Source organism: Pungitius pungitius, chromosome 5 (assembly GCF_949316345.1).
Source record: "Pungitius pungitius chromosome 5, fPunPun2.1, whole genome shotgun sequence".
Lineage (NCBI taxonomy): Eukaryota > Metazoa > Chordata > Actinopteri > Perciformes > Gasterosteidae > Pungitius > Pungitius pungitius.
This window is the reverse complement of record NC_084904.1, coordinates 5719906-5857295: the sequence shown is the minus strand read 5'-3', so window position 1 is coordinate 5857295 and position 137390 is coordinate 5719906. Positions and strand designations below refer to the sequence as shown.

General features: G+C 44.7%; 12 protein-coding genes and 1 long non-coding RNA gene across 24 annotated transcripts; 3 read left to right on the top strand and 10 right to left on the bottom strand.

The window, feature by feature from the left end:
* Positions 1-557: 557 nt before the first annotated feature.
* Positions 558-13445, bottom strand: ndufs4 (NADH:ubiquinone oxidoreductase subunit S4). Its single transcript, XM_037483399.2, has 5 exons — positions 13287-13445; positions 11167-11245; positions 2050-2222; positions 1737-1810; positions 558-725 (listed from the first exon to the last, which is right to left on the bottom strand). The coding sequence occupies exons 1-5, from the start codon at positions 13367-13369 to the stop codon at positions 622-624; spliced, it is 513 nt and encodes a 170-aa protein (XP_037339296.1). The 5' UTR covers positions 13370-13445; the 3' UTR covers positions 558-621.
* Positions 13446-14180: 735 nt separating this feature from the next.
* On the bottom strand, positions 14181-19733 carry fsta (follistatin a). Of its 5 annotated transcripts, none has more exons than XM_037483431.2 (6): positions 19487-19733; positions 18118-18315; positions 17751-17969; positions 17439-17663; positions 16826-17056; positions 14181-15322 (listed from the first exon to the last, which is right to left on the bottom strand). In XM_037483431.2, the coding sequence occupies exons 1-6, from the start codon at positions 19575-19577 to the stop codon at positions 15234-15236; spliced, it is 1053 nt and encodes a 350-aa protein (XP_037339328.1). In that variant the 5' UTR covers positions 19578-19733; the 3' UTR covers positions 14181-15233. The 5 variants fall into 5 exon arrangements, with proteins under 5 accessions (XP_037339328.1, XP_037339329.1, XP_037339330.1 ...); XM_037483432.2 differs by having other exon boundaries at positions 18124-18315; positions 19487-19729; XM_037483433.2 differs by having other exon boundaries at positions 14181-17056; positions 19487-19730.
* Positions 19734-22037: 2304 nt separating this feature from the next.
* itga2.2 (integrin, alpha 2 (CD49B, alpha 2 subunit of VLA-2 receptor), tandem duplicate 2) lies at positions 22038-37686 on the bottom strand. The gene is made up of 30 exons (XM_037483629.2): positions 37352-37686; positions 35436-35559; positions 32923-33032; positions 32615-32706; positions 32280-32391; positions 31933-32060; positions 31698-31846; positions 31335-31485; positions 30993-31158; positions 30639-30709; positions 30117-30255; positions 28888-29033; positions 28649-28792; positions 28350-28553; positions 28099-28229; positions 27819-27982; positions 27291-27442; positions 26864-26974; positions 25980-26065; positions 25066-25207; positions 24749-24832; positions 24571-24647; positions 24401-24484; positions 24200-24302; positions 23998-24108; positions 23645-23755; positions 23235-23348; positions 23048-23137; positions 22832-22948; positions 22038-22724 (listed from the first exon to the last, which is right to left on the bottom strand). Exons 1-30 carry the CDS (start codon positions 37395-37397, stop codon positions 22635-22637), a joined length of 3549 nt encoding a protein of 1182 aa, XP_037339526.2. The 5' UTR covers positions 37398-37686; the 3' UTR covers positions 22038-22634.
* Positions 37687-44440: 6754 nt separating this feature from the next.
* paip1 (poly(A) binding protein interacting protein 1) lies at positions 44441-53136 on the bottom strand. Its single transcript, XM_037483300.2, has 11 exons — positions 52724-53136; positions 51583-51734; positions 50498-50695; positions 50269-50381; positions 49962-50073; positions 49278-49403; positions 49081-49187; positions 47585-47702; positions 47443-47497; positions 45696-45780; positions 44441-45321 (listed from the first exon to the last, which is right to left on the bottom strand). The coding sequence occupies exons 1-11, from the start codon at positions 52923-52925 to the stop codon at positions 45234-45236; spliced, it is 1356 nt and encodes a 451-aa protein (XP_037339197.2). The 5' UTR covers positions 52926-53136; the 3' UTR covers positions 44441-45233.
* Positions 53137-55815: 2679 nt separating this feature from the next.
* Positions 55816-61490, bottom strand: LOC119225438 (fibroblast growth factor 10-like). Its single transcript, XM_037483301.1, has 3 exons — positions 61028-61490; positions 56234-56337; positions 55816-56007 (listed from the first exon to the last, which is right to left on the bottom strand). The coding sequence occupies exons 1-3, from the start codon at positions 61488-61490 to the stop codon at positions 55816-55818; spliced, it is 759 nt and encodes a 252-aa protein (XP_037339198.1).
* A 5421-nt stretch (positions 61491-66911) lies between these two features.
* Positions 66912-83412, bottom strand: adamts12 (ADAM metallopeptidase with thrombospondin type 1 motif, 12). 2 transcript variants are annotated; one of them, XM_037483366.2, is made up of 24 exons: positions 83026-83412; positions 82516-82874; positions 77330-77507; positions 77027-77235; positions 76823-76906; positions 76093-76217; positions 75804-75953; positions 75419-75562; positions 74905-75049; positions 74723-74815; positions 74456-74601; positions 74194-74363; positions 73786-73919; positions 73526-73646; positions 72551-72795; positions 72249-72390; positions 72010-72136; positions 71237-71447; positions 70056-71108; positions 69246-69398; positions 68917-69093; positions 68343-68489; positions 68058-68211; positions 66912-67889 (listed from the first exon to the last, which is right to left on the bottom strand). In XM_037483366.2, the coding sequence occupies exons 1-24, from the start codon at positions 83123-83125 to the stop codon at positions 67774-67776; spliced, it is 4683 nt and encodes a 1560-aa protein (XP_037339263.2). In that variant the 5' UTR covers positions 83126-83412; the 3' UTR covers positions 66912-67773. The 2 variants fall into 2 exon arrangements, with proteins under 2 accessions (XP_037339263.2, XP_037339264.2); XM_037483367.2 differs by lacking the exon at positions 74723-74815.
* Positions 83413-85158: 1746 nt separating this feature from the next.
* Positions 85159-90048, top strand: agpat9l (1-acylglycerol-3-phosphate O-acyltransferase 9, like). The gene is made up of 14 exons (XM_062562272.1): positions 85159-85279; positions 85591-85809; positions 85905-85971; positions 86833-86981; positions 87072-87217; positions 87855-87929; positions 88041-88130; positions 88212-88305; positions 88395-88510; positions 88762-88817; positions 88920-89005; positions 89119-89247; positions 89349-89428; positions 89664-90048. Exons 2-14 carry the CDS (start codon positions 85666-85668, stop codon positions 89764-89766), a joined length of 1335 nt encoding a protein of 444 aa, XP_062418256.1. The 5' UTR covers positions 85159-85279; positions 85591-85665; the 3' UTR covers positions 89767-90048.
* Positions 90049-90212: 164 nt separating this feature from the next.
* On the bottom strand, positions 90213-91811 carry LOC134129047 (uncharacterized). The gene is made up of 2 exons (XR_009956226.1): positions 91509-91811; positions 90213-90781 (listed from the first exon to the last, which is right to left on the bottom strand). It is a non-coding gene; the product is annotated as an uncharacterized LOC134129047 (long non-coding RNA).
* A 459-nt stretch (positions 91812-92270) lies between these two features.
* myl7 (myosin, light chain 7, regulatory) lies at positions 92271-94181 on the bottom strand. Its single transcript, XM_037483111.2, has 7 exons — positions 94109-94181; positions 93860-93961; positions 93230-93305; positions 92954-93058; positions 92790-92868; positions 92653-92701; positions 92271-92527 (listed from the first exon to the last, which is right to left on the bottom strand). Exons 1-7 carry the CDS (start codon positions 94109-94111, stop codon positions 92423-92425), a joined length of 519 nt encoding a protein of 172 aa, XP_037339008.1. The 5' UTR covers positions 94112-94181; the 3' UTR covers positions 92271-92422.
* A 1086-nt stretch (positions 94182-95267) lies between these two features.
* gck (glucokinase (hexokinase 4)) lies at positions 95268-100343 on the bottom strand. Of its 2 annotated transcripts, XM_062562271.1 has the most exons (11): positions 99998-100343; positions 98891-98941; positions 98328-98490; positions 98034-98188; positions 97817-97936; positions 97620-97715; positions 97444-97543; positions 97165-97348; positions 96510-96665; positions 96158-96391; positions 95268-95999 (listed from the first exon to the last, which is right to left on the bottom strand). In XM_062562271.1, exons 1-11 carry the CDS (start codon positions 100004-100006, stop codon positions 95852-95854), a joined length of 1416 nt encoding a protein of 471 aa, XP_062418255.1. In that variant the 5' UTR covers positions 100007-100343; the 3' UTR covers positions 95268-95851. The 2 variants fall into 2 exon arrangements, with proteins under 2 accessions (XP_062418255.1, XP_037339005.1); XM_037483108.2 differs by lacking the exon at positions 99998-100343 and having other exon boundaries at positions 98891-98965.
* Positions 100344-101157: 814 nt separating this feature from the next.
* Positions 101158-104723, top strand: ykt6 (YKT6 v-SNARE homolog (S. cerevisiae)). Its single transcript, XM_037481442.2, has 8 exons — positions 101158-101353; positions 101777-101927; positions 102110-102192; positions 102441-102541; positions 102635-102739; positions 102953-103018; positions 103152-103253; positions 103358-104723. Exons 2-8 carry the CDS (start codon positions 101824-101826, stop codon positions 103391-103393), a joined length of 597 nt encoding a protein of 198 aa, XP_037337339.1. The 5' UTR covers positions 101158-101353; positions 101777-101823; the 3' UTR covers positions 103394-104723.
* Positions 104724-105135: 412 nt separating this feature from the next.
* On the top strand, positions 105136-107783 carry sb:cb288 (uncharacterized). The gene is made up of 5 exons (XM_062562270.1): positions 105136-105520; positions 105782-105836; positions 106231-106302; positions 106758-106842; positions 106996-107783. The coding sequence occupies exons 2-5, from the start codon at positions 105782-105784 to the stop codon at positions 107042-107044; spliced, it is 261 nt and encodes an 86-aa protein (XP_062418254.1). The 5' UTR covers positions 105136-105520; the 3' UTR covers positions 107045-107783.
* Positions 107784-107853: 70 nt separating this feature from the next.
* osmr (oncostatin M receptor) lies at positions 107854-117687 on the bottom strand. 6 transcript variants are annotated; one of them, XM_062562265.1, is made up of 20 exons: positions 117453-117685; positions 116297-116537; positions 115871-116212; positions 114109-115209; positions 113873-114027; positions 113575-113728; positions 113070-113345; positions 112852-112981; positions 112193-112341; positions 111939-112072; positions 111367-111502; positions 111021-111106; positions 110710-110920; positions 110433-110621; positions 110257-110358; positions 109820-109975; positions 109578-109730; positions 109378-109459; positions 108927-108999; positions 107854-108465 (listed from the first exon to the last, which is right to left on the bottom strand). In XM_062562265.1, the coding sequence occupies exons 4-20, from the start codon at positions 114362-114364 to the stop codon at positions 108220-108222; spliced, it is 2688 nt and encodes an 895-aa protein (XP_062418249.1). In that variant the 5' UTR covers positions 114365-115209; positions 115871-116212; positions 116297-116537; positions 117453-117685; the 3' UTR covers positions 107854-108219. The 6 variants fall into 6 exon arrangements, 5 of the variants coding, with proteins under 5 accessions (XP_062418249.1, XP_062418250.1, XP_062418252.1 ...); XM_062562266.1 differs by having other exon boundaries at positions 109832-109975; positions 117453-117684; XM_062562269.1 differs by having other exon boundaries at positions 108325-108586; positions 117453-117686.
* Positions 117688-137390: the final 19703 nt, after the last annotated feature.

The following is a 137390-nucleotide window of genomic DNA, read 5'->3' as shown; positions in this document are numbered from 1 at the left end:
CAGTTAAATGGCAGGAAATTGGCAAACATTTTTATTTGTATGTTACAAGCTTTATGCCAAACATGACTTAGTATTAGCTTCTCAAGTATGATGATTGAATGGTTTTCCTTGTTCTGGATGATGGTAAACTAAATGTTTGGGTTTTGAACAGTTGGTCTTCACACTGACCTTTATTGAAGGTCAATAGAAAGTTGTCATTAGTCGCAGCTCAAGTGTTCGTAGTGTAAGTAATACCAAAGAAATAAGAATCATGTTTCACTAAAAAAGGAACTGTTGGTTAACATTTTAGGTTTAATGGTTATACAACCATGAAGATCTGGAAACAGTGAATCACTTCAGGTATCAGGAGGGACCAGCGCAGGAATGCTTCTGGCCTCCAGATACGTTCCCTGTGTTTATCTGGTGCTAATTGTAATAATATGTCCCCCCGGCCCCCTTTCTCTTTGCTGTTGCACAACCCGACTCGGAGAACAAACACTTCATTAATCGTGTAGACTATGTTAGGTAGTTAGTAATGAGGTGAATGTTTGAAGAATAAAGCGATAAGGACCCAAATGTTACGTAATAATGCATTTATTGACAAACTGCGGATCGTCCCGCTAACAGACGGCGGTCCTCCGTTCATTTAGCGGACCTCCTGGTCCTCTTGTCCCAGGAGAAGTTTGCGCCGTAGGACTTCACCCGGGGCTTTGAAGTCCTCTTCTCTGAGATGTCGTAGCTCCAACCTGAAGTAAAAACACCCGGGTTAGTGATGGGGGCGAGGACGTCCCGTATGTTCCCTCTGGATGCGTTCCAAACCCCACGAGGTGTTTCGTCGACATCAACAGGCTGTGTGTAGTCAGAACTTCACTAAACACTTTCATGGCGTAATAAACAGAGTAAGCCAAAACAAACCTTCCCAGATGGTTCAGTCCTCGGAGTTTCATTACTTCATTTCGCTGCAAACACTCATCAGAAATATGTGTTGCCATTGAAGGATTTGAAAAGGGGCTGTTTACAATACATTTAAAGGCATTTTGTTTTTCTTCTGTTGTTGTTGTTGTTTTTTTGGTCGGCGCTGCTACGAAACAGAACGCGAGACTCAAGGCATCGACTAGTGGTGCTTTGAGAAATGGATTCAATGCGTTCAGGGGACTGGGTGGCGAGCTTCTCGTACCTGAGCGGCATGGCGAGGGCTGGCGGTGACGGCCAGAGGACCCCAGCGTTACCTTCTGGATTCAAAAGTATAAAGTATCTAAAAAGTGTTCTGACCGTTGTGAGTTTGCATCACCTGTGGTATGTTTTGTTGTGAACTATTGGCGGTCAAGTGGTTATAATTTTAGTCACGACCGTGGTGTGTAAAAGTGAATGTATTTTTAATCATATTACCATTTTCCCCCGGTAATCTTCCAGTTACCACTCAGGACGGTCTAATAAATGGTACTTTTCTAGTTCTCCGACCACTCAAAGTGCTTTAACATTACATGACATCATTCACTCATTATGTAAGATGCTGTCACTGCCTATTTTAGACCGGATAAAAGTGTACATTGATCCACATTCAATCTAGTTACTCCAGCACAGCAGCCAAACACGCAACTACCTGACTTGTTATTAGTACCACAACAGTAACAAACTCACTCAGCACTGAGAGATATGGCTGTTTAGACTGAGCTGTCTGCAATGATCATTGGAGGCATTCTGGTTTTGTCTCATACGAGGTTTCCCCCTCAAATTTGGAAAAATTCTTGAATTACCGTTTTTCTCAGCAAAAGCGACAGCATCTTCCTTGGAGCAGAAGGAGAGCACCATGTTGGATAAGGGATCAGCCCTGAGAGGCAAAAAGAGAAGTTAGCCACACGTACATGAAACACTTGCAGGCAAATATCTTCAGGAATGTTTTTATGATCCAAAATGCTAAAAACTTTACACGCAGTGCAAGGAGAGAAGGTGTCAACGATTAGAAAAGCCTTTGAGGTGGATGTGAGGTTTCTGGCTGTAGAGCTAAACTTAATCATTTAAGAGTCCCAACACAAAGAATCTGAATGATGTCATTTCCTGTGCTCTCACGTTGAGGCCCAGCCCATCAGCGGGTTCTCCCAGCGCTCCCTGGTGTCAAAGTCCATCTTCCACTTCTTGGTGCCGTTCACTCCGGACTGCATGGCTGTTTTGGCCGCCACAAAGATGTGGACCTTGCGTGTTTTGATGTGCTCCTCTGGTACTCCGCTCACACTGGTGATGTCCTGAGGGGCAGACGGGAATACAGCAAGTCCTCCAAATGAAAATGGTTTTTCGATGGCTGTAGGAATTCTAAACCTACAAAACTCACACTGTAGCTATTGATAACTGAATTTAATGAGTGTGATATGCAATACATTATTTCAAAATGTATAGAAAAGAAATAATTAATGAAGAATTAACCATCTTTTGTGTTGGTAAGCGACCACAAAACGCAAAAAATGTACTTTAATTTACTTTGCTTTTTATACTGATGCAATTATATCACTTTGTTCTAAAAAAATAAATGTTGGGAGGGAAAGAAATAGCCAGATGTGTTTATAAGCTTGAATTAAGAAGATTAATGAGGTAAAGACTACTTGAGTAGTGTCGTTTTGGGACTAGCAGCTTGTATCCAAAGGGACTTACATTACATAAGGTTACACATAAGGGACACACACTCCATCAGCGTTGGATGGACCTCGTCCCGTTGTGGCTGCATAGCAAACTGCATGTTGTGGCTGACGTGATGATGTCAGTATCCTGTCCCGCCCCTCAAGCACATATTCCCATTCATGCTAAGAAACATACATCATACGTGTGATAAGGTTTTCCAGAACAATTCGGACTTTCATTTGGCTTTGATTGACGTCTCTTTCCTTCCCTGAAAGAATAAGCGCTCATGCAAAGACATGAGTGCGTGTTGGTTGAGGTCACCTGACAGTTTGTGTGCACAACTTGAAGCTCTGTCTTTACTTTCACAAAAGAGTAAAGAAAATGTTCAGTGGCTATAAAAAAAAGGTACTTCATACTTTAGTACTCCACATCAATCGCTAGAGATTTATGTCCACTTTTGAAAATGTTCCTTTATGTTTATTTTTTTACATGCTTGTAAAAGTCCTTCAAATAGTTCTGAGGCAAAGTTTCAAGCTTTGGGGTTTTAGACGATTAACGGCATTATCTAAAACAAAACAAACAACAGCTCACATATGTAAGAAAAAACAAAAACTTTGTTGGAAGGATTCATCTTTAATAATCTTATGCTGTAAAAATACAGCTTTGCACTGAGGTCGATGAACTGAATGCCTAAAACTTGATTTGTTCTAGACATCAGAAAGTAGGCCAGCACCACAAGATGAAGGGGGGTGGGGGGTGGGGGGACTAATGGGTGTACTAAACGCATATTCCTGAGCAACTGGAGCCCCTTCGAGCTCCTATCAAGGATCTGGTCCAATTCTTCAGGGAATTAGAAAACAAGCAATGGGAAGTCGGCGACAAAACACAGAGCAACCTCCCAGCACGCAGGCACCAGCCACCCAGGACTGAGGCTTTGCAGGGCGCTCTCCTTTCAATGCGACATTTTACACATTTCAATAGCCATTACAACTTCAAAGAATCAAATTTTCATCATTGTCTGTCGTCTGCACGTTGATTTGTAGAGACGAGGTCATTGTGTGTGAACTCCACACAAAAGCCTTCCTCTCCTTTGGCAAAGGGGCTTCCAACGGTATTTAGGGGAGTAATTTACAGGTCCAATGGCCAAACTCTGCCTGGTTTCAGCAAAGCATCCTGTGCTCAGAGGTAAGAGCCGGCTGAATTTAATCATAAACAAGATCTGCACGTTGTAAAGATTGTTCAAATGAAAGGGAAAAGACGGACAAAGCGGGGGATGGGGGGGGACTTCACAAGTGCTGGGTAATTATTTCCGGCTGCCCTATCTACTTAACCTTAACAATTCCTTCTTGTCACAGAGAGGAGGAAAACATGTTCTCTTCACCCAAAAGGGGCAATGGCAGGCGGTTCTTTACACAATACAACAGATAGCGGGACACGGGAACACCACGACACGCCACACACTTTTTTCTTAATCAACAATGTTTCCAAAACATTGCTTTCCTCAGGATGTAAGTTTTTTTTAAATTATTATTTAATGGCAATCAATCACAAGAGAGGTTAGAAAAGATTTCAGAGAGTTTTTGCAGACCTTTAAAATAATAATAATAATAATAATAATATGCACATGGAACCAGCAGCCATTTGGAGTTGAATCAAGTAGAGAGAGTAAATCAAACGTATGGTCAGAACCGCTCAGCAGCCCTGTTGTCTGGTGTCTTCTGGGGGGGGGGGGGGCATGGATATCCCTCTCCGAGACACAGAACTGAGCCCTTGGGATTAGCGGGCCAGACTATGGATACGCGTGTGTACGTTACATAAACCATAACTGACACATGAGGCCCATGGATTGGTCCAGCTGTAACGGGCCTTAAATGACACCTTAGACGTGGATGAGCACAAAAAGTCCTGCACGAATGAGGCAGGATGTGTCAAAACAAAAGCTCTGCCAAATCACTGAAAATACTCCGCTCATTATCTGGCATTGTTTGCAAAACTACGAGTCTAGACTTCTATGATACTTGAATGCATAACAGTGGAAGCCAGGAGGGTTATCGGCATAACAGACTCACCCCCAATACCCGGATTCACAAAGGGAAAGATTGGGACTGGAATGTGGTGTGTTCCCAGGAAGACTAGAGAGGGCCATCACAAAAGGAAAACCCACACGGTGGCCACTTTTTCTTCTGCCATGTACAGGAAGCAAAATGAGAACTATCAAGTTTGACACTATTCACAGGGCCTTCACGGGGCCCTACAATACCTGGCTGCGCAGGCAGAATGCCGGGCTTAAGAACGGGGGGGGGGAAAGGGCCGGCAAAGTCCCCGTCACGTGAAAGCGTGTCCATATTTCTGACACCTCCAGGCTACGCGCCAAATAAAGAGCATAGGGACTTGTCGCTGTGGGGCCGCAGGCCCACCAGAATGCTGAAAGCCGGTGCCCTTAATACTCCGACAGAGACCTGAGGCGCAAGGTTTCTGTGGAAACAACATCCAAAGGTCGAAGAAGAATGCAGGAAATAACTATCAGATTTCAAGAAGCACAACGAGGAGCAGAAGGACAAGTTGTCTCTGGGTCAAAGTGGTCTCCAATCTAAACATTTGTGGAATTAACAGTAGTAGAATAAAAGAAACTACATGTAGGTAAATTAGAGGTGGTGTAGAGGATGAAAATCAATCATACAGGTTTGTTTTGTTGTCTTATTGAAACTTTGTTCTACCGTTAGTCTATTTCTTTGAGCAAAGGCTGATTTAAATAATCCATCATTCTGTGGAGGGAGCTTATTTGCTTTCTCGATTTCTACTAAATGAGAAGATATAATCCCACTGATATCCATCCGTTGTGTCAGAAACAAGAGCCAGGAAACGGTTAGCGTAGCATAAAGAACAGTTAAAACCAGATGAGGTGGAAACATAGTATATGGCTGGGCAGCGTGAGGTATGAAAATCTCAGTGCTGGTCAGTAGCAGTTAAAGCACTATTTGTTCTTAAAGTGTTTTATATAACGACATATGTTTGGGACAAAATACTTCCAAACTCCTCATTGAAAGAGTGTGTGAACACAGAGGTCACATCCCACGAGAACTGTGAACATGTCGGACCACAAAGTTGCTCTTAAGGAAATCGGAGTTCTTTCTTCCACCACATGTTTTTAGAGGAAATGTAAATCTACACAGATAAAACAATTGGGGGGCTCCAAAAACAACTGCTCACCAGAGGATGGCGGAGCAAATAGGGCCTGGTGAGCTGAAACGCTGAGAGCAATGTGGGAAACACAACTCCTGTCACACACACACCCAACATCGCTTAAACACTTCAACGGTTTGCGGTGATTTGAGGAGGTGCACATTTCCTGCAGTTAAAAAGTGTTTTGCCGGTAAGAAGATATTTCTTTCTTTTTTTTTGAAAAGCACACTAGAGTAAAGCAAAGCAAATCCCTTGAAGGTTGTTCACATTTTGATGAAAGTGTGGATAGCATGAGGAGGTCTGAGGAGCGGTTCACACTGAGGAACTGAATGTACACGAGAACGTCCCATGAACACCTTATGGTCCGTTGACTCGGTGACACGGAGAGACACACCACTGGATGCTCCCTCATTCGCAACCAAAAGCAAACCCTTAAAAAGAAGGAAACTCACATCTGTTCTCTGGTCCTGGCTCAAAGCAGTCTGATATAAACCACAACAGGCGACATTGACTTCTGTGGTTCGAGGCATTTAATGAAGGATATGCTGTTTTTTTACTATTATAGTCTGTCTTACTCATTTATTTAGAAGACGTCCCCATGGGCCAGAAGGCATCTGCCACCTCATCTTTATTGATGAACCAAATAGTTCAATAATGGAAAACATATTCAACAACATGAATCAATATAAAAAAGGCATTTGCTGCAGACATATGTGCCTTCTAATCTGGACAATGAGGTCCTAAAAACATGCTGGTGGTTTTATTAAAGAAGAAGTGTACTCCATGTCATTGCAGGTACTACAGCAACAAGCTTCACTACCACCTTGTTATGGGTGACGGTGTATACCATGACACAAGTACAGTCCAGCCAATCTTCCCGCGGCGACCCCCCCCCCCAGCCTGCGGCTTGGCAGCAGAGGAGGGGTCACGAGGTCAGCCAAGCTGAATCATGTTGAGTCAGCATGTGGTGAAAGCCCAAACACATCACCCTTAACCCCCCCCACTGTCCAGCCCACACCCAGACCGGGAGCCTCACTCATCGGCCTCGGCTGGTTCCCACCTTCAGACCTCTTTGAAGTGGAGAAAGCGTGCCAATTACTGATTGGACATAGGGGGCGTCTCTAATAGAAACAAATATTATGTTGCTTCCCCATGTGTGCGAGTGGTTCGACCCTGGAGAACCAGCAGCAGCTGGCATGAGGGTCATCTCGAATCTCACGTTACACATACCGGGATGACGGGAAGTCACCAACGTGTTCAGACACACTTGTTTGTGTGTGCAGCAACGACAACCCCCGAAGACGCCGCATGTCCAAGTGGCATTCTTAAGAAATAACCACAAAGCATTCTTGCTGCTTTTCTCAGAATGGAACAATATGAAGACGCCCCCTTCAGATCTGCCACTTGTTATCTAAGTAATGAAGATTTATTGACAAATGTCACTAACAGGTGGCATTGTCCACTAATCCACCCGTTACTCTACGGGTCACTTTAGCGCTGGGCCTACGTCTTGTTTCCCTCAATTATGGTGAAAGATCCAAAGACACATCCAGTGCTGATGGAGCATGAAGAAAGAGCCACAGGATCCTTCGCATGTTTCATTTAAGTTTAATAAACCAACCGTTCCAGAACAAGCTGACCATAAACATCCCATATACTGTAACCTACAATAAACAAGTAACATTAGAAACCACTTCTGATTGTGTAAGATACCAAAAACTAGTTTATAAAATAAAGCGAGCCATTAGCTTACAATCGGCGTGGATCAAAGGAAGTGGAGGCAAACAGAAGTAGCACGCCTGGGGTTTTTTATCCGCTCTGCAAACACAACACTTAGCGGCCAGACGCTTCCCAAACGTAGCCGGCGCTGATGGGGTCTGAGGAGTCCACTTAAGAGGCTTACTCTCTATGGAAGAGAGTGTTAACGAATGAAATACTATTTAGTGGACGACACATAATGGAGCCTCTTGTCGCACACTCTTCAAAGACCAACATCCTCTGACCCGTTACTCCATACTTGAGCGGAGGGAGGTTTTGCATAAGTATGAGAGGGCGACCAGACAAAACAGACACTCAAGTTGTCTGTGCGCGACGGAGGGAGGAAGGGTGGGAGAATAGGGAGGGGGATGAGGGGGGGGGGGGGGGGGCTCCACTCCACTGTAGGTCACTTTAAGTTTGAGGCCAGACGGACATAGAGAATATCCACCTTGGTACTGCAGACTTAAACGGCTTGTGCTTAATTTATCCTCATAGTTGGGATTGCTGATTTTTCTACTATTATCAGTGGTTTTCTCGCAACTGTTGAATAGGACGGCAAAACACCCGTTTGGGATTGCCGTGATGTAGGTATCCTGATACTTTGGCGGCGAATCTCTCAAAGTGCATTTTAACTCAGCCAAAATTCCTTCTTAAGTAAACTGAACCAGTCTGACTAAGGTGATCTGGTGTGGACCAGGTTCTGTATCAGGGACTCTCTCTGACATCTTGACAACAGGCTCATCTGATTTCAATGGAGGAAACACGCTGCCTTTGGACTTTTGTCCACATAAAGCATTGCAGATCAACAAATTGAGCAACCCGAGGATGGTCCTACCGCTTTAATAGTCTGTTTTTCACCCGGTGTGCTCCCCTTGTGTACTCTAATAAATGACCTCCTCTGCCTCGTGAAACCCTAGTGCCTTTAGAGAACTCTATAACGAGGCTTTAAGATTACGCGCTTGTCTTTATGTGGGGAGACGGAGCGCACTCGGCCGCGGCTGAAGCGGGAGTAGAGGCTCAGGCGCTCAGGAGTAAGTGGAAGTGGAAGATATTGTAATGTGGCGCATTGAAGCAGCTGCTGAGCTTATCGCCGCGGCCCTTTTTGGAAGGGGCCACAGAGTGAAGCTGGAGGTCCGCGCTGCAGTTGAAGGAGGTCAGAGACATTTCGTGTAAGGCTGCGTATCACTGGCCAGCCAGCTGGGCCCTGGGAGCTGCCCAGCATGCTTAATCAAACAGTAATTAGGAACAAAGGCATGGGCATTGTGGGGAAGAGCATTGTGCACAGGAGCTCCATCACGCACGTCTTTATTTGGCATTATTACCGAAATTCAAACAATGCCTTCAAAGTTTTTGCTCGTACAAATGTGAAACTAAACGGCAGTTGGTGACTTGAGAGGACAGAATGTGAAACGAGTCCGCTGTAGGTCCGCCATGACACGTACAGCTTGATTGTTTTCAGTATTTAATCTGCGTCTCAGTTATTGATCATCTGTTCTGTTGATAAAAAGATTTTAAAAAAGACTGCGTCGAGTCCGAGTCAGAACTCAAAAGATATTTAATTCACTACCACGTTAGACGAACCAAAGCAGGACATCCCCAGTTTAGAATGACAACAAACAGGGTTTCAAAAGGATTTTGAATACATTTTTCTGGATGTTTGGGGGACAGTGGAAACAAGCTGTGACCACACAATATGATTTGAATGCAAACGGGTTTATTTTCGGTTTCCGGATTCCTTCCTGCAAACTGGGCATTTTTGGGACAGATGAGGACAAGATAATCAGTGGCTTACAAACAATCAGACAGATTCCTTGGGGAGCAAATTTAAAATATAATTTATCCAGGACAAATACTGCAACCTCACCTAAATGAGGGCATGCAGAAATCTGCACTGTACAACAAGTGGCGCACCACGTGAGCGAGCCGGAGAGCGTGCAAACCAGCATAACCTCGCAGCGGATCGAGACTTTTGTTTGATTGGTCGAACCAGAAAGCAATTTGCCCGTATTGACGGCCTGAGTGACTAGCGTGCTGACTGCTGAATGCCCAAAAGGGGAGCGTGCTCCGGCTGCCCTCTTCCATGTGAGATGGAGACCACTGTACTGTAGAGCAGCTGAGGGCCTCTCTCTCTCTCTTTTGGCCCCATCAGAGCACTTCTCGCCGTGGCCAGCGAGCCACAAAGAAACCTCTGTGGCCGACAACACTCGAGTGGCCGCTGTCTGTTTTTGCGAGTCTCAGGGTGTCGCACAAACGTTTTTTCCATGCAAGCGTCTTTTCTTTCAACCCCCTCCATGTTTTTTAGAGCCCCTTTTTTCCTCTCAGTGGCCCCTACTGAGAGGACCGGGACAGACACTCGGCTCAGCCGAAGGTTTGTCTGCCACTATGGTTTGCTTTGGTCTGGAACAAAAGCTTACAGACGCTGCCCACACTCAGCAACCACCCACAACCAAAGAATAAGTCCACAACAGACTCCCACGTTCTCCCTTAACTCCCTCTTTCGCCGCTATCTCCTTCGTTCTTTTGGTGACAAGGCATTCCCTTCAAAAGATCCTGCTTTGTTTTGAGCAGTCAGTTCCCTTGGCCACTTCAAATGCTTGCGAACTGATGTTTAGGCTCTGCTTTATCCCATAATGAAAAGAGGCACTGAGGATCCCGTCCGATGAAACGGAAAGCTATCTACAGCTGTTCCACATTGTTCATGAAAAAAAAAGAAAAAAGGAAAGGAAAATGCTAATTCCGAATTCATCGTCACTCTTTGACCCGTGACTTTGGTTACACATTTTAAATTGGAACCCGCTCTTCAAGTTCGTTTGGCCCTGAGCCTCACCAGCTGACAAGCAGAAGACTGCACTCAGAAAGTGATGAAAAAAGCCACAGTAGTCTTCAACTGCTCTGGGTAAATGGACCAAAATACAGCGTGCTTCATCTGGATTCGATCACTTCGCTCAGTCGCCGGCAAACGATCGGGGAGCTTAATGTGCAGCAACACATAGCCGGAAGAAAAGTTGGCAACGGCTACCTTAAAGTAATCAGGTCAAAGACCGCCGCCGCCCTCCCCCAAACACACACACACACACATAAAATAAAGTTGTATAAAGCTACGACCAAACTATCACAAACCATGTTGCATTAGATGTTGATTTTTGAATAGTGAGTCAATCAATGACATAGAAGTGCTGGAGTGTGTGATCAAACCTCCCATTATTAACATTATTAACAGTGATCAAGATGTGGAGGGCAAATACGTCTGGCAACTGCCCAGGAGGTCAATCACTTCTTTGCTCATGCTGACCCTCGCTTGGGTACATTAGTTTGTTGAAATAACTTATCAAACTGTGAGTTGGAACCTCAATCTCATCTCTATTAATGCTGTTGCTCTAAAACGATATTATCAAAACACCAAAGGCCGAGTGGTAAACGGTGATGCCCCTCTGCTGCGCAGCACGGGGAGGGGGTGGTATAATGGTTGGGGAAACACTGAATGTACAATATTGGTACAAATTCATTACAGCATATATTTTAGCCCAAATGAGGTTCCTTTAGTTATTTTGCCCGGACTATAACAGATCCCAATTCCAATGCGATCAGAGAACAAGACAAACTTTCTGTGTGTCATGTTGACCTGATACTCACCAGTTTCTCATCAACAGTAATAAGTTGCGTGTCTTGTCCAGGCTTCCCTGCCAGTCTTGATGTTGATGTGCTTGCAGACCTGAAAACCATTAGATAGACGTTACACGCCAAAAGCGGACAAGAAACAAAGAAGTTAATTACACAAACAAATTGCACTCTGCAATCCTAGACCATCTTGGGTGAGGATACGGTGAATGTTAGAGAAGAGAATCCCCCCCGCCCCCCCTCTTATTAGTTCTGTCTGGTGAATCTCTGGCAGACTGTCGCTCTCGTCCTAATGACAGGACGTGCTTAACGTTGGCCGTGGTCGACTGTCAGGCGAGGACTGTGTGGCTCTTTATGAATGTGCAGCAGTGTCCCGTCACAAAACCCCGCAATATGCCACCATGACTCAGCGAGAGAAAGGCCATTGTAGAGAATCACATTCCGGGTAATAACCTTTATAATCCCAATTACAGAATTATACATGGGTTGGATTTTCTATATAAAAAATTCCCCCCCAAATTATATCATATTTGAATTTAAATGATTTTAAAAGGAAAATGAAGGACCCTTGTGTTTCTACTGGGATTTTTATATGGAATCAGATATAATATATATAAATCAGTATTATGTATTCTGTAGTGTTTTATTAAATATCAATTTCTTACCACGTTTAGGCTATGAAAGAAATTTTGAATTTTCCCTTGGACAACACCATGCATCTCTCGTTATGCAATGCAATTAAACCAATCACCTAAAATGTAGCGACCTCATTGCACCGGGATGCTAATGTCTGAATATAAAAGCTGAGGAGGGCTTGTAGTGTGTAAGGAGTGTTTCTCACATTGTTCAAACTAAAACAGGCAAGAAAAACGTTCTGCGCTTGGTAGATGCTTTTCCCCAACATGCACTGGATCACACATAAGAAGGAAAATTACCCGCCACTATTTCCGGAACCGCTCTACCTGACAAAGAGACACTATACACTTGAAATTATTGTAAAAAAGGGGAAATTCACAGTTAATCCATGAAGATGTATAACTGTTAGTTAGCTGACAAACTGATGTCTGCCAGGCCAAATGCTTGGTAAAAGCTAAGAGCCGCTGACAAAATGTTCAATTATTTAGTTAGTACCGCAATAAAGTATAATAGTGTGGCTAAAATAAGCGCTATTTGGTCCCCCACTATATTTCATTCCTAGAATAAAGACTGTGTGGACTATAAATCATAAGAAATGTTGATATGAATAACTGGCAAGCAATGCCTGATCTTGTATTAGTCAAATTATATAATAATAATAATTGGTTTTCCACACCTTGTAGTCTGGAAAACATGCAATTGTGGCATGAAATTAATTATTTTTGAAAGCCAGAAAGGATATTTCTGGATGGATTAGATGTGGATGAAACTAACTTCAAGAAATACAACTGTTAAAAACGAACCTTTTGGAGTCGAGTTACATTCGTGCAAATGCGTTGAGTTCAAGATATTAAATGCACTTTGCATGCTATAAATTAGGACGTGTTGCATCCGCCGTCAGAAGTAACAGAATACGTCCACTGAAGTCAGCATAACTTACTTCGTATAAGTACTTCGTGCAACGACCACTGAGTTAGCAAGTTAGCGTTGACTTATGTCAGGTAGTAACCTCTCCGCTGAGGTCCGTATAAAGTCCCCGTCTCGCAGAGTACGGCTAGTGTTTACGTTTTCACCACGTGTGTGTGTGTGTGTGTGTGTGTGTGTGTGTGTGTGTGTGTGTGTGTGGCGTACAGAGCAGCTTTCAACAGCGTTAGGTCCGATAACCAACAAGACAGGCTAAAGCTAGCTTTAGCTAATTAGCTAGCAAGTAGAGTGCTGTGAGGACACGGGGATAATATCGACATTAGGAAAGAGTCTAATCATTTAATATGCGAGTGAGAACGAAGCAAAGTGTGTATACTGACATGTGGCGCGAAATAAAGAACGAGCCCCTTTAAAATGGTTTATTTACGTACTTTAACGCTAGCTAGGGGGCAGATCATCACTTATTAGCCGGTGACCTGCGGACTGCTGGCATCGTTTTCAGTCGACATGTTTCAAACACTTTCCTAGTAGCACGCCTGAATACAACATGAATGAATAATTGATATAGAATTTACCTGATAGGATTCAGGGCCAATTTATACGCTGCATTGACCACGGCTAAACGTCCCAGGCCGACAAGTGACATTGAGGCCGCCATGATTGTTGTTAACTGAGTACGGAGACCGCGAAGGGACAAACCGTGCGAGCCGCGGTGGAGACAGCTGACTGAGAGACGCAGGACTGATGTCAGCAGCTAGGATTACGTTACATGGATACCTTACATGCAGCGAGACATGTCCAGGCACATCTACCGTCTATTCATTCCGCGGATGTTAGTGTCAAAAATAACGATGGGGATGCTAATGCAAAGCAACAGCACATGCGGAGGAATTGAGCTCTGCTTCATGGCAGCCTCCTAGAAAAATAGTCCTCACCATTTACTCATTATTACCAATCAGACTGTGTTTTAATGGAATATGAGCATCCCCCATTTGTTATGTTCGATCAAATGTTTTCAATGTGTTTGATTTCTTCCAACAGATTTTGGTAACTTTTGATACATTTTAAGATGTATATTCACAGTTTATGTCATTATACGGCCATAATGGACTGTTGGCTTGTACTGCTTTTTACTTTTTTTTACTGGCCTTAAACATACTGTATATTATTGGAATGGCAATATTGATTTTATTGGCATTAATTAAAAACATCATTATATTGATGCAAGAATTGTGTATAAACTGGTTACCACAATATACTCATAAACCCAGAGGTATAGAAGGCTTCCACACTATAAAATATATTTGAAAAATGTAATGATATATCAATCGTATCTCATAGTAAGTAAACAGCATATAAAAACTCAACCTCATGCTGTATTCAGGTATAAACATCTAGGTGCCATTTGAATTGAACACATAGTTGTACATATTAAACATAATGGAATTAAACAGCACAGTCAGAAAAAGTGTAAGGATTTTTTTTTTATTGTTTCACTCTTCATATCTGTACAAATACCATCAAACTTTGTATGTACATATGACATTTACATAAAAAATACAAAACTATATATTCATAACAGAATTTTGTATTTCTCTTGTGATGTTTGAAAATAAAAATGCATTCTGCAAAAAAACTTAGAAAGACAAAAAGAAAGTCTGATATAGCAAGAGTACTGCAGTATTAGTCCTATTTTAGCTCTGTGGGAGCAAAATGGAGCACATTGGCAAGAAGACAGCACAAGAATGTTAATGGCACATTGTTTCCAAAATGATCAAGTATTGTCCAAAACTCACCTCTGCTCTAATGTGGTCAGACAAAATAGATGCTATTGATTAATGGTTCATGTTTTTTGTCTCCAAGTGGAAACAAATCTGAGGGGCTGAAATGAGAAAAGAAATACAAATGGCTCGTTTTTTCTCTTCCATTTCCTCACTGCTGTGTTGCAATCTTTACAATGCTCATTTTATGCCAAACCATTGAGATAACCCTTTGGTCAGTTCTTATGAGTTGTAAATAAATCAGAAACACTTCTGTACATAAAAGGATTGATATATTCCCAATAAATAAACACATAGCCTAAACATGCATTTACGTATGTGTGACATAAACATCTGTGATAGAGATTTGACAGGAATAAGCAGATTTTTTACAGCTTCAGGGAAGGCAATTTACAGCTTATAGAGGACTTATACTTACATGGTAACATGACAAATAAATAACACTGCTTCTCTTTGGACAAATATATTTCTTCATGATAAAAAAAAAGAAAGAAAAGAAAGTAAAAATAGACAACAACAAACAGGGGAAATGAGTGGTCACACAATATATCATGGTAGATAGTAAGCCTGACATTGTAAATGTATAAATTATAAAACACACACAAAAAAGTATAAATAAACATCTAGAAGACTGAGCTATATGTATACTTCCTTTTTCTTTAAAAAATAAATAAGCATACACATAATGTACAGTACGGACATGATCCCTTGCCCTAGGACTGTTCCCCTAGTGACGGGGGCCTATCCATCCAGTATAGAAGATAAATGGACATAGGCCATGTAGTCTGAGTCCTCATCATCCTCATCCTCCTCCTGGTCTTCTGTAATGGCTATATGGGAGAATATATGGTAGCTGATATATGAATATGGACCACGACAGCGCAGAAAATCACTGAATGTTATTTTTCACACAGCCCCCCCTTTTGTTTCTTTGTATGCGTTTGTGTCAGTGTGTGTGTTTTGTAAAGAGGGTGAGGAAGGGTCTCTTTGACTTGGCATCAACAAAGACGGTGGCATCCTGAATCTTAAAACTTCCACTCAAATGATGTAACAAGTCAGGGCTGCAACGAGAGAAAACAATGGGGCGATGGAAAAGAAGGGTGCAAGGGAGGCTGTGGAGGGGAGGGGGCTGCGAGGGAGTCACAGGGTGGGCTAGGCGGCATTGAATGGGTTCCAGTGGCTGAAGTCTGTTTTGGGCATGATTCCCTGAAAGCAGACTCACACGTCACACACAGAAAAAAAAAAGGTGCTGTTGTGTTCTCGGATTTGCTATTTCTTTGCTCTGATTGTTACAGTCTGGCTCAAACGTACAGGGAGGGAGGACTCTGTGTCAATGCCTGGCCTTAGCGAGCAGGTCAGAGGTCAGCAACACAGTTCTGAGGTATTTTCTTTCTTTTTACAGAAGAGATTTACATCGGACACAAAAAAAGAAAAATGAAAAAGCACAAAAGCGAGAGCAAATGACAATCCACAAAAAACAGAAACAAATCAGGCAGTCCCTTTCAATCCAAATAGATTTGTAATTTCTTATACATACTCAGGTAGACAATACATTCACTGGAAACCGTACCACCATAGGAAAATTACCTGGTGAGTGTCTTTTTGTAAGGATGAGATGAGATGAGGAGAAGGGTGTGTGTTTGACGAGCTCATGTAAAAGTATCACCTTTATATTTCGCTCATGAGGTGATCCTAAAGTTGGTCCCTGGGATTCCATTGCTTTACTCAGGCACATCACATTAAGGTACTCAGTCGGGGAGAAAGAGAGGAAACTAACAAGGGGACACTCTCCTACTCGCTTGCTCTGCTTCTCCAGTTAAGTTCAAATCCATCGTCTTGGTCGCTAACCACCAAGGTTACAATCACCTCATGCACATCGTACGAGTGTATTAAAAAGCGCTCTGTTCTTACTGACATGTCGGTGTCAGTGTGGTGAATGTCACTAGAGGCGGTGCTGTTGGAATACGATTGATTACAGCCGAAAGCAATCAAAGGGGATAAAAATAACACAGAAAACACAAATACACCGTTGCCCAAGAGATGAGCAAACGGGACCATGGATTTAAGATCTGTAAAGATATGAACACTATCTTTTGCAGAAAAAAAAGGTTTAAAAAAAGAACCAAAGCCAGCAACAAAGACAACATCATGCAAGTTCTTCTCTTCCCAAATCCTCTTCTGGAGGGGGCACACACTTAGGAGGCTGGGGGTGTTGTTTTGATGGCTAAGCAACATGGGATATTGTCTTTTTGTTCGAAGTGGGAAGAAGGCTGTTTTTTTTGTGTGTTCCTTTTCTTTCATGTATTTTTCTGTTGCTTTTATCATCTACTTACAGTTGCAAGATCCCGAGTGCTTGGCCTCCAGCAGCGCCCCCAGAGAGCAAGCTGCCTGCTTCATGGCACACTCGCTGGGATACGTGGTGTTGTCGCTGGCGCACACCGCCTCGTCCGTCCTGCTCTCCGGACACGTCTCCCCGCACATCGAGCAGCGGCCCCGGCTCATCCGAGCGTCCCACAGGCACTTTTTGCCCGCGCTGCACTGGATGTCCTCACACGACTTGGCCTCTGGGGAGGGAGAGAGAGAGAAAGAGAGTGTGGGGGGGGGGGAATCATTTTGATTAAATGGATTGTCATGATGCGTTTTTCAAAGCCTATCCTCGTGGCCCCAGCACTCCCCTGTTTTGCTCTCCCTCCCCCCTACTTCCCCCTCTCCCATATGGGAAAGTGCTGCCAACATCAGGAAATAATATGATTTTTATAATTTCTTGAGCAAAGACAAACAACTACCAAATACTCAAGACCCCACCCCCTCTCTCTCTAGAGCCCCCTTCTCCATGGAATGTTGGCAAAAAACTCACTGCAGAGCTGAAGCAAAAACTCTCAAAGCAACATGCAAAGTCAGTGGATTGAGGCGCGCTCCCGACAGCCTCGCGCTCTCGAGACTTACTGATGCATTTCCCTTCGTACGCCACTCCGATGGACCGGCCAAGGAGACAGGTCGCTCGTCTCAGGTGGCACGCGCTGGCGTACACGATCCCGTCGTTTCCGCACAGGTACTGCTCTGGCGACGTCACCTCGGGGCAAATCCGATTACACGTTACGCAGTACGCGTTGTTCGTCTGGTCCACGACGCACGTGGAGGTGCCGGGGCACAAGACGTCGCGGCACGTTTCTGTCGGGACAAACCATACGTCTAGACGTGGCAGAAATCACGACGAGTGAGGGGGGAGGGGGAGTATTGCACATAGCGCGCACTTACTCTTGCACTTTCCCTGGTACTGCACGTCCAGGTCCGGCTGGCCTTTGCATTTCGCTTTGAGCAGTGCGCATTCGTCTTTGTAGGTCTTTCCGTCGGAGCCGCAGACCGGTCCTTTCCAGGTGATGTTGGTGCAGTCCGGTGCGCACACGCAGCGGGGCTTGCTCCTTCTGTTCATCTTGCACCTCTTCCCGGGTCCGCAGTCCACGTTATCGCAGGATTCTAAAAAAAAAAAAAAAGATAAGAAAAGTTAGGCGACGGTTGCGCGGAAACATTCACGCGCACGAGAGAGCGCAAGGCTCAGCGCTTTGGGGATTGGTGAACAAAATGACTTGCGTGTTACGAAGATAACGAAGGGAAATGAGTGCACCTCCACCTTTGCAAGGTATGCAATTGGGAGCTCCGCCATTGAAGATCATCCACCTAAAGAGCGTGCTGTTGGGGACGTCCTCTTCGGTCCAGGATGTCCCCAGCCTTCCGCTGCGACAGCACTCCTCCCTGCTCATCCCGGGCATGTAGAGCACCTGGCACCTCCCATTCTTCCCCTGCTGCAGCCAGCAGTTCCCGGCTGGAAAAAAACACAAGAAAGAGAAACGCACGTCTGAAACCGCTGACACAGACGGGCTAGACACACACGCAGCCCGTTTCGTTTTATCCACCCCCCCCCCGGCCTTATTTTTTCTTCTTTTATTTTTTTCTGCGAGACAGTTAACACTTGCCTTTCCCATCTTTGACTGACAGCCATTACAATGCAACCACAAATATACAAAAAAAGTGAGAATAATCAACGCTGGGAGAGGTGAGGGGGGCTGGGGGGGCGGGGGGGGGGGGGTCCTTTATTCCCAGAGCCTCCTTGTTATCAGCGAACAGAAAGTGGGGCGTCTAGACAGCGTTAAATAGCAGCCAATCTCCTTGAGAACACCGCGGCTCTTTAGCTGCGCGCACGGCCGTCTCCAACGCCTCCGAACAATATCCCAGACACGTACGCGCCAGACAACGAACACACAACAACAAAATATTAGAACAACACGATACTTATCCCGTTTCTCGTGGTGTAAAAAAATGATCCTTTGATCCAGACAACAGCGGGATGCCTGAGCAGACACACGCACACGTACACGCATGCCAAGACGCGTTCACGAGCTGGGCTACTGCTTAAATTGAGGAAAAATTGGATGAATATTTGAACTACAAGCTCCAGAGCGAAAGGATCGGTGCAAGAGTATTTGGTGTCCTGAAGATGTAAAGCTGCGGCAGCCCCCCCTTCAACAGGGAAACGCACATTTGTACGGGGGACAAGCATTCTACACCATCTAAAAAAAATGGATATTTATAAGTGGATATTTATAAAGTTTCTTTAGAAGGTTTGTAGACAACACAGAGCGGCTCTTAAAGTATCCCAAAATGCTCACGTGGGAAACACGGAGAGCTCGCGCTGCCACCGGCGCGGCGCGCCGCTTCCAAGCGTGTGCCGCGTAACTTGCCCGTACCACTTGCATGTGTCCCATATGGCACCTGTTTTATTGACGCTCCACGCGCGCACGCACCGTCGGATGCAGATAGCAGAGGGGACAGAATGATAAGGAAAGTCACTTTGAGAAGTTTCCTGGTTGCAGCAACTTGCATCCGACACTCGGGCGCGTTCTCTATACGTGTGGCGGACAGTACGTCAGAAGTTTATCCTTCATTTTTAAAGGTAAAAAAAAATTAAAATGAAATAAAACAAATAGAGATCTTACCTTGCACTTTTTGATGTTCCATAAGGTGACAAAGCCATATGAACAAAAGAAAAAAGCCCGGGTGAAGGTGGTGTTTCAGCATCCTGGACATGATGGAGAGGCGAAGTGAGCTACGTATTTGAAACAGGCAGCGCAAAAAAGTAATCTGCTTAAGGTGGCAGTGTTGAATAAGTGTCAGTCTGAGAATGCAGCCTCTCTTTTTAAATCTATAAGGGGTCTCGGGTTGACTGTCTCTGGTGGGCGGTCTCCTCTTCTCGTGGGGGTGGGGAGATTTTTTTCTTCTTCTGTTTTTTTTCTTTGCCAAAGTTCTTTCAATCCCAATCAGGTGACATAGTTACGAGCAACTTTCTCTTTGCAATAATAATTGGAGGATATTGACGGCTCAATTTGTAGTAAAAACGCCGTACTTCCCGAATTGCGCGTCTTCTGCGGTGAAACAAAAGCGCAAACGCAGCAGGTCACACGCACTGTGTCTGTTGATATGGAAATACAATGATTAACGTTTAATTTCTTAATTTTTATGTTTTTTTATCATCAAGATATATGAGTGCCACTCGTGCAACTTACGCCTTTGAAGCTGTAAAATACCAATCATATGGATATTAATGATAATAATAGATAGTAATTAAAAATATATAGATTTAATAATAGTGCTGATGGTCATTTTTACTCATAGACCAGGGGCTTTTTTACTGTATGATTAAACAGGCCCACAGCCATAAAATCCGCCCATAGCGTCAGTCCTTCAAATGAAGGGACGCATGTGCTACTTGTTGGTAACTGATATTTCTTTTCCACCAACTGCAGACAAAAGTGTAAATCTTTTGATAAGAGCAGCCTTTTGGGTATACATCCGCAGCCCAGACAATAATAGAATCCCCAACAGCCCGCAGCCGCTCGGCTAATATTAGAACAGACAGTTGTTTGGGTTTCTCTCCCGGGTCAAGCTTTTAAATATAATCAAACCTGTTTCCGAAGAGGCTTCAGACGGAGGAGCGGGGTGTTGCATTTCATTGAATGAACCCCCCCCCCCCCCACCCCACCCCGCCATACTCGCAGTGGGCTCTCCGCTCACTGACGCACAGGCTGAACTCCGTCAGAAGTCCTCGCGCGACCTCTTCAGCGGAACTCTGGTCACAGCAAAGCAAAGGAGCAAAGTGTGAATCAGACTCCAGGGAGACACTGTAACCCCCCCCCTTTAGTCTGTGTTGTTCTTTTTCCAATTGATACATAGAAATGTCCTCTCCGGCTTCTTTTGATCACGTTGTTGCATATTTGGCACCTCCATAGAACTCCATAGAACGTGCCCATCAACAGTGCAGTAATTAAATCGTGAAACCCTTCCTGACGTGCGCGTGCACGTGTGCCTGCGCTGTATCCGGTTTAAAGGGGCGGCTGCGCCGCTGCGCGGGCCAGTCAGGGCTCCCACGTCCCGGGGCCCGCAGCGGGGAAAGTTCACCGCCAATCGGAACTGTGTGAGTTGACTGCGGCAGAGTATAATATAGGACAGATTGGATGATGCTGTGGGGATGTCATTACTTGTTTTCTTTTCTTTTGCGCTAAAAAACATCCATCTCCAATTTCTTCATCAAAGAAAGAAACGAAAAAGACCCCAGAGATGGAACACAATGAAACCCTTGAGGATCACATTCAAAGTCACGCCAAAAGGTCATTGAAAATACATTATCCAATCATTTTTTTCTTTGAATTGCAACATCGCAGGAACAGGAGAGCAATCATCTCATTGTGCCACGGGTCAAGTTTAGTTGGCTGTGTCTGACAATCATCTGCGGGGAAAACCCCTACAGCGATGAAAGGTCATTTCAACACCTGTATTACATTTCATCAACTATGGAATGGAAGCGAGCCCGAGCTTTCCCGGATCACAAATATGCAACTTATTAGAGGAAATGGCATATTTCCATCGTGCCAGATCTCGGAGCAGGACTTTGTGGAAATACACTGCTGCGTGCTGGAGTGGCCCGTTTAAAAAAACACGACGTGCCAAAGGATTTGTGGGGGGATGAATTAAGCCTAAAGGGGGACTTGCACTTGTGTGTTTTCTGGATGGAAGGGGGTCCGAGGAAGGGGTTTTAAAGGTGTTCCTGTGAGAAATGGGTCTTACTTTATTTTATGGATCGTTCGAGTCATCGCCGGTGTTACAGGCCACTGGTCATCTGTATTATGTTGCCACCTTGTGGAGAAGCACCGCCAATACACGTCTAGATGAGCCCGTCCATTACATACACGTTCTCGCACCCACTTCCCACTGTAAAGACACGTTTAAGGGTCAATTAACCGGGTCCATCTCTGTACAGGACGGTATTTGGTCGAGGAGCCGAGGCATAATATCCCTTTGCCCTTTACATGAATAACATTGAAGCTGCAACTGAGTCTTCAATCCACTTATTAACAGGAAATATTGTATCTACAAATATTTTGGCAAATGTATTGAGTTTGATGAATAATAAATATTATTTTCCCAAATACTTGCTTGCTCAAACTGATATGTTTAAGGCAGTTATTGTAATTTAAATTAGACAAAACAGTCAACATTTTTTTTTAAATTTAATTAACCAAGAAAATAATCTGCAGATAATAAAAACACAATATGAAATATTTATACCTGACAAGTTGGGCCCGCAGTGGTAAAAAACAAGCACAAGATATCTCAATTAATCAACAACACAAGTAGCCACTCCAATGACCTCATCTTTTGGTGAAGATAAAGGCCGACATTAACACTGTTAACTTTATCTTACAGTATGTACAGTACAAACACGAGTGCTTATTACACTATCCTTATTAGAAGCTGTTATGTCTCGACCATGTTGCCCCGTATGTTACAAAGCAAAAGGCAGTGCTCTTAATATTCTAATTAGATCCCATTACAGTGTAAACCTCCAGATCAACTGGACCCGGAAAAAGTTGTGCTTTCACATTGTACAAAGTCAGTGTGCAGTCCACAAAGCTTAAAAAAGACAGCCCAATAATAAAGATAAAAAAGATTGAATCCCAAGATATCCACAATCTGAACCATTTCATGAAAAATGGCCTCCAGTGATTGAAAGGTGGTCCAGAAGCACTTAGAAAGCTGGTGATGTGCTGCCAGTGTCCCTCGCTGGGGGGGGGGGGTTTGCTCCTCGGATCACAGCACCTCGTTTACATGCGCGTGGCTCTGCGTGTCTTCAGCTTCCTCCATCTGGAGCTGCTGGTACTTCCTCTTGAAAAAGCCAAACTAGAGAGGAAACGGGATTCGGTTTAGACGGCAGGTTTCTTTGCTTTTGCCCAGCATGGACGAGCTCTACTGACGTCCCTCTGTGGGTTGTCACTACTGGGCCTCACCTTCCACAGCAGGCCGACGGCCAGAGCCAACAGCAGCAGTCCAGCGACGACGCTGCCGACTATCACCCCCACCGGAACGTCGCCCGTCACCCCGGGTTTGCTGATGGTCACCACCACCTGGACAGCAGGAGGACAGGCGCACACGCCGTGTGTCACATCTTATCTGACGAGACCACGCGCGGACGTCTCCTCCTTCTTTCCGCACGCAAGTCTCACCGGAAGCCGCTTGAGGCCGATGACCAGCAGGTCGGGGTCTGAGGTCTCGACGTCCACGTCGGAGGTCAGCTCGATGGTCTGATAGGAGGCCTATCGGGACATTGTTAAGTGTGCATGTCGGTGTGTGCAAGAAAAGCAGACGAAACAAGCAGTTGTATAAACGCAATGCGTTATTGAATACATTTACCGAAAGAAATGTGCCGCTCCAGATCCTCGTTTTCACTTTCACAAAATAGTCGCTTTTGATTTCCACGTCTTTGGAGATGCATTTTATGTACTCGCATTTTGCACTCTTGCAGTTCTGTCGGTTAAAAAATAAACAGCATTAACAGCATTAACAAAATGGAATCAGAAATTTGAAATACACTTCAGCATTAAAGATAAATAAGACATGCAGCCTGTGCAGCAATCAAACTTAATAAGTCCTTTGTATTCATAAAAATATAAAGCTCGGTGATTACGCATCAAATCACAGGTACAGGAGAATATTATAACATGGCTTGTTTGCAAAATACGGTTTTAATATATGAGAAATGTATCTTAGGTTTCTGGTGTGCACAGATCTAGAAGTGTGCGTGTGTGCACAAAGTGACCGACCAGACTCTCCGTGCCTCTGAGGCTCTCCTCGGAGAAGGACGCCTCGTAGCTCTTCACTCCGATCTGCAGAGGATCCACTAGGCCGCTGGAGTCGCAGGTGACCGCACCTCCCTGCAGGTGCAGAATTCATTCTATCAATAAATGACACAATCCCCCATCACACAGTCCACAAGTCCAAAACTGGTTTTCACTCAACTTGCCTTTCAGGATCCGATTGTGCCATAAGAATACAAAATTGTTTTAAAGTCTATTTTTTCTGAAATACAGATACTACACTACATATTGGTTGTCCACGAAGGCATTTATGAATGTATTATATCCCTTTCAAAAGTTGCTGGTACTTGGAAACTTACTGGCGGTGTGTCCACACTGGTGACATAGAGGAGCTGATTTCCACCTTTGGTGGTCACTGGCAGAGCGATGGTGAGGTACAGGAGGCTGACGGGGAAGTAGCTCGTGGAAACCTTCAAATACAATTCATCACAATTCATACATGTTATAACAAATACAAATTAAATGAGGAATAGGCCTAATACACCGATTCATTCGCCGCACCTTCACTGTGAAGTTAAACTCTGGGCCGATATCATCAAGACTCTTCACCGTTGTTACCGCGGGAAGGACGACATCCGCTACGTAGAAATTGATATTTGACTGCCTGTGACAAAGAGAGCACGGCGTGTGTGAGTTTCCTTCGTCAAACCTTCCAGGGTGCAATGAAAATGAGAAAAAACATTAAACAGAAAGCATCATCACCTTGATAGAATTACCCCAGCATCGTATCGCACAGGCAAGGATATGTCCACTGTGTTGTCTGCAGGCCTTTCCTCTTTACCATCACTGTAAAAGTACGCAGCATGATTACATATCCACCGTCTCCGTAAGAGTAACAATCTTTCATTACATTTTGAACTATTTAAGTGTACCTCTTGGCCTCGAATTTCACCTCGGCTCGGTTGTGCAGCTCGTCAAGATTGTAATCAAAATTCATCTGAAATGTCATCTGGAATTGAAAAAAGATTAAACACATTTGTATCACCCAAAATGACGTGTTCAAAATAGTTCATAGTGACAAATAAGTGTGTTTGCTTTTCTGGCTCTTACTTGTTGGTGGGTTTTCAGCGCTGGGTACCCCACTTGGCAGGTGACGGTTTGTGTTTGTGTTGAGGTGCATTTGACTTCGCCCGTCTATAGATCCAAATAGTACATCGAATCCACGTTGTTTTATTACACCAACAACGTATTGCAATGAGGATTTTAATGTCATTGCAATAACTTCAGTGGCACAGACAGAAAAGTCCAAAACCTTTTTTTTATTTGTAAACTATTTTAGGAAAAGGTGAAAAATAGTTAAGGTGGGGAAAGCTGTTCCAGTATTGGATCACACATTTATTCTGTGTGAGGTGCACTTTTTCACTCACAGGGGGGGAAATGGAGGAGTAGAAGAGGTTCTTGGAGTAGGTCGCCGTGACCTGGGTGTTGTACGCGTTCTCCTTTTTGTTCTTCACGACCACTTCAAACGACAGCGCCTGGTTGTTGCCACTGACCAGCGCGGGAGACGAGCTGTTACACAAGAGCTGCCATTACTGCACTGCGCCGTTTAGGAATGAGAGGACACTCCCTAGAAGTGAAGGTAGCTGGGGGAACCCTAACATGCACAATACAGCATGTATGTCGGAATGAACGACAGGCACAAAACGCATCGCACAACCCAACCTACAAACGTGACAAAAACACAGCAGCTGCAAAACTGCCCTCAATCATGTGTGCGTAAAAGTGTTTCCAATGTCTCTGTTCTCCCTGTCCTTTAATCTGGGCTAATAAAGGAATATCTTATCTTATATGTCTAGACGGACTATAGTTGGTGTAGTGGTTTTTGAGATTGATCCAGGCATAACATTACATAAGTATTTTTAGGCCAGATTTGGTCTTGCTCTTGGTGTGCACTACAAAGGAAATCATTTTTTTAAACGGGTGTTTTAGGATGGTACTGTAATGTGACGCTTGAGTACCCGTTGCATTGGCTTAACTCGACAGCACCAGAAGTTTGCGCCTAGGAAAAAAAGGCCGAAAGGCTGGGTTTTTCTGTTGGATAACTATTAAACATGCGTGTTCTCCCTCAGCCTCTCAAGTGACTCATAGTGAGGAATGAAAAATCCTTGTCCGGGCAAGTTTCAAATCAATTCTACCCTCCACTTAAACACTAGACCAATAGAGGGGAAAAAAGCACGACGATACCAACAACACACATCAAGTGAGACCATGAAACAGTCTTTACATCTAAACTGTTTATTCTACATCAAATAATGCACTGTAGAATGTCAGTGATTCTCACCTAGAAGCTTTGGTGTCTGTCTTCGCGCTCAGCACCAGGTCACTGACACACACGTTGTCGGAGCCGCAGTCTGTTGTGAAAGGCACCTGCAGCAGAGCAGCAAACATCACGATGTTTGTCATGTGAGGCGCTTCTGCTCCTTCCCAAAGGCTGGTGAAGGCAGCACTGGGAGAGGTCCCAACCACATATACGTCACCACATACGTCTCCACACAAGCCTCGATACGCGCTTCACGAGCCTTTGCATCCATACTTTCACCGAGTGGTTTTCGTCTAGGTTATTGGTTGACGTCTCCTCTGTGTTTTGTGTTGCCCACAAAGTTTTTAGAGAAGAACGCGCAGGCATTTTGTTTATTCTGTTTCTAGAGGGAGGCAGACAGGACAACTTTCTTTTGTTTGGCTCAACCACAGGTCCCAGCCTCCCCCACTCACACTACAAACTTGCATACAAGATATTTAAGTTGAATTAAGAAAATTGAATATGATAGTAAATTGCAATCAGTTGTGTAAATTCCTAATCTTGACTGTCTCTGTTCATTCCCACGGCCCCCACTCCCCTCTACAAGCACAAAAAAGGGACGTACCGGGAATCTATTATTCATTTATTACATTGGTTGAACTTTGATTTTGCTGCTGGAAAACACAAAGGGTGTTAATATGAGATGTTGCGTAACATCAGTAAATTCCTTTAAAAGTTTTATAAAGCCAGTAATCATCACACTGTGTCATTTTGAATGACATTGCGGACAACTCTGCAACTTAACAACTACATCTAAGGTCTAAAGTCACCTGGTCTGTTTCCTGTAGACCTTTTTAAAGTCCCATATGCTCAAAAGAAACAATTAAGCAGAGATTTAGAGACATTGTACTATACAAGTCACTTACAAAGAACTCCCAGGCACTTGGAGAAGATGTATCAAGGACGGGGTTCACATCTGCATTCTGCTGCTCGATCTCTACTTTGAGACTGAGGGAGTTGACAAAGTCCGGCGCCTCCTGTTGAAGAAACCATGCACGGACGGATCAGCAAATTACCTTCAAAATACTAGAACTATAAACTAATTTCTCTGCAAGCCTTATCCCATAAGGGTGTCAACATGATTCTAATTTCAATTTGATACTGTAGATACACCACATCAATGAACATACTTCTATTTCAGTATCACTTTAATTTAAGTTAATATGTTCTGCTCTGCTATTTAATGTGACTATTCTGTTTATTTTGCACACACATTTCCCTTTTGGGATTAACAAAGTATATCTCTCTATTTATCTTTGCTCTTCTGTGACTGCAAAACAGATGATGTATTACCTGAACATACACCTGGTAGTCCAGACACAGGGGCGTAGATAATATTTTAGCCTTTTCTGTGAGGAAACGTTCGTTGTTTTTAGTGAACAGTCCTCTGGAGGTAACTCGTGATGCCTGCAGGTCAGCGTCCAGAGTTAAAGTGTAGGATATATCTGAAAAGAAGAGTGCAATATTCTTGTTCTTATTCTTGTTATTATCCAGGAGTTTGACATATTGGTAAATATATGTATTTGCTTTCTTGACTTAGAGTAAGATGAGAGAATTGATACCACTCTCCTGTCTGTACTCTAAACATAGCCAACAGCCCGTTAGCTTAGCATAGCATGAAGACCAAAAACACTACCCTGGTTTTATCTGAAAGTAACAGATCTACTAGTAATTGCCAACTAGTCGTTTTTGACAAGGTGCTCATTGCTGGATTATGTCTTTTACCTTGTTGGTGCTAGCCTGCTTTTATGCCTGCTTTCAGTCTTTGTGTTAAGCTAAGCCAACCAGCTTGTACCCCCCCGCTGTGTTCATTTGATTTACCGATTGGTCCAACAGGGTTCGTAGGCCTGAATGCAGCCCGGAAACAGAGGTTGGTGTTGAAACAAGTGAGCTTCTGTCCCTTAATGTCACAAGGTTTGTTGACAATGTTGATTTTGTCGGGGTTGAAAGAAGCTTCAGCCGAGACGGACGCCACACCTCGGGACCTAAGAACCAAGTGCTGTTGTAAATGATCAACAATATTGCTGATTCTATACTATAACGGGATCAATCATGACATTATTCGCCCAATTTCTAATCTCTCACAGGCGGCCAAACTTACCAGAGCTGCACCACTTTGCCATAAGCGCCAATGGAGATGTCAGGGAGCGTGTCGTCATTCAGGTCTGTGAAACTATCTATGGACCTTCCAAAATACTGCAACTGAGGATCCAGTTTGGAGCCAAAGATTTTCTAGAACAGATTATATATTCATCTGATGAGACAGTTTAAAGCATAATTAGCTTCAACTGAAAAATAAAAAACAACCAAAACAAACAGCCTCCTCTGTCAGAGACCAATCTTTCTCCATACCTGTGAGAACTGTTTGTTTAAAGCCTTGTTCTCCCCGTTGTAGATGTAGATGACACCTTTCCCTTTGTCCTCTAGTGGAGCTCCAACCACAATGTCGTTGTAACCATCGAGGTCCAGATCGGGAACAGCAGAAATGGCCATCCCGAAGCGCGCATCCTCAGTCGAGGGCGGACCAATGAGGAATCCTTGCTCGTTCAGTATACCCTTGAGATCATTGGGACGCACAATATGACGTATGCACGCTTCCCTATTGAGAAAGACTGTGTCCCCCACCAACTGACACGTTGGCCCTTCTTTACCTTGGTGACGGAGAAGAGGTAAACCCTGCCTTCCTCTCTTTTCTGATCGCTCATGTACATGGGGGCACCAACGAGCAGAAGGTCCGTCACAGAGTCTCTGTCCACGTCCAGGGGGCACAGGACGCTTCCAAAGTAGGACCCAATCTAGGACAACCAGTATCATCTCATTAGTTCCCTCATGTACACATTTGGCACCCGGGTGACACATTGTGAATACCATATCCCTTTATTAACGGTACCTGTTTCCCTCGCTCTGAGTCGATGATAGTAGTTGTATTCTCACCGATGACGGTGTAGACGATAACTTGTCCGGAGTGGTTGGAGCGAGGCGCGCCAGCCACAAAGTATTCTATGGACCCGTCACTCAGTGTGGTGACAGAATAACCTGAAAATTACCGTAAATAACAAAGTAAGTAGCCAACATCTAAACCTTGGAACACTACTTAAACAGTGGCAAATGTAACTTAATACATTCGATCAAGTACTTTACCCAATTTATTGTGTCTTCTTGTTTTGCTCCATCTACTTACCACACTTTGTTTGGGAACTAGTTACTATGTAAATAAAGGTCTGTGTACAACTGAATACAGCTGAAAATGTGGTTTCAAAAAAGAGTGTGTGCTCAGCGCTAAACAAAAATAGAATTTAAAATACAAGCTAAAACATTAAATCACTACTCGTAGTTAAATCAATAATAATAATAATACAACTTTGCTAATTTATTCTGAAATTTTCAGACAAACTTATGTACTTCTACCTATTACTGCGGAATTTTTAACTTTAACCTAAGTAGTATTTGGAATGCAGGACTTTTAATGCACATTGTAACATTTACTGCAACCGCAGTATCAGTGATGATGGCATCGCATCATCATGTGTTTCATGATTAATAAAGAAACACGGCAGGAATACTAAGGCTATCTAACAAGGGCATAACCATGGTTTAGACATTGGGGGGGTCCCAATGAATACCCTTCCCCATCATTTTTTTAAGCGGGTATTGGGCAGGCGTGGACAGGTATGGTGTCACAGTGATCAAGTGTGGATGGGTATTTAATAAACTTGTTTGTACTTAGGAAGTCCATGGTTGAGATTTACTTTGTTAAAGTCCCAGAGGGACAATAACCAAGGAGTCCGCGCCACACGCCGTATCTGGTCGGCGACCCGTGCCTCCTGCGAGGAGGACGCTGCGAAGTCGCACTAACGAGCCAAGAGACCGATCCATTGGCATGGTTCATAAAAGGAGAACATATAGTTTACATATTTTCTGCTGTATATTAGGGGGTATTTTCTCAATATTGGGGGGGGGGGGACACAACCCCCCCCAAAGAATGCGTGGTTACGCCCTTGCTACCAAAGCAGGCCAGCTTGTGTATTGCCCGCGTTGAGAAAATGCCCCTCGCTGACTTCTTGTTTTTTTGACCACATGATCAAAGCTAAAACACAGAGGACATCTGTAAACGCCTACCCAACAGTGAGCTGTGGTTTTTGTCTTGAAGTGTTCTCTCAAAGGCGGAGAAGGGGAGAATTTCTGCTTTTGAGCCCTTTTGATGGACAACAGTCCCGCTCCAGCCGTAGGCCCCCGGTGCTCCGAGCATCGTCACACCCTTAAACGCACAGGTCAAAGACCGGTCAACGCACAAACACACAAACAACACTGTGGGTCACAGCATTCACATATAATTTATTTTTCAGGTATCGAAGATTTTCAAAGTAGCAGTCTGAGTTTGCCTCAGTAAAAACAAGCAGATGATGTCTGACAACATAATCATTTCTAATTGTCAATAACAAAAAAGCCTCTCCTTAAGTTTTTGTTGTTTCATTCTGGCTTCCTCTTTTCTTTTCGTGAGAATATGAGTTGAAAAGAGGTTGTTGGTCAGATTCTGTGACCAACTATATTCTAATTTTAAACAAAAATATCACAAGCTTCTTTTATCAATGTTCACACTGCCACAAGCGACAAACCAAAATAAAAAAATTGGCTCTGTACCTCTGAGTAATGAGCGCTGAACCCGACCTGGGACATCTCCATCTTAAAGTTGTCGCCCCCTTTCCCGGTGCCTTGTCAGGAAAGAGAATTGTGTTATCGCCAGAATCCAAAGCTACAGGTGGTATTTAATGATGCTTCTAGAATGTTGCTTAAGTGCAAATCACGTGTGTTGTGACTTGTGACGTCCCCACATTTCATGCTGTGTTGAGGAATTTAATCTACAAATTTGAGCAGATCCAGAATAAGACAAAGTGCAGGATGGGCATAAGACGAAAAGAAAAACACATTTGATCTGAGGGCGAATACGCATGTAGCGCCTGCAACAAGGGGAGAGGGGACGTTAACATCATGCACCTTCTATGTTGAAGATGCGGTTTCCCAATGTTCCAGCGATGGTGGAGAGCGCCGCCTCCTCCGACACATTGAAGAAGTACTTCTCATTGGGTACGCTGGCGATGGACTTGATTTCTTTAATCAAGCCGTCTGTCTCAATGTTGTTTCTGGTGTAATAACCCAGGAGCTATGGAGGAAAAAATAGGATTGCAAAAAGAAAAGAGATAAAGTTGACACATCAACATCCAATCAATCAGAAATATACGCAAATGAAAGCTTTTGGCATGAGAATTATTTCACAGAGGCATCATTCACATTTACAGTTATAACTACTTTGGTAGTAATCGGCAAACCATCACTTACAGCGATACCGAAGCGGGTGATGCCTTGCTTCTCGCAGTAGGCGAGTACTTTTTCTCTCATCGCCACGTCATGAGACTCCCCGTCAGTGACCACCACCATCACCTTGGCGGCGCCTGGTCGGCCGCCGTTGCTTTCATCGAAACCCGACCGACTGAAGACATGAAGAACATTTTTGAGTTCATTTTAAAAATCCTTCTTTGCAAATCCCAAGAGATTTTTAAACTTTTTTTCAAATCAAATCATAGAGCAGCATCAAAATGATTGTTCATCATTAACAGGTAAGTGAGACGGACCGGACAACAATAGATCAAACACACACGTAGACAAACAAACAGTTATGGCAGGCTGTAGTGCGGCACCAACCTGGCAAATTCGATGGCATGGAAGGTGTTGGTAGAAGTACCGTACATTTGTTCGATTTTGGACGCAGCTCGCATTACCTCCTCTTTGGTTTTATACTCATTGAGCTTGAGTTCAAACTTCGAAACAATTCCGTACTGAATGACGCTGACCTGGCGTGGTAAAGCACAGAGAGCTTTAAGCATAAAGACCACAACCGCGCCCCGCTTGACCTCTGCTCGAGGAAACGTGGTGTTACCTGCGTATTTTTGGGCCCGATGTCGAGGGCAGGTATCAATTTCCGGAGGAACTCGTTCATTGGAGCCCAGGGGTAAATGCTGTTGGAACCGTCCAGAACGATCACGATGTCCATCGGCCCTCCGCATGCTGGAGAGACACAGAAGGACACGTTTGTGCAGTGGGGAGAATAAAGACAATGTGCAAGCCGACTCTTGAGTTAATGTCTATACAGTCTACCAAAAGCAAAGTTGTCCCTAGATGACATTAGCACACAACTGTGTGTCTCTGTAATGGATATATGACCTGATATTAACATGTTCCAAATAAAGATCCATAGTCACATATTTTTTTAAAGTCATATCTTACACTGGACAGCCGGAGAGAAGGCGGCCTGAGGTTGAAAGAGGCTGTTCATTTTGGCACATATTCCTGGGTAGAAGATCTGATCTCCACAGCGTTGTCCCCACAGAGGACCACACTGTATCACAGGGGAGGAGACTTTTGAAGGCCTCCCAGCACGCTCTCACACCAGTGATTAACAGGCAAGTGTGACCTACAGCATAAGCATCCGAGCAGTGGCTAAACATGCATCTAGAATTTAAAATGATCCATCAACGCCTGTACCGTGATAAATTGCCAAAAACAAAAAGACAAGAACTGGATTTGTAAGAAAAGATCAAACATGGTGTGAACACACGTACCATCAAACTATTGTCAGCAGGCATCCGGGTGAGTGTCAAACCCAGGCACATCTGGTCGTGGACATTTTTAACATCGGGCATACTCACAGAATCTGTGAATGAGGTGGCAAGGACAATCAATTAGTTCACATGTTAAATTTCAGATCGTTAAATCTAGAATTCATTTTATTACTATGACCTAGTCATAGTGAGAGCAAAATACCGAAGGCCAAATGTCTGGAGACCTCCTGGATTGCTCTGTTTAGGCTTTTCAAGTGCATGGCCAATGTTTGGTAGGAGAGGTTAAACAAGGGAACACCAGTCCATACCTTGGAGATTGAGTTTATCGCAGCTGTTTCTGGAGCCTGCGACTTGACACTTGTAAACATCCCCCGTCCTGTTTGGACTGAAACCACTCCATGGGGCACTGACCAGGAGCCTGAAAAAAAGAAACCCAAAAGCCTTCATTCTCTTACCGAGAGTCATTCCTTTAGTCAAGGTTCTTGTGCGCACGACACTCGTCCATATCAGCCGAGGCAGACAGCGGTCACACACAGAGGGCCAATGATAGCTGCTGACACCTCACTGTAATAGGCCCATTGTGGCACCAAAGCGATGCAAAATAATCATAAACATCACGGTGTAACATAGTAACAGTAAGCGTGTGCCCACAGGTCCCCCGTGTCATCCTTTTAATGTTTTAAAAAACAAGATTCTACAGGTTCTAAGTTCACATATAAAGTATCAACTTCAGACACGCTGTTCCCCCACCAGTGAATAGGGGTCGGGTTAGGGCTACTACTGCTGTACTGCTACCTAATAAAGCCATAAAGATGACCTAATACTTCTACACCCCCTCACAACAGTGTAATCACTTCCTCTCAGGGGTCCTACAGTCAGAGACCATCATCAGACACCGGAAGACACTGCTGCAGGCCGACTGTGACTCAGAGAGCACAACATCTGCTGGGTTACTGTTTAACTCATGTGTTACAACAGCGCGGGCAAATTTTTTTAAGTGAGGGTGAAAATTCTGAAGTCTATCCTAAAAAGCCACACGGAGCCAGTGGAGAGATCGGAGAGTGGGAGGGATGTGAGACGGTTTGTTCATTTTAATCTGCCTCCAGCATTTTGAATGACCCGCAAATATTTAAGAGCAGCTACACTTGGAGATGAGAAGTGAATTAAAGTAGTCAATGCGTGACCAAATTTAGCAGATTTTAGTTTACTGATATTTCTAATATGGAAGAAACATGACAACTGCTAAATAGGGGGGTCAGATGACATGGATCGATCAAAGGAAATCAGAGGAGCGGACCAATACTCTGCTGGATCATGGGGACAAAGTCATGAAGTGCAATGACTAAACCAAACTTTTGTCCGCGAGGTACAAGCTGAGCCAGTCTAATGCTATACCAGATATGTCCTCCCAATCCTCTAGCCTCCTAATCAGGATGGTGTGGTCTACAGTGTTCAATGCATCAAGTACGAACACTGAGCAGTCACACGCATCGGAAGACATACGAATGTCATTTGAAACCCTCAGGAGAGCAGTTTCAGTGTAGTGTTTTTTTTACAGAACTCAGTCTGGAACATATCATATTATTCTTCTCCAGTGCAGCAGTGAGTTGGCAGTGTAATGGCAAAATATAAGGATGCAATAATGTTTTATTAGATTAATGTCTAAAGCCAGTCATGACTTTGTCTTTGCATAACACCGCTGCGCGGAGGAAGGAGAAGGTGTGAATTTCTTCGAACGTAGTCCTAGATCTAATCAAACATCTGTTTTAAGCACCTTGAGTTTCCTTCAGGTCGGAAAATGCAACTTTGATTCACAAGAGACTTTTCAACTGGTTCCCGATTGCATGAGAAAATTTTATTCTTATTCTAGGATTTTGGACAAGAAAGGCAGTTTTGATATGGGCTTATAGTTTATTTGCAATACCAGATCTAAGTTGTGTTCCTTCGATACAGGTTGCGACATGCTCAAGGTAAGACAGGACAATTCATGTAGATAAGGAGGAGTTAACACTTGATGCCAATAATAGTGTGTGTGGCGCGTGCGCAGATTATAGTATCTCAGACAAAATTGAGCAACTACGTGTCTCGGCATGGAATCTTTCTTTTACGATTCAGCAGTGCAACAACTTGTCAGAGATCCTACAGTAAACTGACATCTAGTAGGTTGTGCTTTATCTAAAATAATCCTTGTATTAATCCCACAGCAGGAAAATGGGCAAGAAGGAAGTACAAACTAACAAGGGGCACAAAAAAATAATGGATAAGTAATCAATGTAAAAACCAAAAAAAATATGCCATAAGAAGATGGAAAGGTTGTTTGCATTGCACAGATTATTTATATCGAAGAGTAGATAGATGGGATTTATATTGCTCATGAATTAATAAATACAACTAATCAAATGTAACACATTCCATTTCCTCACAGTCTTGCAACAGAAAAGAGGACTATGGGAAGACTTAGCATCTCTGATGATGTGTCATTCGGAAAAGCACAGGAAATCCCCAAAGCAGCTCAACTGTGTTTTTTTTGTCACGCAGTCACCAGTTTAAGTCAGTATGGACCCAGACGGATACCTGTGAAGGCTTGCATCAAAGGGGCGGCCCACTGAATGTATATCAGCATCTTCATTGCTCAAAATTGCTTTAACTCCTCTCTGGGTGAAATTCATGCACCCTGCGGATGTCATTATCTTCATCATTAATATCGACAAATGTAACGATTAACTAATGACTTACGCAGCCCCATGGACAAGACGTGTGTTTGTGACGGGAATAAAAAAGGCGAGGCAGTCTCGAGAGAACAAATCACATGAATCGTTACCATTTGCCCTCGTGGTTTGATACTTGTTTGACCGTGTAGCCAAACTCCGTAGCTGCCGGCCCGCTGAAGATCTTGGCACCTGCAGTACCAACGTTGAAGGACCGCGAGGGAAGGATTCTGTCAGCTGGTGGAGGAGAAAGATGGGGGTGGTATGACAGTGGCACGGATCAACATGAACTTAAATAAATCAGCTTTGTGATGACTTTAAGATAAACAAATACACCTACAGGAAATGAATACATACTGTATGTCTAGGCCTGTGTATCTATCTAAATGTTCAAACCCAACTGTTATCAGGACTGGTTGTTTATAGAGATCACCCATCCAGACTTCCTTCTTTTGAGTCAAGTGGTTGAATCATGTAGCCTACTTAAAAAAAGCCAGACTCAGCCTGACTCACAAAAGGCATGGCATGCCAAGAAAACAGCTCCACGCCTCAACAGACACATTTGGGAACTATGAGGGGCCGTTTAAGACTACTGAGACCCTCTCACACACACTACTGAGACCCTCTCACACACACTACTGAGACCCTCTCACACACACTACTGAGACCCTCTCCTCTCACACACACTACTGAGACCCTCTCACACACACTACTGAGACCCTCTCACACACACTACTGAGACCCTCTCACACACACTACTGAGACCCTCTCCTCTCACACACACTACTGAGACCCTCTCCTCTCACACACACTACTGAGACCCTCTTCTCTCACACACACTACTGAGACCCTCTCACACACACTACTGAGACCCTCTCCTCCCACACACACTACTGAGACCCTCTCACACACACATTAATGAGACCCTCTCACACACACTACTGAGACCCTCTTCTCTCACACACACTGCTGAGACACCTCTCACACACACTACTGAGACCCTCTCGCAGACACTGTATAAAAAAAAACGACATCAAAAGTTGCATTACCTAACTTAGATACCCAGTGTAACGTAATGATTAGAAGAGTTTCTTGCTGTATGTGTATGAAGCCAAACAACCTGCCAGCTAACAGCAGCACATTCACAAACATATTGCTGAAAACACGATTGTATAAGTGAGCACTACATCACAACCACGTACACAACCTAAAGGTGTCTTATAACGGCCGTTATCTACCGGACCGAATAATAATTTTGCCTGCAGTATATAGTGTAGCAAGGTAGTCTTCAGTATTTTTTATAGTGGGACCCCCCAAGAGTCCTAAGTCATTTTCGAACCCTGCTCAATAGTGTGTATGAGAGTGTCTCAATGGTGTGTATGAGAGTGTCTCAATAGTGTGTATGAGAGTGTCTCAATGGTGTGTATGAGAGTGTCTCAATAGTGTGCATGAGAGTGTCTCAATAGTGTGCATGAGAGTGTCTCAATAGTGTGCATGAGAGTGTCTCAATGGTGTGTATGAGAGTGTCTCAATAGTGTGCATGAGAGTGTCTCAATAGTGTGCATGAGAGTGTCTCAATAGTGTGCATGAGAGTGTCTTAATAGTGTGTATGAGAGTGTCCCTCGCAGGGAACTATTTTGTTTCCTCAGAAACGGAGTCCACATTCAAAATCTCCCCCCTCGGGACATGTGTATGAGTGAGTGAGACCCACAAGCCCGGACAGGGAGCGCTCTCCTGTCGGACCCCCCCCCCCCCCCCCCCCCCCCCGCTGCACACACACACACACACACACACACCTCAATCGGCAGAGAGAGGAATGTGGAAGGGATCAGGAGACCGTCGCGTGCACGCCCAGGACCATGCCTGGATCACCGTATTTTTCTCACCACAAGCCGTGCGATGCGCAGTGAGACGTTTAGCGGCTTTCCACGAGGTTCACTTGGGATCACGCATTTTGGCTTCACGATAGAAAATACAGTTCCAAAGCAGTCGGATGTGTAAAAAACAAACAACCAAAGTCAGTACTTACTGATGACTATCAGAGTGAAGAAAACGCGTCCCCAGGAGAGCTCCATCGCCGTCTTCTATTCCATTAGCGTGAGGCGATTGAATGAAGCCGCACGCACTTCAAACGTCAAAGTCGTGGCCGCGCGAGAACGAGTCAGCGAGCGGTGACGCGCCGCACGCCTTCTCTAAATAAGGACACGCGCGCTGCACTCCCTACCTGACGCGATCCAAACTTTGACCCCGCAGGTGTGGCCGAGGGGTGTGAAGGCAAGTCTGTGACTAAAGTCGGAAAATCCCCGGTGGGGATCAGGCTGGGGAGCAGCCTCAGACGGACTAATCGATAAGAAAACAAATGAACCGTGTTCATGTTAATGAACATGAGAGCTGCCTCCGCTCTAATCCGCCTCCTTTATTGAATGTGCTGATAGCTCCTCCTGTCATATCGTCTGGTGTGCGACTTAGTCCAGATCACAGTCAATGTTACCCTCAAAGGCCCACGACGTAAAGTATAGTAGTCAGTGTGGGGCCGCTGGGAAGAAACGGGTCCAAGTCCTCGTTACTCCGGAGGAAGTGTGACCTTGATGACATCATCTCAGCTACGGATAACAGAAGCCGGTATTGTGTGCTGAGGGGGTGGAATGTGGAGAGATGGGGAGCATTTACCGAACACGGAGATGCTTTTGGCCGCGTTGTGGGAAATAAGAAAATTCGGGATTGCTCGGGCCTCAGTTGCAACCAGTTTGGATCTAATAAAACGTCATTTATTGCACTTATATATTTATTACATAGATATCATTTTTTACCAAAATAAATATTTCTGTAATTACAGTTTTTCTCGATTGTTTACACACAAATTCTGGTACTTGACACACAATGACCACAACATGTAACTCCTGCTCCAACCCCCTGAACCAATTCTGCTAAACTACAAGCACAATTCTTGCTTTAGGCACTCAGCATCTCCTCTGCTCCTCCAGAGATGCTGTTGTGTCCCTGGAGGAGCAGAGGAGATGCTGTTGTGTCCCTGGAGGAGCAGAGGAGATGCTGTTGTGTCTCTGGAGGAGTTTTATGTTTTTTTTGTGTGTCTGTCTTAGAGGTGGTTTGCTGTACGATTTATGTGAACACTGGAGACAATGTAAATAATTTTTATTGACTTGCTCACCATTACAATTGGTAATGCACAGTCTTCTTCATCTAGTGGTTACTCCATGAAATAACAGCGACTATTTGCCTCTTTGTGTATTTTGAATATTGACGCAAATTACAGCAATTATAAGTTCACCTTGTATGACTTGGTTTCCTAATATGATGTGTATGACTTGGTATGACCTTGTCTTTGAAAGAACAATATTTGAAATCTACAAGGACATTCTAAATTCATAGTTTAATAATTACATTAGATGCTATTTGTTTTTAAATCGTTACTTTGGTGTTAATGTAATAAATAAACAGCAGAAATCTCCCTCAGCCCCCCCTACTTTTTCCATCACCAGCCGCCACTGGTATGTAGACCACTGTATGTGCAACTTTGTGTTGGTTGGGATGTACACTGTGTGCATTGTTTTCGTCGGGAAAATAAAATATATTTGTCACCGTGTATTGTGTGTGTTTTTTGATTTGTGTGTAGAGTTCTGAGAGTATGAGGCATGATTTAGGAAAATGTGTGTAAGCAATCGAGAAAAACTGTAAATTGTGGTTTTTCAGGGGATGAAAACGTTACTCGGATGGTAATGAGGGGATGAAAACATTACTCGGATGGTAGTGAGGCGATGAATACGTTACTCAGGTTGGTAATGAGGGGATGAAAACATTACTGGGATGGTAGTGAGGCGATGAATACGTTACTCAGGTTGGTAATGAGGGGATGAAAACATTACTGGGATGGTAGTGAAGGGATGAACATAGCGAGGGGATGAAAACATTACTTGAATGGCATTGAGAGTATGAAAACATTACTTGGGTGGTGAGGGGATGAATACATTACTGGGATGGTAGTGAAGGGATGAAAACATTACTGGGATGGTTGTGAAAGGATGAAAACATTACTGGAATGGTAGTGAAGGGATGAACACGTTACTCACATGGTACAGAGGGTTTGAAGACATTACTTGAATGGTGGTGAGGCAATGAAAACGTTACTCAGGTTGGCAATGAGGGGATGAAAATGAAAACATTACTCGGATGCTTTCTCGATGTCCTGATGCAGTGTGTCAGACTTGCTGAGGGCCCAACACTCTCACCCATGGGATTCAGTTCAATCAATTCAACGCGTTTCGGGTGGCACAACTTTATACAGTAGCCCACCCCCCCAACACACACATGCACACCCCACCCCCATTCCTGTTTGTACAGACATGATCCGTGTGCGAGTCATCCAGTGAGGCGGAGCACCTTCAGAATTCAAAGTGAGCAGTAACAAGCGTCTGTGTGGGGTGGTGACGCAGTTGGGTTCTGGGAAGAGGCCCATTTTCTGTTTTGTGTTGGTGAGACCGATCCACTCGATTCAAAACAAAGCAAGCTAAGCAGCTTGTGATGCTGCTTTGACCCCTCTCCCTTTAAGGCACTCCTACATGTGTACACATTCCTTCTGTCAGAGGTTCAGGCAGCTCACTCAAGAAAAGAATGATGCATGTTATACTTCTTCTGTCCCGTGAATTCATCTGTGGTTCAAAATCATTGTACACAATACAATACACACAATCCAGAGACGCAGGTGGATATACACCCCCCCCCTCGCACACACACACACACAGGCTAATCCCTCCGTAACACACATCTGCTGACCAGTGGGAATGTACCCTGGCTTTCCCTGCCGCTTTGTGAGCCACAACACTGGGCTAAGAGGGGGCTCACGAGTCAATGACTGCTGCCAGACACCGTGGTAGCGTGACTCTTTGGGGAAGTCACCGTCCTGTCACACAACACACGTATACACAAATATTTAGACTTCTACGTAGATCTGTGCTAGCGATGTGCTTCCTCCACCCTCACTTAATAACTTCTGCTTTCCCAGGACGAGAGGCTGCTGCGTGACCCCAGAGATCCGTCCTTGGTTAGTAGAAGTAGGCCTGTTGGCAATCATTTGGAGGCAGACTTGTGGGAGAGTGTAGAGCAAGAAGTAGTCTGCAGTGTAGTAACACAATTTACTCACTGCAACGCTTGTGTGTGTGTAACGGATGTGTTTTGTGCATGAATGAAGTCGATCCTGCAGAAGACAATAAAACATAAATAGTTCCTTCTGGTCTTTATTTGCGCCTCAGCTTCCTAAACACAAGCTTCAACAGCGTAACCGATCTGTCAAGGGGGAAAAAAAAAGACGGGACTACGGAAGCCCAGGAGGCGCAGAAGAGACGTAACGCAACTTCCGCCAAAACAGATCCAACTCATCGAAATAAAATTCACACACACACTAATAACTAATAACCAAAAAAACAAGAGATGACACATTGAAAAAGACAACATGTATTTCTGTTACATTTGCATGTTGAAAAGGGATAGTTATGAAAGCCCATTTCCGCCACACAAAAAAAAAAGAAGGGTTAGAAAGTCGAAATAAAGAAGGGTTAGAAAGTCGAAATTATGACTTAAAAAGTCGATATTATGACTTAAGAAAGTCGATATTATGACTTAAGATATGCGCATGCGCAGCTTCCAAAGGTCAAACGGTTTTCTAGCCACTGACGATCTGCAAGTACAAAAAACAGTCGTAAAGCCTCTAAACTCCAGTAGCCGATGGCGTAAGGCTTCCGTCCTGGATATGTTGTTATTTTGCTCGACATGGTTCGAATCCAGGTTGTGGCGATTTTTTCTTTAATATTTATTTTCTTGAATTACTTTCTTAAATGTCTGTGATGCACGTCACTGTATGACCGTCTGAACATAAAATCCTCTTATGTCCAAATGTTTCGGTGGTTCCAGGCTGCAGCCTCGCGAAAAAAGTATCGATACACATGTTTGGAAGTGTTCCATGATACGCCACCAAACCAGTTGTCTTGGCTCACCCTGAACCAAAAGGTTTTCTTGCCACTGACGATGTGCAACTTAATAAGACGTATTGAAATCAGCAGCGGCACCGGACAGCTCGGTTGGCCGACGGCGTAGCGCCGCTGTCTTATAAAGTGTTTCTGCTTTGCTCGACTGCATGGGTCGAATCCAGGTTGCGGCGATCTTTTAATAAATGTAGGTTCTTGTATGTTCTGTATTTCTTTATACGTGGCAGTGATGTAGTGCTCACTTATACAATCGTAATCGCTGCATTGGATATGGGATGCATTTTGAACATTTTCAGCAATATGTTTGCGAATGTGTGACGGATCAGGTGACCGAGGCAGACAACCTCTGCCGCTGTCGGGGCAAAACAAACACGCACGCGTAGCCAAACCAGTAGGTTCAAAAACCACTAGCTATGTTGATGTTGCTGTAACGTCATCCCCCTTTGAGGAATACAGAAAACACATCGCTGATTACTAACAGTATTAATTTCCGTGTATGAATCAACATCACAAAGGATAGCGTATACATTGCAAAACCAGCGACGTTGTGACCGGGTCACGGAAGCTGCGCATGCGCATATCTTAAGTCATAATTTCGACTTTCTAACCCTTCTTTTTTTTTTTTTTGTGGCGGAAATGGGCTTCCATAGATAGTGGAGTGAAACAGTGCGCAAAAAAATTGGATATCTCACATGTAAAATATGAGGGGACAACCACACCCCTGGTGGCAAAGGGCCTGTGGATCTCAAATACCTGTGACGGCCATGAAGGAATTAGATCCCAGATGAAGGGCTTGGTTCCTATCTCGGAGAAGAATGCAGTGTTAGGAGATGTAATCAAAACCTTGATGGTATTTCGACATGAGAGTGTGCTCGATGGCGGTGAATTACAAACTTGCACTTACTAGCTGTTACATAATAGCTGTGGTGCGTTCAAGTGGCCATGGCTTCTCCTGGTGTGGAGAGAAGACGGGTGAGTCCTGAACAGTTGAAGATCTGAAAACAAGATAAGCCTTTACTCATTTTAAAATATCACTAGAGCTACCAAAAAAGTTCAATTATTTATTAATAGAAAATTATATGTATTTATTTTTGCAGTTCTCCCTTATTCTATCCCTTCTATTAGGCCTATAACAAAATCAGTTATTAATCTGAAAAATATCTGATTTTGAAAAAAAATTATACAAATGTTGTTCTGAAAATTGAGGCAGTTCATTAGCAGCGAATCACTGATGATTTCCTTTTTCAATGAGGTCACTGAAGTTGGCCAGCAGGTGGTGGCAAAGGCGTAAATATAATGTAAACCCAAAGAGGCTGTCACACTCTGTACATTACAGTTTTTCTCGAATGGTTACACACATTTTCTTAAAGCCTCATACTCTCAGGACTCTACACACAAATCAAAAAACACACACAGAATGGGCAAAACCCCTCAATACGAAATGAAACTTTACATTCAAAACAATGTAATTTCTTCTCAAAATTGTATTTTGTTTTCAAATGACACACACAAACCATCAAGTGAATAGACTTTTATAAGAACCAGTTGAACACTGATGTGCTCAATGTAAAACACTGCGATGAATGGAAAAAAACTTCTCCATTCATCATAATGACTTTGACCTTTTTTTGTTCAGAGTTACACTTACTACAGAGAGTACATACATATGTGTTGTAAAATATTTTAGAATTAGAATTGTATTTATACTCAGAACACACAAATACATGGTAACAAATATATTTTATTTTCCCCACAAAAACAATGCACACAGTGTACATCCCAAACAACACAAAGTTGCACATACAGTGGTCTACATAAAAAACAACACAAGAATTTACTGTATAAGTTACAGTAAAAAATCTATGCTGCATCTTCTCTTCTGTTCCGGTTTGTTCCACAGAACCTCATCCACATCACAAGCAATGTTTTCACTGGCCAAACAGTGGGGGAAATATAGCTTAGCATGTCCAATCCAGCCATGAAAAGCATCAACTGCTTTATCTCCAAATGCGTCTTCCATAGCTTAGAGAATGGGGATATGCGTTTGTGGACACACACGTTCCATCTCCAGGCAGAAACTAATTCTTCCATAGCTTTGGTCAACCAAAGTGGCTCAGATCTCATCAGAGTTTACGGTCCTTGGTCGTCCTCGTCCTCCCCCCTCCTCCTCCTCCTCCTCTTACTCTCACTCCTCTGGCTCTGTTTCTAATGTTGTCATCCATTGCTCCAAAACAGAAGCCCTTTTATGCTGAAGCTCTGATTCCTAATTGTAACACTGTGAGACAGGTGTTTTCCCATGTTACGAGTCGGTGTGCATAGTAGGGTAATTGACTTTAGAATTATGAATGACAGTGTTTTTCTTGTGAAAACAAAATTTTCTTCATGAAAATTGTACAGAGAATGCAGAGAATTGTGTGTAGTGTTTTGAAAAAAGTGTGTTTTAGAACTGCAATTTGAGTGTAAAGCAAGAATTGTGCTTGTAGTTTAGCAGAATTGGTTCAGGGGGTTGGTGCATGAGTTACACGTTGTGCTCATTGTGTGTCAAATACCAGTATTTGTGTGTAAACAATCGAGAAAAACTGTAAACATGGGTACATTTTTTTTTCTTTTTTTACCCATGTTTTGGTCAAATAATTTGTTGAAAACCTAAAGCACTAAAATATAACTTAAACAAGCTTAATGTTCACTTCACTTTATGTAGTCAAAATGCAGGACGTTAAAAAAGGAAAAAAAATAAATAATGTATTTACTTATATTTAAAAAGACTAAAGTAGTGTATCTACATTATATTCATTAAAACTCTTCACAATGACAATACAAAAAAATCAAGAACTGTGTCCTCATAAATTCAAATCGAGTGTGCGTTGAATTTGATGAGCGGTCTGAACGCACGGACTCATAATGCTTTATAAATTAAAGTCTTTGATTCCATTCTATAAAGTTTTTTTCAGTGAGACACCACTGGTGATGTCAAAAGAGCAAACCATTCTAAGTCAGAATAACTCATTCGACCGAATTTAGTTGTTCTGATGTATCTAATAAACTCTGATCGCTTTACAATCAAATCAAAGTAGACGTTGACTTCAACATACAGAGGCCTAGAAGTAAAAATTAAATCAGACATTATAAAGAATTTATTGCAGGCACACAAGACCATAAATAATATTTACAAACTATAAAACAACGTTCCTTTGTTTGGGCTTTATGGATCGCTGGGAAACAGTCTTTCAGTCTTCCATAACATGTCACTGACTGAGGGTTCTCCCTCAACTACAGACGTTTTGTAGAAGCCTGCTTTTATTTGATGTTGACTTTAGCCCCATAAAGGAAGGTGTGTGTGTGTGTGTGTGTGTTTCTGACCACCTCAATAAACTGTAGCGAGATGAACAGGTGAATAAATAGCTTTGAATGGTCATCACCAGTCAAGATGATGATGTGCTTCATGAACGCAAGAAGGAAAGCGCATTTTATATGAAGATGGTACCTTGAGTGTTCTTGCCGGTACTAATGCATGTAGCATTAATTAGTATTTCACATATTATACACACACTGGAGGAATCGGCCTTTCAGAAAAGAGCTGAAAAAAAATAAACACAGCACACAATTTCCCTCTTGGCATTCAGACGTTAAGGAAAAAAGTTTCTGAAATTATTAAAAACAAACAACTTTAATGTCAGAAAAAAACCCAAAAACCTTAATACCGCAAATATTTCGAACAACCCAACCCGTCGAATGTCCACACTCTCAAATCGACACCGACTGAGGAAACTGTCGGAAGTGCAACTACGAACATCTGTTTTTTGTTAAAAATAATAAAAACAAATGTTTGAACTATTGGATCCTAGTTTTCTTTTGAAACTTCACAGCAAGTAGAGGGCACGCCGGTGCTGTCTCAGACTCTCACTGCTCGCCTCATTGCTGCCGCTTCCTCTCCGACTCCAAACAAAAAGTTTCAAAGGCTGCTTCTATCTCGGGCTCCATCTCGTCTTCTGAATCATATCTGTGAACAAAACAGAGTGATGGGATTTACTTTGTTGGACCTTTCAGACGAATGGGCCAATATCAACAACAACAGGTGTAAGTAGTTGACAATCTAAAACTCTTTTATACCCAACTGCTAACTAATACAAATTGGATGCAAGGGCTGGCACTGTTGCATTGTGGGCCGCTCAAACACATTCAGCAAGCGCAGGGGCTCACAGGTGAAGTTGTTATGCAGTCACATGACATGGGATGCACCAGCATCGGGCTACGGGTTGAATTTTTACAAATGGCATCAATTCATCTCTCTGATTATAGTTAAAGATGTATGCCTTCAAGTGGCATCCAAGCTGAGCTAGGAACCAGCCTCGATGACCCATTATATGTACTTACATTTCACTTTCATTTCCATTTTCTCCATCAAGATCGTTGAAATATTCCTGCCGATCCAGGATCTCTTGGTATTTCTCAGCGTAATCTGTAAAAAGCAGAGTTCGACAACACAGTGAGTTTTCTTTTTTCATTCAAAGTAGAAGAGAAATGCAAATGAGTAAAGGGTCAACCCAAGATGCAAATTTATGGCAACGACAGTAAAAGCCTTAAACCCCCCCCCCCAAAAAATAATATTTCATTTCATTTAGGAAGATATGCTTGACCTCCGGAGCATGATATACCTCAGGGGGGGGAAGAGAACCTTTTCCGGTTATTTTAAATTAAAATCAGTTAAAACATGTACGTTCAGCTAAAGTTAATAATGCACTTGAGGCAAAGGAAATCCATCAATACTGTAAAAAATCAACACAACAACAAACACATTTATTAACGATATGCATCTATATATGTATTGTATTATGTTTTCTGGCATAGGATACAAGCTATTTGAACTAACTAATATTACAGAATATGTCCCAGCTACAGATCTGAATGTCACCACACACATCGTTCTCTTCAGTTTAGGGAGGCTATTAATCAACCTCTAAAGGGTGAAAGTTAAGGCATTAAAGTCACTAATAACTACAGGTGGAAGCGGGCAGACAAGCTGTCGTTTACGGTCATTGTGGGTTTGTTATAAATGTGTTTTTGGTACATTGATGTTCATTCAGGTGAGGGGGCATTCTGGGTACGAATGTGTCCTTAACGATGCCGCCTCGCAGAGTGGGGACTATAATCTACTTTGTGCTAATATCAAAACAATATTTCTAAGATTACTCTAACAAATAAGTACATGTTTCTTTTCTTTTATATCAAAATAAGTTTCAAGTAAATTCACAGTTGATTCCATTGACATTGGATTTACGACACATAATTGGTTTTGGAATTTAGGGAATCATAATTCTTGTAAATCGCAAATGTATTTAAGAAAAACACTGACTCACCAAAAATGATTTATATGAATATAAAACTGTCTGCATACTGCTTCATATTGCAGTATTCATTTATATTGTCCGTAACAATGATGCATCTTACACAAAATAAATTGTCCATTTGTATAAATTTTCAAATTTAACATCAAAGTAAACACCTTAAACTCCATTTAACTAGATTAATTCTTTACTGACAAAGGCACAATTCCAGTTACTTGTAATAACACAGCTGGATATAATAAGTAGGGCTGTCAAAATGAATGCGTTAATCTGAGATTATTGTGGCTGAGATTAATGCACTTTGTTTAATTCCGGTTTGCGTTGACTCTCGACACAAAACCGCCGCTTGGCTGCGGTCAGTTAGATGAGAGCGAGCTGCATTGGAAGTAAAACAAACAGGCGGAGAAGGGTGCAGAGGATTTCCTCTCCGTGTCAAACAGAAAGGGGATGAGTGACAAACGGACCACTTTAGGACTCATAGTGGCCGGATATGTTGGGAGCTCCTTGGCTACTTCCATCTCAACATTTCCATTGTCTAAAATACACACTGTCTGAAGTCAACAATGACTAATTTATAAGATTAGGCTTCAGAAAGAAAAATCAAACTTTTTATTAGAATTCATCTAGATTAATTCATATAAAGACAAAAGACAATATAACAATATCACAGGAAGAATAATTCAGATATGATATTTTGGTTGTATGTCCAGTTCATGTGTACATTTATTCCCTGAGTTTCCCCGGTTTATAGCCTGGACCCAGTCAACTTGACTCACCTGGGTCTGCAGCTGTGAAAGGAGTCCCATCCTCTGTGTAGAATGTAGGTTCATTCTGAGGACGAAAAACAAACTAATTCTGTGAAAAACGAAAGCAATAACAGTGGCTGTAGAAGTGGATTACGGTGTCGTGGACACTCACCATGAAGTAGTTGGGGTCGTTGTCTGGCGTGGCGTTGCTGGCCGCTGTGGCAGCGCGGACTCTGCCCCAGTCGCTCGATCTCAACTCCACCAGTTTCAGTAGCATCTGTCGGACGTCCCTGATGGCAAAAGGCACACGCGTCAAGAAGTGTCCTCCCGGATTGCTCTTCTGCCTCATTATGCAGACCTTTGAATGATGATTTCTTTCTGTGTGTGTTAAAAGGCTAAAACCGTATGGTACACATAAGTGATGTCCCAATACCAAAATGATGCCTGCCATAAATATTATGAGACCCGATACTAGTATATTTCTCTTTAATAGTAATCAATAAACATCTGTATGGTTCCCTCTTTTACCAGCTTGTTCCTGGCCGGCTTATTGAAAAATAAAATTTGAACAACAAATGGCATTAATAACAGTATTAGCCTACAGAAAGGTGAAGACTACATGGTGTCATCGTAGCATTGATTAAACACGGCTATGTAGCCAAAGTTGTTCCACTTTTCACTTCTGGCATCTTTTCTTACAATAAGCAGAGGACAGTCAGCAAGATCTTGTGCACGTGAGGCCATGTCTCTCCTGCAATCAACAGTTGTGAGCGCGCTGGGCGGCCCCGCCCCCCGTCAGTCAGAGCATGCAGGCAGCATGACAGGGAGAGGAGCAGCGAGTAATATTTCAAAATTGTATCGCTTTTAACTTACGGGTACCGTTTTAGTATTGAATCACCGCGTACTACACATTGGATTCATCGGTCAAAGGTAAGAACAGTATATCCTTTATATTTCTTCTTCCAAAGGCTTTTGATGTACGATTGTCTTTGACACTGGAGACATTTGCAGTGTCTTGGATGCACGTTTCAAATCTTTTCTTAACTAAAAGTTACCTTTGGCATAAAGGCTGGTGCATGCGTCTGCGTCTTGTGTGGACGGACTCGTTTCAATACATGGTTCTAAAAGGCAATTCACCCCCAGAACAAGAGGGGGAGTGAAGTTTTTTGTCCAAGACGACCTAGAGAGTGACGTCTTTGGTTTGTTTATTTATATAAATTTGCATCACTTTTCATCGCCTTTTTTTTACAGACATATTTGTCCCGTATTTTCCACCACAACTATATACACCCCTTGACCGGCAAACAGACGTTTGCGGAGATCTCCCGCCATGAATTGGGGCGCATCTGTGCGTACTTAGTCTGCCAATGACAGGTTGTATAAGTGGTCATATTTATGGATTTCTTCCAACAAACTGATTCATTCTCTCGTAAAAGACATTTTTTTTGGCGATGTTATACAATGAAACCTGAAATGGAAAGGATGTAGTTAGCAGACCAATCACAGCCTTGCAGGCTGTGTGAGGCTTGCGTAGCTTTTTGACGCAAGTCCAGAAAAATGGGTCGACGCACGCATGTGTCCTTGAGTTTCTCTGAAAACGCAGAAGCATAAACTAGGCTTAAGCCCCAAGTAGCAGCTGCACACAAAAGAGCTTATTGGTATACAGACCGGCTGCAGGTGGCATCCAGTAGAATAGTTTCTATTCTTTGGATTAGTTCTTCCATGTGCGGTTTTCCCCTCTCTTTCCAGGCGTCATCCAGGATGGAGCCCGTCAGCTGGAAATTAAAACAACGACATCTTGATAACCCATCTGGAAAGTATAGCTACTCACACCTTTGTCATATAGTCTAACTTAGATCGGACACCTTGAGCAGTTTGACAGCGCAAATGAGATTGGCATCCACGGGCTTGGAGAACAGACTGCTCATCAGATCTTTCAGTGCGTCGAGGAGAATATCTGCTCGGTTTGGAGGTCCTTTTGAGCTCTTTACCTTAAAAAAGACAAAACAAATATGGACAAATGAAATACAGCAGCAAAATTCAAGCGGGCGTACCGACTACAAACGTGTGTGACGCTTTGAGCGCTACAACCACAAATAAAGAGGCCATAGTGTGGTTGTTGTGGACTGAAGCCGGGACAGCTCAATAAACACCAACGTCTGTGGCTGACTAACTCAGGGATGAGGATTTAGACTGATGACGTTTTCCTGTTTGTCTTTGCTATTTCAAAATCAATATACAAAGCTCAAAAAGTCATAATTAAAAGTAGCCGAGCCATTTCATGTTATATTCTGCCTCCTACACTTTAAGAAAAATATTACTGGAGATCACAAGGGTAAATCGCAGATGAACATGTAATAGCTAAAAATTCACATTACAGATAGCAGAACCGCCCACCCGGCCAAACTAACAAGTAGAGATCCAGCTCAGTGTTTCCTTCCATGCCCCTAGGGCAGTATGTAGCCCCCCCAACAACAGAAGTCAACAAATCTAACAAGTTGAATACATTAATACAGCCTCAGGAAGGATAACATAATACAACATCTTACCTGCAGGTTAAGATAGAGCTCCCCCAGAAAGAGCACGAAGGAGTGGAATTTTTTCTGGGTCTCCGCATCTCCTCTAACTGCTGCATCCCTCTGTTGAAATTCGGTTTGACATCTGCAGACGACAACAGTCTTCCTCTTTACTGGAACTTTGACCGAGCAGTCAGTTTCTAATATAAAACATATTTCTACCACTGCATGTGTGACAACAGCGTTTTAGTTTTTTTTAACAGCCAGAAATATGTAGTTCACAAAAGGCAGAGGGGATTCATGGTCCTACCCATAAACGAGAGCCAAATATATATATCACCTTTTGAGTAGGAGCTGACGAAAGTTGCCACTTCGGGGGCTGACGAGGAGATGATGGGACAGGTAGTTACACAGCCTTGCCCCAGTGTAAGCAAAGTTAGGAATGGCAGTAGACTGCAATGAAAGTGGTGTTATATCAGCAGCATGCATCTTTATATTTAACACTCATGTTTAATATTGCACTATTTTATTCACACAAAAGGCAAATGAGGACTGAACGCTTCCCTAACCTGTGTGTAGATCAGTTCCACCAGCTCGTTCAACAGTTCTTCGGTGGTAACCCAGGAGTTGAGCATGGCCGTAATGGCTTCCACATCCGACTCAAAGGACCCGGGCGAAGAGCTCAGGTGGCCAAGGAAGTCTGCCACAGTTTCAGCCAAAGTTTGTTCGTCGTAATAGCCTTCGTTGTCATCATAATACGGGGGGTCCTATGAACAATTTTATTTCAAATCATGATAAATACACAATCAATTGTATTTTTGAAAGAAAATGGATGGTCGGATACAGTCCCACTCCTTAAGTGACTGACGCTCAGATCAAAAAGTGACAGGTTTCATTTTCAGAAGGGCATATACCAATCGTACAATGGCTTTTTTCGGCATTGACCCGCCTGCTAATCTATATGCAAATTAGCACAACACAGCAACTTGAAAGTAGCACAGCGTCTTAAATAAAGTGACGTCTCTTATCAATTTCCATCTTTGTCCAAATGAAAGGCTTTAAGATAAAAGGGATTCTCTGTTTGCGCATGTAGCCTGAAACTGGTCATTTGGCCAACGTTTTGCTAACCGCAGCCGGTCGGACAAATCCATGGTAACAACGTGTGTATACGTCCTCCAATGGAAATCGGGTTCTCAATTCATTTATTTTTAGCATGCACGGTCACCACATATGTTCCTCTCTTTTGTTCAGGGTTGCCAGGCCACTCTGAATCACGACAAGTTCCGATCAACATCTCTGATCCATTAGATATTATTCACAGCAGTGTATTTTCCCTTTTGGTCTCTGGAAAACGTGAGTTTTGACTACAATCAATACTACTACACTTTCCAACATGGGCCATGGCTTGAGCCTTCAGTGACAAAAACCCATAGTCGTAACAGATACTTATTTGGACGGGATTCGCGTATGGCTGAGGCAGGTCCATGCTGTACGTGCCGTTCTGAGATTGGTTTATGCTGTTCTGAAAAAGGAACCTCCCACTTGTCAATGTCAGCGCTACTGCATTAATGCATCCTTTGAAACCAACATCCGAAGTGAAAAGAACCATTACAATATAATACTGCTAAAAAGGATTTCTACTAATCCTACCCACCTCGTACAGGTTGACTGCAGAGGGGACAAACTCTGGGGCACTGGCTGAAAGATTTGATGACTTGACCATGGAGTCCACGTGGGTAAAACCTCTGGAGGCAGGCATGCTGTTGGCATTGATACTTTGTTGGGTTTTGCTCTGTCTTGTAAAATCTGATCAAAAAACAAAACAGGGCATTGTGAGTCTCTTGTATGTGACACTATTCATCCCACATGGCCAATTCAAAAAGACTGATGTGAAATCAAATACCTGCAATGCTTATGAAGTACAGTTCAGTAGGACAAACCCATTTAAGTTAAGTGCAATATGTTAAATAATACACAGAACAAAGTTGCACATTAACCTAGTTTTGCAATATCTGTGGAAGGCTGGAGTCATCCCATGCATTAGTACTGAATAATGCCGGCTATGATCTTGGGTGATGTAGTCATTTGTTTTATCATTTTCAGAGGGAAATGCAAATACGATTCCCCTAATATTGGTTGATACTGTTAAAACCATTCAGTTTCTGACTGGTCTATATAATCTACTACTGTCCTTTAGAAAAAGATCACAAAAGCCCCTTCAAATTGTGAGATAGAAAACATACTCGTTTTATAAAGCGTTTAATACCATACGCATTAAACTTCTAGTTATGCATTGAACCGTCTCACTTTACTTCCCTAATGTAGTTATTGGTCTTTGGTCTTCTTTGCTCTGCGTTGCTGAGTTAAGGCACCGTTATGCGAGTTAGCTGGATAACACAGCTTTAAATTAAGGTCACCAACATTAATCAACTAACGTCAGCTATGTGACGCCTGGGCACGAGCTTTATTTAGAAGATGGGATTGTTATTTCACGAGGTAACCCAACAGGTGCTGCCGTGACGGCAAAACGCCGAGGCTAGCTAACAGTTATGCTACATAGCAGCTAGCCAGCTAATCACGTCACAGCATTTAAAAACGAGTAGCCGGTAGTTAGCTTATTACACAGACTCTTCTCAGAAGAAGTGTCGGGCGGAATAGCCGGGATACTATTCAAGTGAACCAAATTCAATTTGGGCCATAACGTGTCATTTAAGGTTAAATGAAATCGAGCCTGGAACGTTACGTTAACGTTAGCTGTTAGCTCAGTTGTCGTTAGCTAGCAGATAGCTCCCTACCTCCAGCAACCATGACGTTGGGCGCGCCAAGGTTGCTCTCGGCAAAAGGTGGCAAGGTGCGCGGCTGCCTCAGCGGCTCTCTTTGGTTGAAGAGTGCAGCTTTGGGGTCACCGCTGCCCCCGGCGTTGCAAGCAAGCCCCGGGTCCGCGACAAAATTTCGGGTTCTGCCCGCCCCTGGAGCTCGGTCAAAACTCTCGTCCATGACTGCTCGCCACACTCTCAAAGCAGCATCAGAGTACACAGGCGGAGAATTGAGGTTCACTGCTTCGTGTTTTGCGCAGCAGCCGTTGCTTGTGTTTTATCACATCAAAGTACGCCGTATCTCTCATTCATGATGCCGTTTTTCCATCAAGTACTCACACAACTTATTTTTGGCCCCTTCCTTCGACAACAAACTCGTTGTAGCTGGTTATTACAGTGTCTCACCCTGGTGGCGTGGAGTAGAAACTCCATCGACGCTGCGCTGTGCCGAGAGGAAATAGGTGAAAAATTACATACATGTTATTATTACTCATTATACGTCAAAATCCTGCATTTATAATTTGAGTTCTTGAGTACACAAACCATTTTCAGTGTTTTCCTTTTTCTTAACAGCTTCTTTTACCAATGAAGGTCTTTTAATTTGTTTTCCACCCTTCCGTTTAGAGAACTAAGTGTCCAATAACAACTATGGCTATGGTTGTTTATTATCTATTCATTTTTATGAATATATATATATGTAATACATATTAAACTATAACTAAAATGATTCAAGTCAAAGCACTCACATGTTCACTCATCATATTTTGTATGTGTGTGAGCAAGCAGTTAACTGTTTTAGTTTCTCGAAGAATTGTTTGTTTATAAGATTTGTTTATAAGATTTATTTAAAAATGCGGTATAAACACTCAAAACAATTGTGGTCTTTTTGTACAGATATCATTCAGCATATACAGCGGGTGAAATAAGTATTGAACACATCACCATTTTTCTCAGTAAATATATTTCCAAAGGAGCTATTGACATGAAATTCTCACCAGATGTTGGTAACAACCCAAGTAATACATACAGACAAAGAAACTTTTTCCCTGTGTCATTTCACATTATTACACATAACTTTATTTCTGAACTTCTTTGTTCTGGTTTCTTTGTCTGTATGTATTACTTGGGTTGTTACCAACATCTGGTGAAAAGTTCATGTCTCCTTTGGAAATATATTTACTGAGAAAAATGGTAACGTGTTCAATACTTATTTCACCTGCTGTATATTAGTTTCTCATCTCACCCTGATGGCAATTTCAATTCTCTCTGTGGGTTCAGGCCTTTCAGGCAAAACATATATTCAAAGGCCTCACAATTATCTAAAATATGGATTGACATATTTAACATTGTGGAGCCGTGAAACCCCTTTAGAAGTGCTTCTCTCTCTTGGTAGCTGCCCACTATCCAACATGTGTTACCCCAGACCTCTCAGTCTAAGTCTTCATTCCTTATTTCAGCCTGCAGTCATTTTCCACTTGTTTCCCAAAGCTGGCTCAAATTATGCCACGGAGAATTGCTTTTACCAGAAATGCGGAGACCCACTCTGGTAGACTGATTCCTGGCCCAGTTCCATATTATTACTTGAGAAACGCTAGTGAAATCGTACTCCACATGTTGCCTACTGACCCTGACGGGGGGATGCACGTGGCATTCCTCCGCATCAATCATTGGTCGCGGGGATTCCTCCAGCAGCCATTAAAGGACAACCTTATGACATGCGACCCATGCTGTCTGGACACTTTTTGGTTTTTTTTCCCATCTGGAGTCACTGGATGACAGTTAGGGATGATTCAAAGCGTCCCTCCCGACCACCCCTGGCTTCCGTCGGCTCTCCCCAACTTGTTCCACGCTCCTTGCCTTGTGACGCGTTGTCTAGAGAGGCGGGGCTTGAGCAGAACAAGAGGCCCGGAAAGAAGCCTGTGGTGTTAATGTTCTCCACGCGTCTCTTTTGATCCTGCATAGGCAGCTGTCATTGATTAGTGTGTTTGCAGATGATTACTGAAGGAAGTGGGTGGTCAGACATAGGTCATATCTGTCCCTCTCATTTTGCTTCCCCTTACAAGCCCCCTCCAGAAGCATATTGGGCAGTAGTGATGCACACACACGTAACTGAATTAGTGAGTGCTATCAGCATCGTTGCTGCTGCAGCTCTGCAGTAATTGGCTGGTATTAGGAAATTATGTCAGCATCCTAGGCCACATCAAGGAAGCTGCCCCCAGGAACTAATCGTTAGTGCAATGGTTGCCACATGGAAGATCTGGCTAGTTGCCTTTTTGTCCATTCCCGTGGCAGAGATAAGACTCACCATGACCTGAACGCTCGCCAGCGTCCCTCACTACCCGTGAGAAAGCACTTTCCTCCAGTAAAGTCAGTCTTCTGTTGCCCTTGAGGAAGTGAGACGACGTTGTCGCAGGAGAAAAAACTGTATTTTATTTCCATGTGACAGAGTTCCTATGAAAAGTAGGGAATGCAAAGGAATGCTTGCCTTGTAAGTGTTCCCCGCCAGTTAAATATTTCACAAAATAAATAAATCGTTACAATACAGCCAAAACGCAGTGGTTAAGTATCAAACATTTGCTTTAAATGTGTCGCCGGCGCTATTGTTTCATGCTGTGGTGACGGACGGACCGATTGTTTCAACCATCCCGTCAGGTTCTCTTTCTCTGCTGCAGATTGTCTGGTGTCTCACCGGAGAATGAGGAGTATGAATGACTGCATCTACCACCGTGCGTATGACACACTTAAAGTCCAGTTGCAAACAGTTTGGCACAGAAAGAAAAAAAGGATAAATATTGCATCTCCGTGCCAAAGAAAACACAAGTGTCATCATCTCCCACCAAAATGAAGTCTCAATATATATATATATATATATATATATATATTGTTTTAACGTAACAGTGTTAGTGCCTGGTTTCCAAATGAGAGATTTCTCAGCTAATGTCCTTTTTTATCTTACAGTTTTTTTTCTTCTTCCAGTTTCAAAAAGTCTCTGTCCAGTGCTGAATGTCCTCCTCCTCCCCTTCCTCCTCCTCCTCCTCCTCCTCCTCCTCCTCTAGTCAGTCCTCAAAGTTTCACGGCATAATCGGGAGGAAGTGGGTGGCCGTGTTCTTCCTGCGCGTCTTCTTCCCCCTCAGCGGCTTCCCGTGGACGTTCAGGCCCACGAACATCTGCCTCTTCTTGTTCCTCCACTTGGCCGACGCGTACGTGTTGTAGCCGTTCTCCTCGATGCGCTCCTTCAGGGTGCAGTCGACGCCGAACTCCCTCTGCAACGACAACATGTTTAGAGTGTGTCAGCTTAAGGCCGGATTTGATCGTGCTGCTCATGGTGTAGCTTGCTCATGCCCCAAACCTTCATCTAGATTGCTCACAGTTGACCCGCCCGCCACAGGAGATAAGGCCTCCGTCTGATAAGGACAGGAGAGTCCAACACTATATCCATCTCTCTTTGTCTTGAGCATCACCATTGACCCCTTGACCCCGGATACTAACCGCTCCGTACAGCTCTCCTCTCCTACTGATAGCCAGATAGTAGTTACTGTTCAGCCCTTTGATGGCCACCACTCCGACGTCCACCGATGTGATTTCCAGAATACCTTGGGGATCCAGAAGAAAGACAGTTCACATCGATGCGTGTCTTCATGCAACACCAGAGCTGTTTTGCACACCTTCGTCGACAAATCGGAATATGTTTGTTACATACTGCATTATGTGCTCACGTGGGCACGCACTGTTATAGGAATTCTGCGTATTATAAAGCTACTTTACAGCTGTGGATCCCAGCTGTGCAGGTCATTAAGATTGCAGAAGAAGGAATATGTGGACAATGATTCTCTCTGGTTGTTTATGCCCCGTTTGGGATTGAGTGCCTACACGAGCGATCAGGGCTCCTCACACACACACACACACACACACACACACACACACACACACACTCAGGCTGTTCCAGAGGTTAATTTATGCCCATGTTAACAAGGGTATTCCTGTGCCTCAGACAGCTGTGTTTATTTGTGCGAGAGATATAACTTCCTAATGTGTCCTTTGACCACAGAACCCACTCGTCTCGTCCTATGTGTGTGTGTGTGTGTGTGTGTGTGTGTGTGAGAGAACGTGTGTACATGTGTGCGCATGCGTGTGAGCTAACCTCCCCTGTTCCCATGGCACGTTTGATTTCATACCTCCTCTCCCCCCGACTTCCTCCCCCCCACTTCCTGTGAGCTGTCGTTATTTCATCCTGATAAGCACATATGTGCGCACACAGACACACACATTCAGACACACCCTTCAGCGTGGGGTGTGAAGTCCAGAGAGTTGTCAACATCCTTTGATCAGAACAGCCCCCCCCCCTTCTCTCTGTCTGATGACTGTTTGTGTGGCGAGGCGGCTCTCCGGTGGCTCCGGGGAGGAGGGGGGGACCCCAAGGCCGCATAGCCTGTTACGTGAGTGGACAGCAGTGGGCGTGCAGGTGTGCTCCATGTTAAAGAACCCCCCCCCCCCCCCCGACACACACACACACGCCCTCTCCTCTTAAATACACAGCACCTCGTCCGCGTGGGGTCTCGAGCGTATCGGTTTTCCAGTTCAAACGGTGGCACCTCGGGCCGGCGAGGAGGTCTGATACGTGCAAAGGCGGGCCGTTTTTTTTTTTGTTGGAGGGGGGGGGGGGGGGGGGGGCTGTGACACGACGGCCATTGAAGATCTGAGAAGCTGGCGGGTTCTTTTATAGGATCGGGTGTCGGTGTACGGAGCGGGGATGTAAGACAATCCACGGCGGTCCTCTGGCTGCTCTGTAAACATGGAGGGATGAAAGGCGGGAGAACAGAGGAGGACAGAGGAGCCATGACAGTGAGACCGGGGGTGGGGCGAGGATTAGTAAGGCTGTAATGATCACTGATCAAAGTCAGCCACCGGAGGCAAGGGCGAGACGGGGGTCGTATGTACACACATGTGTGTGTGTATACGCACACATACGCGCTCACGGGGGTGGAGTCTGTTCTTTTTGCACGCCATGCTCTGCTTCGGCCTGCTCGATACGCTTTGCTTGGAGTTACAACTGCAAATGGTGCGTGGGTTGTGTGTAATGGAGGTACTCCACGCCAGGGAGAATTAGGGTGGTCCCCCCCCCCAATCACAGTGGGATGCCAAAAAAAAAAACCTGTGAGTTTGGAGCTGTTTTGTTTCCCTCTTGCTTCACTCCATTAAAAAAAACGTCAGGAGTTGCAAAAAACGACAAACAAATAACGACATACTTTTGTCAATCGGTTGCCATTCAATTTTGCAGTGAGTCAGGTTAATAAAAACCACAGTGTCTTTACACAGACGCTGCCGACCCTCCTCAGCTATACACCTCTTTTCCTCAAACCTCCATCAAAGCACCAACTGTTGGTTTTTCCTTCTCTTCTCATGGGTGCACATTCACGACCAGAAGCTTCTCACACACATGGCCAGCCTTCTGCAGCGCAGGAAACACAACCGCGGTTTCCCCCGACACACACACCGACACAGCCGCGGTTAACCGCCCAAACCCTTTTACCGCCAATGCCCTACTTAGCAATATTGAACTGAGCTGCAAAAGTTCACGCAGACACAGCTACTTAGCTGACTTTAGCACAACCTCCCTCCGCTTCCCTCCCCGCCTCCCTATAACCTCAGCAAAGGCTCCCAGCGGGCTGCAAAGCCATGTGGGACAGTTTTGCGCTGGCATCCCTGTAAAATCTGCAGGGGGCATGGATACTGGCTTTCTAACAGACAGGGAGCCTGGGGTCATAGCAGAGGCCACAGACAGCAAATCCTCCACGTCCCACACACCTCTTTTGAAACAACTAATGATGACTTTATGCTTTTTTTTTTTTTTTTTTTCAAATGTGTCGATATACTTTTCAACTTCTGGCTCTAGGAAATAGAGAATCAAGCCCCACTCATCAAAAAAACAAAAAAAAAACAGCCAACAACGTGTTATTTTCTAACTTCAGTGGACCATCGAGGGTTCTACAAAGGACGTCAGCCCCGGGATCATGTCCATCCCCAGGGGGGCCACAGCACAGACCAGGGTTGCTGTTGTGTAGTGTCCTTTACTGTGAGAACCTGATACTGGGGGCACATAATCCACACACAGTGTCCTCAGACCCCCCCTCGGGACACGGCTTTTTGATGGCACCAACCATTGATACTGAAGACGTGCAGGCTTTGATGTGGCCACAATGATGCTCAGCCGGTGTCATTCATGAACTTGTGCCTCTAGAGAGAGCTGCTATGTGCGCTGCCTTTTCCCACTCCCTCCCCCAACTCTCAGTCGGCAGTGACTCCAAAAAGAGGCCACACGCTCTTAAAAATGAAACGAGGTCAAACAGCGAAGACAGGAGAAGTAAATGGTCTCCCAAATGCACATAAAAGTAAACTAAACACATATAAATAATGTTTTGTACCTAGTAAAGAACTTGTTGGATGGTTGGATGGTCTGTCAGTGGGTTCTTTAGGATATTAGAGGGTTCTTAATTCAAGTTTGAGTTATTTCAATGGTGGGAAATGGTATACCTTGGCTAAATAGATATAAATATTCTTTACCATTTACTATTAAGAAAATGGTTCCTTTTGCGTTTTCAGTCCATTTTCAGTTCCAGAGGGCACCTTATTTGTTCCCTCTGACTCCGGCAACATTAAAGGGCATCACAATGTCATGGGCTGTGTAAATAAAGTTGCCTCTGTCGTGAACCTGTCAAAACAAACGTATCCCCGTGCCATTCTGTCTCCCCCAAAAGTCACGTTGATTGAACGCGTGGTTTTGCTCTCACAAAGGAACATTAAGGGCTTCCCTGTACACGGACGTGGTTGTGGGACCGGGTGGGGGCGGGGATATATTCCACCCGGTATATATATGTATACATATATACATATATATATATTTGTGTGTGTGTGTGTGTGTGTGTGCGCGTGTAGGCGAGCGGAAATAAGCAAGCACATGTGTTGCAGTATGTGATCACACACCCGCTGGAGCATGTGAGTGGCCGCTGGCTGATATCAGCACACACACGAAGCTCAGTCGGGAGATGCTGGGACAGAGGGAGCGCGTAAAAGCATCAATGACACTGAGCATATCCTTCCACCCCCTTCTCCATGGCCTGTTGTTATCAGCGCTGTTTACCCAGGGCCGTGAAGACTGCATGATAATGGCCGCGTTATCTGCCCCAGCTCCTTTTTTTAAGCCATCTGAGGGCTACCATCGCCGTGTGTGTTTGGAAAGGAGAGATATCGGCAAGATGTTTGCTTTAAAAAAAGACTAAAAAAAGACAACTCTAATCGGGGATTTCTTCATCCATACCGGGCTGTAGCAGGCTGGCAGTCCATAATTCTATATCCCCTAAGCCCATTATTCTATATCCCCTATCCCCATAATTCTATATCCCCTATCCCCATAATTCTATATCCCCTATCCCCATAATTCTATATCCACTATCCCCATAATTCCATATCCCCTATCCCCATTATTCTATATCCCCTATCCCCATAATTCTATATCCCCTATCCCCATAATTCTATATCCCCCTATCCCCATTATTCTATATCCCCTATCCCCATAATTCTATATCCACTATCCCCATTATTCTAAATCCCCTATCCCCATAATTCTATATCCCCCTATCCCCATTATTCTATATCCCCTATCCCCATAATTCTATATCCACTATCCCCATCATTCCATATCCCTCTAACCCCATTATTCTATATCCCTCTAACCCGATTATTCTATATCCCCTATCCTATAGCCTTCTATTTTATTCTGTAGATTTGTAAAAAATTGTAAATTGTAAAATGTTTCATGTTATTTCTCTGTTTGTACTATCTGTCTTACTGTCCGATGTTATGCATCAACCGCCATGTCAAATTACTTGTATGTCTAACATATTTGATCAATACATTTTGATGATTTTGAATTTGAAATGTACTCAGAGGGCATTGTTTGTTTGTAAATAAACTTATATTTTTGTGTCAGGTTTTGTGCTTAAGAATAAGAATTTAAATATTTGTATTGGTGTTTTTTGTGTTTGTTTTCATCCAAAAGAAAAATCATAAAAAATAAGTGACCCTTTGAAAGAAATGCCCCGACATGAAGCAATCAACAGGTGCTTTTCCTAAGAAGCGCAACACACCAAGGTTTTTAAATCTTGTCTGAATAGGTAAGAACTGGAATGTTAATTTAACTTAAGCGACGGCAGGGATCTTCTATGAGGTCTCACTTTGTTAGGGGTCTCTTTTTGTACATCCATCCACACAGTTAGAGCTACTTACTGAGCGGGTCCTCCTTGCTCTTAGTTCCGTTGACCTTTCCGTTTTTGTCGATCCTCAGGAAAAACTTCTGGAAGGAGAACAGCTTCCTCCTCCGCATGTCCCCTTGGAGGTGGTTGTAGCTGCGCACGTGCCTACCCTGCGGCCCCCCTGTCCGACCCGGGGGGCCACCGGTGGCCCTCGTCCTGGAGGAGACGTCTGCCTCAGAAACGTTGAGTGGAATCCTGAGAGTCCGTGGGCTGGCGGGTCTCACTCTGTCTCTGCGGAGCTGGTGGCATGCTGCTCCGGGCAGGGAGAAGGACAAAAGGAGCACCGCCACCAGGAAAGGCAGAGACAGGGCGGGGAGCAGCGTTGAAGATAACCTCGGTCTAGGGCCAGTCCCGCGACCACACGGAGCCCCTAGCCCGGCTCCGGAGCAGGACGAGGCGGAGGCGGCCTTACTTCCTCCAGCAGCCCATCTGATCATGGTAGTGTGCTGTGTGGAGGACTAGAGGCAGCCTCAGAGCCAGGGACATGCTGCTGGGGGCGAGGTGAGGCTGGGAGGGCAGGCAGGAGAGCCCTCCACGGTATAGGCCGGGCAAAGTGGTCCTCCTGCAGAGTCTGGATCACTTAGCGCCTGGATGGAGTCCTTAGATGTCCCTGTTATGGACTTGCGTGATAGACTGTTTAAGTCCCTGTTTGTTTATTCCACTGTTTCTGTGTTCAAGGTTAAAGTCTTTACAACTTTGGAAAAATCTATCTAAATAAACAAAGATTACATTAAAGAAACAATACAGTGATTACTTTGTTTAGTAGCACACCTGCTTTTCCACCTCCAGTTTTCTCATTTGTTCTAGAATATAAATGCTGGTCCTGGCTGCTCCAGTGTGACCTTTGTATTTCCAGGAGAGAAAAAAAGGACAATATCTTCATGTAAAGTTAACTGAGGTAGAAAGTTTATCATGCGGAAACTCCTTAGTTCCAGTGGAATCCCCACCCTCAAAGAAAGAAGAACCTGCACACCCCTAAATCTACCTGCGTGATGCGCTCCACGTGTGAAGGAAAGCCTTTTTCAGATCCCACTCTGAGGAGGAAAAACAAAGACCAAGACTTTAGGAGCGACGCTGGATGATGTGGGCCCTCGTCAAATAATCCATCGGCCCTCCTCTGTTGCACTGCTGCTCGCATCTCCCCCCCCCTCCCTCTCTCTCTCTCTCTCTCTCTACCCCCAAATGACTCCACCTTCATGCAGCATCGAGGTAACGGCCTGGGAAGGTCTCTCTTACTCGCTCTCTCTCTTGTCTCGCGGGTGGGAGTGTGGGGGGGGGGGGGTGTCAGAGTTCAACTCCTCTTGGTCAGCTCGTCTCACAGTGAGGCCTCCCGGTGCAATCTCCTCACCTGAAGGCCGACAACAGGGAAATGACTGGTGTGTGGTGTTGTGTGCGGCTTTGTGTAGTTATTTGATCCCTCCCTCCTTTACTCAACCTTCCCCCTCTCTCACATATGGGAGCAAGTTCTCCTCTGCATGTGTGTGTGTGTGTGTGTGTGCCGCACAAGCAGATCTAAACTTATGAGAGTGGGTGAGAGGCAATAGCAGGGTCTATCTGAGTAGATACCATCCGGTAGTGTTGAATCAGTCACTGCAGCCTCAAATTGGTGCATTGATTCTGCAAAGAAAACAAGTTGCTGCATTCTTGTTTTGTCAGCCAGTACTCAGTACTTGCAGACGACAAATTGGAAACGTATTCCGGTCCCAGTGTGAAATCCGGGTTCTTTGCCGCCATCTTCTCCCCTCAAGGTACTTTACAGAGGAGCCTGGTCCCTGCAGCGCCGTGATGCAACAGATCGCTCTGGTTTTCCCTCAGGGGACTCAGGTGTCTGAGTCTCTGGACGAGCCCTCTTTGAGCCGAGGTGGATGCGAGACATTTAGGGTGTAGAAAAAGTTGGCTGAGAACTTAATCTCTTATTGGTCAAGTGGATTTTCCCCACTGAATCAACAACACTCGGTTGAACATTTCTGGGGCCTATTGAGAGGATGGATGATCAGGGGCCACATAGTGACCATTTTAACAATCTGCTGTGATACAGAAAAACTTGTGCTGGAGCTCTTATCTACTCCCCCTGATCCTCGGGTCTTTAATGTCAGGGCCTGGGCAGTTCCTCGCTCTCCTTCCCCTAAGTCCGGGTTGTTTTTAGTGCCTGCTTTAATGTCTGTCAACCATCTACGGCCAGAGCAGCGGTCTGGTCTTCACTCTGGTCTTGACGTGGTTTTATCTGGGGATACAAACAAAGCTATCTTATCACTGCTTCCTTTGTGGTGTCCCTTCCCGATGTGATAACCGGGAATCATTGCAGAGGAAGCAGAGCAGGCATCATTTATATAGATTTTTGTTGCAGTAATAATAGTGGAGTAAGTTCTTTTTAATAGATTTATTGGTTTTACTTCAAATAACTTATTAATCTGAATTAAAATGCACATTTCATTAAGGTTTGTCCTTTCTTGTTAAACGTATTGTGGTTAATGTACAATATGTGTCTGTATACATTTTTTACAATAACTTTCTCTGCAATCGCTCTACCTATTTTGTGAAAATCAGACATTTTTACATTATTATACATTTTTCGATTTTTCTTCTTAAAAAATGCCCCACTGAGGTAAAATACTTTAATCAATTTTCTGTGCAGTTTTTACTTTATAAAGCGCTTTTAGTGAGAAAGTCTATAAATGGATGCATAAAAATATTGGGCACTTAAAATTATTTAAGAAAATTAAAATGTTGGGATAATTACTAGAATAAATACCATGTTATGGAGGGCAATTTGGAATCCTTAGGGTTCATCTTTTGACAATCACTTCCTGCTCTGCTGAGCTTCCCGTAAGCAGCGTGAGAGTTGAAATAATGTAACACGGCTCGACTAACTGCATCGGGGTTGCCGATGAAATGATGTTGCATTAATGGAAGATTCTTAGATCGGGGGGTTCAGGGAAGTGGTTGTAGATGCCTCAGAGGAATGTAGGCCTGCAATGATGCTGACAGAGTCGCAAGATTTGCAGGATTTCTGCAGAGGCCAAGGAGCAAATTCTTTGCAGACCTAACCGCTCTTGTGTTTTTTTCACCTAAATGCAATATAAGTGAGATTTGCAGGGGTCTGGATGTAGTCTCAACTCCCTCCCTGCTCTTCAGCTTTAGCATGCAGTGTATCTTTATAGATCTATCCCTGTATTGCATTTCAAAGTTCAAAACAATAGGCAATAGAAGAGGCAAATGTGTTCCTGATCCCTCCCTACAGGCTGTGGCTCAAGCCAGGTTGTTACGCAGCTCTCAATAACGTAATCACAATAACAGCAATGAAAAATCAAGTACCGGAAATTTATACGCATCATCGGAGATTTGATTTCACACAGTATCAATTGCCAAAAAAAGAAGACGAATCAAGGCAAAACACACGCAATACAAAGATTCCCTTTATTCTTTTTAGTGATACAATGTGGCTAGGGAAATATTAGCTGCTGCTTTTCTTGGTATTCACATTGTTATTGCTCAATGCTTAACCACATTTTAGCTCTATGTGTCACATCGAAGTGCTCTGTTTTTATTTAAAGGGATATATTATTTGGTTATTAGAGAGCCAATTGACGACGTTAGAGTTTTTATGGCTGGCATTTCTTTCCCCATGAACCTCGCTGTCTGTTTTTTTCTAATGCCCTTCGACATAAAACGCATCACTTCCTGTGTGTCATGATTTTATTTTCTTGACAAGGGACTGCTGGACCCAAAATGTTTAGCGTAGCAACTGATTACTTGTACAGGAAGATCGTTAGGACATCAGCAATGGCAGCAGCTGAGTGGCGGCAGTGTCCCCAATGTTTGCATGTATTTAGAGGTCCGTTGGCTCAACACTCTGTTCAAAACATAAAGAAATGAGCAACCTAGAAAATGTGCATTTATGAGTGTTTACTTGATCCTGATCCTCGAGGCAGCAGGTGGATCCAGCACTGAGCACCGTGTGATCTGTGTTTGCCCAACATACTGTATTGCATTAACAAGTTGAACCTTGGATATTCACCTCGTTCATGCCATGTGTCTCTGATTTAGCTTGGCCTCATTTTTAAGAATATATTGGCCTCTCCCTTTTGCTGCACTATCATTAAGCAGATGTTTTACAGAGAAAAGCACCTCACTTTGAGTTGCTTAGACTCAAATCCATATGTGGCCTACGAGGGAGTTAAACGCACAACTCACAAACAACCACACTGACCTATGGGAACCATGTGTGTGTCTGTCTGCGTCCCCTGGGGGCCGCTCTGTGTATGCTGGGTCAGAGGAGATCGAGGCTTTAATAAAGGAACAGGCTTGGTACAGGGAAGCCTGTCGGACTGCCCGGGGACATTCAACCTGATGCGGTCCAGATGAGAGCCACCAAATCGGACTTCTCCCACCAAGCCAACAGCCCGTTGGTGAGCCCAATGCAGCCCACCGCCTCCTTCCCCGAGCCCCTCTCTGGGTTTACTCTGGGATTTGGGGGGTAAACTTGCAGATTAAAGTAACATTTTGCTTTAATGGTACTTCAAAGTTCATCAGTGATCACAGGAAAATGTGTTACCTCATGGTCCAAACACATGCTCGGCTCTTACTGCAGGCCTCTTTTTTTCTGTTGGTCATCATATGTAAATATTTAATATGTTCCTGGCTTGTGTGTTGGCAGGTGTCTGGTAACCTACAAGATGAGGTTGCCGTTTCCTGAATTGCATCAATAGATGTTCGTCATGTTACCTTCCCCCTCCTCAACGGCCCCTTGCATCATCGTCAGTGTCAGTTTCAGCAGAGGGCTATTTTCAAACTTTTTACTATACCGAATGTTATAAGAATCGGAAAAATATATCATTGTTAACCACCAGAGTTTGTGGCATACTGTTTAGAACTTAGCAGCTGCCTCCTTTTTAATATCTCTGGGTTTATTAGGAAATCAATTAGCAGGACCACTTTATGGAATTATTGCTTATATTGATATTGAAATGTATAATAACACAGTGGGGTAGTGGATTATATCTATGTGGAATGATTTTTTCATAATAAGGCAAATGAGCAATATTTTCCACAATTTCCTCTCTGCATCCAAATGTACAAATTATACATATAAGCCCAGTATTTACTGTACACTTTCTCTATATTCAAAAGCGCACTCCACCAGATTGATGTGGTGACGTTCAGTTGGGATTTGTACAAGAAGATGTCCCAAACACAAAGGGGAAATGTTAAAACCTTAAACAAAAAAATAAAGGTGGTAAGAAGGCTAAAGCCAAAATACTTTACTACTCAGGCATTTCCTGTTATTTAATTTGGATCACTTCTTTCTACTGTGCAACTCTGCAAATGAACCAACATGCTGTGATGTAACACAATTGGAGACGTGGTTATGTAACAGAACTGGATGGCGTTTGCTCTGTCATGATTACCAACAAACATACAAACACGCACACAGACACACACAGCTGGTTTTAAGGGCATCGTGCTCCACACGGTGCCAGTATTGGGTTACTCCTTCCATTACTAACCCGTGGTCTCTGGCTAGAATGATAGCGATGGAGCGAGGGCGGCATCCGTCCGTGTCAAGTTATCCGGCACAAGAGAGGGACTAAGCAAGCGGACCGGGCCGGCTGAACCCGATCCCTGAAATGGAGACCGGTGCTGCCGGTGCTGCCGGTTCTGCCGTTACGTATCCAGCAGAGTGAGCCGCTCTCAGGCGAGAATGACCTTGCTCACATAAAAGGTCATAGAGCAGCGAAGCAAAGAGGGGTTAGTACTGTGTTAATGCGCTGATTTACTGCATGTAAAAGAACGCTGGGATGGATGAAAGGAAATAACTGAGACTTACCTACACACATCATGCCAACACATTCACGATATAAGACATCCTTTTATTTCATGTCTCGGTTACAAAGCAGTTCATTCACAAAACATTTTTTAGTGGAGCGGTGAAGTACAATGACGCCTGTACAACATCATACAAGCACAGCCTTTTAAAAAAGGACCCGAGAGGGATGACCTGCAACACCTCTTTGTCATTGGTCAATCCCACGCCAGAGGGGGAGCACCACGGGTTTGACCACAAAGCTGTGCAGCTCCTGCAGCCACTACATATTACATCTATTGGAAATCATGGCCAAAGAAACGAAAGAAACCTGAACCCACAAAATGTAATGACACAATGCCAGCTCTGAGCTTAAAAAACACGACAAATAAATCAGAGAAAGCTAAATCGGTGAGTAAAAAAACAGATTTTCATTACTATTAACAATTGAATAGAAGTCTCAACATACTTTATTTACATTTGGTTTGTACCAGCTCACTTTGATATAAAAATATAAGTGGGACGTTGAGTGTTGAGCTGTGGATCGTCAGCACCACAAATAAAAAAAGTACACAGAGATATTTCATTTAGGTCTCAAGGTTTCTTCCTGAATAGAGAAGCTGCACACTGTACCTCGTGTTCTTTAGTCAGTTGAATTGTCCTTTTCAAATTAGTTTTGTAACTCAATAAACATTAAAGCTCTAATAGTTGTAACAGTCTCAATGTCTACTTCACATCGGTGATTGAACTTTTTAATTTGACTCAATATCTATTTGTTTGATATGTGTCATATTTTCATGGTACCTTGCAGCCTCTTCCATTTATATATTATCTTAGTGTTTGTCAAGAGGCTACAGTTAGTATTCCTGTGGGGGGGATATGTCCATAGCAGAATGTATATGGGTGTGGAAGCCCGTCTATGACCTACAGGTGACACAACACTGCCTTTGGACCGACCTGAGAGAGCAGCGGCCCAGCAGCTTCAGCTTGTCACAGAAGCGAGCCGAGATGGTGTTCTTCTTGCAAACTGGACCTGTGTGACAAGGAAAAGGTCACAAATGCAATTAGCTATTCAGAGCGATTATAGGAGGTAATTCACAATAACAAAAGAAAAATGCAATGTCACAGAAACCTCATCCCTGTGTTTATAGTGAGAGTACAAGGCCAGACAGACGGGACACATTGAGCCTTGCATACAAACCCGTGTTGGTCTTGCATTCCTGAACATTGCACTTCCTGAGTGTGTCTGGTTTGGAAATCTTCTCACAGAGGCTGTTTGGCATCACGGCCAAATCCGGCTCACTCACACAGCTGACATCACGATGCTGCTGACCCCCACCACAACTCACGGAGCACTGCAAATTCACACGCAAACACACTTAAGTTCCCTTAAGTCCGCTGGTGCCCGTCTAGTTGATTGTCATTGCGAATAACATTTAGAAATGCCCTCGATGCCTCAATGCACTCTGGCTCCTGTGTGACTGACCTCTTCCCAGTCCTCAGCCGTCCAGTGAGTGCAGGGCTTTAGTCTGCACGCCTCTGTGCTGTTGGGCCTCTGCTTCTCATTGCAGCGAAGGGGCTCGGGGCAGAACACCAGCTTCTCCCTGACACCTTCCCCACAGCTGCCAGAGCACTGAGTAAAAACACACGGGTTCAACGGAGCTGTCCGATTGGAACAGAAAGACATTCTTCCTGCATTTGGAACTCAAACTCAATCTGTGGATGTGGGTCAATTCTAAATATCCTAAATCCTCAACGTAGTAGAGGCTTCCTCTTTATTCAGAGCATAACAGATGTCCTAGGTGGGAGTAGTTACTAGAAAATGGGATGTTGGTAACAACCCAAGTAAGACATACATACAAAGAAACGTCATTTCACATTATTTCTGAACTTCTTTGTTTTGGTTTCTTTGTATGTATGTATTACAAGCATCTAGTGAACAATTCATGTCAATAGCTCCTTTGGTGATATATTTACTGAGAAAAATGCTGACGTGTTCAATACTTATTTCACCCGCTGTACACAATATATTTAATATTTGACGCGGACAATGCTCTTACTGGTCCCCAGGGTGATGTACTCCAGATCATACAGGGCTTGTGGGGGCAAGTCAAGGTGCTGACAGGTCTGCTGGACACGGCCTGGCAGTGAAATGGTCTGAGGGGGCGTTTACTCTGGGAATCAACGCATTGAACTTCACGGTACCTCTTGGCCACCACCCCACAGGAATCTGGACACTGCGGAGGAGTCAAACAGCTCAGAAATAAAGCTGGTGAGAACTGAACTGATGGATCCATTTCATTGTATGGAAAATGAACGGATGATATGGGTCAGGATTAGGGTTGTATTCGGTGTATTCGGTGGCTGGAGGAAGAGTGACGTTACTTACCTTGCTCCAGCTGCCACTGTGCCAGATGGCACAGGGCTGCAGGGGACACGTACGTGCAGGCTCGGGTCTCTTCACGCCGGCACAGTCCTCGTCCTTCCGGGAGCTGCACACCACTGTCCTCCATATCGCTCCAATCCCACATGTTGTCGAACACTGGGGAGGAAGGAGAGATTTGTTATTGGGTTTATGTGTGTGCTGATTTAGTGACAGGCACTAATAATGTACAGCTGTTATGTAAAGATAGAAAACCACAAACAAACATTCTTAAAGGGCTGTACCGTTTTACATGTTACCTATTGAAGTGCAGCTTTTATGGAGCTAAAGGTAGCATCATAAAACCAAAAAAAATAACGGACGCCCAATATCTCCGTAACAAAAAGCTATTCAAGCATATGAAATCCCTGCAAACAACTGAAGAACAAACTGTGTGTGAGAAGTGGACGTTGTCACCATGATGTCATTCATTGGTTAGTTGACTTTGGTTTTGAAGCCTTGAGATGGGCTATTGGTTGTTAATCAAACAAGAGGGTGCAGCTGTGACCTTCCGAAAAGCAGATTCTCAGGCAACCAGGAAGTTGCTATTTCCATCAATTGAAAACACTTCTCATCTCACAACTGGAGGTTGCTGGTTCTGCTCCGCTGTCATTTAATAGTGATCACATAACGAAACATGTCGGCAAGGAAAGATCTTTCAAAGTTATTGTTTGCCCTGACAACAGGCATGTGTTTATGTCATGTTATTGGACTACGTGCGAATGCAATGGTTCTTCATGGGGCAGGACAACGTGGTCATAAAATATCTTTACCCACCGTGCTCCAGTTTCCTACGACCCAGAATGCATCCATGCTGATTGGCTCTCTGGCCCTCAGGTTACTCTGGTCACTGGTGGAGCTGCTCATGGGACTTTCGGGTTGCCGGTTTTGATCTTTCGAGTGACTGCATTTGGAAGAAGGTTTTTTGGCACAAGGGGAAGGGTTGTTCTTACTGGGTGTCACCGCAGGCTTCTTCAGTTTAATGATCGTCCCAGTGGACTGGGGTGACGCCACACTGGTGAACAGGGTCCATGCCCTGGTGGAAGGAGGAGCTTGTGTTGGGCGGGTGCCAGCTTTCGGCGGGACGTAGCGGTACACTGGAGTGGTGATGGGAACCGGCAGGGGGGCTTTGGTTGTTTGCATGGTAGGTGGATTTGTTGGCAAAATGGGCGTGATGACTATTTGTGGTGTCGGCTCGGTTGATTTAAGAGGATTTTGGAGGGAGGTGTACGTGGTAACGTCTAGATCAATAATTCCCTGCTCCTCTGTAGTCCTCTCCTCAACAACATAATCATACCCAAGAGTATACATGGCCACATTCGGCGTGCTTCCATCCTCTCTCTCCTCACTCTCGTCCACCTTTTCCACTTGAGTTGCATTTCTGTCGTTTCCAGCTGAGTTGACTTTAGATGGAAGAACTCTCTCAGCCTCATTAACATCATTGAGCTCAAAATCATCCGCGCCTACCATTTCCGGGTTTGTAGGGGTTGAAAGGGACATGGCGGTCGTGGTGAAAGCTTCTTTGTTTTCGGTTTTCTTGCTGACAGTGAAAGGAGCGCTGGAGGCAGCCGTGGCAGCAGCTGTTGCCCCGACGCTTGTGGTGGGAGCCCGGGGAGCTCCGGGATTCGGGGTGGGATGGCTTTTTGGGGGGTAGATCCACCGGTATTTGGGAGCCGGCCCAGGTCGCCGACGAAGACTCGAGTTGGGGCAGCTCTGCAGGGCGCACAGTGATCTGGACCGAGGCTTGGACGAGAGGTCGCAGGTCTTCTGGGGGGCCAACGCACAGGTGACCGTGCGTGAGCGGACGCCGCCGCCACACGTGGTGGGGCACTGCGAAGGAGGAAGAAGACAGGGGGATGTGTTAACTCAGAAAAGGCGCTCTGTGAGGCCAAAGTGAGAAAGCCTACAGTTAAAAAAGTAGGAAATCAAATTGTAAATAATAAATAAGGAAAATGTACCTCCTCCCAATCACCCACAGCCCAGTCTTTTCCACAGGGTACATCCCTATTGCACGGCACCACCGGTTTGGGTTCAGGGAGATGCTTGCACTCGACCGGGTGAAGCACCCTTTCCTCCCCCGAGACCGTGCGGACACAGAGCACCGTGCGTTGGCGAACCCCTTGTGATCCACAGGTGACAGTACACTGCTGCCAGCCACCCACCCACCACCTGGGCAGAGAGGGGGAGAAGGGATTGGATGCCATTCAGAATTCTTAACGGGATCGAAAAATCGTAAAAAAACAAATGTTAATGAATTAATTTGAAATACCCTGTTCGAAGAAAACAGGATGTTCTAGTAAACCCTAACAAAGTTCTAAACAATTGTATGTCGTCAAAACTCAAACAAATGAGGAAAAACCTCTGATCGGCCGATTGATATAAACATCTATGGAGCCAAATCCAGGTCAAAAGTTTTGTTCATTCGAAAAAAAAATGTGAACCTGAAAGTTTAAGTTTTGTTGTTGAACATTGAAAAATACAACACTGTATTCAAAATAAAAATAAGTGGACGAAAAATATTTTCGGGTTGAATATAGTTTTGACTGGTTGTAGATTTTATATTTTCAGGTTCAAAACTTTTTTTTCCTCACATTCACACTTTTGTGTCTCTCCGCCATTATACCGGCAATCATTGAAGAAATATTGAAAGAGATACTGTACCACAATACGCACTATGAGTTTTCAAGTCAGTATCAGAAAAAATTGTTGAAGAGCGTTTAAGAGCAAGCACCTTGCAGGACAATCCATATTCTTGCATTTTCGGTGTCGGTCTTCTGGACGTCGAGCCGGGTCACACAGAGACTCGTCCACTACCCCCACGTCCACCTCGAAACACCGCACGGGCTGCTGTTGCCCACCTGAAATGGCCAGGACAGAAAAGCAGACAAGAAAGCAGAGAATTCAGTGCAAACAATGTCCTTGAAGTCCTCCAACTACCACAAAGATCAGGACTGAGGTCATTTCACCGACCTAAGCCGCAAGTGGTGCTGCAGTCTGTCCAAGCCCCGTGCCTCCACCTGTAAAGGGGTTCTAGAAGCTCGTTTCCGGTCTCCCTGGTCTTCTTGACGGTGTACTCGTACGTGATACCTGGGTTCTTCTCCTGAAAGAGCAACTGGCCAGCCACATGAATTTGTTATATCGAGGATCGTTCCGTCCTTGAATGTTTAACTTAGTTTATTTTAGTTTAAATACACACAGTATTGAACAGTGACTTAAAGTGAGTCTTAAAAATCACCCTGCACGGCGTTCAACCACATGGAAACATGGCCTACCTGCAGCATGATGGGCCGGTTGGTGGGTCCTGGAGCGGTGAGGTTCTCCATGTTCCCGCTGCGCTCGTAGTAGAACGTGGTGCCCGCGGCCTCGTACTCCCCGTTCCACTGGATGATGAAGTTGCCGTTGAGGAAGTACTCCTCCGATGTCACGTTTCTCAGAACCAGGAAGTTGCCCGCCTCCGCCACTTCCTTCACCAAGATGTCCCGCGCCCCCTCGGGTATCACACCCACGTCCACGTACCCTGGGAGAGTGGAGTCGGGAGTCAGAGGCACGGCGAGGTAATGGATGGCCCACCATGGCTGCTGCTCCTATATCCAGACTACCAGACAGTTTGATCTTTAATTGAGTGGGGGCTTGAATGTTAGGGTGGGTGGCATGAGTGTGCGTGTTCAGCGTGGGGGGGCACTGCCCTGTCTGTTTTTTATTGTGTGTGGATGGGGGAAGGACGAAAGCAACTATGAGTCGGTCTCTGGAGTTTAATGATGTTTGTGGGATGGTGTGTGTGTTTCTGTGTTTGTGCAAGGGGGGGAGGTGGGGGGGGCATTTCAAGTCCTGCACATCTGGGCCGGTTATCTGGCACAGACAGAGAGAAGGAGAAGATGAAAGATGAGAGGAAGAGGAGGAAAGATGTTGTTGTACGGCTTCTCTAATAATGTGTCTTTGCCGTGTGCAGTTTGTGTACTTATACTTTAGTAGTTATACTTTCCCCAAGCCAAGTAAGCTCAGACTTGTAAGTCTGCAGGAGAGCGTGCACATGTGCACACACACACCATGTGGAGGAGAGGGCTGCCATGACAACTAAAAGATCAACACAATTGCTTAATGACCTGTCCTGAAATGACAGAATTCAAAATATCCGCTTCTCCTCACTAACAAGTTGTCTGTTTTGAGTCTTGAGGATTGGCTCAAATTCTTTTGTCTCAATGATTCAACCGGGTTCAGCTGCTCAAGGACTACTTCTTAGAACTTACCGAACCTCTCCCCCCCGTCAAACGTCTTGTAAACCGTCTCGCAGCTCTTGCCGTCGCCCAGGCAGACGCCGCAGCGGTCCTCCACTGCGTTGGAATCGATGCCGTAGTCGCAGCCCACCGGCTGCGGACACAACGCGCCAGCAGACGCATAGGACACACACACACACACACACACACAACGCCGCTGCCTCGTGATCACTCCGCGGCAGCTCGTCTCATATCCGACCCCCCCCCCCCCATCTCTTACCCAGCTACACTACCTTGCACACTCCGTTGACGCAGATGTTCCTGGACATGTTGTTCATGAAGCACGGCGTCCCGTCCGTCACAGCGTCGAGCATCCTCTCCGAAAACAGCTCCATGACCGGCCGACAGTGCAGCTCGCATGGGTTTGCTGAAGGGCGAGGAGAACCGGGCTATTAATCTGCCCTGTGAGTCCAGTCTACACTTTATGGATGCCATTTTTGCCCAAAACCTAAAAATGTTTCTTTGGCTTAATGACACAAAGCACAAGAAACAGAGTGTGTGCAAACGTGTTGCACTAAACTGCCACGTGGCGCCGCTGAGGTGGAGCAGGCCGAGCTCATCACAAAGGTGATTTATAGAATAAATGTCGCCCCTTGCTGGGTGACCCGCACAATCGCATGTCTGAGGCTGTGTTCACTCACACGGGTTATTCACAGGAGTCCACTGGTAGAGCTCGTTGTGGTAGGGCACCGTGTCAAACTCGCTGCACAGCATCTCTCGGAAGGTCGGCGTATTCTTCTGGCAGGGTTTGGTTTTGCAGGTCCGGTACCGCTTCCTCTCCCCCGTGCAGTACTTGCCCCCGAACTCTGGTCTGCGGGTCACACAGGGGCAGCGCTTTTGAATGAGTTTGTGGTGAACATGCCAGTGATGGAAATGAGTTTGATCTAGAGTCAGCTCTCTTACTTAGGGTTGTTACACTCCCGCTCTGCTGACTGAACCCCTGTTCCACAGGTCCTGGAGCAGTGAGACCAGGTGCTCCACAGGCCCCAGCCCCCATTCACCGTCTCTGGGAGTTTACCCACAATCACGCATTCTCCCGAGATACACCACTGTAGCAAGAGAAGAGAACCACACACACTAATATGGATCTATTCAACTGGCAGTCTTATCTGTAGAGGTAACCAAGCATCCCCTGGGCCAAGGAAATACACAAAGTAACCCTGGCACCACCTTCTCCGGTCCGCAGCGGGTGCCGTCTATGGGAGAGTCCAGTTTGGAGCGACAGGTGCCGTTCACTGAGCACCAGAGAATCTGGCACATGTTCTGAGAGAGAAAAGACACATAGTCCGCGGCGCAATGAGAAAAGGGGACTGCTTCTTTTGGGGGATTGCGCCGATGTGCACGGCACTCACGTCGACTTCGCTGCAGAAGGTGGCGTTGGGGCCGTACTGGAGCTGGCACTGGTGCTCCGTGGTGTAGCGTACGCCGAGGCGGGCCAAAGGGGTGTTTAGGTCCCTTTTGGAGGGGCGGTCATCCAGACAGAAACCCCAGCCGCGACTAGCACAGAGAAATGAAGGTGTGATATTGAATGAGTGACATTTAGAAAGACAGATTAAGAGGAGATACAGGGGCACAAGTTTTGAGGTACTTTCAACGGCAAAATGTTTTTAAATGATTATATAGTGACATGCCATGTCAGGGAATATTCTTATCATTTGCTTTCATGCCTTACAGCAGTCTCCTTGCCCAGTATTACATTTAATAAGGTCACTCTGCCAAATGACTTGTTCCAATAGCAGAACGTGCTGATTTTTACAGTTTGGTGGAACAGAGGGAATTCCGACCTTTGATTGAAACCCGAGTGAATGCTGTCGGAATCTTTAACAACTGGTGGCTTCAGAGTAGAAGTGCGAAACGAAGCCTTACTCAAGGAAACGCGTGATGTATTCTTTGGAGCAGGAGGACCAGGTGAGCGGCGAGCTGTCGTACATCAGCTGTCTGGACATGATGAACGGGTGCCTCCCCTGCGGTTCGCAGTCATTCCCATGACCGTCGTGATGGATTCCCAAGCTGCGCACCAATATCAAGCAACACGACCATTACTTTACACACTTGAAGGGACTCGTGTTAGAGGACCCTCAGTCGTTTCATATTTGCTTATCAGACACTAATGCTGGGAGATTTACTAAAACAAGTGTTTCATTCCTCCATTGTAACTATTTACGGGAGGGAGACGCTTTCTTTGTCACATGGCTCAAGTTTTATAATTTTTCTTTAGGGTGTTTTACTACTAGTCCACATACGGACACACCTGTGGCCCATTTCATGGGCGATGGTGAAGGCTACCGGCAGTCCCGAGTCCTCGTTGATGTTGCAGCTGCGGTGCGGTTGACACATACCAGACAGATGGGACAGACCAAGGGTCTCACAGGGCTGGTTCATCCCAGCACAGATGTCTTTCCTGTGGAGGAAAGAACATGCTCTCTACCGGTTGACCATTTCCACCACGAGACGGCTACCGAGCACCAGGATATAACGTCTCATTCATCGACAGATGAAGCTGACCCAAGACCACGTGCCACGTGCCACGTGTCACTTGCCTCGTGACCAACACAGCGACGTCATGGTGAGCCGGGTGCGTGTCACTCTGGGGATTTAGGTTCTTCTGCCAAGCACAGAAGCTGGTCAACGTGGTGTCCGCATGGTGAACGATCTTTAACCCTTTCTGCAACAGACAGCAGAATTTAAAATGTCATTCTTCACATCTTAGGCATTATTTAGATTTTTATTCGTTCATTTATAATAATATATCATTTGAAGACCCGGGTTCGATTCCCACAAAGGACACAAAAATGATGTGTTGAGATCGCCAAATTGCTCTCAGTGATTCACAACAGTGTTGTGTTGAGATAGCCCAATGCTGTCAGTGATCGGTTAGTTTGTTTTCAGTCTTTCAAGGAGAATATAGAAGGCAATGTGTCACTGCCTGGCCTTGCCTTCCTCTCTCTCCCTGTATGTGTGTGTGTGTGTGTTCCCTGCATCAGGCACCATGTTGTCTCTGTCCACTGCAAAGCTTTACATGTCTAATAGTATCAGATATAAATGATCCCTACATCCTGGAATCCTATCCTGGAAATATAGAATTTAGTCAATGTTTGCCTCATCAGAACTCATGCAAACTAAACCACAAATAAAAGGATTCTCCTGCTTCACCTCCCCCCCCCCTCCCCCATGGGACTGCTTCATGGAGGTGGGTGTGCTTTTGCTGCTGGATCCTTAACATGGTCAAAGAAACAAATCCGGACTCCAACTTCTTGGGCAAAGGGTCACCTCTTCTCCCTGCAGTAGAATGAGGCGAACCAGCATGACGTGGATGGCGTTCCCGATACTGGCGTCATGAAAGATCCCGGCCACCTGTCGGCACCGAAATCATGGACCAAGTATTAAAGAACAACGGCAGGGGATATAAACAGCTGAACATCATTGTTGTGCCACGTCTCTCTAATGAATTGAAATGTTATCCTAGCTCCTCACCATGTTCATGATGGTAAAGATGTAGGACTCCACGTTATCGCTGCCGTGGTATTCTATGAGCTTGGCGTCGGCCACCACCATGGTCTCCACCCAGCGCTCTCTGCTGACCGAGCGCCACCTGCGGGGCTGAGCCCGGTCCCCCCCCCTCTGCTGCTCCCTCTCCCACTCCTCCCTTTCCTTCTCCACCTGGACAGCATCGCCTGAAGCATCTAGAGACAACGTGAGACATCGCTTGCCATGATTGTCGTCTCACACCGGCGGAGGCTGCTCCACCTGCTGTACCACACACATTCAGACACACACCTTGAACTCCACAGGAGCTGTGCGTCTCTTCGGGCTCAGCGCTGCGTTTGTTTCTCTGACGTCCCGTTGGAACACTTGAATAGACAATATGGGGCTCTGGAGTCCCCGCGGGATCATCAAGGGATCTCTGGACAGGTTCGATGAAGAAGCGTCCCTCTGGCAGCGAGAAGAAGCCTCTCTAGAGAAAAAAGAAACGAACATGCATTAAAATTACAATTGGTTGGATCGATCTCGTCCTGTGCACTGAATAATCAGAAAGGGCAATTATGTTTCCTTGGTTTTTATTATGGACATGAGGTCTACTCAGTCAAAGCTAAAGATTGTTTTGTTAACAATTCAAAATCTTTTAATCATTTAATCCCAGAATCAGACCAAATGCAGCTTTAAGCAGCCTTATGTTGTGTTAAAGCATGTTCTAAAATTGAATATGTCCCATACTACAAAGGGTGAGAAGAAGGACTATACTGAAAAAAGGTCATTCCCGAATCCCTGATATCAACATGATCCACCTCAACATATCTGAATACCTGCTTTTTCCTTCCCTGAGGCACATTCTCTGTCTACGTGTTCTGCAGCAGCAACACAAAGAGGCTTTCCTAAGTATTCTGCGCGTGTTCTTACTGGTGCACACTGTTCACTCGCCAACCGGCAGAACGCACACATGGACAAGTACTTGTGTGGGGCGTCCTCACATACAGGCGCACACACACACACACAAACACAAAAACACACGGATGCACACGAACACACAAAAAAAAACTCCTGGTCTCAATAAGCCAAGCTCATTGTTTGTAAGTTCTCATCATTTAACTAATTGTGTGTGTGTGTGTGTGTGTGTGTGTGTGTGTGTGTGTGTGTGTGAGTGTTTGTGTGTGTGTGTGTGTGAGTGTTTGTGTAAGACCAAACAAGCCCCAACTGTTCCCGTAGGAACCCCTCCCTCTCCCCTTAAACAAATTGGCAAAAGATGAAATGACAGAAAGAGAGAGAGAGAGAGAGAGAGAGAGAGAGATGCATTCTCATTTTGACAGCCAAACAGATGGAATAAGCATTTGGAATATTTTCACGTGCATAAACATATGTATCTGGAATCTTTTTTTAAAGCACAACCAAGTGTTTTAAGAACAGGAGTAGCTTAAGTTGATGGCACCTGGTTGTTGGATCTCTTCTCTGGTTTGTGGAGTCAAAGGGGAAGAATCCGGTCCCACGGTTGAGTTTCCCTGGGGTCGCCCCGCTGTTTACTGCTGGAACTCACTTGTTCGGCTTTCTGGGTCATCCCCACACGTTTCTTGTGTTTCGGCTGCATTCACTCAGGGCTGCAGAGCTCTGGCTCGGTATAATGTTTCTCTAGTCAGGGAGTTCAGAGTTCTTTGGAAAAAGCCCAATTCCAATCTGCCCCCTAAACCCTGAACCCTCGGGGACTTACTCACATCACCTGGTAAGATGTTGAGTGCGACAGTCTATGAGGACTTTAAATTGTAGAAATATAAGAGGGACAGTACTTTACTTCACCAGGACAACCTTAAATAATGTGACTTACAATTGAGGATATTCATTTAATACTCTTTAATCTCTGAGTCTTTCAGTCTGATTTTGAAAAATGTTTTACGTTTTTTTGTCAAAATTGCTTCAATGACTAAATTTCTTTAAGAACTATTGTCTAATTTCAGGTCTTTTTTTTCTCCATCGTTAATCCCTAATGTTTTAAATCTATACATTTTATTATGTTATGACCATGCTTTCCACATTGCTATAGTTTGTGGGTCATCTCCTTGGGATTCATAAGGGCTAAAATGCCTCAAACACTCAACCATTTGACAAGGGGACAGATCTAAACCCTCACAGAACAATCGGTCTGAGTGCGTAAAGGTGCACATGGGATTGGGCGTTAAACCAAACCTCGTAAAAAGAATGTGTCCACAAACTGGAGCAGAACCTGGATATCACCAAGCTGTTATCGGTGGTGTAGTGAATATAGCCTAGACCAGAGACCACACCGTATTAAGACCAGAGCAAGACCTTTGAGGGGTTTAAACAAAGTCTTGACCAAGACCTGACAGTATTAATAGAAGACAGAGACTTTATGATTTCAGAGCATGTCCATGCTGATGACGAGATCAGGCAGAGACCTTCAGGTCTTGAGGTCGGATATTTCATCCAAAACTCCCCAAAGTCCTCTTAATTCAATATATATATATATATATATATATATATATATATATATATATATATATATATATATATATATATATATATATATAGAGGTCCAACCTCTGATTAAATGAAGCAATGATTTCTACTGACTCTTGGCCTTCAGCCAGGGGTCTCTGAGTTGACGTTGACTCATACTCAAAGCATGGAGAGCGATGTGTCTGCTGGGAAAGCTTCCCACCGGCCCTGTGCAGAAATCTGGATTTCACCGTGGCTCAGTGTCTCATCTGCACGGTTTTCTTTGCCAGGGTCGTCATGATTTAACAGGCGATACAATTTGTGATAGAAGGGCAGTTTTATGTCATCAAGCTGCATCCTATGTGTTGAACTTCCAAGTGAGTCCAGGCAGAGAGAAGCAGGTTGTAGGGTTCAGGTCGACCAAGAAGGAATGCTACGGAGAGGCCCGTCCAAACACTCCGCTGCTCTGCTTGAGCTGTATGATCTGCATACCAAAGGCAGCGTGGCTCTCTCGCACAGTGTGATTAGGGTGTCAGTTGTGCTCCCTAAATCACGGAGGACACATCCTTTGTGACGTCTGTGCTCAAAGGATACCTACTAAGACTTGCGTTTGAGCAAAAATAGGGGATTGATATTCTGCATCTTTTTCGTGGCACTTGGATTTACGTTGGTCACCTCTCCTCCCTCTGCTGCCCCCCCCCCCCCCTCCCCCTCCACTTCCTCTGACCTAGAGGAAGCGTGTGTTTGGGTGCGAGGTGCCAGAACCAGGGGAGGTAAGCATGACACGGGTCTGTGTTCTATATGCATGGGCCATGTGGAACTGCTTTACCTCGGTTTCCTGCTTCTGTGGGGTTTTGTGGTGCGTGCCAATTGAATCTGGAATAAAAGTCCCTGTTGTTCCGCTGCAAGGGGAGGTGGGGGCGGACGGTCCTCGTCATTCCAAAGTGATCAACGCAAACGAATATTCTTACATAACCGGTTCTTGCTTGTCTAATGATTTGAGGTCAGAATGCATTTTTTTTTTCTTACACAGTGCGAGGAAAAATGCAGACATAATGGGTCTGAACTTGCATGATCTTTCTTTGTGATCTTTCTGTGCTGTGCCTAGGGGATTACCAGAGACTCCCCTGGGAGAGCTTTGGCTTGGCTTGATGCGAAAGGTCTACCCCAGGGAAACAGGGGAGGAAAAAAGGGACAGCAACACCCTTCCAACTACTGCTGTCCTCACTGTTTCACAAGGAGAGCGAAGAGCAAAGGGCTAAAATGTCATAGTAATCTGCAAAGGGAATATTCCTTACTGCAGCGCAGCTCTTTGTTCAAGCAAGTCTGACCTCATTTTCCCAACCAGAAGTGGAAGTTTTACCGGCGCTAATGAAGTGGTGGGAACTGACCACCATGTGGCTTTTTATGGCCTTCATCTTCAGTCTTCATCCTGCCACTGGGGTTGTTTTCATTATAAGCAATGCAGGTTCCAGCTTCTCAGAGGAGGTTTTGGACTGTCGGCCCCAATGTAGATGAGTAACATGTCGCGCTGATAACGATCAAAAGAGAAACTAAGGAGCACATTAGTTGGTTATGCAAATAATAACACCGGTTTCCCCAATCATGAACTCCCTAATTAAAGAATGTGTGGTAAACGACTTTGTCATGTTTTGTTCACTGCTTTCTGTTATTTTTTGAGCCTTTATTAACTCGCCTCTGCTTTCAAAGAGGTCCATCTCTATCTGTCTCTGGGGAGGGAACAGCCTCCGCTGCAGCTGGGAGGGCTTTCCCTCCCACACCTCTCTGGCTGAGCTGTGCCGTTTAGTGGTCTCTCTTTGAGGTTTTAGCTGTTGTAAACACATCTTCCAGAACTGAAAAACTTTGCGGTTCCCCTGGTAGGTCGGACGAAAAGGGACACACTGGACTTTTCGGGATAAATAAGAAGATTCATCCTCTGGGTGCGCTAGCTTGTAGATAATTGGAATTCAGAGGGACACGTTTTGAAATGAATGCACTTTTAAGCTTTGGCAGGAGGAGTGCAGCGCAACCCACACAAACATAACAGCAGCGGGAGGCAAGACCCTGCAAGGAGAGGCATTCCTAGTGTGACACATTGAAACACAAAACCCGAAGCCTTGAGGACTAAAACATGGATATATTGCAGAGTTCCCCCTTGTCTGAATTTTTTAAATGGATGAGTAATTATGTCAAAAAGCTCTTATTTTGGTAAAAATACAGGTTCAAAACTGCAAAAGATTCTCTGCAATTGGTAACTGGTAATTGGTCTGCATTTCTGCATAAATGTTCATGTGGCGCTTCTCGAGATAACAACTCCTCACATGTTGAGCTGCTCATTTGTCTTTCTGCTCTTTGCAGACTGTTTTTATTAGGAACATTTCAGCTGCATTTACAGATAAAAGGTTTCTCTGAATATAAACTCATGGTATGGCTCTATTTCCTCTTTCTCCATCTGTCAGACTTTACTGTTCCAGACTTTGGAAAAAGAAAGTGACCGAAGCCCAGTCTGAGTGTAGAACAAAGTAATGGTGGCTCCTAAATGGTGGAATCAGCTCTCTGATGAAATCAGGACCACAGAGAGCCTTCACATCTTCCGCCGCAAACTAAAGACACACCTCTTCAGACTATACCTTGACTAAAAACACTAACAAGATGTCTTAATAAGACTAACTTAAATTGTACTTATAAAGGCTCTTATCTATATTTGTAAATCAGCTTATTTGATGAAATCGCACTCATTGTAAGTCGCTTTGGATAAAAGCGTCAGCTTAAAGACATTTAATGCAATGTAATGCCACACGTACAAGGGAGGGGAGGGGGGGGCTGCAGAGAGAGCCTCTGCAGATAACAAGCAGTGAGGGAAGAGGGAAAACCCCTGAGAGACAAAGACAGACGGGGTCTCTGAAGTTGGCCGAGCGGCGGTAGCAGCCGGTGACTGCCTCGCGCACCGCATCCTCTTTTAGGACACAAGGGTCCTAAATGATCCATGCAATGCACAGGAGACGATGCGAATTCCTTACCAGACCTTCGCAGGTGCTGATGGCGGCGGTCCCTCGCACGCCAGGGGCCTCCACCGTGCCGAGGAGGTGACAGGTGCTCCCTGCGGACCGCCGACGCTCGGTTCCGCCGGCGCCGCCGTTCCTCCTCTCCAGAACATAGTTGCTTGAAAGCAGCCCAACGTTGGCGGTCAGGTTGAACATCAACGAGTAACCCCCGTGGTTAACCTTGTAGTAGACCCGTCCATCTGAATCGAGAGGTCGAAGGTCACGCCTGGTTCGCCCCCCTTCAAAGTGGTGAGCCACGGAATGGGAGAAGAACTCGCCATCAGCGGTGGTTTTCACCGGGTGGACGATGGACACTTCTGACTGGGACAGCCGACCTGCAGAGTGAAACCCAACAGAAGGGTCCTAGAAGGTTTTGCACAGGCTCGTGCACCTTTAGCGGATGCATGAATTACCATGCACTTAAAGACATTTAATTCACGCATGCGTGGACCACGCAGCTCCCCGTTAGAGGCGCACCACACTGACCTTGTTCCGTAAAGAGGGGGAAGACTCCTCCGTGGCCGGATGCCCACGTGAAAACAAACTGCAGCAGAAAGAAGACCGGGCGCTCGCGCGAACATTGCATATTTCACGGAACCGGTCTCAAACCGCTGCAGAAGGAGGCACGTGCATCCGGGTTCCCGGTGGCGTTAGATGCGACCACTCCGATCGTGCGCTGCACCGTGTCATGACATGACATGAACGCGCTCCGACGAGGCACTGGGAGCACGAGTGAGCGTGGTTGAGCAGAGGGAGGGAAACTCTGTGGAGGGGAGAAAGGGAGGGAGGAGGAGGGATTTCTGGGCTGCAGCGTTAGACTTTATTTCTTTTCGGGAGGAGCGGGTGTCGTCGACTTGTGTCCCGACTTGCACCAAAAACTTCGCCCGTGGCGCGTCATCAGCGCGAGACAATTAAGTGCCCCTTTGAAAAAAAAGTGCTTGAGAAAGTCACGTGGAACTGTTTATTAAGGAAACGACTCGATAGTTATAATAATAATAACAATACCGTACAATTACAATATTATATATATATAGTCCACCAATTCGAGTTGATCCAGTATTTATATGGTCTTATTCCCTACCTCCTCGTGGCAGCTGTTCAGCCATCATAAGATGAGATACCTCTAAACTAATCTGCTGTAAAAATGCATATTGGGTAATGAGGCCTGTACAATTGATGTCCTACAGGTGCTTCTGCAAAGGTCTGGTGAAATGAGCAAAACCCCAAATTAAATAATTAGCTTTAGGGTTCTTTTTTGCATACGTGGGAAAATATATTTACATTCAATGTACAAGCTATTCTAAGCTAATTCAAACAACAGACCAAATTTGTGCAAATCCATGCCTTCTTTATTTTTATTTGAGGCGAAGGGAAAATAATATGTCATGTCTCCATGCAAAGGCAAAATGTAACGCATGGGTTGTAATGCAATGAAAGTCGCTTTGGATAAAAGCGTCAACTACATCACATGACATGTTGGATAATAATTTCCATAGGTTTTTTTATGCCTTTTTTGCAAGTGTTTGAGTTTGATTTCAGTCTGCAGCAATGTGATGCATGCTGAACTGGAGCCTGGACACAGGGGCACTGTGGGTGCACTGTGGGAAAACAGTGCTCTGCAGGGCATTATTCATTATTACCAGAGAACATCAAAAGACCCAGTGAGCCAAGTCACATGTGGCTCGGAGGAGGGGGGGGAAAGGCCTGTTCTGTAAATACTGCAGTGGTTCAGTTTGACACCTGTGGAACAGAAGGCTGCTGGGACATCACACCTTCCCTCTTTAGTGTCCTTCTCAACAAGAGACACAGTGAGTGATCAGTGAACTCATCGAACTCAATGGCATTGGAGATTTTTAGTTTTTAGTTGTTGAAAGACAAGATCACAGCTATTTTAGAACCATCAATCTCTGCCTTATAGTGCTAACACACTCTGACAATAAAGGGCAAACAGTGTGCTGTTGGCTGGTGTTTTACTACATCTGGAATGTCTACCTGTAATTAAGCATTGTGCCTTCACATTTGGTGAAGACACAATGCTATTTAATATGAAACATATTCATTTAACTAAGATACAAAGTGCATCATCATACTCTGATAATGGGACAGTTTTTTTTGCAAAATAAATGGATAGTTGCCAAATATTCAAGGGTTCACCGTCTTATCAGTTCCCTGACTGGCCTCCCTGAAGTTCACTGTTACAGTGATGTGCAACAGACTGTGAAATGTGTGAACCTGGAACATGATCAGGACGTTTTGTCAGTCTTGGGTGGGAGAGAGAGAGAAAGAGAGAGAGAGAGAGAGGGGGGGGGGGGGGGGACAGATAGAGATCGTGACCTCAGAGTTTCACCATATTGTACCATGATATTTGTGACGTTTCATTGCATTTCATTACTCTGCATATATAGCAGCCGAGTAATGGTTCGCTGCTGATAGGACAAGAGAAAACAAAGATCCCTATATCCCTAATATGTACTTGTATATCTGCATATGCAGATATTTTGGTTTCATTAAAAAATGCCACGGTCGGGAATGAACCAACTGGCTCACATATTGAATATTTTATAAGTCTAAATAAGTTTTTCCCCCAACCCGAAGGGCTCAATCACGTCCGCGCACTCCCCGCTGTGTCCGCGGGGGACGCTGTTCCATGAACTTTGATCCAGTCTTGGGAGGGCGTGTTTAAGTCGAAGTCCTCAGTTGTACTCCTCGCGGAGGAAGGACATGGACTTGAGTCCGACAGGTACGTTGAGCTCGTGTGGCTAAAACTAAATCATATCATCTTGTGTCATGGAGCAGCGCTGCCACGGGTCGATTACTATTTGTTTTTGCCGGCGGGAACGCGCGTGACACGGTGTAGCGTCGCTAGTGTGTTTTTGTGTACCATGACCGGTGGACTCCTGGGGTGTCAGCGTTTTTAAGTAGTCCGCTCAGCTCCTCGCTGTGGTGGGGGTCGACTTCCACGTGTTGCTGTTCGTAGTATTTAAGTGACGTTTGTGCAAATCCAAATTTGAAATGGACTAAAGCCTCTTCCTCCTCCTCCTCCTCATGCAGAGCTGCTGTGCTCCTGAGCCCCCTGCTGACCCCCCCCCCCCCCTGAGGCCTCTGCAGGGAACACGCCAGCTGGAGATGGAGGACTTCTGGTCGCTGGCCTTCTGGGCCCTGGAGATTTGGCTCTACCTCATCGTGGGCCTCATCATGGTCCCGGCCATGTTTGGCTTCTCTCTGGGCATCTCCGAGACCTACATGACCATCCTAGTGAAAACCTTAGAGGTACTTCTGGGCGCGTTGTTTGTGTCCCCCCTCACAGGGGTGAAATGCTTCCACATCAGACGTGTGCCTTCTTTTGTGTTGTCCGTCGTCCACAGTGGGCCACTCTGAAGATACAGAAAGTACACGCACAGGAGCTGACACTCAAAGCCTCCGGGTCGAATGGTGAGTAGAAGTCTGGCTAAGAGCTGCATGTGGTTGAGGCTACTTGTGCTGTCTTTTATTGTGAAATGGAGGGTGACGGCGTGTCATCAAGTCCGGAAGCGTGTTGCAATTGTAGTCCAGAGATTTAAAAATAGTTATTTGTTTCTGCCCACAGATTTATTTCCTGAGTATTGATAACTCTGCAAATACAGTTATGTTATTTGTTTATAGTTATGATAACCGTAATTTAAATGGCACCTTTCATGACATGAAATATAGCTTTAAATGGGATAAAAGCTGTGTCCAGGAACTATATATATATATATATATACCACACAATACAATAAATGAATAAACAAATATGTATGAAGTAGATATCATTATTATTATTATTATTATTATTACCACAGTTATTTGTTGGGTACCCCCCCCCCCCCCCCCTGACAGAGCATACTCTAAGTCCACAGGAAGCCCCTGTTACCTTTTTCCTAAATGCACACGACAACGAGAGCGAGTGGAAGCGCTTCCTTAACAGGGAGAAGGCTGATTATTGAATGCCGAGTTGGACTTTGCCTGCTGGGTTATCAGATAATACGGTGTTAACTGTTCTGGGCTCAGTTTACGGCGCTATCTCATCAGCAATCTGGGTCCGCCTTATCGTGCCAAGTGATACGTCTTGTACTGATTCATGTGAAGAGGAGGGGCTGGGGCGCGATGTCATGCTTTGCTTTACAGCCATCGTTTATTTTAGCTTTGTGTTTTGACAGAATTCTTGAACACGTACAGAAAGTCGTCAACTTCAATCCCTTTTCTTCTCAGAACATCGACACAGTCTTTAAACATATCTTCAAGGCTTGTTCTTTGTTTGTCTGTGTGTGTCAGGTCTCATCCAGAGGGAAGATGGCTCCATGGAGGAAGAGTTGGAGGAACTGAGGCGCAGCCGCCCCAAACCCCCAGTGGGCGGGGACTTCACCCTCAGCGACTCCTTCTACTTCACCCGTAGAGGAGTTGAGAGCATCGTAGAGGATGAGGTACACTTTTTGCTGTGTGTCAACGGTAAATAGTGCCCCTCTTACGCTATTCTTTAAGCAGTCGGACGTTTCATTTTATTCTAAATCCAGGTGACGCAGCGGTTCAGCTCGGAGGAGCTGGTGCTGTGGAACCTGCTGACTCGCACCAACAACGACTTCCAGTTCATCAGCGTGCGGCTGACTCTGGTCTACAGCCTGGGCATCGTCATCCGATACTTCATCCTCGCGCCGCTCAGGTACACAGAGGCCCAACAGAGGCGGCCTCTGGCCAGAAAGCAGCCTCGCTGTTTGAATCAAAGCACGGCGGGTGGAGGTTTTCAGCCTTATCTTCTGGTAGACATGATGTTGAGGCACATTGAAAGATGCAAATCCTGGTAGTGGATACAATCATAACGATGTAAAAGTCCTTTTTTTTCTTCTTTTTCTTCTTCTTCAAAACTCAAACCAGTCATTGCTCAGATCATGATTTGGGTGTTTGATCATTTTTTCCCTACAGTTGGGGAATTAAAAATGAATATTAGTACTGTGTACAGGTACAAGCGGCAGTTGAATCACATCCCATGAATTTTAGATTTGGCTGCTAAAAAGTGAGCCTGTCCACAATATGAGACACCTCTGTTGTCTAAAAAAATCTATGGATTGATTGGAAATCTGTTGATAGTAGCTCAGGGAATCATACATCCAGTTGTTTGTACTGGAAGACAGCAATTTGACTGAATTCTGATTAAAATATACATGTCTTTAGAATATACTGCTGAATAGGTGCACAATAACGCATTGGTCTAAAACTAGGTAATATTAGCCTGGCAGACTCTTTTATTTTATTTCCATTTGATGCAAAATTGATAAATACATGTGGTCCACTTTTTCCAGGATAACTCTGGCCTGCATTGGTCTCACCTGGTTGGTCATTGGAACATCTGCAGTTGGATTTCTCCCAAACTGGAGGTGACCACACTCTCTAACCAAAGCAAAATAAGCAATTGTCCATATGTTTCTTCTTCTGAAGATTGCTGCCTCCTCATGCGTGTGCGTGTGCGTGTGTGTGTGTGTGTGTAGGATGAAGTTCTGGCTCAGCGAATGGGTCCACGTGATGTGCTACAGGATCTGCGCTCGAGGACTCTCTGCCACCATCCGCTACCATAACCGGTAAGCCAGCCTCCTCGCCGCCAAACAGTCGCACCGCGTACGCCGTCTGATGCCTGCCTGCCTCCACCCCCCCCTCCACAGAGAGAACAAACCCCAGAAGGGAGGCATCTGTGTCGCCAATCACACCAGCCCCATCGACATAGTGATCCTCTGCAACGACGGCTGCTACGCGATGGTTCAAGAACTCCTTTTTCCTTTAATCGTAGAACATTTCGTCATTGGTCCTTGGTTCAATGAGGTCATTATGAAAAATGTTATCGTCAGGTGGGGCAGGTGCACGGCGGTTTGATGGGTGTCCTCCAGAGGGCCATGGTGAGGTCGTGTCCTCACGTCTGGTTCGAGAGAGCAGAGATGAAAGATCGCCACCTAGTGACAAAAAGGTCTGTGTGTCTCTCCCCCCCCCCCCCCCTCTCAGGCTTGTCGTAGCACCTCTTTCTCTTTCCTCATTGCTGCTCTGGCACCGACACAGATTTGCATGTGAGAACAGAATGAGATTATCTACACACGAACGGATTTGTTTTGGAAAGCCGATGACTAAGCCGTGACTTGCAGTCTCACTCAGACGCTCCTCGCAGATGCTTGATGTTGCCATGGGAGCGGTATCCATGACCCTCCTATGTGTCGTTTGCAGGTTGAAGGATCATGTCAACGACAAGACGAAGCTCCCCATCTTAATATTTCCAGAGGGTAAGCGGTTGCCTCCGTTGCCTTCATTGAATTTGAATAAGTGTTGTGACTTGAGCATGGTGACAAACCGGCCGCGTCCCCTTTAATCCTCGACCTCTGCAGGGACCTGTGTCAACAACACCTCAGTCATGATGTTCAAAAAGGGAAGCTTTGAAATCGGCGCGACGATATACCCGGTGGCCATTAAGGTACCTTGGTCTTATTGGCATCCAGATGTTCTCTTTGGCCTTCTGGCTCGCGGGTTTCAAAGCACACTTCCTCTCTGCACATCTATCTTTAAATTAATGTTTGTTTATCTCAGTATGACCCAAAGTTCGGAGACGCTTTCTGGAACAGTTCCAAGTATAGCATGGTCAGTTACCTGCTGAGGATGATGACCAGCTGGGCCCTGGTGTGCAACGTCTGGTACCTACCGGCCATGCACCAACAGGTGTGTGTGACAGAAGAGATGCATCCCCCCCCCCACACACACACACACACACACACACACACAACCCAGCTCACTGTTTTTGTTGTATTCCAATATGGCAGGAGGGGGAAGATGCTGTCCAGTTTGCAAACAGGGTGAAGTCCGTCATTGCTCACCAGGGGGGGCTGGTGGATCTACAGTGGTAGGACACTTTTCTATTTCTAGATGTCCAGGTCTTGGCTTAAAGGGGCAGTTCATCCAAAGCACAAATGTGTCCTCTTACCTTAATGCTCTATACCCAGCTTAGTAGTTTTGTTGTGTAGTTTTGGAGGTGAATTGATAATCCACAGACATTGCTATGAGCAGTTTTATGTGTGGATTATGGAACTGTTCTGGCTCATGACTACTGGAACGAGACTTTGCTGTTGCCCTCGCAGGGATGGAGGCCTGAAGAGAGGGAAGGTGAAGGAGTCGTTCAAAGAGGAGCAGCAGAAGCAGTACAGCAGCATGGTGGTGGGAGACGACAGCTCCAGTGACTGAGACCGTCACAAAACCCCCATGTCGCTCCTCCTCGGGTTGTGTTCTTGTCAGCTGGGCCTGATGCCACCACGTGGACTTTAGAACACACTGTGAAACCTCAGGCGCAGCCAGACGAAGGGGGCAGGGGCAGCCAGTCACAGAAAAAAACACCGAAGTGCAATATGGGACGTCACTAGGAGGAGCCGGAGCTGATGTGACGACGGAAGCCTGTGATGGACGAGCTGCTCTGGAAAAGCTGTGACGGTCCACTTCACTCATGGGATGTGCATTTTTTTTTTTTTTTTTTTCAAGGTACTTTTTTGTTTACAACTTCTCGTACCTGTTGTGTGATTATGCAGAAAATAACCTGATGTAATTTGTAGCTGTACTATTTAATAATGTGACATAATTTCAAGGAAAAATATGGAGCTAATTGGGATTTTAGTGGTTTAATACTGGTTTTAATGTCCTTGAACTTGCACTGATGAGTACACACATGTTAATGCACACCTTTCTTTGAAGCTATTTTCTTCAAAAAGGAAACTTCCCGCACAGTTGCGACTTTTTGTCAAGTTTAAACCAACACCACAGAGTTGTTAAGGTGATGCACATACACAAGAGACACACGGGCTTGGCACTTAAATAATACATGAGAACTTTGAGTGTGCACGGCTATTCATTGAACACCCTTAAAGGAGGACACACAGCCGAGACGTCTTGGATCTTCGTTCTTCTGGAGCGTGATCCTCACTGCCGCTCTCTTTCTGTGGACTCTGTCCCGCTGCTACAGGCCAATAAAAGAGGGATTAAAAACTCTGGGTGAATGCGTGCATGTTTACACAATAATATCAAAGAGTCAGTGTCCTCACCCTCGCCCTCGCATGGCTCTGTGTGGTCCTCTGTGACCTGTGCAAGGAATAAATGCATCAGTCATGCGAGTCCCATTGTGTCCCACGGCCTCTAACACAAGTGAATCACAGTACTCACCCCCATCATGTTGCTTTTGTCTCTTTTTCTTTCTTGGAGTTCCTGATAGCTGCAACCATTTAAATACGTTTTACATGCAATCGCCAAGAAAGCGTATATCTACAAGCGTTTTGAAAATGTGACTTTGCATCTGTTCATCCCAGTGAACCGGCCAGGTGAAACGAAAGGGCAAATCTTTATGATCCTTATTAGTGCCTCACGTCTGTGTATAGAGTTTGTGTCCTGCAGTGATTTATTGAAGCTGCTTTTGTCTCTTTGCAATAAAAGTCAATAAAGCTGCTCTGGAAAACCTTTTTTTCTGGGAGGGGGTGGGTTTTATTCCCTCAATTAATGTTTTTACAAGCCAGGCAACCTGTTATCACACTATAAAGTCTTGTGTTTATTTGTTTTTAATTACTTACATGTAGCTATGGTTTAAAGGAACAGCTTGGGGGATTTAGATGTATTTACTGGAGGAAATTTAATTTGATATATAAAATATGTGTATATATATATTTTAATATATCAACATATATATATTGTTTCGCCCCAATTACAATGTAAAATATTGTGCCGACATAAATGCATCATTCTGATCTAAGGGAAACCATCTTAAGTTCAGGTTATAATTAAAATAAATATTACATTAGATCTTTGCCAGTAAAATGTTTCACATCTCGTATTGCCATCTCTATTATGGGCTGTCCTTTGCAGGGTCACAGAAACCACATCAAGACTCCTAATCCGTCCTTCACTTTAGGAAGGTAACACCACACCCTTTGCTCTGTTCTACACACCGTTGCAGGTAGGAGTCACAGTTCCTGTTGGCAGGTTTGGTCTTCGTCCGCTGTCCGCCAGGGTCTCCTCCCACATCCCTCCGGCCGGCAGCTCCAGATGCAATGGGCATCTCTGCCGGAAGAACCACAGATCGCAAAACTTAGAAGTCAGATCTCATGTCATTTGGACGCCGCTCCGCTGCTGCAGATGTGCTGAAAGTGGAGTTGGCTCGGCTGTAATTTCACACACGCTTTGTCCCCCTGTTGACACGCTGTGGAAGCAGGGAAATGTGTGCTGTGGAGGTTATGGAGGTGTTTGTTGTTGTATCCGTGGCAACACTGTGGCCAATGACTGGAACAGCAGTGAGGCCCTTTTGAATGTGATCGGTCTGCAGGAACCTTCTTTAACGTGAAATACTGAAATAGTCCTTTGTGCCTTTATAAAGAGTCAGTGGAAAGTGTTACCAAAAGAGTTTTTACAAACCAAAAAAACTGCCTTTGTTAGTGAGCATTCATTCTCGAGTTTATTCACCTGGTCACTCTGGGTTTCATCACGATTGTCATTTCCTCAGTGAATAGGGGGAAAAATGATGAGTGAATTAAACCGTTAACTCCTGTCCTTAAAATGTTGCATTTTTGTAGTGTGAATTTGATTCCCACTCAAGTTACATGTTTAAGTTGTATATTTTTTACATAACATTAATGGTAATGTTTTTTTAGTGTTCCGTGTAATCAACAAAGTCGCTTTTGAGAAACACTTTATTCTCCAAAAGTTAACAAAGGAAACCATTTCAAACAGCAACAGAAGTACGGCACTTTCAACCATTGATCAGACTGTAAATGAAGACGTTCCAACATTCTGATTGATTACCAGCCAGTTTAAAACCATGAGTATGCTGGATTAGACAACCTATATGACCCCCCCACGGTTCTTGCTAGGATTCCTCCTTCTCATCTCCGTGCGTGATGGTGTAGCAGAGGGACTTGTAGTCGATGTTACCGGTCGGGTCGATGGGAGCAAGAGCAAAGGCCTGATCCACCTGTTGGATTAGGAAGTGACAGTTTGCCCGGATTAGGAAGTGACAGTTTGCCGGATTAGGAAGTGACAGTTTTGCCCGGTGAAAATGATCCTCATGAAGATTTAAAAATAAACACACGCACAAACCTCATCCGCTGTGAATTTATCGGCCTGGTTCATCAGTAACCGCTTAAACCTGGATTTAAACCAGAATGTCAAAAGATGTCACAGAAAATAGGACAAATTTGATCAGCATACAGAATAATAGGGAAGAAATGTCTTACTCGTCCTTGTTGACAAAGCCTGTCCCGTTGGGGTCAAACAGTTTGAAGGCAGCGAGTATGGTGTCTTCAGGATCAGTGCCTGAAAAACCAGCGCTTTGTTGAGAGTCTTCTAAATCTATATCTTTCATAAAATCTCTGTTGGAGGAGCACAGAAAAGCTCTCACCGTTGAGTTTTTCCCCAAAAAGAGTGAGAAACACGGTGAAGTTGATGGGACCCTTCCCCTCATTCAGCATCTCGTCCAGCTCCTCGTCTTTGACGTTAAGCTTCCCTGGTAGACAAATACAAACAATAAACCATTATACACACAGTGAATACTATATATACATGTATACATATACAGTACCAGTCAAAAGTTTCACACATTCCACATCATGTGTCCAAAACCTTTGACTGCACTGTATATGTACATATACAAAGATAAAAAAGTGTAGGAACATACCCAGCTGTCCATAGGTCTCCTTCAGGTCCTGTTTTTTAATAACACCATCTCTGTCTTGGTCAATGCATCCAAAAGCCTGTTGGATGAAGCACAAACATGACAATATTTGAAATGAAAGTGCAGATAGTCCGAGGATCATTCACGAAGGCCCTACACAGTTCACTTTCTACCTTAACTAAATGTAAGAACGTACTGAGTTGTTTTTAATATACTCTCAGTGGCAAAACAACATGCCAAAGATACATACTTTTATTATAAATGTTATTTGTCCTTTTTCTGCAGTGTTTCCTATTCATGAAAATGAATGTTGCGTGGGCCTTTTACACGGCTTCTTGTACATGGATTCGCTTCGTAAAGATGCCATGGCTGATTTCGTCAGGAGGAACATTGATGCCTTACTTTTAAAACTGAAGAATTCACTTTTAATACTTGTGAAAACGTCTTCTAGAAAAAACTGGAAAGCTTTGAAGAATCCCACTTTGAACTCACAACATTTTCTATTTCCATTGCGTGAAATCAAACTGTAATGACCATTAACTTCTCATCCATGCATTTTTTTCACAAGCACACGTCCCGACAGAAACGTTTCAATGGGAGCTTTGTGAAGACAGTCCAACCTCAGCACCGTACCTCCTTGAACTCCTGAATCTGGGACTGCTCAAACATGGAGAAGACATTGGAGCAAGACTTCTGTCCTCCCCTCTGTCTCTTATTGGAGGCCTTCTTACTTGCCTGGGAAGAGGAACACAAACAAGTTAAGTTCACACGCTGATATTTGTTGTGGTTGGCGGGATTATATAAAACAACTGCAATCAAAGAGACAATAACGTTTTATGACGATTCTTCAGTGGTCCCTGACTAAAAGCATGAAGGGCTTACCATGTCTGAATGATCTGTGTGGATTCCCAGCCAACGTGGGATGCCAGGGTGGGTTTTATGTAGGTCCCATCTTATCTCCTAACCTCCTATAATAGCTTGTGGTGGGCAGCACAGCCCCTTACAAGGCCACAACTGTGTGTCTCATTGAAGGGGCTTGATAAGACACGAGCTGGAAAACAGAGATAGCAGGAGCAGAAAGGAGACGTCACTCAACTGAGTAAAGTTTACTCCTTAGAGGTCAAATCTGGCTGTATGTGTTAATGTCATGTAAGCAGGGGAGGCTTCAGGCCGTGGGATGGGAAGAGGTGATTTCTTTTTTGCAATATGTCTTCTAGGACGTATGGAAGAGTATCCGGCACATCGATTTTTCTCGCCCATTGGTGCACTCCATTTTCTTTTCTTCACTGAACGGGAATCTTCGTCAAGCTTTATTTGTGCCATTTTATCAAAGGATGCAAGAATAAATCCACTTCATCTTGTCTATAGAACGGATTGGAACTCTAAAGGGGAATTTATCATGTGAACCCCAGAGGGCATTTCATCAAGTTTTTCCACTATTATTTATTAGGACTTCAGTAACATTGTTAAATGCTGCATTGGTACATTTCCCATCAAATAAGATTACATGTTACTGTGGCAGATTCTCCGATCTAGACTGGTCCATTTATATACCATATGTCTGATCAACATTGTTTGAATAAAAGTATTTATATGATAACAATTGCCTCAAAATGTGCCTCCTTCGGCAGCATATTCTTGCTCCATTAATAGACATAGAAACGACAGAATGAGTCAGAAAAATCATTTATTTCACCTCTGGCATTAAATCTCAGCAATATTTTACAGATGACAAAAAACAATAACTTATTATCTTAATGTGGTGGCGGGCGTGGTTTTCAGCCCGGCTGCAGGTGGGAGAGAGGGGGAGCGGCTCGGGGAACGGTGCCAGGTGAAAACAATGATAATCATGTGTGTGTGTGTGTGCTCTGCCCCGATATAACAGTGAGGCGGGAGCGAGGAAAGAGTAGAGACCGACCGAGCGAGCGGCGTGTCATTGCGAGCGGGAGCAAAATAATTAAAATAATAAAACCGTTGAAACCCACCACCCTGGTGTCAATGCCCGGAGCCGTACTAACCCACACCGTACACTTAACTAATTATTTTAAAGCATAATAGTTTAATTTTGCATCTTTATTTACAGTAAGGCCTGTTCACATCCAAGGCACATTTCATCTTGTCACCATACACAACCTAGAACCTACCCAGGGTGGTAAACATAACATTTAAATATACAATAGCTAGGGAATAATGCAAAAAGACAACATTACACAACAAATCAATGAATCTGATTTAGTCCCAGATAACAACAGCCTTTATCAAATATAATTCTGTGTTGGTTGCATGGGTTTTGTAGTACATCATCAATAATACAGCCATTCTTGACATGGGCCGGTTAGGTTTATACCCAAACTATAGCAACAGGCAGTGACACAAAGAGAAAAAGAAAGAACACTGTCAATGCGACACGTTGGTCTAATGCTACCATAATACTGTTTCTTTCTTGTCAGTATCTTCGAGCATCAATCCTCCAGGTGCGCGTGTCCCGTCTGCTGACCAGCCTCCCTTGGAAGCCACAGAGAGGCCAGAGCCGTGGCTGTGGGTGGGCTGTGGGTGACGTGTCCTCAGTGTTCTCGGGTCAGAGTTCTTGGACCTGCTTCGCCACTGTCCAAGCGCACACGGCATCTACTGTGTCAGTATGCTGGCGGCCATCTTGCAGGCCACTGCCGAGATGAGGGCGGCCCCGCGGCCACTCCCCTCCTCCGACTGGATGAAGGTGATCTCGCAGTGAGGAGTGAGGTCCCTGACGATTTTATGGAACCTGTCACGGAAACTGAGTTGGGGGTGGGGGGGGAACAAACGCATTTAAACATGCTCCGCTAGCTTACCATGAGGCCAAAAAGCTTTTTTATTTTCAGTCACATCTGAAAGCAGTGCCTTTAGTGTGGATCCAATCACAACATGATCATATGTCATCTGTGTGTTCCTTACCACGGGTGCAGCTTGTAGACGGATCCGTCGATCCCCACCGTGATTTTCAGGGCCTCCTCGCTGCGTCGCTCGCGCATCAGGTTGATGACGCCGGCGAGCCCCGCGGCGCACATGTGAGCGGAGCGCGTGGACACGCTCTCGCACACCAGACGCACGATGTCGCAGTCCAACTCCGAGGGCAGAACTCCCAGCGAGGACAGGACGTTGTAAATTTGTTTTCTGTCTCCAGTGTCACTGATTAAAAAAAACAATAAAGAAAGCAACAGCAGTAGTTTTCCCCATATTGCATTGTGCAATACATACATACATGTACGTCCATACATGCATACGTACACATACAAACTCTTCTCACCTCTCCATCTGTGACACGTAGCGTGTCTCCAAGCTGCCGCCCGTCTTCAGCAGCTCGGAGGCTTGGCCGTTGAACAACAGGTCCTCGTTCACCAGCTTCATCAGAACCAGCCGGACCAGCTCGCCCATGTACTTCCCACTGATCAGCTTCTCGTATCTGCAGAGAGAGACAAAGGAGAAGAAGGAGAGAGCAGGTAACTTCAAACAAACAATGACAGAAAGGACCGTAGCACAGATTCGGGAAGAGGACGTCGACAGAGCCGAACCAGTCGAGCAAACAGCTGCCTCTCGGGGGAAAGGGGCGCGGGCGGCGCCGTTAGTGCCTGAGAGGCCCAGCGAGGCCCGGGCTCAACAGCCCTTAGTGTAAAAGGGGCTGCCGTGCAAAAAAGGTAAACAGCCATTAGGGCCAGCGGAAACATGCGAGTAGCAGAGAGAGGGTCATTAATCTGACCACTGACGTATGAGGGCTCTGGCCATTTACTAACCCCCCGCAGGAAAAACAGCCGGCAGCATAGCAACTCCACAGAGGTAAAATGGGGGGAACAACAAGAGGATGAGTGAGTGTGTGTGAGGCACGTTTGAAATCACATCGAACCCTCGAGTGTGCGAGTGTCGGAGGTCGACCAAGCCTCCGTTTTCCAGGCTTTCCAACTCACAGCTGCTGCCCGGGATTAATCGAGGTCTCGTCCACCACCCTGTCGTACTCCAGGCGAAACTCCTCCAGCTCCCCGTTGTTGCCGAACGCCCCCCACTCTGTATTCACGCACATGCGGCCCTGCTCCCCTTCCACCAGCTCCACCGTCCTCATCTCCTCCATGTAACACGCGTTGCAACCTGTGCCTGTTAAGCAGAACATTTTTAAAGATATTAAAACGACGGCAAAAGAGGCGTTTGCGACGTTGCTGTGTTCAGAGTAAGCGCAGAGAACGGCTCACCGACAATCATCCCGACTTCACAGCTGCGGTCCTCGTAGTAGCAGGAAATCATGGTGGCCACGGTGTCGTTCACCATGGCAACCACGTCCATCTCAAAGTCCTGAAATGACAGCAGCAAATTGTGCGCTCAGCCAGCTGGTTCTCAGGGAAGCCTCCTAACGTTCGGGCCAACTCACCCCTCGTCTCTTGATAGCGTCTCTGAGCAAACCCACGACATTGTTCCCCTCTGCCCCAGAGGCCTTGAAGCCTTTGGTCCAGTTCAGCAATATGCCCTGTGGCGAGGGAAAACAGAAAGAAAAGACAGACCTTGAATTCCTTGAGCAATCTCAGTTCGGTTCAGAGGTATGTCCGATGGACGGGGGGGATGTTGGACCTTGTCAATGTCCTCGTGTCGTACAGGAAAGGAGAAGGTGAAACCCAGAGGGAGCTTCTTGTGCTTGAGGTGGTGCCTGTCCAAAAAGTTGGACATGCACTCTGCTATGTAGTCAAACAGCTGCAGATAGAGAGAGACGAAGAGGAAAATCAGATGTAAGTTACCGCACAACGATTGAAAACCAGACCCTCAAGGTCTCAGAGTTTTAGAGTCTGACCATCTGGGCAGTGCCCGTCATCGCATCCTCGGGAATGGAGTACATCTGGTTCTTGGTCTCCACCTTCCAGCTCCTCTCCTCATCCTCACCCACCTTCACAAGCATGACACGGAAGTTGGTCCCCCCCAAGTCCAGAGCCAGGAAATCCCCTACCTCTGTCAAAACACACACTACATCTGAACGTGCTCGTACTGGCTGTACCTACGCAGGTGATAATCATTGGGAGCATTCTGCCTGGCTTACTTTGACAAAACTGAGAAATAGAAAGGGATCTTCTTATGACGGGGTACATACCTGATCCCTCGGGGGTGGAGCAGACGTAAGTTGGGAGCATTTTCACGCTGGCCTCTTCGTGTGTCTCTAGACGCAGCCCTCTGTCCATCTCGCGCTGCATCCTCTTCATGACTTCTTTGAGCTCTTCCTTCTTCAGTCTGAACTCTGACAGGATCTGCTCTGCCTGCAGAGGGTAGCATTGCGGGGTGAACAAGCCGCACCAAAAAAATAGATCTCAATCAAGTCCTATAAATTGCATGCGTGAAATTGATTTTTCACGTACTTTGAGAAGACAATTGATGTTTCAGTTTTAAAGGCAGGACCAATAAGTTAATAACAGCAATTCAGAGGAATGAGAGAGGCTAGAAACACCTGCTTTATGATACAAAACTACCACATGGAAGTGAAGATTCAGACTCACATACAAACATACTTCCGAAACAAACCTCAATATCTAACACAATCAAGCTCGTTCATCAGATTTTCCTCTGAAAACAATGCCACACAGTCCGTCACACGGAAGACAGCAACGCAACAACCCACACCCACCATGAAGCCCCCCAGGACTGAGACCTCGGTCTTACCATCAGGATCTTATCAACCGCAGGCCTGTAGCTGCAGGGCATCTTCACCATCTGGACACAGTGGACACATGGCATGGTCATAAGTTTAGCTAAATGAGCCTCAGTAATTAAGTGTGTGTGTGTGTGTGTGTGTGTCTGGTGTTTCTAGGCGGGCGCTGAGTGTGTGCAGAGTCAGTGAGGTGTGAGTAGCGCTGAATTGGAGACTTGCAGCTGCTGCAGTTGCAGTTGGGTCAGCCCCCCAAAACCCTCACCCCATCTGGCAATGCCGGGCAAAACACGCCCCCCGGAAAAAAATATGATCAATCTGACCTTTTTTGACAAAGCAACATTTTGTTTCTTTTAGGGTACATCTCAGATGGTCTTTTAACGAAGCAACCAAAAGTTATGATTCATTCTTATTTGGAGCTCAGCCGATCAAACGAGCAACAACAAAGTCAAACATGTCCAAAGATGAGCCCTGTGATGTGAACTCATCATTCTTTTCAGGACTAGGAGCAACGTTAAATGTCATCGGGTTTGCTCAATGAGGCATGGGAGGGTTATATTTGTTTGTTACAATTAGTAATGACTAAAATTAGCAACAGCGAGAGGGCTAATGATCTCCAAAACAAACACATGGTTGCAGGTGAAGGCCTTCAGTGCTATCAGCAGCATTAGTTTAGCTGAACAAGGTGCCCTTGAAGTCTAAACCTAGAGACACATTTATGTAAATCATAATAAAGTACTGCTCATTAGGTATATCTTGCCTAGCGTGTCATAAATATCTTAGGCTTCATTCTCAATTAATAACATCTAAAGTCACTGTACATTTTGAAAAAGGCCTTTATGCGATTTGTAATTTTTTTTTAACCATTTTTCCTGGTTATTCTTTTGATGCAACATTGCAACACTCTGGAGTCACAACAGATATCTTTAGTTGTGAATTTAGCAGATTTCTGCATCAATATTAGTTGATACTATTGACTACTATCAACCTGTTTATGTGTTTATATTTTTAATCAAAATTAACTGCTTTTAGAAAGAATGGGAGAGATGATGGATGAAATTTAGATGGATAAGACAAACACAGACCTGGATTGATAGATGGACCTATTTTGTTGGACTCACCTTATCCATCGTATGAAGACAGGGATTGAGTCCTGCCGACCATCAGTGCCCCGCGGTGGAAATCCCCTCGTTCCTCTGGACTTGTGGAGATTTCCAAGTTTCTGCTGTGTTGGTGAATTTAACTCGGCGACCGCGCATAAATTGCAAAGAAAATCTTGTCCTTTTGTGGGAAACGTTCTTATTTTTCCAACAGGTCTAAACTAAGTCACATAATGTTCAGCATCAGGTCTCCAGCACATTTACATAACTGCAGGATGGTCAAGGCCTGCTATCTTGTGAAAGGAAGACAGAACTGTTATCAATTAATATTTACAGGGAAAAAAGTCAGGATTCATTTTCATCACTACAAAAATCTATGCATTCATTTTCAGTATCAGTATGGTAAGGTGAACAAAAACTCATTCTTACGCATAACAGGTCCAGTTAACATCCACATTGGTGCAAAGAAAACTAAAGAAAATATTAAAATATTGCGTTCTAAACTTCCTTTCCAAGGAACAATACATTTTACAAAAAAATGTTAAGCATACCTCCGACTTACTGGCCTTGCTACCAGATATCTTAACTCAACCAAAACCAGTTCCAGCAAAGAAAAATCTTCTCCTCTCCGCTCGGTGCTGCAGCGATCCTGTCAACAGATCAAGGCTTAACGGTTTCCATGCCCAAAAGGTTTCAATGCGTTTCCTTGGAAATGAATTACCGGCACACTTCTGCCATGGAAAACACTTAGCCTGCCACTGAGTTAAGTAGCCAAGATGGAATTGTTAAATGAAGCAAGACTACCAGAGAAAACATCAATTGGGCTTGCCATATTTTTGCAAAAAAGTCTACCGATAGGTGTAGTGACATTGTTATTATTATTATTTTTCTAATCATCAAAAAGGATCTCAATTAAATAGAAAGTCTAACTTTCTGGGGCTGGGGGTGTTTAGCTTTATATCCTGATATTTAACCCGGAGAAAGGGCTTCAGGGCTTTTACACGTTTTGATGATGAGGTCTCGCTGCAGGCAACAATGAACATGTTTTGTTAATATTATCGAGCTCAGGCTCAATAGAATTCAAAAGAAAAAGATCCATCTCTAACGTGTCAATCATAAAATGTTTTTACCAACTTTAACTAGACGCCAATCGGAACTATGAACGTGCAGTATGTTTGTTTCCAGCGGAGCAAATATCCCCTTGGACTGTATTGGGATCGTGACGTGGTGATTGGTCATCTGCCTGCATTTTGAAAACTACTTAGTTCTCCAGTACTTTGTTGTGATTCGGTCCCCAGGCGTCTTTTATACATGTCTACGAGTTTTAGTGTATGTGGAAGAAGGTTTATTTGTTTGTTTTGACTGCTGACGTGTCTGGTAAGTCGGCTCAGGCCTCACGGAGACCAGTTAGCATCTGTAGCTAGCTGCCGATACACTTATGTTAGCCAGTTCTGCACTTAACTTTACATTTCAGATATGTAGCTGACGCTAGTATATAAGTTCTTGAACGGCGTTCCCGCACGTACTACCTAGTGTCCAGTACCTAAACTGTGAGTTTGTCCATTTATATTTGCAAGGGGATAAACGCTCGATTAGTTATGGTTGGTTAGCTTTGTAGCTATTAACAATTAGGCTAACGTTACTCTCCCTTGTGAGCTAACGTTAGCACCTGTCAGCTGTAACTTCCGAGACTTCGTTGGCTCGAGTTTCTTTAGCCGCTGTTAGCTGAGACGCTAGCTAGCTGACTGGGCTGGATAAGGCACACTGCTCTTATGTGACGCTGCCTGTGCCGTCTTCCAGATTAGATCACCGGGGCTGCGTCTGACTGAGCGTCCCACGGCCGCAGCATGAAGCTCTACAGCCTCAGCGTCCACCACAAAGGAGGGACCAAAGCCAACCTGCTCAAATCGGCCCATGACCTCTCCTCCTTCAGCTTCTTTCAGCGCTCCAGGTGGGTCTTATCGATTAAGCCCTTTGGAATGTGTCTATGCTTTGTCCTCTGTTTTTGTACACGGTCCTCTGTCTTGTGTCGGTTTGTTTTAGTTTTTCAGATAATGTTTGAATCTATTAAACCACAATGTCAGTCTCGACTGGGATACTTAACCTCTGTCATTGTGGTTTTGGTTTGTTTAGTATTCAGGAGTTCATGACCTTCACCAGTGCCTTGATTGTGGAACGCACATCACAAGGAAGTCGTGCCTCTGTCAAAGAACAAGGTAACGTGTATTGTACCCGACAACAATCAAACAAGAAAGGCAACAGGAGAGTTTTCAATGTGATCACTGAAATGCGATCATCATGCATTTTGGCTCTGCTTGTCACCCATTTACAAATCAATCTCTTATATTGTGCTGTTCTTAACAAAGTGTTGTAGATGGCCCTGGCCCTGTTCTAACCCATACCATAAGAACAGAAAAAAGTCTCACTTCTGTTGGATCACACCTCGCATGTTTCTCTTCCTCAGAGTACCTGTGCCATGTGTATGTGAGAAATGATAACCTGAGCGCCGTGGTCATCGCAGATACTGAGTACCCACAAAGAGTCTGCTTCACATTGCTAGACAAAGTACCTACACAAATATTGAAATAAAGATGCATTGTTATTATTGAACATTTGCCGTCAACATGGATATTCAGATTGTTGTCTTTTATCTTTTAGGTATTGGAGGAGTTCTCCCGGCAAGTGGACAGTATAGACTGGCCTTCTGGTAGTCCTGAAACCATAAACTACAAAGCCTTGGATATTCACCTTGCTAAATACCAGGTCAGTTTATAACACTCTTAGAAGAAAACATTTGTGAGTGTGAGAAATAAGAAAAATACCCAATTCCCTTAATATCAAAATGTTCCTAATGTTTGTTTCTGGCTGTTATTTTGGTTACTTTGGTGTAAACTGACACGTGGAGACATAAGGATAAACAGGTTTTACAACCTGCTGCTAAATGCTCATCATGTCAACAACTTTTCATCTTCCCAGAATCCCAGAGAAGCAGACGCAATGACCAAAGTGCAGGCAGAACTGGATGAGACAAAGATCATTTTGGTAAGACCGAGAGCTTTTCAAACAAGGGCGTGACTTGGTTCTCTCGATCAACATTATGGCTCCACGTGCCAAAAAAGTCGCACAGAATCTCCAGAGCCCGTGACAATTTGTGACCGTGGTTATGTTTCTACAGCACAACACTATGGAAAGTCTGCTGGAGAGAGGAGAGAAGCTGGATGACCTTGTGGCAAAGTCAGAGGTCCTGGGAACCCAATCCAAAGCCTTCTACAAGACTGTGAGTGCTGGCTGTATCATTACTGCCCTTAAAGTCTGCTGCTGGCAGTAAAGCGTTCTGATGCCTGACGGTTTGTGTGTGTTTGTGTTCGTTCCCTTCTGCAGGCACGGAAACAGAACTCATGCTGTGAAGTCATGTGATGCGGCTGCCTGCCCTCACGGACACGCCTCTCTCTCTCTCTCTCTCTCTCTCCGCACGCCTTCTTTTTGCTCTTCCTGCAACTTCCATCATGCACCAGCCACCAGCTCCAGGAAAGATGCCCCACAGGGTCGAGGACCAGTCTCCCTTGGACTGATGGGGGCTGAAGGAGTGGGGGGGGGGGGGGGGTTGGTCTTGAGGGAAGAAGTACCATCTATAGCCTGAGGTTGTGTATCAGTGGTGTGTAGTCAGAAGAACGTCCTCTAAACATTTAATTTGTTGTTACAAGCTCATCCCTTAAAGTTCTTAAATGAGTATTAACTGCCCGTGTGCTTCTCCTTGGAAGCAACTCTTGACAATCTGTCGCATTTCACAAGACGCGTCACTCGCTTGGGTTCGGATTATGTCAAAGCCCCCCCCCCCCCCACCCCCCTTTTTTTTCCGACCCCAGTGGGCCACTCGCTGAATCTTAAAAGGGGTTACATGATGTCTTTCTTTTCTTCCACTTGTCTCATAGTATTAAATGAAAGCTTAAACATTCCCACTGGGCCGAGTGTGTTCGTAGGTGTGATGTGAAACGGTTCTGCCTAGACGCAGCCTTACAGTAGCGCGGCTGATGTGTAACCGAACGAACGAACGGGCGCGTAAACTAATCTCTTCTACGTAATCCATTGTAGACTAGGTCTTTTTAAAACCATTTTTAATACACTCTGGTTGTCCACATATAACATTTAAGCGAGTGGCTCGTCTGGACCTCTCAGATCCGTGATCACAGACATGATTCTAGGACATCTTCTCCCGAGACAGATTCGAAAGGACAAACTGAAAATGGAGTGAATTTCACGTCCCTCTCTCACTTAAACACACTCCGTGGCAGACTTGATATGGAGAGATGTCCTTCTCAGTTTTAGATTAAGAGATGCCTTCAGTTGTGTGTTATAGATGTTTCTCTGCTCTCTGCAGTACGTGTGTATGATTTGCCGATATACAGCACCGATGTTGAGTGCCTGTGAGTGAGGACCGTTGTGTGTGTGTGTTTGATTTGAATCGCTCTTTCTGCTTTTACTGTGTAAAATATTGTGCAATATGTCTGCAGACTGTCTTTTAAAAGCGGAGAGAAGAACTGAGAACAGAAGAACAGTAAAATTGACCTTTGTATATGCTGTTCTTACAACTAATTTCCATGTGAAGCGGCTTACAGATTCTTTCTGGGATTTGTCTTTGTTTTTTTCTTTCCAGTTAATAAGTAAAACAATTGGTGTCTTTAATTAGTCTGCATTAAAACTGGTCTGGATTTGGTCTGTGCAGAAATAAAGATAAACTGTTTTTGTGTGTTTTCGTTCTCGGAAGATAGTTCTTTGAACGTTTAATCTAGTTTGGATTAACTTCAATGGATGTGTTGTTAATTACTAGCCAGTCTTAATTTCAGCAGCTGTATCCTTGAAAGGATGCAGCCTTTGCGGACCAAATGAGCCGGATCCTTGGAGGTCCACAAAGGCTGAACAGAGTGGTCTCTAAAAGGAGGCCGTCTGTCCTATGCGTGGATTTCCTGTTTCTCGTGACCAGCTTTTCTTCTGCCTCTTCTGTTGCCTAGCAACCTGCTGTGCTTACAACTCATAAAAAGCAGCTTGAGATGGTCAGCCTATTATTTAATTTATATAACACGTTGTCCCCCTCCCCCGCCCCCTCTTGGACAAACACACTAGTCGTTTTATTTATATTTTTTAGAAAGTGGTATTTCAGCTTTATAACTTGTCTCCTTGAGCTCACTTTGAAGCAGTGACTCCTCCCCCTTTAAACAGGTGGTTAGAGTTTCTGCCCACATGTAAATATTCTATATTAATTTGCAATATAAATAATACATGATATATTTTACCAAACCAATTTATAATTGAGACGGCTGAATCGAAATGTCCTCTTTTGTTGAAACCAGGAGAACACGTAGGCCAGCAGGTGCACAGCATGGCGCGAGGCTCCGGACTGTGAGAGTAGAGGAAGCTTCATAAACAAGTCCCTGAACGCAGCACGAGAGGCGCGCCTCCGCGCACAGCTGAGGTGAGAAGACCAACCGATGATCTTCAGCTTCAACTCAAGTGTGGACGGAAGAAAACAAGAGGCACAGCTCGGAGGTAAGAAGCTAACGGGGGGCTTTTGGGGGCTCAATGCACCGAGACGAGAGAGACGAAAACTCGTTTACAAGCTGTCCGTCATCTGGCTTTTCTTTCTAAAGATCTCGTTTTGTTGCCTGACGCGCTCTGCTGTTTTCCACTCAGTCGGGACTTCCGGCAGCTCGTTTCCCAGCAGGATCTCCTCTCTCTCTCTCTCTCTCTCTCTCTCTCTCTTTCTCCATGTCTCTTTTTTCCTACACAACTGTATTCCTGCATTTTCAGATGGTTGAGCCAGATGTGACACGGCAGCTGTTACACGCTGTTCACCTGACGAATGGTGAGTTTGATGGCTTCTATTACCATGTGTTTTGACATCTTTGCTATAAAGTTGCATTTTCTTAATGGTTTTGTGCAAGACATTTACAATTCTTGTAAGACCTTTTAGACTCAATACAATAGGATTTATTAAATAAATATGTTTACTTCTTTGAGATAGACTAATGTTTCTTTTTTAGGACTTAGTTTAAATACAATTTATATTTAATTAGATATGCCACAATACACTGCACATGGTACAGTGCATTTTGTACAAATACATCTACCAGCAAAGGGACCGAAAAGAAGATAGTGAACATTTCATTATATTTTACCATTGAGCTTTCAGTTATGAGGCAAATGTATCTGTCTTTTTATATCAGCTGTTAACTATTTACGTCCGCTCTCTTTTTAAGGATCAATTGTGGCTGCCACTCATCCCTCTCTCACAGAGAACTCCTTCACCAGCAGCAGTGGAATAATCCCCGGTGAGTCCCACTTTGACCCAAACAGGAAGTCTCTGGAGCCTGCAAGACTGTGACAGCAGCCAATCAACTGTCCAGCCAACGAGTCATAAGCTCACATCCAAACACCTGCGGAGCAGTCAGTTCCCCAGAACCGGGCTCCATTCCTCGGGTCGGGGTAACGGTCTGCAGAGCTGTGAATAACGACCTTGGAAAGCCTCTCACAGGACAGGAGACATTCCCAGTGCATCAAAAAGTGGTCTTTCCTTTTTGTTTGATACGCTGCACCAGTCAGACGCTTGGACACACTTTCTCATTCAATTGAATGACCAAACTTTGACTGGGGCTGTTTGATGGATGGGAAAATGAGAAGCACGAATGAGCGTAGTCATAAAACCGGCCTTTGTTTTCTGTGGCAGAGCCGGCTGCTTCACAGGGTCATTTCTCTCTTTCTTCTCTTTTTTAAAAATCTTTCTTAGGTGCAATTGCAGCCACGGTGTTCATTGCCCTTTTGCTCGCTCTGTACGCCGTCCTCTGGAAGTGCCTGGTGTCACCGCCTCTACGGTAACCTCCAATTAACAGTCTACACAGCGTTCTTGTGTGCTGGCGGTCTGTCCAGGCTCCGTATTCCAGCTCATTGAAAGAAAGACACATTACTTTTTTTCCCATTTTATTATTATCTTTGTACTTCTTCAAACATTTGTGTTTCCTGTTCAGGAAACGCAGCAAAGTGAGGGTGAGAGTGAAACCGAGGACGTCTGTGTGAAGAACGCTTCTCCACCTAAACTTTGGACTAAAATCTTGAGGGCAGAATGAGAGAAGTGACAAAATGCCACCAAGGAAGTTCGTCCCCATGATGCAGACATCAAAGTTGAGTGTTTCCCCCTCAGCTGCACAGGCTGCTGTGACCCGCTGGTCACCACCGGCTGCTCTTCTTCTGTGGACTGTGCGCTACCGAGGGAACCTCGAGATGAGCAGCTACTGTAGAACTCTACAAATGTGTTTCTGTTGTCTGCATTGAAATCCACTCAGGATGGTATATCTGCTCGTAGACATCGTGAAAACACATCTAGTGCAATGGGACAGAGAACATATTCATGTGACTGTCAATTAGGAATCAAACGTGTGAGCACAAAGTAGTTTATGTTGCATTGCAACCTTAAAGGGAAACGTGGAGTAGTCTCTCTGCTCCGGGGCTTCTCTGAGCCAATCTTGCTGCTCGTAGGAACCCGGGTGACTCAACCAAGTCAGAGTGCTTTTAAGAGGAAATTCATCAGAAAACCCTTGAGGCAGAGATGCTACTGATGCTAATCAAGATGCCAATCATTGGACTTGTCCGTGCACATTTTTGATAATGGTTTGGGTGGCACTGAGCCAAGGCTTCTGGTGCAGTAACACAGATTTAATCTTTAGTTTACACTTCATGTGCTATTACTTTGAGAGATTAACAGTTGCAGTTAAATAATACATCAGCAAAGTAGTACAAACGGTAAATATCCATATAACCGTTCAGTGCAATCTTCAACCTCGATTGGCAAAAAGAAATCAATGTCACACAGACAACATTCTTGGATGAAAATCACACCACAGGTATTGTCTGTATTTTATTATGTTCACCATTGTTATCAAAGCTAAAAGTTGCATCCAGTAGTAACAACTCAAACCTTAGAAGTAAGTTCGTCATGAATGTGGTATTCACTTCCACTTTGTACTAGTGTCCACATCACCTGCTCGGTTTTCTGCTCCATGTACAATCTGTTATGATAAACTGCATTTTAACATGTGGTAACCATAGAGAAGCTACTTGTATTAACTTTAAAAAGACTGTCTAATAAAAAACCCCATCTATTTACAGTATTTCAAGCGCTCAGTTCTCGGTCCTTCTCATACAAAACTCCTGCAGACTCCCAGATGTTTCAGACTGAGATGGCATTCCAGTGATCAGAAGTTCTGACTCTCACAAAATGTATCCCGTGTGAGCAGATAAGTCTCGTTTGTGATTGACTGACGGACCGGCCTATCCAAGAGCACCGTGACTGACTGCGGGCAGTAGTCTGTGTGGAGCGGAGGCCGGGGCAGTGACCCAGGACGGGGCTCAGGTCCTCCGACAGGAGGCGTGGTGATCAGGACCTCTACAGCACAGCTGCTGCACTGCTCCACTTCCTGGGCCTGCAGCCGCTCTGCAGTCTGTGCAGAACATGCCCAAAGCATTGTGGTACCAACGTAAGGTCGACAATTACACAACCTTCAGAGATTGTAGACGGAATGGTGTGTGCAAGGATTCTTTGAGTCAGGACTGAACGTGTTTCTGTTGAATTAAAGTTTTACCCTCTGTGGTAATTTTCTAGTCAGTGACTTATTAGAAATATGAACATTAAACACAGGCTAGCCCAAGTGGCTCTTAAAACATTTGAATCAAGAAATGTGTCTAATTTAGATCTTAAATACAGTACCTTTGCCATGATTAACGTGAGAGAATTTAAGACAATGCACAAGCCTCACAAATCTATGAAAATCACAAAATAAAAGGGATATTTAAAACACCTGATCAAGTTAATTAGCTGTAGTCAGAGTGGATCTTATGTGGCTAGCACATAGTTGCTTCCTCTCTTGTGCACGATTAGACTGTTTCACCGGTTGGTTCGTACCTCAAACAGGAAGCTGTCCAACTCGGGGGGGTTGATGTTCATACCAGCAGGATAAGCAAAGATCTGCTTCAACCTGGAAAAGAAACCGCTGAGAGTGAGAGGGCTGCTGAGGCGTGCAACACTAAGGCAGTTCCACCCAGCCGGGGGGGGGGGGGGGGGGGCGTCATGTCCTCGGACTGCCTCTTAAAACCAGTTACCAGCCAGCAGTGACTGTTTTGATCATTAAGTTATAAAAGCATCCCCATACACATTTATATTTGATCCACACAATGAGCTTTGATTGGCCAGGAGGGTGGGGCTTAACAGCCGGTTATCTCTTATCAGAAGTTTAGGTGTACTGCATAAGTTACCGTGGCAACGTGCACCACTGCGAAGTGAAACACAGACTCAGAACCTTGGGTGGAGCCACGAATGAACACCAATCTCGAGATTCAAAGATGAAGTGACATACATTTTTCTTTGAGGCCACGCGAGAACGGCGCAGCCCAGCAGCAACAGGACGGGGGGCAGTATCTTGGCCAACGGAGTAGAATCTACCAGGGGGGAGAAAAAAATAAATAAATCAACCTGTGACGTGGAAGTCTGAATAATCATGCGGTCTAACCCATATAATGTTAACTGTCTGATTACACTAGATGTTCAGGTGCTCACAGTTGGTTGAGGTCCTGATAGTGACCCTGGTCGGTTCTCCAGGCCCCCCCTCAGTGAGCGCGCTCACTGAGAAAACGTACTCCTGGTTCTGCTGCAGTCCGTCCACGCTGACAGACTTCCTGCCGGGGTCGGCCACAGACACGTTGAATGGATCTAAATGTAGACGAGAGTGTAAGTACCTTTCTTATTTGACACAGGCCATATTTAGTTTATGAACATAGATAAAGATCCACAGCAACTACCGTTGCACCCACCAGCCCCTACTTCCTGTGCTGTAACCAGATAACCCGTGATGAACCCCGGGTGGGCCGGATCGTCCTCGCTGTAACTCCACTCCAGCATCACAGATGACGAGGTTCTCTGAACCGGTTCAATCAACCTCGGGGACTTTACAAACCCTGAGGACATATGGACAGATGGAATCAAAACATCAGACCTCCAGCACAAACCCAACTTCCTCCACAGAGGCGCCTGTGTGGCGCTGATATCACAAAAGATTTGAATCCATCGCTTCCGTGGGTAACGACTCTTTTGAATGAAGGGGAAACCGGTGCCAGTCAGAAGGTACAGAATATGAATCGCATGCACGCTTGTCCCTTGTTGCACTCGTCTCTGCATATCTGACAAACAGGAAAGATGGTGAGGACGTCCTGTGATAAACGCTCCCTGTGGCACTTACGGAGCTCTTGTGAGTATCCCGTCTGTACCGCCAGTAGTCGGTGTCCTTTTTCTGTGCATTCATAGATATTAAATGTATACCTGCAGCCTGCTTTGAAATGTCCTGAAAAAAATGGAAAAACTATAACATATAATATAACATTTAGAGACCCCTTAAAGAAAAAAAAGAAAACTTACTAGGAGACAAGACAAGTGTATTGTTTCCCTCTGGCACTTTGAGCCATTGCACCGTGGTACATGGTAGTGCACATCCCAGGATGCACCACTCCACAGTGTAGCCACAGGTTGCGGAGTCCGCATGGCGCCAGGACAGGTTGAAACCAGCGGCTGCGTTGCTGCTCAACCGCTTCGTCGCTGGGACGGTTCCTGGACAGAGGCACACCTTTCAGACTGTCCCGCTGCAACCAGAAGAGTTCTAGTGAGGGTAGAACCCGAGGATGGAGGATAATCTCACCCTCGTCATCGCTCCGAGGGACCGTGATGTGAGCGGGGACGGCGTAGCCAGTGACAACGGCCTGGACGGTGATGTCATGCTGTCCCGCATCAAGGATGACCTCCGCCCAGGTGTGTCCGCCGCCCTTCGACTCGGTCTGGTTCTGGCCCCCCTGTGACCACTGGACCACGTAGCCCTGGATGTTCACGGGGGCTGCTGAGCCCGGAACATGCTGAGAACAAAAGGGGCGGGGCAACTCTGCTGTGGTGACATGCAGTATATTCCTATTCCTATTGTGCGTTACGTGCAACATGTGGAGGGAGGAGTCTCACCACAGTCCACAGTAGAGTGACTTGACGAGTGTTCGGGTCAGACAGACGCTTTATTCTCCTCCAGACGTCCAAGGTCACCATCGGATCTGAGGAGATGCGTGTTTGGTTCAGCCATCACTTGCATGAAGATCATTGCAGTCTACTCCTACCTACTAAGTAGATTTAAATGTCTCATATGTAACATATGTGGTTGGCTCAACTGTTTCCTCTCTGATTAACACATGGAAGAAGTAAAATATCCTGTATCCATCATCATCCATCGTCAGCCGCCTATTTAGTCTTAACCTGAACATTGTCTGTCTCTAGACTGGGCCCGGTCTAAACACATCCCCGTGGTGATACATACAGGTGGTGAAGGACACGGGCTGGGTCCAGTCCCCCCAGAACGTCCGGCTGGAAGAGCAGCGGACCCTCATGGAGTAGCAGCTGTTTGGAAGCAGATGTTCCAGTCGGACTTGGCAGAGACCGCTTTTACAACTCCGCTGTGACAAACACACAAGATGAACATTTTGAGGAGGTGTTTGCAGTGACATGTATACATCGTATAAAATGGTGTTTTATATATTAAACTGCGCCTAGTGCCATGTGTAAACATACCTTGCCATTGTGCATTCAATACTAAGCCGATTAAATATTACACGTCTTCATTTTAAACATGTGCAAGGTACAGTGAGGGGGGGGGTGGGGCCGTGCCGCTGCCAATTACAATTGACACCAATGTCATTATCAACATACAAGCTATTCAAATTGTCGTTTGTATTTGTAACAAGTGTGGAAATGAGAATGATTTGCTTGGAGCGACGAGTCCATATACTGTGCATTTAAACACATTTCAACTTGAAGAAATGAAATTGGGGGAAAACATTGGAATTGTCTAATGAACCAAAGATGCTTTTAGATGAGCCGGATTAAACTCACCCAAGTGATGCTGCCTGGCTCGGTGGCGACCTGACAGAAGAAGTCCAGTCGGGTCAAGTCCCCTCGTACGGCCCAGGAGACAATGGCATGAGACACATCAGGGCTCACCCTGACCACCTCCACCAAGGGAAACACTAATGACAACACGCACACAAACACACACATTTAACAATGAAATAACACCAGCATTCCTTTTGTGTTGCTTGAATATAAATTAGCTGCAACATCTGTGTTGGGATGGCGTGACCTCCGACCTCTGTCAGATACGTTGAAGCTGTAGCTCTCCGTCTCCTCTCCCAGCTGGTTCTTCACCACCACGCTGATGTTGTAGTGTTCACGCTGCGGGGCGGCTGGGAAAGTACAAGACGACCACGCGCAGACGACGGGTCCTTGGTCCCAGTTACTGTGTTCACATGAAAGTAGAGGGGGGGGGGGGGGGGGGGGGGTCACAGTTACTGTGTTCACATGAAAGTAGAGGGGGGGGGGGGGGGGGGGGTCACACTTACTGCTGAAGCGGAAGTTATCTTAGATCACACACACACTTGTGGAAGAGTCTTAAACGTGCATTCCTGAAGGGGGGCGACTCCTCTGGTCCTATAGAAGTCTCTAAATCATTCTACTGCTCTCTTGAGTTATTCCCTCAACAGACCCCGAAGCGGTCTCTACAGTATTACATTTTACTCTTAAAAGTGAAATATGACATCATGGAGATCATAAAAAGCTCACTATGAACTTTGGTTTTACTACTGTATACAACTGCAATAACGTGACTGTTTCTCTTCATAGCAGTGACATTGAAATGTGTCGCTCAAGTTGGGCCTCAAAATTTGAGTTTGAACATGCGGTAGTATTAAAAACGGGATCAAAACAAATAGGCGAAATAGGACGTATGTCTGTAAATGTGTGCACTCACTCTACGTGGAGAGTGTGTATTTGCTTGTTGCGATCGTATAGGTCTCGCCATCGGCCTGGATCCCAGCGGCAAACCACATTCACCATGTCTGAGATGGCGCATCGGAGGTTTCTAGGCTTCTGGGGAGGAACTGCGGTGCACACACATGCACACACGTAATAAATCTTTGGGAAAACAATATTTTAAAGAAATAAAAAATATGAATCACACATACTTACAGCTCACGTAGTTGAAGGTGTGACCGATCTGACCTCTGGCATTGCTACAAGAGACTGCATGGCGTTTGATGAAGGTCTTCGGGATGCTCAAGTTGTGCACAGTTATGGCCTTGACTCGACTGGCCCCGAAGCCGAGGAGAGGGTATTCCCGGTTATTGAAGGTCATCTTGGTAACATTGTCTCTTCTTTTGGGAAGGCAGCAGAACACAGCGCTTGTGTTCTCCCTCAGCACCTCTTGGGAGGGGAAGATCTGGGTCTTATCCTGGGCCAGGGCTCCTGCAGGTCACAGAACAGGCTCAAGAGGATATCTAGTCAAACCAAATAAGTAATGTGCAAAAGTAATCAGATATGCAACAGTTGAGAAACACTGATGGAGGATACGATTGGTGGAGGGGAAGTGAAAGCTCCTGATCACTCTCACAATCTTGTCGGGGAAATAGCTTGGCACGATATGTGCGTTCTGGTTCGGTTCTGCTCGTGTGCACCGAGGTTATTGTCGCCTCACCGTAGTTGGTCACCCAGTTGCTCCAAGGACTCGGGACGGACCGGTTGTAGAACTGTCGCACCCTGGCCGAGTGATCCACGCACTTCAGAGGGACGTCAGAGGTCCACGTCCACTTGTAAGCATCAGACTCCACAGGCGGCAAACTGAGATTTCTCTAGAATTACAAGACAAACAAAAACAAGCACCAAGAGCACAGCCAATGCCGTTAAAAGTAGTATAATGACCCAAAAGCGGCCATTGTGCAGAGCCCTTAAACAGCACCAAACCCAGATCCCAGATCCTTCAGCAGGTGGCTCACATCGTAAACGACAGCATGGCTTCCAGCGCGGAGGATCTGGATCTCGTAGACGTGGCGTGCGGAGTCGCTGTGGTTCACCCGCCAGCTCAGAGAGAGGCTCAGCCCGTCGCTGTCAGCCTGCAGAGGACCGATGCTCGCCATCGGAGGCTGCAAAACTGTCACACACAAAGCTCGTAGAGATGCAGGGCCCATTGGAAGGAGGTTTATACTTCAGAGATGTTGCACCAAACACTCACCCGAGCAGCTTCCCCTGTGATCCATAGAACAGATTAGATGCAACCATAGTAGGTAAATAAAGGGTGTTGTGAATCGCTGCATCCCCTTTAGTGCATAAGGCAAAATCAGAGTGACAGCCGCTGCACGCGCACAGACTGAAAGCCCCACGAGTCTAAGGCAATGCGCAGGCTTCCTACATGTAGGGGGGGGGCGTTGCACAAAAAGAGGAGCGTAAATCTCAAACTGATGCTGCTTTAAACGCACAGAAACAGACATTTGGCGCAATAGTTTTTTATGGACAGCACAATGTTGATACTGGTCAAATCTGATTACAGAGATTACAACAACAAGATGATCAACGTTGACGGTGCGCAAAGCAAATTACACACAATAAGTTATCAGAAAAGAAGATAACACACAATTATTTTCCACAAATCACGTACAGTATTTGACAGCAGGATTTTTGGCACTTGAGGGAATGAAATAATAGGAATATAAGTTCTTCTTCCAAGACACATAGGTATAGGTAGCCTTTCAATAAAACTAGATATATTTTTTATATTGATCAAACAAAATCAGTATACTTGTAATGTCTTTTAGATGCTTACACTATTATTTAGATCACATAAGAGGTAACAGCACTGTGGACATCAGGGGAAGGGCTCCATTGGCTTAACACAATAAGTGCTCATGGTAAAAACACTGCTGATAATTCTGGTGCTGTGGGTTCCCATTGTCCGGGGGGACGGATGCACCTCTGCCATCAGACAGTGCAAAGGATGCTGAAAAGAATCAGTGGGCATACAAAAAACATGCGCGTTAAAGCTAGTTTACAAGTTATCGCTCCGCAGAAGGCACAGCGGTTTCAATAGGCAGGAGGAGGACGATTAATGGCCACCACATACGCTGATGAAGGCACACATATCTCTGTGTACTTCCTCGTCTCAAACACGCGAGCCACAGTTCGCCTCGCATGCCTCCTCCCCGATCTCTCCTTCCAGAGAGAGGTAGGCGTGGGGGGGGAGGAGGGGTGTGAGAGACCTCATCCTCATAGAGTCTGTGGCCGGTGACCTCTGACCTCCAGGGACCCGGGGAGCGCCTGTCCAACGGCACGCTGAAGTCTGCCAAGAGGGAGAACAACATGGTGTGTGGGGAGAGCTGATGCCAAGCGTGCAGCACACTCTCTATTTCCCCGGCACGGATCTCTGCATGACTGACTCCCAGTGGATGTCCGCTCAGCACCTGAAGATCAACCCCGACAAGACCGAACTACTTCTCTTCCCCGGAATAAACTGCCAGTCAGGACCTGACTGTTAACTTCGGCAACTCTGTGTTAACGCCCACTCTGACTGCTGGGAACCTCGGCGGGACACATCAGCCCTTCTCAGTCAGAAGGCGGAACAGGTACTGATTCAGGCTCCTGTCATCACCCGCCTTGACTACTGTAACTCTCTCCTGGCAGGTCTCCCTGCTGCCGCCATTCGACCACTGCAGCTCATCCAGAATGCAGCAGCTCGACTGGTCTTCAACCTTCCGAAATACTCCCACACCACTCCTCCGCTCTCTTCACTGGTTACCAGTGGCTGCACGTTTTGTTAGTGTACTTATAATGGCAGGTTTTGAATCTGCTTATTTAATGAAAATTGTACTTTCTTGTTACTTGTTCTTCTGAGTTTGTATCTCTATGTGGAAATGCACTTATTGTAAGTCGCTTTGGATAAAAGCGTCAGCTAAATGACATGTAATGTATTCAAAGTGGGGGGGTGGCGTGAGCACACTTACCGCTGTTGGTCCCTTGCTGCTGGGTGCTGATCCTGCCGCTGAGGGCCCGGGGGAGGTCGTTCCGAGGCCGGGGGCACGTGCGACCATCCGGAGGCGGCTTGCTGTGCGCCTGGCTCAGCAGGGTGTTGAGGCTGTTGTACAGGCTGGCGCTCAGGCCCAGGTTGGCGCCGCAGTTCTGTCCTGACACGGCAGAGAGCAGATGCTGCTGCTGCTGCTGGTTGTCGTCAGCGGGGCGGCGGCGGGGGGGGGGTGACTCTGCTGGAGGGATGCGAGCATGGTGGCCTGGTTCTCGTACACAGAAAGGTTGCCGTCCAGGCTGCCCGAGCGGCTGTGGCCGGACACCTGAGACATCAAAACGATACACGTTTGTACGTGGAATTCTTCAGCTTCCATTCATTCGCGTACCTTCTGCTTCCCTTACTTCACCTTGTACCCATCCAGCGGTATGGTCACAGGCAGGCTGCTCTGCCGGTGGTGTCTCCAGCGCTGCAGCAGCCTCTGCTGGGCTTCGATCTCCTTCTCCACGCTCCTCTGGCCCTCCCTCAGTCGTTCCAGGCTCTGCTGGTACTCCAGCAGCTGAGCCTCGAGCTCCTCACGCTCGCAGCGCAGCCGCTCGGCCTCTAGGAGGCACCGCTGCTCCCGCTGCTCCAGCACTCTCCTGCTGGCACTGGGGACATGGTTCAGAGCCATCAGTGCTTTTAATTCATGTACAGGTGGGTTATGGAGGGTTAAAGGATCAACCCAAATATATAACTTACTTATGTGTTTTCCCTAGTATTGCTGTTGTAAAGCACTGTTGCTTGTTAACCCTTTAAGGAAGGCAGGTAATGTGGGCATTTGATCAAAACTAAACATACATATTATTGCAGACTATCATGATTTTATTTCTATTTTTGTACTTTGTAGTTATTAATCTGCCTCACTTGTATTGCCCTGCCTCACACGTTACTTAATTTCGTCCTAAAGCTATATGAAAGTGTAAAAACCATGAAAATTAGGCTTGAATATGAAAGTCAATTTACAAGTGAAAAACAATACAAATGATTAGACAATAAAAGAAGGTCCTATATAAATGTTGATTCATTCGTACTAAAGTGAGCAGAATGAACTGAGCTAGACAAGGCCTCTAAAACTTTACGTCTCCCACCCACTCATATCAAATTCAAAATGCAAATTGTGATTGTCCTGCTGTGTGAGAAAAAATGGTTCTTTTTCCCCCCTCACACAGTAAGAGATTTACTCACAGTAAACTCATCAGAAAGAATATGTTGCATGTTGCATTTTATGAATTTTGTGTTGTATTTGTGTTGCAGATGTTCAGAAAAGTAGCCTGTGAGGTAGAAGTACAAGTAAAAAGCTCCCAGCTGTGGTAAAAGGGAAAAGGCAGCAACACAAACCATCTGTAAACCCATCTTATCAGGGAGAGTTCATAGGTCTATGTACGCGGATGAATCCCTCTCACTGGTTCTATTAGTTTATTCCTTAGTTAACTCTAGCTCTACCTGCTTGAATTTGGATGTGTTATCTACGAGCAGAGGCAGACGAATTGAGACAAATGAAAGTGTGTCGGCACAAGGCCTACCTGTCGTTTGTCTCTGGCCAGACACTCTTTGTCCCAACGTTGCTGCACCTGTTTGAGCTTCACGTGGAGCTTCTGGACCTCATCCACCTCCTCCTTCTTCCTCTCTAAACCCCTCTTCTCTACTTCCAATTTCTTCTTATCGACACTCCTCTGCTTATCCTGCTCCTGGATGACAACGGAAACCTCCGGTCGTTATTTCCTAAAAAACTCTCACTGATATGCGTGTGGTAAAGATAATATTATTTGGGTATAAATATCATGTGATTGATACCAGAGGACTCACAAGGACAAGAAACCGACAATTTAGCATTTGGTTTAAATAACTATTTAATGTTGTTGCCTAAAGTATTGTTTAATTCAAACAAATAAATGTGCGTCTGAGCTTTGCCAAGCTGCCTCTCATTTGATTAAAAGTCAAGAAGATTAATAATATCCAGTAAAGATGAGCTGATTAAAGGAAAAACTTCCTTAAGCATCTTAGTCGGAAACGGATCAAAGACACAAGAGAGGAGAAGAGTTAAGATTTTCAAATTGTAGAAGTCAGTTGATCAAGGTTGATGGAAGAGAAGCCATTCAAGTATCAGGGCCCACGGCTGCATCCAAGGTTCCTAGATCTGAGGACGGGTCGGCTCTGGTTGGGGGCAGGAGACATCGATTTTCTCTTTGATAGTCTGAAGATTATTATTGAAGAAGTTCATAAAGCCGTTACTACTGAGGTCCACAGGAATACACGGCTCGACAGCGCTGGGACTCTCTGTCAGTCTGGCTACAGTGCTGAAGAGAAACAGGGACTTGTTTTTATTTTTCTCTATTAATGAGGAGTAATAAGATGCTCTTGCGTTACGTAGAGCCTTCTTATATGTTTTAACGCTGTCTTGCCAAACTAGCCTAGATCCTTCTGATTTGGTGGAACGCCATAACCGTTCAAGTTTCTGCACAGTTTGCTTTAAGTTCTGGCTTTGAGGGTTAAACCAAGGAGCGAACTTCCTTCTTGTTGCCCTTCTTCTTTCCAGAGGAGCAATAGCGTCCAACGTCACTCTCAAAGAGCCTGTGGCAGTAATAAGAAGATGGTCAATTTGTGATGGACTGAAGTTTTTACAGGTATCTTCTGATATCTTGAGACAGGACACTGACCTTAGAGCAGAGGGAATGGCTTCTTTGAATGAGGCTACAGCGGTATCCAATAAACATAGACCGTGAACCCATTTCTAAGGTTCTTCTTCTGGTTGAGCCCCATCCAAAGTCCCTCCTAATCAGACCAGGCTCTCCCCAAAACGTCTTCCAGTGATCAACGAAGCCCATATTATTTACTGGGCACCACCTCGACAACCAGCGCCGGAATGACGACATGCGGCTATACATGGCGTCACTGATCAAGTTTGGGAGGGGGCCAGAGAAAACTATAGTGTCAGACATTATTTTAGCGCAGACCTGGGCATTGTACGGCCTGCGGGATGATTCTGACCGGCCCGCGAAAGATAACATGATAATTAGAAAATAAAACATATTTTCTAATTATCTTATTGGTGGACTAAAACCGCATTGCTTTTTTTTTAAGCCCATTTATTCTCACAGTGCACGCAATCGTGCACGTCAACTGTGCACGTGAAATGCATGTGATTGACAACCTGTCTTCCTTCAGTGTCACCCCTGAAAAATGCGAAAATGTCGGCTCATGCCAAAAAGAGGAAAGTGGATGCCGAAAGCAGAATTTTCAAAACAAACATGGACTACTAACCTTTTCTTTACTGATAGTGCACCCACTGATGTTCAGCTTGAACTCATTGACCTGCAGTCTGATTGACTCCTGAAAGAGCACTTTAAGTCAGCATCACTGCTAGAGTTCTACTTTGCTCTCAAGGAGGAGAACTTTCCAAACATGAGGAGACATGCTCAGAAGATGTTGGTTCTCTTTGGATCCACCTACATATGTAGCATCTCCACCTCAGACATTCAGCCAGACTTTGATGGACTTGTTAAAGCTCAACAGAGACTGGATTTCTCACACTGAATGAAAAACAGAAAGAATTGAAGAAAACTAAAATGTGGGAATATAACAAGTGAAATAAAACACTTGATCTAGCTAAAGATTAAAGGTTTAATATAGGCATTTAAAGTCAAAAAGGCTACAAAACTGGGACACTTTTCTTTACACGGTTCAGTGACATGTCTTGTTCATTTTGGCTACAAAGATGTGATGTCTTTAGAAAGCTAACAAAATGCTGGTTTCAGTAGTATATGAAACTCAAAATGCCATGTTATTAATGTGACTGAAAGAGTCAAATGCTTCACATTTTGTAAATTCTATTTGAATAAATTATCATTTTGAAGGGTAAACTCACCTTTTAATTGCCAAATAACACACGATTACCAGCGGTCAAAACAATGACATTTACTGCTTTTTATATAGAAATAAGCAGGCATAATTGAGTTCGGCATTTTGGCCATCCAAAATATTTTCAGTTGCTCATTTGAGAGCGAACGCTACGTCTACGTGGTCCGCACCGACTACGGGAGATGGCTGGTTAACTACAGCAGCTATTGACTGAGCCTCCATGGTGCGGAGCCGCGCTCCTAACTCACTAAGCCTCGCCTCCAACCTATCAAATATACTACACTTCTTACATGTACCATAATCCGCAAGGGGGGCAGAGGAATAGCTAAACATATGACACACCGAACAAGAACAGGAGCAGGAGAGGTAGGGAGGGAAGACGTCACAAGATTAGCTACTAAGCTAATGCTAATAGAGGTAACGTTGACGCTAAACAACGTCTAAGCAACTATTCAATTGAACGAAAAAGTGCTGCACGGTGAGGCGTTTAACAACGCCACGAAAATAATTCGCCGCTTATACTAAAAAAGATCACGACACAATCAACTTAGTATAGCTACAGCTGTGAAAAAGTTTAATGACATCACACACGCTGCCGACAGGAAGTGACGCAACACGCTTACCCTTCAGACACCATCACTGTCCTGTGGGATTGGCCAGAGATACACCAACACAACTGACATCACGTGGTTCCATTTGATCACGTGGTCCATTTGTTGACGTACCATAGTTCAATTCGATCATGTGATCGATTTGATGACATCACATCCAACTGATGTTATTCCCATTCCATTCCCACCACTTGAAGAAGCACAGTGGACTCACCAAGTCAATACAGACAGTTTCATAGTCCACTGACTTCCCTCGCTTTCAAGATGTCGGACATGAGCCTTCAGGATTTGGTAGTGAAGAGACAGGCACCATTGACTCTCAATGAAATTCGCCCCATAGCTTATCAGCTACTTGTGGCATTTACCGAGCTAAAGGATATTGGCTTTCTTTACACAGACTTGAAACCTGACAACATTATGCTCGTCAACCAACAAGATGAGCCTTTCAAGGTAAAATTAATTGACTTTAGTTTGGCCATTCCAGCCTCCGAAGTGAGGGCAGGAATAATTGTGCAAACTTGTGCTTACCGAGCACCAGAAGTGACCTTGGGCCTCCCAATATCAGAAGCAATTGACATGTGGGCACTGGGATGTGTTTTGGCATCTCTGTTTTTTGGCCAGGATATCTTCAAGGGAGAATCAGCATACGATGTAATGAAAACTGTTTGCTGCCTGCTGGGTCAGCCACAAGACCACCTGCTAAATGCTGGAACAAACACTCAACAGTATTTCAAGAGAACTTACCGTCCTGGCAATTCACAATGGGCACTAAAGACACCACAAGAGTCCAAGAAGGAAAATAATAACCAGCTGAAATGGTCAAAGTGGCGGTTTGACCATGTTGGAAATTTGGCTGACGCAGTAGATATCTTTTCAGATGCAATTGATGAGGTTGAACATGAAGACACAGCGGCATTTTTAAATCTCCTTCAAATGTTGCTAAACTCGAATGCTGAAGCAAGAATAACACCTGAGCATGCCTTGAAACATTCTTTTGTGACTATGAGTCACCTGGCAGACCACGCTCACAGAAGCTCTTATACACAAACTGCCTCTAAGCTGATGGTCGTCTGCCCTGGGTGTGATTTAGACGAATGTCAGGAATATCTTAGCAGTTCCGAAAACGACATGGAATTAACTGACTCTGAAGAGGTGTTTCCTCAAAAGATAGACAACTCCAGCCTTGCACACTGCCCAGAATCCGGCCATGGAACTCCAACCTTACTGAAACAATTGCAGGATAAGGAGTATCCCTTACTCTCCAACAAGTCTGTTCAATACAAAGTTTTGGACTATATTGGAGAAGGAAGTTATGGACACGTACTCAAGTGTGTCAATTTAAAAACAAACAAGAACACGGCCATAAAGTTTCACAAAGACGTTAAGAATTATGCCAAAGAAGTAAAGATGCTGGAAAAGCTCAGGACCCTTGACCCAAAGAAAAACAACTTGGTGACATTCATGGACAGTTTTATAGTTAATGACATGGCTTGCATCACCTTTGAGTTGCTAGACAGGAGCCTTTACGATTTGATGAATGAGAATCAGGATCTAACTATCAGTGAAATCCGTCCGATAACTCATCAGCTACTTGTAGCATTAAATGCGCTAAAGAGTGTTGGCCTCATTTACCAAGACCTGAAACTTGACAACATTATGCTCATCAACCACAAAGATGAGCCCTACAAGTTGAAACTAATTGACTTTGGTATAGCCATACCAGCCTCCGAAGTGACGGAAAGAAGGATTCATAAACCTTCTGCATACCGAGCACCAGAAGTGACCTTGGGCCTCCCCATATCAGAAGCCATTGACATGTGGGCACTGGGATGTGTTTTGACATCTCTGTTTTTTGGCCAGGATATCTTCAACGGAGTATCAACATACGACGTAATGAAAACTATTTGCTGTCTGCTGGGTCAGCCACAAGACCACCTGCTAAATGCTGGAAAAGACACTCACCATTATTTCACGAGAAAAAATTGCTCTGGCAATTCACAATGGAGACTACAAACACCAGAAGAGTACAACGAGGGACATCATGAACAACTGCATTTGTCAACGTGGCCATTCGACCATATTGGAAATTTGGCTCGCGCAGTAGATAGGCATTCAGATGCAATTGAAGACGATGAACTTGAAGACAAAGCGGCATTTATAAATCTTGTTCAAATGTTGCTCAATTCAGATGGTGAAACAAGAATAACACCTCAGCACGCCTTGGAACATTCTTTTGTGACTATGAGTCACCTGGCCGACTACGCACACGATAGCTCTTATACACAAACTGCCTTTGAGCTGATGGTCGTCTGCCCTGGTTGTGATGTAGAATGTCAGGAATATCTCAGAAGTTTCGAAAGCAACATGGAATCAACTGATTCAACAGATGTTTCCTCAAACATAGACAACTTTAAGCTTGAGGAAGCACACTGCCCAGAATCCAGCCGTGGAACTCCAACCTTACTGAAACTATTGCAGGATAATTTACTCTGCAACAAGTCTGTACAATACAAAGTATTGGATTTCATTGGAGAAGGAGCTTTTGGACAAGTAGTCAAGTGCGTCAATTTGAAAACCAACAAGAATACGGCCATAAAGGTCCTCAGAGACCTTGATGATTACGCCGAAGAAGTAAAGATGCTGAAAAAGCTCAGCACCCTTAACCCAGAGAAAAACAACTTGGTGACATTCATGGACAGTTTCATAGTTGATGACATGTCTTGCATCACTTTTGAGTTGCTAGACAGGAGCCTTTATAATTTGCTTATGGAGAAACAGGTAACATTCACTCTTAATGAAATCCGTCCCATAACTCATCAGCTGCTCGAAGCATTTAACGCGCTAAAGGGTATCGGCCTCCTTTACACAGACCTGAAACTTGACAACATTATGCTCGTCAACCACCAAGATGAGCCCTTCAAGATAAAACTAATTGACTTTGGTTTGGCCATTCCAGCCTCCGAAGTGAAGACAGGAATGACTCTGCCAATTTGTCCATACCAAGCACCAGAAGTGTCCTTGGGCCTCCCCATATCAGAAGCCATTGACATGTGGGCACTGGGATGTGTTTTAGCATCTCTGTTATTTGGCCAGGATATCTTCAACGGAGAATCACTATACGATATAATGAAAATTATTTGCTGTCTGCTGGGTCAGCCACAAGACCACCTGCTAAATGCTGGAAAAAACACCCAACGGTATTTCAGGAGAAAAAGCCGCACTGACAATTCACAATGGAGACTAAAAACACTAAAAGAGTACAACAAGGAAAATAATGAACAGCTGCAATTGTCAGAATGGCATTTCAACAATTTCGGAAATTTGGCTCACGCAGTAGATGTCTTTTCAAAGGGAATGGGTGAGGTTGAACTTAAAGACACACGGGCATTTTTAAATCTCCTTCAAATGTTGCTCAATTCAGATGCTGAAACAAGAATAAAACCTCAGCATGCCTTGAAACAATCTTTTGTGACTATGAGTCACCTGGCAGACTACGCTCACAGAAGCTCTTACACACAAACTGCCTTTAAGCTGATGGTCGTCTGCTACAGTCTCTGAGACACCGTGAGACAGTCTCTGAGACAGTGTGAGACAGTGTGTGAGACAGGTTGTCAGACAGTCAGCGGAACAGTGTGATACAGTGTGAGACAGTCTCGGAGAGAGTGTGAGACAGTCTGTGAGGCTGTGTGAAACAGTCTCTAAAACAGTGTGAGACAGTCTGTGAGACAGTGTGAGACAGTCTGTGAGACTGTGTGAGACAGTCTCTGAGACAGTGTGAGACAGTCTGTGAGGCTGTGTGAAACAGTCTCTATAACAGTGTGAGACAGTCTCTGAGACAGTGTGAGACAGTCTGTGAGACTGTGTGAGACAGTCTGTGAGGCTGTATGAAACAGTCTCTATAACAGTGTGAGACAGTCTTTGAGACTGTGTGAAACAGTCTCTGAGACAGTGTGAGACAGTCTGTGAGACTGTGTGAGACAGTCTCTGAGACAGTGTGAGACAGTCTGTGAGACTGTGTGAGACAGTCTGTGAGGCTGTATGAAACAGTCTCTATAACAGTGTGAGACAGTCTTTGAGACTGTGTGAAACAGTCTCTGAGACAGTGTGAGACAGTCTGTGAGACTGTGTGAGACAGTCTCTGAGACAGTCAGTGAGGCTGTGTGAAACAGTCTCTATAACAGTGTGAAACAGTCTGTGAGACTGTGTGAGAGTCATTACCCCCCCCCTTTCTACCCCAGCTTTTGGTCGTGTTGTGTGGTGGTTAGCACTGTCGCCTCACAGCACTAAGGTCGTGGGTTTGACTCTGCTCGTTGGCCTCTCTGTGTGGAGTCGTCATGTTCTCCCTGTGGTTCTCTCCGGGTACTCCGGCTTCCTCCTAAAGTCCCAAGACTATTTTCAGTCTTTCTAGTTTCTATATTTTCAGCAATTCATCATTCATTCATCCTTTTACATACACATCAGCTAATGATAGCCTAGTATGTGAAGCTAACGTCAGCGAACAGCTAACTTGAATATCAATATAACAGAGCCACGAGCAACGAATGTGCATGTTGTCAACAACTGGTGGTAACACATCCCGTCGGACCAGGATTATTTATTTATATTCATTAATTAACTTTTCTCCCCATGTTATCGTGGTAACCTCTCCAGCAGGGCCGAGCTCCTCCTCAGGAATCAGGAATCAGGATCAGGAATCAGGAAACGTTTATTGCCATAATATGTAGAACATACATGGAATTTGCCTTGGCTGTAGGTGCATGACAGAAGACAGTATAATAATGACGACATAGTGCAAATAAGATAAAAATAAAATAAAAGTATAATATAAAATATAAGCTATGGGTTAGTACGCTAAAAACTAGAGCTATGGGTTAGTAAGTTAGAGGAGATAAGATAAAATTAGCAATAAAAATGAGGATAAAGTGCACCAGCTAAACAAAGTGACGAGTGACAAGTGAAAGTGACACAGTGAATGAATGAACATGGGAGTCAGAGTCAGTCAGAGGGGGCCCGGGCTCTGTTGATGAGCCCGACTGCCGAAGGGAAGAAACTGTTTGTGTGGCGGGAGGTCTTGTGAGACAGTCTCTGAGACAGTGTGAGACAGTCTGTGAGACTGTGTGAGAGTCATTACCCCCCCTTTCTACCCCAGCTTCTGGTCGTGTTGTGTGGTGGTTAGCACTGTCGCCTCACAGCACTAAGGTCGTGGGTTTGACTCTGCTCGTTGGCCTCTCTGTGTGGAGTCGTCATGTTCTCCCTGTGGTTCTCTCCGGGTACTCCGGCTTCCTCCTAAAGTCCCAAGACTATTTTCAGTCTTTCTAGTTTCTATATTTTCAGCAATTCATCATTCATTCATCCTTTTACATACACATCAGCTAATGATAGCCTAGTATGTGAAGCTAACGTCAGCGAACAGCTAACTTGAATATCAATATAACAGAGCCACGAGCAACGAATGTGCATGTTGTCAACAACTGGTGGTAACACATCCCGTCGGACCAGGATTATTTATTTATATTCATTAATTAACTTTTCTCCCCATGTTATCGTGGTAACCTCTCCAGCAGGGCCGAGCTCCTCCTCAGGAATCAGGAATCAGGATCAGGAATCAGGAATCAGGAAACGTTTATTGCCATAATATGTAGAACATACATGGAATTTGCCTTGGCGGTAGGTGCATGACAGAAGACAGTATAATAATGACGACATAGTGCAAATAAGATAAAAATAAAATAAAAGTATAATAAAATATAAAATATAAGCTATGGGTTAGTACGCTAAAAACTAGAGCTATGGGTTAGTAAGTTAGAGGAGATAAGATAAAATTAGGAATAAAAATGAGGATAAAGTGCACCAGCTAAACAAAGTGACGAGTGACAAGTGAAAGTGACACAGTGAATGAATGAACATGGGAGTCAGAGTCAGTCAGAGGGGGCCCGGGCTCTGTTGATGAGCCCGACTGCCGAAGGGAAGAAACTGTTTGTGTGGCGGGAGGTCTTGTGAGACAGTGTGAGACAGTCTCTGAGACAGTGTGAGACAGTCTGTGAGACTGTGTGAGACAGTGTGAGACAGTCTGTGAGACTGTGTGAGAGTCATTACCCCCCCCTTTCTACCCCAGCTTTTGGTCGTGTTGTGTGGTGGTTAGCACTGTCGCCTCCCAGCACTAAGGTCGTGGGTTTGACTCTGCTCGTTGGCCTTTCTGTGTGGAGTCGTCATGTTCTCCCTGTGGTTCTCTCCGGGTACTCCGGCTTCCTCCTAAAGTCCCAAGACTATTTTCAGTCTTTCTAGTTTCTATATTTTCAGCAATTCATCATTCATTCATCCTTTTACATACACATCAGCTAATGATAGCCTAGTATGTGAAGCTAACGTCAGCGAACAGCTAACTTGAATATCAATATAACAGAGCCACGAGCAACGAATGTGCATGTTGTCAACAACTGGTGGTAACACATCCCGTCGGACCAGGATTATTTATTTATATTCATTAATTAACTTTTCTCCCCATGTTATCGTGGTAACCTCTCCAGCAGGGCCGAGCTCCTCCTCAGGAATCAGGAATCAGGATCAGGAATCAGGAAACGTTTATTGCCATAATATGTAGAACATACATGGAATTTGCCTTGGCTGTAGGTGCATGACAGAAGACAGTATAATAATGACGACATAGTGCAAATAAGATAAAAATAAAATAAAAGTATAATATAAAATATAAGCTATGGGTTAGTACGCTAAAAACTAGAGCTATGGGTTAGTAAGTTAGAGGAGATAAGATAAAATTAGCAATAAAAATGAGGATAAAGTGCACCAGCTAAACAAAGTGACGAGTGACAAGTGAAAGTGACACAGTGAATGAATGAACATGGGAGTCAGAGTCAGTCAGAGGGGGCCCGGGCTCTGTTGATGAGCCCGACTGCCGAAGGGAAGAAACTGTTTGTGTGGCGGGAGGTCTTGTGAGACAGTGTGAGACAGTCTCTGAGACAGTGTGAGACAGGCTGTGAGACTGTGTGAGACAGTCTCTGAGACAGTGTGAGACAGTCTGTGAGACTGTGTGAGAGTCATTACCCCCCCCTTTCTACCCCAGCTTTTGGTCGTGTTGTGTGGTGGTTAGCACTGTCGCCTCACAGCACTAAGGTCGTGGGTTTGACTCTGCTCGTTGGCCTCTCTGTGTGGAGTCGTCATGTTCTCCCTGTGGTTCTCTCCGGGTACTCCGGCTTCCTCCTAAAGTCCCAAGACTATTTTCAGTCTTTCTAGTTTCTATATTTTCAGCAATTCATCATTCATTCATCCTTTTACATACACATCAGCTAATGATAGCCTAGTATGTGAAGCTAACGTCAGCGAACAGCTAACTTGAATATCAATATAACAGAGCCACGAGCAACGAATGTGCATGTTGTCAACAACTGGTGGTAACACATCCCGTCGGACCAGGATTATTTATTTATATTCATTAATTAACTTTTCTCCCCATGTTATCGTGGTAACCTCTCCAGCAGGGCCGAGCTCCTCCTCAGGAATCAGGAATCAGGATCAGGAATCAGGAATCAGGAAACGTTTATTGCCATAATATGTAGAACATACATGGAATTTGCCTTGGCGGTAGGTGCATGACAGAAGACAGTATAATAATGACGACATAGTGCAAATAAGATAAAAATAAAATAAAAGTATAATAAAATATAAAATATAAGCTATGGGTTAGTACGCTAAAAACTAGAGCTATGGGTTAGTAAGTTAGAGGAGATAAGATAAAATTAGGAATAAAAATGAGGATAAAGTGCACCAGCTAAACAAAGTGACGAGTGACAAGTGAAAGTGACACAGTGAATGAATGAACATGGGAGTCAGAGTCAGTCAGAGGGGGCCCGGGCTCTGTTGATGAGCCCGACTGCCGAAGGGAAGAAACTGTTTGTGTGGCGGGAGGTCTTGTGAGACAGTGTGAGACAGTCTCTGAGACAGTGTGAGACAGTCTGTGAGACTGTGTGAGACAGTCTCTGAGACAGTGTGAGACAGTCTGTGAGACTGTGTGAGAGTCATTACCCCCCCCTTTCTACCCCAGCTTTTGGTCGTGTTGTGTGGTGGTTAGCACTGTCGCCTCCCAGCACTAAGGTCGTGGGTTTGACTCTGCTCGTTGGCCTCTCTGTGTGGAGTCGTCATGTTCTCCCTGTGGTTCTCTCCGGGTACTCCGGCTTCCTCCTAAAGTCCCAAGACTATTTTCAGTCTTTCTAGTTTCTATATTTTCAGCAATTCATCATTCATTCATCCTTTTACATACACATCAGCTAATGATAGCCTAGTATGTGAAGCTAACGTCAGCGAACAGCTAACTTGAATATCAATATAACAGAGCCACGAGCAACGAATGTGCATGTTGTCAACAACTGGTGGTAACACATCCCGTCGGACCAGGATTATTTATTTATATTCATTAATTAACTTTTCTCCCCATGTTATCGTGGTAACCTCTCCAGCAGGGCCGAGCTCCTCCTCAGGAATCAGGAATCAGGATCAGGAATCAGGATCAGGAATCAGGATCAGGAAACGTTTATTGCCATAATATGTAGAACATACATGGAATTTGCCTTGGCGGTAGGTGCATGACAGAAGACAGTATAATAATGACGACATAGTGCAAATAAGATAAAAATAAAATAAAAGTATAATAAAATATAAGCTATGGGTCAGTACGCTAAAAACTAGAGCTATGGGTTAGTAAGTTAGAGGAGATAAGATAAAATTAGGAATAAAAATGAGGATAAAGTGCACCAGCTAAACAAAGTGACGAGTGACAAGTGAAAGTGACACAGTGAATGAATGAACATGGGAGTCAGAGTCAGTCAGAGGGGGCCCGGGCTCTGTTGATGAGCCCGACTGCCGAAGGGAAGAAACTGTTTGTGTGGCGGGAGGTCTTGTGAGACAGTGTGAGACAGTCTCTGAGACAGTGTGAGACAGTCTGTGAGACTGTGTGAGACAGTCTCTGAGACAGTGTGAGACAGTCTGTGAGACTGTGTGAGAGTCATTACCCCCCCCTTTCTACCCCAGCTTTTGGTCGTGTTGTGTGGTGGTTAGCACTGTCGCCTCACAGCACTAAGGTCGTGGGTTTGACTCTGCTCGTTGGCCTCTCTGTGTGGAGTCGTCATGTTCTCCCTGTGGTTCTCTCCGGGTACTCCGGCTTCCTCCTAAAGTCCCAAGACTATTTTCAGTCTTTCTAGTTTCTATATTTTCAGCAATTCATCATTCATTCATCCTTTTACATACACATCAGCTAATGATAGCCTAGTATGTGAAGCTAACGTCAGCGAACAGCTAACTTGAATATCAATATAACAGAGCCACGAGCAACGAATGTGCATGTTGTCAACAACTGGTGGTAACACATCCCGTCGGACCAGGATTATTTATTTATATTCATTAATTAACTTTTCTCCCCATGTTATCGTGGTAACCTCTCCAGCAGGGCCGAGCTCCTCCTCAGGAATCAGGAATCAGGATCAGGAATCAGGAATCAGGAAACGTTTATTGCCATAATATGTAGAACATACATGGAATTTGCCTTGGCGGTAGGTGCATGACAGAAGACAGTATAATAATGACGACATAGTGCAAATAAGATAAAAATAAAATAAAAGTATAATAAAATATAAAATATAAGCTATGGGTTAGTACGCTAAAAACTAGAGCTATGGGTTAGTAAGTTAGAGGAGATAAGATAAAATTAGGAATAAAAATGAGGATAAAGTGCACCAGCTAAACAAAGTGACGAGTGACAAGTGAAAGTGACACAGTGAATGAATGAACATGGGAGTCAGAGTCAGTCAGAGGGGGCCCGGGCTCTGTTGATGAGCCCGACTGCCGAAGGGAAGAAACTGTTTGTGTGGCGGGAGGTCTTGTGAGACAGTGTGAGACAGTCTCTGAGACAGTGTGAGACAGTCTGTGAGACTGTGTGAGACAGTCTGAGACAGTGTGAGACAGTCTGTGAGACTGTGTGAGAGTCATTACCCCCCCCTTTCTACCCCAGCTTTTGGTCGTGTTGTGTGGTGGTTAGCACTGTCGCCTCCCAGCACTAAGGTCGTGGGTTTGACTCTGCTCGTTGGCCTCTCTGTGTGGAGTCGTCATGTTCTCCCTGTGGTTCTCTCCGGGTACTCCGGCTTCCTCCTAAAGTCCCAAGACTATTTTCAGTCTTTCTAGTTTCTATATTTTCAGCAATTCATCATTCATTCATCCTTTTACATACACATCAGCTAATGATAGCCTAGTATGTGAAGCTAACGTCAGCGAACAGCTAACTTGAATATCAATATAACAGAGCCACGAGCAACGAATGTGCATGTTGTCAACAACTGGTGGTAACACATCCCGTCGGACCAGGATTATTTATTTATATTCATTAATTAACTTTTCTCCCCATGTTATCGTGGTAACCTCTCCAGCAGGGCCGAGCTCCTCCTCAGGAATCAGGAATCAGGATCAGGAATCAGGAAACGTTTATTGCCATAATATGTAGAACATACATGGAATTTGCCTTGGCTGTAGGTGCATGACAGAAGACAGTATAATAATGACGACATAGTGCAAATAAGATAAAAATAAAATAAAAGTATAATATAAAATATAAAATATAAGCTATGGGTTAGTACGCTAAAAACTAGAGCTATGGGTTAGTAAGTTAGAGGAGATAAGATAAAATTAGGAATAAAAATGAGGATAAAGTGCACCAGCTAAACAAAGTGACGAGTGACAAGTGAAAGTGACACAGTGAATGAATGAACATGGGAGTCAGAGTCAGTCAGAGGGGGCCCGGGCTCTGTTGATGAGCCCGACTGCCGAAGGGAAGAAACTGTTTGTGTGGCGGGAGGTCTTGTGAGACAGTGTGAGACAGTCTCTGAGACAGTGTGAGACAGTCTGTGAGACTGTGTGAGACAGTCTCTGAGACAGTGTGAGACAGTCTGTGAGACTGTGTGAGAGTCATTACCCCCCCCTTTCTACCCCAGCTTTTGGTCGTGTTGTGTGGTGGTTAGCACTGTCGCCTCACAGCACTAAGGTCGTGGGTTTGACTCTGCTCGTTGGCCTCTCTGTGTGGAGTCGTCATGTTCTCCCTGTGGTTCTCTCCGGGTACTCCGGCTTCCTCCTAAAGTCCCAAGACTATTTTCAGTCTTTCTAGTTTCTATATTTTCAGCAATTCATCATTCATTCATCCTTTTACATACACATCAGCTAATGATAGCCTAGTATGTGAAGCTAACGTCAGCGAACAGCTAACTTGAATATCAATATAACAGAGCCACGAGCAACGAATGTGCATGTTGTCAACAACTGGTGGTAACACATCCCGTCGGACCAGGATTATTTATTTATATTCATTAATTAACTTTTCTCCCCATGTTATCGTGGTAACCTCTCCAGCAGGGCCGAGCTCCTCCTCAGGAATCAGGAATCAGGATCAGGAATCAGGATCAGGAATCAGGATCAGGAAACGTTTATTGCCATAATATGTAGAACATACATGGAATTTGCCTTGGCGGTAGGTGCATGACAGAAGACAGTATAATAATGACGACATAGTGCAAATAAGATAAAAATAAAATAAAAGTATAATAAAATATAAGCTATGGGTCAGTACGCTAAAAACTAGAGCTATGGGTTAGTAAGTTAGAGGAGATAAGATAAAATTAGGAATAAAAATGAGGATAAAGTGCACCAGCTAAACAAAGTGACGAGTGACAAGTGAAAGTGACACAGTGAATGAATGAACATGGGAGTCAGAGTCAGTCAGAGGGGGCCCGGGCTCTGTTGATGAGCCCGACTGCCGAAGGGAAGAAACTGTTTGTGTGGCGGGAGGTCTTGTGAGACAGTGTGAGACAGTCTCTGAGACAGTGTGAGACAGTCTGTGAGACTGTGTGAGACAGTCTCTGAGACAGTGTGAGACAGTCTGTGAGACTGTGTGAGAGTCATTACCCCCCCCTTTCTACCCCAGCTTTTGGTCGTGTTGTGTGGTGGTTAGCACTGTCGCCTCACAGCACTAAGGTCGTGGGTTTGACTCTGCTCGTTGGCCTCTCTGTGTGGAGTCGTCATGTTCTCCCTGTGGTTCTCTCCGGGTACTCCGGCTTCCTCCTAAAGTCCCAAGACTATTTTCAGTCTTTCTAGTTTCTATATTTTCAGCAATTCATCATTCATTCATCCTTTTACATACACATCAGCTAATGATAGCCTAGTATGTGAAGCTAACGTCAGCGAACAGCTAACTTGAATATCAATATAACAGAGCCACGAGCAACGAATGTGCATGTTGTCAACAACTGGTGGTAACACATCCCGTCGGACCAGGATTATTTATTTATATTCATTAATTAACTTTTCTCCCCATGTTATCGTGGTAACCTCTCCAGCAGGGCCGAGCTCCTCCTCAGGAATCAGGAATCAGGATCAGGAATCAGGAATCAGGAAACGTTTATTGCCATAATATGTAGAACATACATGGAATTTGCCTTGGCGGTAGGTGCATGACAGAAGACAGTATAATAATGACGACATAGTGCAAATAAGATAAAAATAAAATAAAAGTATAATAAAATATAAAATATAAGCTATGGGTTAGTACGCTAAAAACTAGAGCTATGGGTTAGTAAGTTAGAGGAGATAAGATAAAATTAGGAATAAAAATGAGGATAAAGTGCACCAGCTAAACAAAGTGACGAGTGACAAGTGAAAGTGACACAGTGAATGAATGAACATGGGAGTCAGAGTCAGTCAGAGGGGGCCCGGGCTCTGTTGATGAGCCCGACTGCCGAAGGGAAGAAACTGTTTGTGTGGCGGGAGGTCTTGTGAGACAGTGTGAGACAGTCTCTGAGACAGTGTGAGACAGTCTGTGAGACTGTGTGAGACAGTCTGAGACAGTGTGAGACAGTCTGTGAGACTGTGTGAGAGTCATTACCCCCCCCTTTCTACCCCAGCTTTTGGTCGTGTTGTGTGGTGGTTAGCACTGTCGCCTCCCAGCACTAAGGTCGTGGGTTTGACTCTGCTCGTTGGCCTCTCTGTGTGGAGTCGTCATGTTCTCCCTGTGGTTCTCTCCGGGTACTCCGGCTTCCTCCTAAAGTCCCAAGACTATTTTCAGTCTTTCTAGTTTCTATATTTTCAGCAATTCATCATTCATTCATCCTTTTACATACACATCAGCTAATGATAGCCTAGTATGTGAAGCTAACGTCAGCGAACAGCTAACTTGAATATCAATATAACAGAGCCACGAGCAACGAATGTGCATGTTGTCAACAACTGGTGGTAACACATCCCGTCGGACCAGGATTATTTATTTATATTCATTAATTAACTTTTCTCCCCATGTTATCGTGGTAACCTCTCCAGCAGGGCCGAGCTCCTCCTCAGGAATCAGGAATCAGGATCAGGAATCAGGAAACGTTTATTGCCATAATATGTAGAACATACATGGAATTTGCCTTGGCTGTAGGTGCATGACAGAAGACAGTATAATAATGACGACATAGTGCAAATAAGATAAAAATAAAATAAAAGTATAATATAAAATATAAAATATAAGCTATGGGTTAGTACGCTAAAAACTAGAGCTATGGGTTAGTAAGTTAGAGGAGATAAGATAAAATTAGGAATAAAAATGAGGATAAAGTGCACCAGCTAAACAAAGTGACGAGTGACAAGTGAAAGTGACACAGTGAATGAATGAACATGGGAGTCAGAGTCAGTCAGAGGGGGCCCGGGCTCTGTTGATGAGCCCGACTGCCGAAGGGAAGAAACTGTTTGTGTGGCGGGAGGTCTTGTGAGACAGTGTGAGACAGTCTCTGAGACAGTGTGAGACAGTCTGTGAGACTGTGTGAGACAGTCTCTGAGACAGTGTGAGACAGTCTGTGAGACTGTGTGAGAGTCATTACCCCCCCCTTTCTACCCCAGCTTTTGGTCGTGTTGTGTGGTGGTTAGCACTGTCGCCTCCCAGCACTAAGGTCGTGGGTTTGACTCTGCTCGTTGGCCTCTCTGTGTGGAGTCGTCATGTTCTCCCTGTGGTTCTCTCCGGGTACTCCGGCTTCCTCCTAAAGTCCCAAGACTATTTTCAGTCTTTCTAGTTTCTATATTTTCAGCAATTCATCATTCATTCATCCTTTTACATACACATCAGCTAATGATAGCCTAGTATGTGAAGCTAACGTCAGCGAACAGCTAACTTGAATATCAATATAACAGAGCCACGAGCAACGAATGTGCATGTTGTCAACAACTGGTGGTAACACATCCCGTCGGACCAGGATTATTTATTTATATTCATTAATTAACTTTTCTCCCCATGTTATCGTGGTAACCTCTCCAGCAGGGCCGAGCTCCTCCTCAGGAATCAGGAATCAGGATCAGGAATCAGGAATCAGGAAACGTTTATTGCCATAATATGTAGAACATACATGGAATTTGCCTTGGCGGTAGGTGCATGACAGAAGACAGTATAATAATGACGACATAGTGCAAATAAGATAAAAATAAAATAAAAGTATAATAAAATATAAAATATAAGCTATGGGTTAGTACGCTAAAAACTAGAGCTATGGGTTAGTAAGTTAGAGGAGATAAGATAAAATTAGGAATAAAAATGAGGATAAAGTGCACCAGCTAAACAAAGTGACGAGTGACAAGTGAAAGTGACACAGTGAATGAATGAACATGGGAGTCAGAGTCAGTCAGAGGGGGCCCGGGCTCTGTTGATGAGCCCGACTGCCGAAGGGAAGAAACTGTTTGTGTGGCGGGAGGTCTTGTGAGACAGTGTGAGACAGTCTCTGAGACAGTGTGAGACAGTCTGTGAGACTGTGTGAGACAGTCTGAGACAGTGTGAGACAGTCTGTGAGACTGTGTGAGAGTCATTACCCCCCCCTTTCTACCCCAGCTTTTGGTCGTGTTGTGTGGTGGTTAGCACTGTCGCCTCCCAGCACTAAGGTCGTGGGTTTGACTCTGCTCGTTGGCCTCTCTGTGTGGAGTCGTCATGTTCTCCCTGTGGTTCTCTCCGGGTACTCCGGCTTCCTCCTAAAGTCCCAAGACTATTTTCAGTCTTTCTAGTTTCTATATTTTCAGCAATTCATCATTCATTCATCCTTTTACATACACATCAGCTAATGATAGCCTAGTATGTGAAGCTAACGTCAGCGAACAGCTAACTTGAATATCAATATAACAGAGCCACGAGCAACGAATGTGCATGTTGTCAACAACTGGTGGTAACACATCCCGTCGGACCAGGATTATTTATTTATATTCATTAATTAACTTTTCTCCCCATGTTATCGTGGTAACCTCTCCAGCAGGGCCGAGCTCCTCCTCAGGAATCAGGAATCAGGATCAGGAATCAGGAAACGTTTATTGCCATAATATGTAGAACATACATGGAATTTGCCTTGGCTGTAGGTGCATGACAGAAGACAGTATAATAATGACGACATAGTGCAAATAAGATAAAAATAAAATAAAAGTATAATATAAAATATAAGCTATGGGTTAGTACGCTAAAAACTAGAGCTATGGGTTAGTAAGTTAGAGGAGATAAGATAAAATTAGCAATAAAAATGAGGATAAAGTGCACCAGCTAAACAAAGTGACGAGTGACAAGTGAAAGTGACACAGTGAATGAATGAACATGGGAGTCAGAGTCAGTCAGAGGGGGCCCGGGCTCTGTTGATGAGCCCGACTGCCGAAGGGAAGAAACTGTTTGTGTGGCGGGAGGTCTTGTGAGACAGTGTGAGACAGTCTCTGAGACAGTGTGAGACAGTCTGTGAGACTGTGTGAGACAGTCTGAGACAGTGTGAGACAGTCTGTGAGACTGTGTGAGAGTCATTACCCCCCCCTTTCTACCCCAGCTTTTGGTCGTGTTGTGTGGTGGTTAGCACTGTCGCCTCACAGCACTAAGGTCGTGGGTTTGACTCTGCTCGTTGGCCTCTCTGTGTGGAGTCGTCATGTTCTCCCTGTGGTTCTCTCCGGGTACTCCGGCTTCCTCCTAAAGTCCCAAGACTATTTTCAGTCTTTCTAGTTTCTATATTTTCAGCAATTCATCATTCATTCATCCTTTTACATACACATCAGCTAATGATAGCCTAGTATGTGAAGCTAACGTCAGCGAACAGCTAACTTGAATATCAATATAACAGAGCCACGAGCAACGAATGTGCATGTTGTCAACAACTGGTGGTAACACATCCCGTCGGACCAGGATTATTTATTTATATTCATTAATTAACTTTTCTCCCCATGTTATCGTGGTAACCTCTCCAGCAGGGCCGAGCTCCTCCTCAGGAATCAGGAATCAGGATCAGGAATCAGGATCAGGAATCAGGATCAGGAAACGTTTATTGCCATAATATGTAGAACATACATGGAATTTGCCTTGGCGGTAGGTGCATGACAGAAGACAGTATAATAATGACGACATAGTGCAAATAAGATAAAAATAAAATAAAAGTATAATAAAATATAAGCTATGGGTCAGTACGCTAAAAACTAGAGCTATGGGTTAGTAAGTTAGAGGAGATAAGATAAAATTAGGAATAAAAATGAGGATAAAGTGCACCAGCTAAACAAAGTGACGAGTGACAAGTGAAAGTGACACAGTGAATGAATGAACATGGGAGTCAGAGTCAGTCAGAGGGGGCCCGGGCTCTGTTGATGAGCCCGACTGCCGAAGGGAAGAAACTGTTTGTGTGGCGGGAGGTCTTGTGAGACAGTGTGAGACAGTCTCTGAGACAGTGTGAGACAGTCTGTGAGACTGTGTGAGACAGTCTCTGAGACAGTGTGAGACAGTCTGTGAGACTGTGTGAGAGTCATTACCCCCCCCTTTCTACCCCAGCTTTTGGTCGTGTTGTGTGGTGGTTAGCACTGTCGCCTCACAGCACTAAGGTCGTGGGTTTGACTCTGCTCGTTGGCCTCTCTGTGTGGAGTCGTCATGTTCTCCCTGTGGTTCTCTCCGGGTACTCCGGCTTCCTCCTAAAGTCC

What these genes read in the sequence shown, in the direction of transcription:
- myl7 (XM_037483111.2), bottom strand. An exon ending in GGAGACCTATGGACAGCTGG is followed by an intron (nt 93,059 to 93,229) that starts GTATGTTCCTAC and finishes TTTGTCTACCAG; the next exon opens with GGAAGCTTAACGTCAAAGAC. An exon ending in ATAAATTCACAGCGGATGAG is followed by an intron (nt 92,528 to 92,652) that starts GTTTGTGCGTGT and finishes CTAATCCAACAG; the next exon opens with GTGGATCAGGCCTTTGCTCT.
- osmr (XM_062562265.1), bottom strand. Translation starts at nt 114,364, where the DNA reads ATGTCTGTTTCTGTGCGTTTAAAGCAGCATCAGTTTGAGATTTACGCT. An exon ending in GCCCGTGTCCTTCACCACCT is followed by an intron (nt 111,107 to 111,366) that starts GTATGTATCACC and finishes GCATCTCCTCAG; the next exon opens with ATCCGATGGTGACCTTGGAC. An exon ending in CCCTCGGAGCGATGACGAGG is followed by an intron (nt 110,622 to 110,709) that starts GTGAGATTATCC and finishes GCCTCTGTCCAG; the next exon opens with GAACCGTCCCAGCGACGAAG.
- adamts12 (XM_037483366.2), bottom strand. Translation starts at nt 83,125, where the DNA reads ATGCAATGTTCGCGCGAGCGCCCGGTCTTCTTTCTGCTGCAGTTTGTT. An exon ending in TACATCACGCGTTTCCTTGA is followed by an intron (nt 75,050 to 75,418) that starts GTAAGGCTTCGT and finishes TCTCTGTGCTAG; the next exon opens with TCGCGGCTGGGGTTTCTGTC. An exon ending in CAGCACCACTTGCGGCTTAG is followed by an intron (nt 72,137 to 72,248) that starts GTCGGTGAAATG and finishes TGGCCATTTCAG; the next exon opens with GTGGGCAACAGCAGCCCGTG.
- itga2.2 (XM_037483629.2), bottom strand. Translation starts at nt 37,397, where the DNA reads ATGGAGCTCTCCTGGGGACGCGTTTTCTTCACTCTGATAGTCATCA. An exon ending in AAACCACAGCTCACTGTTGG is followed by an intron (nt 29,034 to 30,116) that starts GTAGGCGTTTAC and finishes GGTAATTTTCAG; the next exon opens with GTTATTCTGTCACCACACTG. An exon ending in GAACCCTGTTGGACCAATCG is followed by an intron (nt 27,443 to 27,818) that starts GTAAATCAAATG and finishes TCTTCTTTTCAG; the next exon opens with ATATATCCTACACTTTAACT.
- agpat9l (XM_062562272.1), top strand. Translation starts at nt 85,666, where the DNA reads ATGGAGGACTTCTGGTCGCTGGCCTTCTGGGCCCTGGAGATTTGGCTC. An exon ending in CGCCACCTAGTGACAAAAAG is followed by an intron (nt 88,511 to 88,761) that starts GTCTGTGTGTCT and finishes TGTCGTTTGCAG; the next exon opens with GTTGAAGGATCATGTCAACG. An exon ending in TACCGGCCATGCACCAACAG is followed by an intron (nt 89,248 to 89,348) that starts GTGTGTGTGACA and finishes CCAATATGGCAG; the next exon opens with GAGGGGGAAGATGCTGTCCA.
- paip1 (XM_037483300.2), bottom strand. Translation starts at nt 52,925, where the DNA reads ATGGACGAGAGTTTTGACCGAGCTCCAGGGGCGGGCAGAACCCGAAAT. An exon ending in CAACGTCATGGTTGCTGGAG is followed by an intron (nt 51,735 to 52,723) that starts GTAGGGAGCTAT and finishes TTTTTTGATCAG; the next exon opens with ATTTTACAAGACAGAGCAAA. An exon ending in ACGACCCCAACTACTTCATG is followed by an intron (nt 47,498 to 47,584) that starts GTGAGTGTCCAC and finishes TTTCGTCCTCAG; the next exon opens with AATGAACCTACATTCTACAC.
- LOC119225438 (XM_037483301.1), bottom strand. Translation starts at nt 61,490, where the DNA reads ATGATCAGATGGGCTGCTGGAGGAAGTAAGGCCGCCTCCGCCTCGTCC. An exon ending in GAGCAAGGAGGACCCGCTCA is followed by an intron (nt 56,338 to 61,027) that starts GTAAGTAGCTCT and finishes TGGATCCCCAAG; the next exon opens with GTATTCTGGAAATCACATCG. An exon ending in GAGGAGAGCTGTACGGAGCG is followed by an intron (nt 56,008 to 56,233) that starts GTTAGTATCCGG and finishes TTGTCGTTGCAG; the next exon opens with AGGGAGTTCGGCGTCGACTG.
- sb:cb288 (XM_062562270.1), top strand. Translation starts at nt 105,782, where the DNA reads ATGGTTGAGCCAGATGTGACACGGCAGCTGTTACACGCTGTTCACCTG. An exon ending in CAGCAGTGGAATAATCCCCG is followed by an intron (nt 106,303 to 106,757) that starts GTGAGTCCCACT and finishes AATCTTTCTTAG; the next exon opens with GTGCAATTGCAGCCACGGTG. An exon ending in CTGGTGTCACCGCCTCTACG is followed by an intron (nt 106,843 to 106,995) that starts GTAACCTCCAAT and finishes TTTCCTGTTCAG; the next exon opens with GAAACGCAGCAAAGTGAGGG.
- ykt6 (XM_037481442.2), top strand. Translation starts at nt 101,824, where the DNA reads ATGAAGCTCTACAGCCTCAGCGTCCACCACAAAGGAGGGACCAAAGCC. An exon ending in GCTTCACATTGCTAGACAAA is followed by an intron (nt 102,542 to 102,634) that starts GTACCTACACAA and finishes TTTATCTTTTAG; the next exon opens with GTATTGGAGGAGTTCTCCCG. An exon ending in ATGAGACAAAGATCATTTTG is followed by an intron (nt 103,019 to 103,151) that starts GTAAGACCGAGA and finishes ATGTTTCTACAG; the next exon opens with CACAACACTATGGAAAGTCT.
- ndufs4 (XM_037483399.2), bottom strand. Translation starts at nt 13,369, where the DNA reads ATGGCGGCCTCAATGTCACTTGTCGGCCTGGGACGTTTAGCCGTGGTC. An exon ending in TTGGCCCTGAATCCTATCAG is followed by an intron (nt 11,246 to 13,286) that starts GTAAATTCTATA and finishes AATGGTTTTCAG; the next exon opens with GTCTGCAAGCACATCAACAT. An exon ending in CTGATGGGCTGGGCCTCAAC is followed by an intron (nt 1,811 to 2,049) that starts GTGAGAGCACAG and finishes TTTGCCTCTCAG; the next exon opens with GGCTGATCCCTTATCCAACA.
- fsta (XM_037483426.2), bottom strand. Translation starts at nt 18,475, where the DNA reads ATGGGAAAGGCAAGTGTTAACTGTCTCGCAGAAAAAAATAAAAGAAGA. An exon ending in GTACGAAGGGAAATGCATCA is followed by an intron (nt 17,057 to 17,438) that starts GTAAGTCTCGAG and finishes CTCCCTCCCCAG; the next exon opens with AGGCCAAGTCGTGTGAGGAC. An exon ending in GCACTCGGGATCTTGCAACT is followed by an intron (nt 15,323 to 16,825) that starts GTAAGTAGATGA and finishes TCTCCCATATAG; the next exon opens with CCATTACAGAAGACCAGGAG.
- gck (XM_037483108.2), bottom strand. Translation starts at nt 98,965, where the DNA reads ATGCCATGTGTCCACTGTGTCCAGATGGTGAAGATGCCCTGCAGCTAC. An exon ending in CTCCACCCCCGAGGGATCAG is followed by an intron (nt 98,189 to 98,327) that starts GTATGTACCCCG and finishes GTGTTTTGACAG; the next exon opens with AGGTAGGGGATTTCCTGGCT. An exon ending in TACGTGTCACAGATGGAGAG is followed by an intron (nt 96,392 to 96,509) that starts GTGAGAAGAGTT and finishes TTTTTTAATCAG; the next exon opens with TGACACTGGAGACAGAAAAC.